Below are 144,179 nucleotides of genomic sequence, written 5' to 3'. Positions count from 1 at the left end.
ATAGACCAAAGGATAAAAGCGCTATAAGCCTGGGAATGGAGCGATTTTAAGGAACGTATATTGGTTAACAACGGTTTGAATTTTTTACAGGCCATCAGATACAATATAAGTTATACATGTTATATATCGTTTTAATCGTAACGACTTGAGGAACATGCATAACAAGTCAGTTTTACCCCAGGGTGAATGGCGTAAAAACACATTTCCCCCAAATAAAAGAAATGCGTTTTTTTTTTCAATTTCACCACACTTCGAATTTTTTTCTGGTTTCGCAGTGTACTTTATGCAAAAATTCAGCCTGTAATTGCAAAGTACAATTAGTGACGCAAAAAATAAGGGGTCATGTGGGTTTCTAGGTGGAAAAATGCAAGTGCTATGACCTTTTAAACACAAGGAGGAAAAACCGAAAACGTAAAAACGAAAATGGGCCATGTCCTTAAAGGGTTAATGGGTTAAACTGCCCGGAGCGGAGAATCCTCCGCTCCGGGCAGTTACAGGAGGGTGTCAGCGGTCACACTGACCGCTGATCACACGTCCTGCAGCCGCCGCCGGGCGGTAATTTATTCCGATGCGCCCGCCGTTAAAAGGCGTACGCATCGGAATAAAGCCCATTAGTGGCTGCCGTGAAAAGGCAGCATGGCGGTCACTAAGGGGTTAAGATCAACACAGAGCTGGTTTATAAAAACAAGGGTTAATAAGACGTGGGCCCCAGCAACCATCGGCTGTGTGTTGCATCTCAGAAACTAAAATCTTTCCCACATTTTTTTCCCAGATTCCTCCATACCAGACTCCATATCCATGTCCATTAGCGACTGCTCCTGACCATTTCCAGATGTCTTCTGTCGTTTTCTTTCAGAGCTAGATCGAGATGAAGATGATCTTTTCTGGGCTGCAATATCTGTGGGCTGTAATAAAAAGGATATTGTAATATAGGTAATTATTAAAAGATGTTTTCGACTTTTCAGGCCTGTGCGCATGAAGAAAAGAAAGCTGCAGGTTTGCTATCCAGTGACCTCAATGGGGCCACAGAAAATGTGCAAATCTGGAACTATTACATAGCTAGCAATGCATCCTGTACCAGCTTATGTGTGTGGCAATGCATACCGTACCAGCTTATGTAGGTGGCAATGCATCCTGTACCAGTTTATGTAGGTGGCAATGCATCCTGTACCAGTTTATGTAGGTGGCAATGCATACCGTACCAGTTTATGTAGGTAGCAATGCATCCCGTCCCAACTTATGTATGTGGCAATGCATCCCGTCCCAGCTTATGTATGTGGCAATGCATCCCGTCCCAGCTTATGTATGTGGCAATGCATCCCGTACCAGCTTTTGTACGTGGCAATGCATCCCGTCCCAGCTTATGTATGTGGCAATGCATCCCGTCCCAGCTTATGTATGTGGCAATGCATCCCGTCCCAGCTTATGTATGTGGCAATGCATCCCGTCCCAACTTATGTATGTGGCAATGCATCCCGTACCAGCTTATGTATGTGGCAATGCATTTGTAAGACGATAGGAACCATACTCCTGGGTGTCACACAGCAGAATCGGATTTCTGCTTCCCAGTATAAAAGCCTAATACATTAAAATGTAAACTCAAATGCAGTTTGATCCAAGCCAAGTGCTCACAGAGAGGAAACCCTGCACCCCTGACTCTTGTACAGAGGACATTATACAGCAGTAATCAGAACTGCAGTAAAATAGAACACATACACAGACACTACTGCTTCTACTAAGTCTCTCTCTGCCTCTATTTCCCTCCACCACCTTCTCCCTCCAAGAAACTAACAGCAGCAGTAAAGTAAAATAAATATACAGATTTGTATAGCATGTGTGTGTATAGTACTCACAAAAATCTCACTCAATCCCATACAAAAAAAAAACATGAAAGGAAGTGAAAGTAAAATGCTATTAGGCTCTGTTCATAACACTGTCAAGGTTTTAACTGAAACACAGACAGCAGGGCTGGATTTGTCAAACAACTGTGTATACTCCTCTGGCGGTAGTGTGATCGGAGACCAACATCAATTAACACAGACACCATGTTGCTAAAATGCAGAAATAGCTTGTTGCACTGTATGATATCTACAAGACCAGGAACCTTGGTGTAGTCACAGAGCGTACAGATTGGCTGAGCGGGCTGTCAGTGAGCGGGGACCTGGAGACTGAAGTTGGAGCGCGCTGGGGGATGGCGGGCAGGTAAGCATAGGCTGTAAATTATATTTTAAACTCCATATGAGTTAAGTAGTTAACCAAAGCAGTCACTACATTCTCGCAGTGAAAAAAAAAACCGCTCCATGAATGGAAGGCCAAAGACTGCAATGGTACAAAGTATTGCAGCAGATTTTCTGTGAAACTCACAGAATGAAATCCATTACGAACTCTCCATGTGAACTAGGGATGCACGATGCACCGAAAAAGCGATTCTACTGTCGATTTTCGGGGCATATTTTCGGTTCGATACCAGGATTTACAGCAGTGCGGCTTATCATAAAGTACACAGCAGAAGACATGGCGGGCAGTGAGCAGAGTGCCTGCCATGTGCTCTGCGTGGCCCCCCTGGTGTCACCTCCTCTGTCCACCCGCCCTCCCTCTCTCCGCTCCCGGCGGCGCTAACTTCCAATAGCCGGCACACAGCGATCATATGTGCCAGCTATTTAACTGTATACATGCCGCTGTCACACTGACAGCGGCATTATCCCCCTCTCCTAACCTGCTCCCTATGTAGCAGGGGTCGGCTACTGTGTCTAGCCGACTACGCTGCCAGGAGAAGGTATCATAGTCCAGGCCACTTCTGGTGAAGATGTAGCCGGTCAGCGCAGGGAGTAGGTGATTAGTAGATGAGATGACAGGAGAGCACATCATGCTCTCCTGTCATCTATGCGGCTGGGTGGTGGTGGGGGGGATCCGTGCCGCGATCCGCACTACGACATGTCCTATTTTTTCGCCGCACGGACCATCGTGTGAATGGCCACATTCACTTTAATGGGCCGTAAAATTGTTCGTGGTTGCTGATCCGCGACCACGGACAATTTTATGGGTCGTGTGAAAGAGCCCTTAATGCAATGTCCCTTAATGTAAATAATGTCAACTTTATTTTTAAAGTTAAAAAATTAAAGAAACATAAATTGGTTCGATCGGACCTGACAGATGGGGTGGGGGGCATTTCTAATAAGGGTTTTTTGTGTTTTTTTTTTTTAAATATAATTTATTAAGTATTGAATTGGTATCGAGCATTGAAAAAAAAATGTTGGTATTGGTATCGAACTCAAAATTCTGGTATCGTGACATCACTAATGTGAACACACCTTAATGGTGCGTTCACACCTACAGGATCTGCAGCTGATTTTCTGCAGCAGATTTCATTTAAATATCTGAACACAGCATCAAATCTGCTGCATATCTGCTGCAGATCCTGTAGGTGTGAACGCACCCTAAGGAAACATTTAAGAAGCCATTCCCTCATGTATTATATAGAAGCTCCTAGAAATACTTACATCAGGATAATTATAAGACAAGTAATTTGCAAAAACTTCTTTTTGGTGGTCCGCTTGCATTGGGATCGACCCAAAACCCCTCCAGTCCTGAAAAGAGAAGAGATAAGTAACTAAACAGAAATACACCGATCAGTTGCAATGTGCTTTATTCCAAGAAGGCAGTTAAAATTTCAGTGGAGCATTTCACTCTTCAGCAGATGTCAAACCACATCACAGTACAGACCTCAAGATGATGGCCATTTCACACACATGCGCGCAGAATCTGAAGAAGTGCGCAAGCGCGTGAAATGGCCATCATGTTGATGTCTATACTGTGATGTGGTTTGGCGTCTGCGGAAGATTGAAATGCTTCACTGAAATTTTAACTGCATTCTTGACATAAAGCATATTGCAACTGATCGGTGAGTGCCCTCAGCTTTCTACTCTGCCGTTTAGATATAAGGACTTTATCGTGAGGAGTACCTCCGTTGCAGCGCGGCATAGCCTACACTATATGTCCAACTGTTTGCACTTGGCCCAATCCACGTTAATCCAGAACCCCCCTCCCCCCCCACATGTTCAGTGGAATATAAAAACGCTACTTACATCAGAAACCTCGGGTGGCGGTGGCATGTTAAATCCTGGATAGCTGATTAATTTAGATACATCATAAGATACTTGCTGCTTCTTTGCTGATGCTTCTCCTGCAATCTCCCCATCGCTATTATCTATAAACCAAAGCATGCTGTGTTAGATTTTAGGCATATTTATTAGGTATACGGCAAAACGAGTCCCTGTAATCCAAATGACCAGCTATCTAGGAAGCCTGGAGGACTGCATACCTTTTCCATCATAGAGAGACAGCCCCGAATTCTCCAGCTCAGCGTCTTTCAGCCAACCTGGTGGGTAACCCAGCTCACGCATTCGATAAATAAATGGAGGCAAATGTCTGTCAGAAATTCCAAGGGCTTCTTGAAGTTCCTCGCTATACATAAAAGTAACAGTAAATCACTTCAAGGGAAAAAGAAAAAACTGAATACATAATTTTTTTTCTTACAAAGTTTATTGGGGTCTGCAAATCAAGAGTTTGCCAAAAACAAGTTTTAAATTATCCTTATGCAGATATTAAAAAAGGTACTCTGTGGAAATTTTATAAAAGTTACAGAGGACAGAGATGGCAGCAGAGAGCACTGTGTCAGACTGGAGAGAATACACCACTTCCTGCAGGACACAGCAGCTAAGTACTAGAAGATTTTTAAATAGAAGTACCATATTTTTCGTTTTATAAGACGCAGTTTTTATCAAGAAAATATCTTGCTAAAAAGTACCTGAGTCTTATATTCAGGAGACAGGGCAGCTGGACACTGTCAGTGCTGACAGTGCCGGAGGGCTGCATAAGCTGTGCAGTCCTCTTCCTTCTCCTGTCAGTACTGAGGGATATGCACAGCAACTTACTGAGCTGAAGAACCTTCGGTGATGTCACAGTGAAGTGACTAATCACATGACTTACATCCGGAAGGTCCTACACTCAATGTATCAAAACTAGAGCAGCAGAGGTATGTGCGTTACCCTGTGTGTGACTATGAATGTTAGTACAGCTGAGTGTGTATGACATAGTAGAGCTGGGTGTATATGACGTAGTAGAGCTGAGTGTGTATGGTGCAGCAGAGCCATGTGTGTATGGGTAGCTGAGTGTGTATGATGTTGCTGGGTGTATATGACATAGTAGAGCTGAGTGTGTATGGTGTAGCAGATCTGAGTGTGTATTGTACATGCAGCAGATGTGTATGTGTAGGTACAGAGCACTGTCATTGTAACAACTTTGACCCCTTCACTGCATTATCCCCTTCATGACTTTAGACCACCAGGGAAGTTTAATTAGCATGAAATATTTTTTCCCTGTTATAGTTGGGTGCATCTTATAAAATACAGTAAATTACAAATCTATTTAACTTTAAGACATAAGTTCATTTAAAATAAATAGCCAGAGTACCCCTTTAAGACCTCTCAAGACACTTGCTGAACCAGTTTTATAAAAAAAAAAAACCACAACAACTGATAAAAGCCTAGTGTGAAAAAATAGACATTGCAATGTTTGGTTCAATGACAGCTGAGGATGATTAATTCTTTAGCACCATCCACTGTACATTTACAGCAGAAGCCATAGGGAATTGATGGGCTGGGGAGTGGAGCTTACTGCACACACTTCAGTGCTCTAGTTTTTACACACACACTGTGGCACAAAGTTCTTTATTGCCAGTCATTTCTTTTATTAACTAAAATCACATTACCAACTGTTCATGGGTTTTCGTGAATATACCTCATCTTTAATAACTCACCAAAAGAAAAAAAAAAGTCTATTGTGTCTATGATGGCAATAAAACAGGGTCACGTCTACGCATAGTCTGGAAGACCCCTTTAAGGGTTCTTTAACCCTTAAAGTCCAATAACCTACCTAATAATCCCTGGCTTAAACTTCCCAAACCTCTCTGCAACTTCTTCCACATGATAACGTTGCTGATAGTTCTGGTTACCAGATTCTGCACACGAGTCCATAAACTCCTTTCTTTTCATGCCGATATGCACAATATCACGAGGCTGAAAATGAGAACAGAACAGGTTTACAATATTTACTTGTATCTACCTTTGGATTACAAAAAAGGAAGCCATGATATAGATTATTCATTTCTAATTATCTTCTTACCAACGGGCGACAAAGCACCTATCAGGATAAACAATACACGTGAATAAATCTATTTCTATTTAAAAACTCTCCAGTACTTATCAGCTGCTGTATGTCCTGCATGAAGTGGCATATTTTTTCCAGTCTGACACAGTGCTCTTTAAGGTCAGAGGATCCACAGGTCAAGGAAGAATGCAGGTTCCATGGGGGTTGGGGGCGGAGGGTCGGGGAGACTCCGGAGGGGGACGCAGGATCACTGCGCCACTGCTGGAGGAAAGGATGGAGGAGGATGCAGTGCTGGGTCCAGAAGGTGAGTGACATCATTGCTGAGGTCCGGCGGGTCCAGGAGGGGAAATTCCGGGTGCTCCCATAGAGTTCTATGGAGGCGTCCTTGACGGAATTACGGATGAAAATAGGACAGGATCTAAAAAATCCTGACCTATTTTCTGGAACGGACACCCTTCAGGAAAAATCCTGAAGGGTGTCTGTTACTAATGTAAGCCTATGGGTCCGGAAATCTGGGCGGCATGATGGTGCTCTGCTGGTTAATCAGTTTATGGTTTACTTAAAATGCCAGGCACACACCTAACCAGCATGGCCACTATGGCATTCTGTAGCGAGATGCCATCCCATCTGGCCTGGACTGAGGTTTTGACCCTACACACTAGATACGATAGAGCAACAGGCAGCACTTTCACACTAGTATACATAAAAATATGTTTCTTGTGCCTGTCATTGGGGGACACAGCACCAGTGGGTATAGGCTACTGCCACTAGGAGGCGACACTAGACAGAAGAAGAAGTGACTCCGCCTGGCAGCCTATACCCCTCCTACAGACACCAGGCTAACTCAGTTTTAGTCTAGTGTCCGTATGAGGTAGACACAGGTGCCACGCACCTCTTTATTATTTTAGTTTTATTTCTTTTTCTTTCTTTCTAGGTTATCAGGGGGACCGTCGGCGTGGGCTGCCACACCAGACGTAGCCTCCCCCTGAGGGTGCACTGGAAGTTTTCACTTCCCATGCGCCGGTCACCCGTCCCCCATTGCCAGCTCCCTGCGCAGGATGCCGGTACCCCACCCAGGTGCGAGGTTACCGAGGGGGTGACCCTGCGAGCACCCGAAGACGCCGGACAGGTGAGTAGTCCTGTCCTTGGGGGGGGGGTCATCCTGGCTAGGGCAACCAGTAGCCTCTTGCCTGCTCTCCCTAGTCCCCATTGCCACAGTGCACACTTCCCTGCAGCGCAGCCCTCTCTCCTCTATCCCCTGTCCTACTGGACAGGTTGTCTCCTGATCCCCCTTCTCATCTCCCTCCTAGCCTGGGCTGATGCCCACCCCCTTTCATCCAGGAGCCACTGCAGCCCGCAGCGGCTTCATAAGGGACAGCTGGGGGATTGCTGGGCTCCTCTCTCCCTTTCCGGTCGCGTTTTCTGGCGCTCCGCGCCGCCGTCTCACTGCCGCCGGCCTGCCCCACAAATTTAGGCCCCGGCTTCTGCCGGAGCTAGGCCGCGTCGGCGCACGCTAGTGACGTCACTGGGGGCGGGGCGCCCGCCCGTTTTTCGGCTCCTCCCGCCACAGCCCTTTCTCCTATTGGCTACTCTGTAGCCCCCACCTTTTTCCTCCTTGCCCCCTCCCTTCCTCCTCTTGCCGGCAGCAGCTTCAGCTCGTGGCCTCCTGCTGTTATCTCTGCAGTACAGCAGCCTCAGCTCCCTGTGCACAGCAGCAGTCTAGCATCCAGTGCAGCTATTCCAGCGTGCACCAGCTACAGCTTCCAGTGCAGTCGTTCCAGTGCAGCTCCAGCATCCAGTGCAGTCGTTCCAGTGCAGCTCCAGCATCCAGTGCGGCAGCAGCTCCAGCATCCAGTGCGGCAGCAGCTCCAGCATCCAGTGCAGCAGCAACTCCAGGGTCTGGTAGGCTCACCCAGTGGGTGATATTCCCCTCCTCCACTCCCCAGGCTAACAGCCCTAGCTACCATGTCTGGTCCCCGGGATGACCCCCCTAGGCAGCTCGCTCCCGCGGCTGTGGCGACACACTTTGCGTGTGCTCGTTGCAATAAGAAATTCCCCTGTGGTCAGCCTGGTTCCCTCTGCCTGCTATGCCTTAACCCTGGTGCCACTTCCCAGGAGGCCCCCCCTCCAGGTCCTGATGTAGCTTCTCCTGAGTGGGCTAGATCCCTGTCCCAGGCGATCGGTGACCTCTCTAAGCTGTCGCAGGTCATGATCCATGCCATTGAGCGGTTGCCCTCTCAGGCGCCTCCAGCAGCAGGACCCTCCAGGGTATCTCCTGACTCCCCTTCCAGAGGACGGTCTCATAAGAGACCTAGACTCTCTGTCTCACGGTCGCCCTCTAGGTGTTCCTCAGACCTTTCTCCTCCCAGATCCACTGCAGGCGGTTCCGCTTCCCAGCGACCCCTCTCCGCCACCTCGGGGGACCCCTCTGACTCTGCTTCAGAGTCTGACAGGGAGGATCAGCTGGCCTCTGCAGTGCAAGCCTTGATCCGTGCAGTGCGAGACACCTTACATATTGAGGAGGAGTCCTCTTCTACCTCCAAGAGTGAGGTTTCCTTCCGTCGCCAGAAGCGACAGCCATTGGTTTTTCCCAGCCATAAGGATTTTGAGGACCTCCTAGCCAAGGAGTGGAATCACCCTGACCGGCGGATTCCATCCTCTAAGCGTGCCGAGGCTTTGTTTCCCTTCTCCCCTGACCTGGTCACTACATGGACAGTGCCCCCATCTGTGGATCCTCCAGTTTCTCGACTCTCCAAGTCAACTACTCTGCCTCTGGCAGATGGTGCTTCACTCACTGACCCGGTGGACAAGAAAATCGACGCTTTTTCGAAGTCTGTCTTTGTTGCAGCTGGTTCGGCCCTACGTCCTACCTTTGCTGCATCCTGGGTCAGCAAGGCTTGTTCCTCTTGGGCCAGGCAGTTAGTCCATGACCTCTCCCTGGACACCCCGCGTGAGGATCTCCTGTCTCTGGCCTCACAAATTCTACATGCGTCCAAATACTTGTGCGACGCTTCTCAGGAAGCTGCTCGTTTGTCTGCGCGGGCCCTGGCAAACTCTGTAGCCATCCGACGCTCTGTCTGGTTAAAATGCTGGTCAGCTGACGCCGCCTCCAAGAAGGCTCTGACTTCTCTTCCCTTTGCAGGAAACAGACTTTTTGGGGAGCGGCTGGATAAGATAATCTCGGACGCTACGGGGGGGAAGAGCTCCTTGCTTCCTCAAAACCGATCCCGGCGCCCTCAGCCTCCCAGGCGTTCCAGCCGTTTCCGCTCTTTTGAGCCTCCGGCACGTCGTCGCCCGGCTAAGGATACGCCTCCAGCTCCTTCTAGGAAGCCCTCCTTCAAACCCCGCCCCACCTGGCAGCCCCGTTCTCGCCCTTCTAAGGGTCCTGCACCCAAGTCTTCTTCCTGAGGGTCCTTCACCACTCGGGTCTCTCCCTCAAGTAGGGGGTCGTCTGCTCTCCTTCAAGGAGATTTGGCTCGCCCATGTGTCCGATGTGTGGGCTCGGGAGGTGGTGTCCTCAGGGTACAAAATCGAGTTTGTGTGCATTCCACCTCCTCGCTTTTTTCCATCAAATCTCCCACGCTCTTCGGCACGGCTTTCCGAGCTTTTTCGGGCGGTTCAGAATCTCCTAGCTCAAGGAGTTGTGGTCCCAGTTCCTCCCTCCGAGCACTTCCAGGGATTCTATTCCAATCTGTTCACAGTCCCCAAAAAGGACGGCTCGGTCCGTCCTATCCTGGATTTGAAACGGCTGAACAGGTTTGTTCGCCTTCGGCGGTTCCGCATGGAATCCTTGCGGTCGGTGGTCGCGTCTCTAGAGCAGGACGAATTTCTTGCTTCTATAGACATCCGCGACGCCTATCTGCATGTTCCCATCGCAGCCAGTCATCAACGTTTCCTACGTTTCGCCGTCGGTTCTGGACATTTCCAGTTCGTTGCCCTGCCCTTCGGGCTCGCCACGGCGCCTCGGGTCTTTACCAAGATCCTTGCACCTTTGATGGCTCTGCTTCGGTCAAAGGGGGTGGCTGTCCTGCCATACCTGGACGACCTTTTGGTAAAGGGCCGCTCCAAGCAGGACACTTTGTCCAGCCTCCAGATCACACTCGATCTCTTGACCAATTTCGGTTGGGTGATCAATTATCAAAAATCTTCCCTACTTCCCTCCCGCTCTATGGAGTTTCTCGGGATGCTATTCAACACCGAGATGGCCCGCGTCCTCCTTCCTCCAAACAAAGTTGCCTCCCTGCGCTCGGCAGTCTCTCTGCTCCGCTCGGGCGCCCCCTGTTCGATTCGCCTTTGCATGCGAGTCCTGGGCAAGATGGTCTCCTCTTTCGAGGCGATCCCCTTTGCTCAGTTTCATTCGCGCCCTCTGCAGCAAGCGATTCTGTCGCAGTGGGACAGGTCCCCTCTGTCTCTCCACAAGAAGATCCTCCTGTCCCCTGCTGTTCGCAGGGAGCTTCTTTGGTGGTTGACGTCTCCGGTGGTCCTCCTCGGCCGCTCGTTCCTCCCCCTCAATTGGCTGGTCGTCTCTACGGATGCCAGCCTGTCCGGGTGGGGGGCTGTCTTCGGGAGCCACACAGCTCAGGGCTCTTGGTCGCCGACAGAGGCTCGGCTTCACATCAATATCCTGGAGCTCCGGGCCATCTTTCTCGCCCTGTCTCAGTGGACCGATCGCCTGAGGGGTTATCCGGTCCGTGTTCAGACCGACAACGTCACCGCCGTTGCCTATCTGAACCGTCAAGGCGGCACCAGGAGCCGCTCTGTCATGACCGAGGCCGCTCGCATTCTCCGTTGGGCGGAGCGGGTTGTTCCAGCTCTCTCGGCAGTCCACATTCCCGGGGTGGACAATTGGGAGGCGGACTACCTCAGCCGCGAAAGACTGGATCAGGGCGAATGGGCTCTACATCCCGAGGTGTTTCTTCAAATCTGCCGGCGGTGGGGATCCCCAGATGTGGATCTCTTCGCCTCCAGGCTGAACCACAAACTCCCCATCTATGTGACTCGGGCCCGGGATCCTTGCGCGTTCGCGGTCGACGCCTTGGTGACCCCATGGGAGCAGTTCTCCCTGGTTTACGCCTTTCCTCCTCTGCCCATTCTCCCACGAGTCCTGAAGCGCATCAAGGCACTCGGCGTTCCCGCCATTCTTGTCGCTCCAGACTGGCCGCGCCGGTCCTGGTACGCCGACGTAGTGCACCTCCTGGCCGACGCCCCCTGGCGCCTTCCCCTGCGGGCCGACCTCCTTTCACAAGGGCCAATATTCCACCCCAATTTACCTCAGCTGAGTTTGACGGCGTGGCTGTTGAGGCCGCGGTGTTGAGGTTTCGTGGGTTCTCGGAACCAGTCATCCAAACCATGCTTAAGGCCCGTAAGCCTCAGTCAGCTCGGGTCTACCATCGCGTGTGGAAGGCCTTCTTTTCTTGGTGCGAACAGAATAATTTTCACCCCTTGGTGTGTTCCACGCCCAAGATTCTTTCCTTTTTACAGTCCGGGCTGGATAAAGGCCTCAGTCATTCCACTTTGCGTTCGCAGATTTCCGCCCTGTCTGTTCTTTTTCAGCGGGCTCTAGCTTTCCGCCCCCAGGTGAAGACCTTTCTTCAGGGGGTGGTCCATTTGGCCCCTCCTTTTCGTCAGCCTTTAGAGCCCTGGGACCTTAATTTAGTCCTCGAGGTTCTGCAAGGTCCTCCCTTTGAGCCTCTTCGGGAGGTGTCTCTTTGTTTCCTTTCTTGGAAAGTCGCCTTCCTGGTGGCGGTTACCTCCATCCGTAGGGTGTCTGAACTGGCAGCGCTCTCTTGTCGCTCCCCTTATCTAGTCCTTCACAAGGACAAGGTGGTGCTTCGTCCTCTTCCTTCCTTCCTGCCGAAGGTCGTGTCTGCATTCCACCTTAATGAGGACATCATTCTCCCCTCTTTTTGCCCTGCGCCCTCCCATCCTAGGGAACGGTCCCTGCATTGTTTGGACCTTGTCCGGGCCATACGGATCTACTTGTCAGTCACTGCTTCCTTCCGCCGCTCGGATTCCTTGTTCGTGGTCCCGTCGGGTCCGCGCAAGGGGCTGGCGGCTTCCAAGACCACCATTGGGCGTTGGATCAGGGCAGCCATCGCAGAGGCCTACCGCGTTCGTGGCAGGGCTCCTCCTTTTCGGGTCACCGCTCATTCTACTCGAGCTGTGGGGGCCTCTTGGGCGGTTCGCCATCAGGCCTCAGTGTCCCAGGTCTGCAAGGCCGCCACCTGGTCTTCAGTTCACACTTTTTCAAAGTTTTATCAGGTCCATATCCTGGCTTCCTCTGACGCCAGTCTGGGCCGCAAGGTTCTGCAGGCCGCCGTGCGTTAGGCAGGCCGCATGGGGATTGTAATCTTCTTTCCCCACCCTCTGGGACTGCTTTTGTACGTCCCACTGGTGCTGTGTCCCCCAATGACAGGCACAAGAAAAGAGGATTTTTTTGTACTCACCGTAAAATCCCTTTCTTGTGGCTTCATTGGGGGACACAGCTCCCACCCTGTTTGAGGTTGTGCTCCCGGGGCTTGTTCTGTTCTTGGGGTTTTTTCGTTCCCGGGACCAGCCTGGTTTTTTTTTTTTTTGCCTGTTTTTGTTACTACTTTCTACTGCTTGTGACTAAACTGAGTTAGCCTGGTGTCTGTAGGAGGGGTATAGGCTGCCAGGCGGAGTCACTTCTTCTTCTGTCTAGTGTCGCCTCCTAGTGGCAGTAGCCTATACCCACTGGTGCTGTGTCCCCCAATGAAGCCACAAGAAAAGGATTTTACGGTGAGTACAAAAAAATCCTCTTATTGGGAGCCAGTCCTCAATGGTTTGCCTCAAACAGACAGCACACCATCAACTGGCAAAGGCTTTGCTAGTAGACTTTATCATCCTCCTCCTCCAAACAAACAGAAATAGAACATGACACTGCAATACAATGATTTCTGTGCACCAATTCAGGCTGATCTATATTAAGAGTAGGATCCTGTTGGTAAACACACGTTAATGATAAAAAATTATTCTACGTAAAAAAAAAAAAAATATTAAAATAATGAAACTTACTTTAGGACAGTCCTTTAGTTGATGCTCCTCTGAGCCACAATTGAAGCAGCATGGTTTAGGTCTATAACAAATGAAAAAACCCTTTAGAAAAATACTATTACTAGCTGGGTTAACGTAAAACTTCTGTCATGTGTGCCCCTACATCCCCCACCCCAATTACCGTTTCTGTAATGTGTGCCCCTACACCCCCACCCCGTTTCTGTAATAGCGATACGCGGCGGGCGACCGACGATTCAAGCAGCATACATTACCTAGCAGGGCTTCTCCTTTGCTCCGTCTTCATCCCGGTCCCACGCGCAGCAGCAGCAACTTCGGTGCCGCCGGACTGAACTGTCAGACCACCGTGGCCAGTGATTGGCTGAGTGGTCTGACATCTCAGTCAGGCTGCGAGTGGGACCGGGATGAAGATGGAGCAGAGGAGAAGCCCTGCTAGGTAATGTATGCTGCAAGGACATCGGTAACGATGTCCCTGCAGCTCTCGCTAAACGATCATCGGGCCGTGGAATAGGCCCAGTAAACGAGCGCCGATCTAGCAGATTGGTGCTCCTTTACATTATTGATCGGCCCGTGGAATAAGACCCTTACATCAGCCGTCTCAGAAGGGAGCCGGGAGGTCGAGAAACGCTCATACACATTTTTGTGTTTCCAGCAGAAAGCAGCAGCTGAGAACTGGGGGAAGGAGACTGAATAGATAACAAGTATGGAACAAACTGTTTGTCTCACCATGGGCAGCAACATATCAAACGTTATCTTTCATACCCCTTTAATTAATCCTCCTTGCTGCTTAGCAAAGCTTTTTTCTTAAAGAGACAGTCCAGCGTCAATCTTAATTTACCCTCCAGTACAAAAAGGGCTTAATAAACTTCCCTAATCCCTCCGCCCGATACAATGCTGCTTGCCAGTCACTGCTGCTCCCAAGTCTTACTAGCCGATTCAAACTGGAGTCTGTGTGTGGACTGTAACCACAGACAGCCGGAACCTGCTGTGGATGGAACAAGTGCAGCTTCTGCATCCGTTTCATCCGAGGACATGGCTAAGTCCATTAGCGGGAACGCACCGCAAAAATGGACACACAGTCGTGTCCATGGTCCTTAAGAGGTTAAGGCTGCTGTCACACAGCAGGTTGTTTTTTGGCCAAAACCAGTGGATCTAGAGGGAAGCAGATATACATGTCCCATTCCATTTGAATCCACTCTTAGGCTATGTTCACACAGTATTTTGTAGCTTAAACCAGGAGTTGATTGAAAACACACAAAGGCTATGTTCACACACTGCTGAAATGGAGTGGATGGCAGCCACTGGCAAACTGTCACAGTTCTCTTATTCAATTACATTTGTGAACATAGCCTAAAAGATGCCTTTACACAGATTTATCTGACAAATTTTTGAAGCCAAAGCCAGGAATGGATATGAAAAGAGGAGAAATCTCAGTCTTTCCTCTATTATCTGTTCATAGCCTGCTCCTGGCTATGGCTTCAAAAATCTGTCAGAGAAATCTTTCTGTGTAAAGGCACCCTTAGGCTACATTCACAATTTGGTACAATCTGTCTGCAATTGTGGACAGACTGAACAATACGTATGAATGTGGCCCGGTAACACATCTGTGTGAGAGCAGCTTAAAAGGAGAAGTTTGGCCAAAAGCATTTTTAATATGTTATTACTTATGGAAAGTTAGTCAAATCCCTAATGTACCATAATTATGGGAAATGCACATATACTGCTATTTCCCTTAATTTAGTAGATCGTGGAGACTTCAAATTCTCAGAAATACTGTGACATCACGAACCAGAGTGTAATTCCAATGGAGTGTCCAGCAGGGGGCGCATTATATATGGAATTCAATGAGTACCATTGATATAGTGTGCCCCTGCTGGACACTGGAATCAATGTATATATGTAAGCACATATATACACTGTACTACTCCCCCATCATCTGCTCATAGTATGAGTAGGCCCCGGTCTTAGGCCTACTTCCTCCCTTAGATCCAGGGCCTCAATTACAGCAGCAAACCCTCCCGGACCCAGTCGCTGCCGCCTGCCCGTACTGTCACCTTGCTGGCCGCAGCTCAGGCGTGTCGGGTGGGTCCGCTGCTGTAATTAAGGCCCTGATCTCAGGAAGAAAGTAGGCCTGAGAACAGGGCCTACTTCCTCCCCGAGACCGGGTCCTCAATTACAGCAGCAGACCCGCCGGACGTACGAGTGACAGCAGGGGCGGCATCGGCGGCGGTGATGGGGATAGCCCTGGTACTACTTCCACCATCATCTGCTCAAACTATGAGCAGATGATGGGGGAATAGTACAGTGTATATCTGTGCATACAGACCTGTTCCATAGACAGCCATTGATTCCATAGAGTGTTCAGCAGGGGCGCACTATATATAGAAGTCAATGGTACTCACTGAATTCTATATATAGTGCGCCCCCTGCTGGACACTACACCCTGGTTCGTGATGTCACAGTATTTCTGAGAATTTGAAGTCTCCATGATTATCTAAATTAAGGGAAATAGCAGTATATGCGCATTTCCCATAATTAATGTACATTACGAATTTGTCTAACTTTCCATAAGTAATAACATTAAAAAATGCTTTTGGCCGGAGTTGTCCTTTAAATCGGGTTATCCAGGATTAGAAAAAACACATACTTCAGTGCAAAAACTGCGCCATCCCAGCCCTCAGGCTGTGGTGGTATTCCAATTCATCTCTATTCACAAACCCCTTTAAAAAGAAGTGGTCATGCAGTCTGGCACTGCTGAATCACAGACACAAGAACTTTTTAAGCAAAATCTCTTCTTGCTATAAATACATCTTAAAGTCAGAAAATTTCAATAAATATTTAACAGCAACCAGAAAGTGGAGACAGCAACTAAACGCGCATACAAACCTTTTTGCTTTCACTTGTACTTCTTGGCCATCAAGAGACAAAATTTGACCAAAAACTTGCAGATATCTTTATAACAATATATTAAGGGTTTAATTCCTTGATAAAAAAAAAAAACCCCAAAAAACACAAGCAATAACAGCAGCAGCTATACACAGTACATCACACTTACAACCCCAAAGTTAAAGGAGACTGTAGTTAAAGGGGTTCTCCAGCCCTACAAAAACATGTCCACTTTCTTCCAGAGACAGCCCCACTCTTGTGTCCAGCTTGGGCGGATTTTTGCTGCTTAGTTCCATTGAAGTGAATGTAGCTTAATTGCAAACCGCACCTGAACTGGAGACAGAGTAGTGCTGTCTCTGAAAGAAAGTGGCCATGTTTTGGTAGCACTGGAGAACCCCTTTAAAGTGGTTATGTGCTTTTAGCATATTCAACTTTAAAGGGATATTCCCATCTCAAGTAACAGTCATACCTAATAGGACTTGTCAAGTTAGATATTTCTGCAAATATATTTAACTAGTCTCCCTCCTATTTTTTGACAGAAAGCTTACTGACCATCACTCTGCTTTAAAAGCAGTGGTCTGGTGTATATATAGCGAATATATATATCCACAAAAAGTCAAAAAAAGAGTGGTTTTATTCCAAAAAAAATAAAAAAAAGTGTAAACAAACAGGATGCGATTCTCTCACAGAATCATTATCAAGCGTGAGCTGGAGTGCTGCAGACTTTGTGGTTATATACTGGGTATCTCCTGCCAAGGGACTTGTTACCTCCAGCACCTGCATCATTGAATTTGGAAGTGCGTCTTTCTCTACTCTATAGGTTTTTATATATCTCTACATTATAGGAACACAGAACAATGTTGTCCTGGTGCATCCCATCCAATCCCTGGTGCTGCCCTTTTAGTTTTTGCTTTCTTATTATCTTAGAATACATATATAGGTTTTTACCTACCAAATCTGACAGAAGTTTGTTCCAAGCATCTACTACTCTTTCAGTAAAGTAATATTTTCTCATGTTGCTTCTAATCTTTCCCCCCAATAACCTCTCACTGTGTCCTCTTGTTCAGGGTTTCTTTTTATTAAAACACTTTGCTCCTGAACCTTATTAAGTCCTTTAATATATTTAAATGTTTTTATAATATCCCCCTCCCCTTTCTCTTTCCTCCAGACTCTCCCCTCTCACATAAATGTGTATATATCTTGATGTAAAGGAAACACTGTATTTAAAGAGGTATTCCACTCTAACATAACTTTTGATATGTGTCTTACCATGGTGAGACTAACAATTCCTTCCATACTTGGTATCGTCTATTCAGTCTCCTTCCCCCAGTTCTGAGCTGTTGCTTTCTGCTGAAGACGCAAATCTGTGTGCAAGCTTTTCTGTCTCCCCCTCCTCCCCCATCCCTTCTGAGACAGCTGATGTAAATAAGTGCCTGGCAGGCTTTACCTGAAACATTGTAGCTTCTTTGTAACGCTGGGAGGGTTATTCTGTGGTCAAGTTGCTGATGAACTCACTGTGATTAATCCTCCCAGCATTACAAAGAAGCTACAATGTTTCAGGTAAAGCCTGCCAGGCATTTATTTACATCAGCTGTCTCAGAAGGGATGGGGGAGGAGGGGGAGAGAGAAAAGCTCACACACAGATTTGTGTCTTCAGCAGAAAGCAACAGCTCAGAACTGGGGGAAGGAGATTGAATAGATAACAAGTATGGAAGAAATTGCTAGTCTCATTATGGTCAGCAACATGTCAAAGGTTTTGTTGGAGTGGAATACCCCTTAAATTGATTAACGCTTAGGGGGAGATTTAGCAAAGGGTGTAAAATTTAGACTGGTGCAAACTTGCCACAGCAACCAATCTCAGCTCAGCTTCCAGCTCTGGTGAAAGGAAAGAGGAGCTGTGATTGGTTGCTGTGGGCAGTTCGCACCAGTTTAAATTTTACACCCTTTAAAAAACTCCCCCTTAATGTCTTAATAGGGCGATTACCACTTAGTGCAAATGCAGCCTCATGTTAGGATACTTTGGTACTTCCCATCCATCAGTTAATTGGGGGTTCTCGTTCAGGAGGGGCTGCCCCAGCTTGTCAAGGCAGAAGTTTGTGAAATACAGAACACTTCCCACAACCTGTAATAAAAAGTGTAAATGTCAAGAGAGTTTACTTCAACAGGTGAAAGAAAATGTTGGCTACATTGAGACCTGGACTACACAAGGATTTTATTCGCAGTGCTACTGATTTTAAACTACACAGATACGCAATACACAGAGCTGTACACAACAGTGCGGACTGCTGCTGCCAGTTGATTAGTTAAAGGGGTTATCCAGCGCTACAAAAACATGGGCACTTTTCCCCCTACTGTTGTCTCCAGTTCAGGTGCGGTTTGCAATTAAGCTCCATTTACTTCAATGGAACTGAGCTTCAAAACCTTCACCCAAACTGGAGACAACAGTAGGGGGAAAGTGGCCATGTTTTTGTAGCGCTGGATAACCCCTTTAAAGAGGTACAAATCGAGGGTTGGATTTGTGATTTACCTCTATTTAAAAATCTCAAATTTTCCAGTACTAATTAGCTGCTGTATGTCCCGCAGAAAGTTGTGTATTCTGACACAGTGCTCTCTGCTGCCACCTCTGTCCATGTCAGGAACTGTCCAGAGCAGTAGAAAATACCCATGCTGAATTTATGTTACCACAATTTTATATTTATGTAATATACCTAATGTTATTACTGTTGTTTCTAAACATGCGAACTATACTGTTGGCACTTAAGTCAGTGCTTATAGACTCTCTCTTTTGTAATTTGTTCTTAAAAAAAAAAAACTAAATAAAAACATTGAACCAGAAATCCTCTCCTGCTCTGGACAGTTCCTGACATGGACAGAGGTGGCAGCAGAGAGTACTGTGTCTGACTGGAAAGAACACACCACTTCCTGCAGGACATACAGAAGCTGATAAGTACTGGACAAATTGGAATTTTTAAACAGAAGTTAATGACAAATCTATATAATTTTTTTTTACACCAGTTGATTTGGAAAAAAATAAATAAAATCACTGGAGTAACCCTTTAAAGATCAAAGTAAACTGAAACCAACTAGCATAGTAACTCTACCCTTGCGATATCTTTTTACACTGTTGAGTACCCTTAAGCAGCATTCAAGGCAAACTGACAATAGAAATAAAACTTGCACAGGGAAATATACTGCTGAATAGGTGTGAAAGTGTAAGGGCTTATTCCCATGCTGTGTAATCCACGGAGAAGCACGGAGGCTGGGTTCACACTGCGTTTTTACTGTCCATTCATTTTGATCCATTTTTTTTTTATGTAAGTCAATAGAAATCTGATGGCGTACAACAGAATCTGTTTTTACTAGAGATAAGCGAAATTAACAGTAATAATGATGCAAAGCGCTTCGTATTTTCTGCCATCCGCTCATTAGCTGGCTGCCTTATAACTCACTGCCTGTCCCCCCCCCGGGTGCTGGGAAAAGCTGGATCCAGTCCTGGGAAACTGGGAGAAGTTTGCCAGGACTGGATCCAGCTTTTCCAAGCATCCGGGGAGTAGTGGCAGTGAGTTATAAGGCAGCCAGCTGATGAATGGATTGCAGAGATTACAAAGTGCTTTGCATCATTATTACTGTAAATTCACTCATCTCTACTTTTTACCACACTCCCCCGCTCCATAAAACACATACAGCAACAAAGCACAGTGTGAACCTAAACTAAGTTTTCAATTTGTGGCTGAACAAAACAGGAACAGTAAAAATAAAGGTACAATATGAACTCATATTTTATTCTTGGTTTGGACTTTACATTTCTTGGTCCTTAATTTGAATGCAGTTTTCGGCTATGTTCACATATGGTATATCGGCCAGTGTTTCCTTCAGTAATTTGGCCAGTATTTGTATTTGTGGAAAGATTTCACAGTTTCTATGTTTTCAATCCACTTCTGGTTTTGGTTGAAAATATGCTGAACAAAATACTGAGCAGAATACTATGTGTCAGCATAGCCTTAGGGTGGGTTCACACTACGGAATCCATGCCGATATGTTCTGGTGGATTCAGTTGCATGTACCCACTCACTATGGCAGGCATATCCGCCTGTCCCATAGACTCAACACCATGGGCGGGCAACTTCCGCTGTGAGCGGGTATGAGCGACGGAATCTGCCGGAACCTGAAATCACACATGGGGTTTGGAGGGAAGATACGGAAAATATAAAGGGTAAAACGGTCTCCTCCTATTCTATACAATTCCAGCCCAGAGACCAATTTCAGGTAAAAATGCATGTTATAGTGAGAGTAGGGCTGGGTTCACATTACATTTTATGCTTACATTTCACTGGATTCCTTTATGTTAGTTACGGCTTTTGCTGTATGGTATAGCATAATAGACTACGTTATTGCATCCAGCACAAAAAGTGTACATTGCAACATCTTTTTGTAATAAATGTCCATTAATGGTTACATTAGATAGTGTGCGACCCTCCCCCAGTCCTCTCTACACACTTACGCTGAAGGCTTCCTTAATCTTCTTAATGGTGTTTACACTGTCAATGGCCTCCAAGGAAATACTTGATGGCTGAAATTATAAAAATGAAGGCGATTAATATTGCTCAGTGTTAAATATACAGACATCCTTGAAACAAACGCTGTCGTGATCCAATACATGGACATCCACCAATCAATTCTAGTGATAGGTCATCACTTCTTAAGATGGTAAGCCCTTTATTTAACCCCTATAGGAGCAAACAGATTTTTAATTTTGCACTTTTGTTTTCTTCCTCTTTGCACTTAAAAGCCATTTAAATGCTGCTGTTAGTTTTGATAGAGGCGTTTAAAGGGGTACTCCGGGCCGGGGGGGGGGGGGTATTTTTGTATTTTGGAGGATCGCCGGGGAGTGGGTGGGAATACAAGTCGGAGGTCACTTACCTCCCCCACTCCAGCGCTGCTGTCCAGATCGCATCGCCCGGTACTCCCGTCCCGTGGCCACTTCCTGGTCAGAGCTGCCGCATGAGACATGACGTCTCAAGGCAGCTCTGCCAATTAGCAGGCGTAGCTGAGTCCTGCCTCGGGCGCCAAATGGCAAAGCTGCCTAGAGACGTTACGTCTCATGTGGCTGCTCTGACAGGAAGCGGCCGCGGGACGGGAGTGCCAGGCGGCGCGATCTGGACACCGGCGCTGGAACGGGGGAGGCAAGTGACCTCCGGCTTCAATTTCCACCCCCTCCCAGGAGATCCTCCAAAATACCCCCAGGCCCGGAGTTCCCCCTTTAAATGGTTTATGGTGTATTAGCACTCTCTGTACCCCCTTAAGGACTCCGCAACGTACCAGGTACACCATGGGTCCTTAAAGAAAACCAATCACATCAAAAAGGCCCCTAAGGCTGGGTTCAGACACAGTATTTTTGCTCGGTATTTTGGTTCTCATTTTGCAACCAAAACCAGGAGTGGATTGAAAACACAGAAAGTCTATGTTATCACACTGTTGAAATTTAGTGGATGGCCGTCATTTAATGGCAAATAATTGGTGTTATTTTGATGGCCATCCACTAAATTTCAACAGTGTGATAACAGAGCCTTTGTGTTTTCAATCCACTCCTGGTTTTGGTTGCAATATGAAGACCAAAATACTGAGCAAAAATACTGTGTGTGAACATAGCCTATAGCTAAGGTAACGTGCTGGTACATCACCCAGCATGCTTCCCAAACATTAATTAATCCAAAATCTTTCTGTTATAAAGTCTCGGGCCGTATTCTAAATGCGGCCAAGTAGTCATCTTGGTGTATCTCTTCTTCATGTGATCATGGGCCTGGGCGGGTTTCAGCATGCGCAGTAAAGACGTTGGCGTGCCACCGTGCAACGCCAGCCCCGGGTGACACCACAGGACAAGAGTGATTTCAATTACACCCAGAGGGGCGTGATTACATCGCTGAAACCCGCCCAGGACCATGACTCCATGAAGCAGACATACTTCCAGAGGACTGCTTGGCCGTGATAAGCATACAGCCCGAGACTTTATAAAAGTAACAGTGCAGATTAATCAAGCAGGGGACGCAGGTTACAGGGCTATGTTTGGGAAGCGTGTTGCGTGATGTCGCAGCATGTTTCCTTAGCTTTAGGACCTTTTTTTGACATGATTGGTTCCCTTTAAAAGGGATAAAATATAAAAAAATGTAATGTTCAGAAAAATTTAATCTGTAACTAGAAAAAGCTAATTCCACTGACCTGCGGCTTTATATTAAATGTTGTTTTCTCGGGGTTCCCTTTCTTTTCTTCTTCGTGCCTCTGGACAAGGCTTGAAACAAAGTCTTCAATTTCCTGATGATACTGCCTATATGTAAGACATACATAGTCATACAACTATAAAACAAGGTGATTTATACAGCCATACAAAGAGCAGCGTACAGTAGAGAGAAGCTGATCGGTGATCTGGTAAGTTTCCAGACCTATAGGGTTCTCTTGGGCACAGATAGCCTTCAGAATTTTTGTCAGAAAACATAGGACATGTCCTATATTTCTCCTAAATTCCGCCACAGACGCCCCATAGAACCCCATACGAGCATGCAGAATTCTAGACAGCTCCAGACGCACATCCAGAATCAGGCCAGAATTTTGGATGCATAGCATGGCAGCCCGTGCAAATGCCACTGAGTGGTGATGCTGATCTTAATCAGGATGCATACAGCTAAGTGTAGAGCTGTGACTGACCGGCCGCTGTCAATCACTCTTGTGGCCACAAAAGGCTGCTACCTCCCTCAGCTTTGCAGTGCATCAACCCTGCACATGCAGCACCAGAAGACAGCAGGAGTAGCCAGAGGAGGGCACCTCTGCAGCAGGTCAGTTCTTTGTTTCTTTAAAGGGGTTATCCAGCGCTACAAAAACATGCCCACTTTTCCCCCTACCGTTGTCTCCAGTTCAGGTGCGGTTTGCATTTAAGCTCCATTTACTTCAATGGAACGGAGTTCCAAACCCAACCCAATCTGGAGACAACAGTAGGGGGAAAAAGTGTCCATGTTTTTGTAGCGCTGGATAACCCCTTTAAAGTGACTGTACCACCAGGCCCAGGCTAAAGCACTGGAGGTGGGCCAACCCACCCTTAGTGGGAGGAAACCCCTGCCCCTCTATGATAGGGTTCCATTGATTCTAATGGAGTCACGTCATGTAGGGGCTGGGGTTTCTTCTCACTGGGGGTGGGTCGCCCCGCCTCCAGTGCTTCAGCCTGGGCCTGGTGGTACAGTCACTTTAAGTCTTCACTTTTTTTTTTTTTTCTTTGTTACTACTGATTTCCGTGTTTGCTCCTTTATCTCCTTGTCCCCAACATGAATATACAATGAATGTAAAAAAAAAAAAAAATGTACAAAGAATGTAAGAGAAAATAACGTAAATGTAAAAAACAAAACAAACAAGTGGAACCAAAAGGTGCATCCAAACCTTTGACTGGTAAGTAAAGACTTACTTGGAGATGACATGGTTCATAAATAAGATCTGCAACAGCGGGCCATCAAATTTATCCTCCAGAGACAGACCGCTGAAAGATAAACGGGAATATATAAGTAAGATGGACGGCAAAGTATTGAAAAAAAACATTTAGGGTAGCGTCACACGTACCGGATCCTCAGCGGATTTCACGCTGTGAGTTTGCAGCGAAATCCGCTGCGGATCCTGGTAGTGTGAAGGTCTATGGGGTCATATACCCGCGGCAGAATTCCACTACGGATATGTAACCCAGCCCCTTTAACCGCCCGGAGCATACATTACCCGCTCAGCGCCGTGGCTGTGAGAGGTTCCCACGGCAGCACTGATTGGCTGATGGGGAGCCTCTCACAGCCGCGAATTCGGTACGTGTGAAGCTCCCCTTCAAAGGAAATCCCACCAGGTTTATGCTGCTCTATGTGAACACATCATCAACAGATACTGGAGTCCTGTGTGTAAAAGGGGTACTCCAGATAATATTTTTTTATCTTCAAATCAACCCTCTCATGTACACACACACATACGGGTCAGGGCCCCTTTCTCACACACAACAGATGGGTCAGGACTAGAGATGAGCGAACCGGGTTCAGGTTTGAGTCCATCCGAACCCGAACGTTCGGTACTTGATTAGCGGGGGCTGCTGAAGTTGGATAAAGCTCTAAGGTTGTCTGGAAAACATGGATACAGCCAATGACTATATCCATGTTTTCCACATAGTCTTAGGGCTTTATCCAACTTCAGCAGCCAACGCTAATCAAATGCCGAACGTTCGGGTTTGGATGGACTCCAGCATGCTCCAGGTTCGCTCTAGTCAGGATCCCTGTCACACACACACACGGGTCAGGGCCCCTGTCTCTCACACACACACACACGGGTCAGGGCCCCTGTCTCTCACACACACACACACGGGTCAGGGCCCCTGTCTCTCACACACACACACGGGTCAGGGCCCCTGTCTCTCACACACACACACACACACACGGGTCAGGGCCCCTGTCTCTCTCACACACACACACACACACACACACACACGGGTCAGGGCCCCTGTCTCACACACTCACACACACACACACACACACACACACACACACACACACACACACACACACACACACACACACACGGGTCAGGGCCCCTGTCTCTCTCTCTCTCTCTCACACACACACACACACACACACACGTCAGGGCCCCTGTCTCTCTCTCACATACATACGGGTCAGGTCTCCTCACACACAGGTGATGTCGTACCTGGGCCGGGACAGAACAGACAGCTTCCTCCTCAGCTCCTGATGTTCACTGCTGGTTAAGGAACGAAACCAAAAGTAACACAATCCCTATATCCCTATATCCCTCACATGTGATAGATACACAGCGCCGCCACAGCACAGAGCACCGTGTCCTGCATGCACACGGGCCGGGAGAAGCTCAGTGCACGGCGCTTCCCATAGAGTAAAGGATATTCTCCGCCCGCAGCTGGGTTATGGTCTCCTCGCATCTGGCGAGCTGTTCCTGGAAGCTGCCGCACTCCGCCTCGCTGTCCTCCGTCTGGTCAAACCGAACGTGAACCGCCTGCGAAACCGCCTCGCCATCTAACTGCTCAAAGAGCTCACTGTCCCCGAACTCCACCTCCGCCATCTTCAGACCTCCAACCGTAGAGACGTACCATAGAGTAAAAGACAGCACGCCAACGTCACATACGTCACGCGCGCGGCGGCCATCTTTACTTTTGTATCGAGGCCGCAGAACAGGGAAGAGGAGCCTGCGGCCCGCCGGCTGTGACAAAACTACAATTCCCATCATGCCTGGAGAGCCGAAGCTTTAGCTTCGGCTCTCCAGGCATGATGGGATTTGTAGTTTTTATAACACAAAAGGCTTCCCACCCCTGTTCTATGCTGTAAAGTCGCGGCGGGTGGCGCTGTTCTCTCTGGCAGTGTACCCAGAGCAGGGGAATTTTAGTTTTGCCTAGAAAAAGTCATTATGAGTTATTAGGGGTTGTTGGCACTGCCAGTGACTGCTAGGATGTGGCATCTGACTGCAGTACCAACCTATGACTGATCGACCAAGTGTCAGCAGGCTTAGGAGAATGGGGAAAAAAGAAGTCATACTTACCTTACTGATCCTCTGATCCAGTTCCATGCCCTAGGGCCCCTTCAGTCTCTGCTCCTTGGTCCTTCCCAATATCTGTGTGGAAAGGAAGCAGAGACTGGAGGGCACAACCCTGGAAACATCAGAAATGGATCAGAGGACCAGTAAGGTAAGTATGACTTTTATTATTATTATTATTATTATTATTATTATTATTATTATTATTCAAGAACATTCTGAGCCATCTGGTGGACAACCTCATTACCTTCTGACTAACATGGATATTCAAGTGGAAATCACAGGTTTTCCCATAGAGTGAAACATTCTTAAAGAGAATCTGTCACTAGGTATATGGTGTATTACTTCCATCATTCTGTTAAGCTGTTCTCCTAATATGCAGGAGAATAGGATTCTTGCCACACCCCTCAACCCGCCCTCCAGCTGCTGATTGACAGTCGCCGCCTATACACAGCATGTCTAGATAACTGCCAATCAGCAGCTGGTGGGCAGAGTTTTCTGCATCTCATGAATATCCAGGACTACTGAGCTCATGCACATAATGGAGAGGACTACTTATTGGCCATGTTATTCAGGAGGAGATCTCTGGATCAGCTGCACAGAACAATGTAAGCAATGCATCATTCTGTTCAGCTTCTCTGTCTCTAGTTTGTGCTCCCCTGAGATAGGACACCATAATCCTACTGACAGAGTCTCTTTAGTTTAATCCTTTGAGAACCAAGCCCAAAATGACCCAGTGGACGGCGCTAACTTTCATCTTTGTGTTTTCATTAGAGCTCCAGCACTCTCAGTTTTCTATCTACAGGGCCATGTGGGGGCTTGTTATTTACAGGAATAGTCGTACTTTGTAATGGCGTCTTTCATTCTACCATGATGGAACCCCCAAATTATTATTTATGAAGATATAAATTGGTGAAATCGTAAAAAAGAATGCAATATGGTAACGTTTGGGGGGCTCCTGTGTCTACGTAATGCACTATATGGTAACAGCGACATGATACAATTATTCTATAGATCAGTCTGAACACAACCATATGCAGGGTACACAGATTCTCTAATGTTATATATACTTTTTTCCAATGAAATCTTTTTTTTTTTTTTTTGCAGAGGAAGGTAAGAGACCTCCAGCGGTCTGGTAAAACGATCAGGACCCCCACAGGTAAGTGACTGCCCCTCTCCCTTAGACTTAAAGGCTGCAGCCTGCCATTAGCGGTGAGGGCCAGGCTACCGATTGCAGCCCACCCCCACTTGCTAGGAAGCGCGCTCCAGAGCTTCGTAACACAGGACATACCGGTATGCTCATCTGGGGATAGGCACCCAAGGCGTACCGGTACATCCTATGTCGTCTAGGAGTTGAAAGGGGTTATCCAGTGCCACTTTCTTTCAGAGACAGCACCGCTCTTGTCTCCAGGTCAGGTGCGGTTTGCAATTAAACTCCATTCACTTCAATGGAACTGAGCAGCAAAACCCCGCCCAAGCTGGAGACAAGAGCGGTGCTGTCTCTGGAAGAAAGTGGCCATGTTTTTGTAGCGCTGGATAACCCCTTTAAGAACAGGACGTTCTTCAAACAAGTAGGGACTGTATAAGGCAGAAAACCAATTTAACCGCTCATGGACAAGCTAAAATTATTATGTTAATTTGTTTTCCCTAAGACCCATTGGCATCACAACATATGAGGTAAATTCGCCCCTGCGAGCCCCTGGGACGAAGGAATATTTAATGAAAAAATAACAATTAAATTTTAATCCCCTCCTCCATGAGGTATAAATAGGCTCCACCTCCCCCTAGACCTCAGTCTAATTATAAAGAAACATAAAACACAGGGAGGGAGTCTTGTGATGCCAATGGGTCTTAGGGAAAACAAATTAACATAATAATTTTAGCTTCCCTTACGTCCCATTGGCATCACAACATATGGGGAATTAGCAAGCATTATCCCCAATGGGCGGGTTATTTATTATGTCCGCATTAAGAACAGATCTTGCAAAGGTTGTTCTTGACAAGAAAGAAGTATCCAGCCTGAAATATCTCACAAAGGTAGTCAAAGACGACCAGGTAGCTGCCTGGCATATGTCCTCAAGTGGCACAGCGGCACGCTCTGCCCAAGTGGAGGCCACAGCTCTAGTAGAGTGAGCCCTGGTAAATTCTGGTGGATCCAGATCAGCAGAAGAGTAACATAAGGCAATGGAGTCACAGATCCATCTGGATATTGAAGGTTTTGAAGCCTTTCTCCCCTTGTTCTTTCCTGTGAAAGGGATAAAGAAATTCTCGTCTTTACGAAAATCACCTACTCTATGTAGATAGATCTTGATAGCTCTGGATACGTCCAATAAAGAAAGATCCAAGTCTTCTTTAGACGATCCAGTAGGAGAAAATACAGGCAATACTATTGGCTGGTTGATGTTGGCAAATGAAGCCACCATAGGCAGGAATCCTGGAAGGAACCTAAGGATAACTTTGTCTTGGGAAAAAATCACGTATGGAGGTGCGGAGCCAAGGGCTTGAAGTTCTCCAACTCTCTTAGCAGAGGTAATGGCTAGTAAAAGAGAAACTTTCAATGTTAACTTGAAGTCTACTTCCTCCCAAGGCTTAAAGGGAGAAAGACACAGGCGTCTCAACACAAAGGATAAGTCCCATGGGTCTACCTGCTTTACCAGGTTAGGCCTAGTCTAGCCTTAACAAAATTCTTTACCTCCAAGATCTGAAAGAAACGTGAGTTTAGGTGTGCAGAGAGGGATGCTATCTGCACCTTGATGGAACTAGGTTTTAATCCTTTATAGAAGCCTTCCTGTAAAAACTCCAATGACTGTGGAGTAGAAGGTTTAAGTCCATCAATACTCCTGCTTGCACACCAATCTTGAAAATCTTCCAAATCCGTGCATAAGATTTATTTGTTGTGCAACTACGAGCATGAGAAAGAGTATACTATACCTTCTCAGAAAAACTAGAGTCCAATACGGTCCTCTCAGTCTCCGAGCTGTCAAGCTGAGGCTGGAAAGATTCCTGCACAGATGTTGACCCTGGAATATTAGATCCGGGTGCAGAGGTAATCTCCAAAATTCCCCTCTGCTCATATTCATGGGCAGGGTGAACCATGACCCCTTCGGCCAGAAGGGAGTTATTATTATTACTGACGACTGATCTAGACTGATCTTCGTCAAACTGTGGGAATCATGGCTATGGGAGGAAAGATATACGCCAGCTGGTATGTCCATGGTATTGTCATTGAGTCCACTACCGTGGGATTGTCTGCCCTGTAAAGGGAACAGAAATTCCTCAGTTTGGCATTGCTTGCTGATGCCATGAGGTCTCTCTGAGGAAGCCCCCACCTCTGGGTTAACTGAATGAACACTCTCCTTGAGAGAGACCATTCCCCCGGTAATGTCAGGCCTCGACTCAGTCAATCCGCCAATATATTGTCGACACCCCTGATATGAATCGCAGAGAGTCTGGTTATTCTGGTTTCTGCCCAACAGAAAAATCTTCTCTACTTCCCTGGGGAGAGAAGGGGATCTGGTACCTCCCTGTTTAGGTACGCCACACAGGTCATGTCGTTCATCCGGATTCTGACTGCTCTCTGTAAAATAGGAGGAGAAAAATGAAGAAGAGCTAGGTAAATCGCTCTAAGCTCCCTCACGTTGGAGGGCAGAGCGGATTCCTGTTGACTCCAAGATCCTGCAGTCGTGATGACTGTCAGATGAGCTCCCCAACCTGTTCCTGAAGCATCTGTCGTGATGGTTATCCAGTGTGGTTCTGAAAATAAAACTCCATGTTTGACTTGTCTCCACCACATTAGAGAATGTCTTGTTTGAGTCGATAGAACATGCATCGCATCCAAGTCCTTCAGTCCTCGGTTCCATACTGTTAGTGCTTCTCTCTGAAGAAATCTCATGTGCCATAACGCCCATGGCACCGCGTCCGCAGCTGAGGCAATGAGCCCTAGAAAGCGCATTTATGTTCTTATGGATACCTGACGAGGAGGAATTAGGAATTAAGTCTGATTTCTCTATGTTGATAAACCAATTTAATTGTTGAAGTATGTCCTGGACATAGTTCAACTGAACTCTCATAAGATCCTGAGTCTGAGTCATAATCAACCAATCATCCAGGTAAGGGATAACTTTATCCCCTCTAAACGGAAGCGAACCATCATGGTGACACTACCTTTGTGAAAACAAAGGGTGCGGAGGTATTCCGGATGGAAGGACTTTGAATTGTAAGTGTCTTACCTTCCCCTGGATTTGGATGGCGAAGGCTCTCCTGTGAGCCTTCAGAATCGGTACATGAAGATATGCATCCGGTAGATCTATGGTGACCATAAAATCTCCCTCCTGGAGGATAGATTTTACCGATCTTATGTTCTCCATGTGGAACGTCTTCTTTACGATGCACCTGTTGAGATATCGCAAATCTATAATAAGCCTCCAATTTCCGGATGGCTTCAGCACTAGTAACACTGGGGAGTAAACTCCCTGACCGATCTCTGATAGAGGAACATCCTCTAGAGCCTCAATGGAAAGGAGATATAGAATTTCTGTCTCTAGGACTAAGTGTCTTTCTGGCTTAAGATTTCTTGACAGAAGAAATCTTGGAGGAGGAAGAGATGATAAATGAAGGACATAACCATTTTGAATAATATTTAACACCCAGTGATCCTTTCTTAATTCTTCCCAGGCAGGGAGAAACAAACTCAGACGTCTTCCCACTGGACAGCTACTGCGTCAGAAGTCTGGTTTCTTGTTGGTGTCCTTATTCTGCTGCTTCCCAGAACCTCTTCTGGAATAGTTTCTTCCTCGACCTCTGTACTGGTATCTCCCTTTGCCTCGCTGAGGAGATTTTGCTCTGCGAAAGGAATCACCGCTCTTATAGGACAATGGTAGGGACTTCCCCTCCTTGTCAGACAATTCCTCCATTAATTTATCCAGCTCAGAGCCAAACAGCCTACCTGGCTGGAACTCCATATTACAGAGCTGAATTTTGGAGTTAGCATCTCCAACCCAGGGTTTTAACCATAGCACCCTTTGGCAGCGGTCGAGAGCGTACTAGTTTTTTTACGCTAACCTGGTTCCCTGAGATGCATCATCGCAGAGGAAGTCAATGGCCATAATGACCTTTTTTAAGGAGCGAAGGACCTTGTCCCTGCTAGCTCTACCTTCCAAATTTTCCTGGACCTTGGTCAGCCATTTTCTTAGGCTTCTAGAAACCTCAAAAGAAGAAATGGAGACTGCCCCTTGGGCTGCTGCTGCCGTATATGATCTCTTGAGGGCTACCTCCACCCTTCTATCCATCGGATCCTTAAGATTGGATCCGTCCTCCGCAGGCAGCACAGTACATTTTGACAGTTTGGCTATGGCCGGGTCCACCTTTGGAGGCTCAATCCAGTCCTTACATTGTTCTTCCTTGAGAACATATAAGGTCTTAAACCTCTTGCTCAAACCCGGAGCCTTTTCCGGTTCCTTCCATTCCGCCTGTAACATAGACAATGAAGTCTTACCCACAGAAAAAACCCTAGGCTTTTTTGAGGAGGACCAATCCTATCCTCTTCTATTTCCTCAGGGTGTATTTCAGCTTGCACAGCTTAGCAGAGCTTGTGAATTCTATCAGCTGTGAAATACCCCCTGAATAATTCTTTCTCATCTTCAGAAGTAGAAGAGGTTTCAGAAGAAGATGATGAGTTAACTTCATCAATCACAGTAAAACTGAAAATGACCATAATCCTACAGCCATAAAGTAATATACTCAAAGGCTGGGAGTAGAGAGAGAAATACTCCATTTGGTCTTTAACTTAGGACACGGGCGGCGATTCTCATTAGCCGCTAAAGTCTTTTGCACATAGTACTTGACCCATACAACTACATCCTGAACATCAGGCTCCTCATAGGTTTAGGTCTGCATGAAGGACAGCGTACTTAGGCATTATAAATATTTTTAGGCATTCAAAAATATTTTTATGAAAGAAAGGATGAATCTTATCTGGAAAAAATGATCCTCCTACGGTATCCATAGCCGTTAGGTAGTGGAGTCTCACACTCGGCACATGAAGTGCTTCCTTAGAAGGTCTTTTACCAGCAGCAGGACTGGTCTCCATTTCAGACATCTGCAAATAATCAATGTATTACAATACATATAAACCACTAGCCTGGCTAGAGTGATATCGGAAAGAGACACTAGGTGGCAGCAACACTTACTTTTAAGTATATAGAAGAGAGATCACAGCACTTTGCACTCAGATGTTTTCTATTAGATCCAAATGAGCCACAGAAAATCCTTCCAGAGGAAGACAGCCAGACCTAGAGGTAGCAACAGCTTACCTTCTGCCTTGAACACACAGCTAATCCGGCATGCAGAGAGCGCGCGCCGCTGCCGGCCCCCGGAAGTGACATGACGCTGATGCCGCAGTGCTGAGACGCACGCAGCGCCGATGCGTTCCACAGTCGAATGCGACTGGAAGAAAAGCCAGCGGCTCGGGTGACACGCAGAGTGCGTTCCAAGACGCACTAGGTAAGAAAAACTTAAAAGCTAAGACCTGCAGAAGCAAATATCAGGATACTACCTGGACACCGGCTCCAGCGGCATGCCAGCAATCATTACCTGGAGAGAAAACCTGAATGCAACAGGTTAACAAAGCATAAAAACGGAGGAGGGACAAAGTCCCCTAGGGCTAACAGCAACGAAGTAAAAAAAGACTGAGGTCTAGGGGGAGGTGGAGCCTATTTATACCTCATGGAGGAGGGGATTAAAATTTAATTGTTATTTTTTCATTAAATATTCCTTCGTCCCAGGGGCTCGCAGGGGCGAATTTACCCCATATGTTGTGATGCCAATGGGACGTAAGGGAAAGGGGAAAACTTACTAAGGAGTCCAATGTGTGCGGCTATTTTCTGGTACTGACCAGACAGAGGCTGCTCCAGTTTCTGAGACTTTTTAAAAAGTCGCAAATTATAAACTTTGCGCAAAATCTGCGTGGAACACGGAACGTGTGAATGCAGCCTTAGGGTCCATTTACACAGAAAGATTATCTGCCAAAAAATTTGAAGCCAAAGCCAGGAACAGACTTAACAGATCAAGTGATAAAGGAAAGCCTGAGATTTCTCTTTTCAAATTCATTCCTGGCTTTGGCTTCAAATCTTTATCTTCCCATTATAAGTGTATATTGGGGATTTGTATAACTTTTGGGGGGGCAATACAATACTTTAATAAAAAACTTCGCCGGACTTCTCCTTTAATGTTCATGATCATTAATTCAAGTGTAGTGAGCGTTAAACAAGGGCCGTTTTTTGCACAGCGGCTTAAACACAAACAGAGAAAATTGCTCCATGCCACCTAAATTGTCATTATGAAGCATGCTGTACCGTTTCTGAGGCTTTTGGCGATTCGAAAGTTTCGCATCCAACTCTATAAAACGTGTTCGTTGCTCTATAAAGGTTCACACTACGGAATTCTCGCAGATAAACTCGGCAGAATTTCGTCGGCTGTCTGCACGCCTTTCCGCCGGCTCCATAGACACCAATCTATGGGCTGGCGTATTCAGCTATCCGCCGAAGGAAGTGACATGCCACTTCTTTAAGCGGATAGCGGTATACGCCGCCCCATAGAATGGAGTCTATGGAGCAGGCTCTGCGCGCAGACATCCTGCAGAATTCCACGGACTTTATCCACGAGAATTCCTCAGTATGAACCCACCCTAGCATAATACTAGTAAGTCTTATAGATTCTATTCTGGATTCCCATCTTATTTTTCTTTGCTTTGGATAGCAGAAAGTGGACCCTCTTCTAAAAAGTCCCATGTTTCCTCCTCTGGTTCCTTGTGTTCTTACCTCTATGACCAAAACTTTCCATCTGTGGATTAGCAACAAAACCCACAAAAAAAACCCCCACAAAGCTCATTTTCATTAGCTTTGCACCGATCAACATTGTCTGTTTTTCACCGTTTCCTGGTTCAGCCGTTCAAAACCCAAGGGGGCCATACAAGTGATTAAAGGGGTTATCCAGCGCTACAAAAACATGGCCACTTTCCCCCTAATGTTGTCTCCAGCTTGGGCAGGGCTTTGTAACTCCGTTCCATAGAAGTAAATGGAGCTTAATTGCAAACCGCACCTGAAATGGAGACAACAGTTGGGGGAAAAGTGGCCATGTTTTTGTAGCGCAGGATAACCCCTTTAACCCATTAGAGTCTCATGACGACCCCGCTCTGAACGGCACAACTCCCGGATGCAATCTGCAGCCGGGCAGTGCCTCTATTAGCCGGCGCAGGTCCCGTTGCCGCGCCGGCTAATTAAGCACTTCAATGCAGCTGTCAAACCTGACAGCTGCATATAAGTGCTTTGTACTGCACGTCCCTGGCGTCTCGTGGGTCGGAGATCTGTTCTTCTGGCCGACCCAGGCCTCAGCGTCGCAATGACGCTGATCCCGGCTCGGAAATAGATTGCTGTGGCCTGCAGCAGGCCATAGCAATCTATCACCGATGTGACTAATCTTTGCTGTGTATATACACAGCATTGATCTCTATGAGAGATCAATGCTGTGTATATACAAGTCCCCCAGGGGGACTTCAAGTTACAGTAAAAATAAAAGTAAAAAAGTGTTTATTAATAAAAAATCCCCTCCCATAATAAAAGTCCAAATCGCCCCCCTTTTCCCATTTTATAAATAAACAAATAAACAAACATGTTTGGTATCGCTGCGTGCGTAATCGCCTGAACTATTAATCACATTCCTGATCTCGCACGGTAAATGGCTTAAGCGCCAAAAAAATTACAAAGTGCAAAATTGTGCATTTTTGGTCGCATCAAATCCAGAAAAAAATGTAATAAAAAGTGATCAAAAAGTTGCATATGTGCAATCAAGGTACCGATAGAAAGTAAACATTATGGCGCAAAAAATGACACCTCGCACATCCCCATAGACCAAAGGATAAAAGCGCTATAAGGGTAGCTTCACATGTACCATATCGCTGCGTTTTACCGCTGCGTTTTTGGTGCGATTTTTACATGAGATTTTTGATTTTCACATGAAAATCATGTTAAAATCAAAAAACGCGCATGTAAAAATAGCACCAAAAACGCAGCGATAAATATGCAGCGTTAAAAACGCAGCGATACAGTACGTGTGAAGGCACCCTAAGCATGGGAATGGAGCGATTTTAAGGAGCACATATTTGTTAACAATGGTTTGAATTTTTTACAGGTCATCAGATAGAAGAAAAGTTATACATGTTATATATCGATTTAAATCGTAACGACTTGAGGAACATATATAACATATCAGTTTTACCCCAGGGCGAACGGCGTAGAAACAAATACCCTGCGTTGTTTTTCTTCAATTTCACCACACATTAAATTTTTTTCTGGTTTCGCAGTGTACTTTATGCAAAAATTCTGCCTGTCATTGCAAAGTACAATTAGTGGCGCAAAAATTAAGTGCTCATGTGGGTTTCTAGGTGAAAAAATGCGAGTGCTATGGCCTTTTAAACATAAAGTGGAAAAAGCAAAAGCGCAAAAACGAAAATTGGCATTGACCTTAAGGGGTTAAAGCACATTACATAGAAAACTTAGTTATGTGTTTTAATTGCCATGGAGGAAAAAAAAATAAAAATCTTGCCACGTCCTGCACTTTCCATCATATGTATATACGCATTTTATACCTTGATAAATCAGAATCTTAGTTGACAGCAACTTTATAGAATGCACAGAAAAAGATGAGCTAGGTCATTTTGATATGTTTATTCTGACACTCTTTTTTTGCTTGTTTATAGTAGAATATACAAGCAACAGAATGCATGGGCAGAAATCATTTCAAAGTAGTGACAAGCACCTTAGCAAACCAGGGTCTTTGTTAACTGAACAAGATTAACCTAAAACACAAATATGATATAAAGGATGTGTCGCTTCTGTATATATATATAAAAAAAAACAAAGAAAAGCAAAAACCCACAGCTCTTATGAAGGCCTTTTTTAAGTCTAGATTTACAAGTGTATATAACAAAAGCGTATTGAAACATACTATCTGACAGGAGACATCTAAACGAAATGTAAACATACCTAAAACACAGAGTAACAAACATTTTTATCAACATCCAGAATCCTCCTGGCACAAGTTTTGTCTGTGGAAATCTTCACAACATGTGTGTACATTTAGCAATGATATCAGACCTGCTTTAGGAGTCACAAAGCAGGAAACATCGATGAACAAAGCTTGATGTTCATTTAGTAAAACAAGCTCCTATTGTTGTTTAATGGAAAAAGACAAAATCTGATATCACTAACACCAGTATCACTGATATTTACAAAAATGATTTTTTTTTAATAAGTTAAAGTCAATGCAACATCCATGCAAGCTAGAAGTCTAGCTTTTTGGTTACAAGAACAAGAACTATTGAAAAGATTCAAGAAGTGGATAATCCTTTTCTTTACACTGTGTCCATGCCTCGCATTGATGAGGTGAATCCCAAGCCCATGCCTCTCTGTGTATGGGTCTGTGATCTTGCCATTTCATACTGAGCATCCAAGTTTCTAAAAACTTCCTCTTGTTGCTTCAATGTTTTGAAACTTTCCGGGTCCGCAGTACTCGCCACAGCTTCATCTTCATTCTAGAACAAGAATGCATGATTATATATTGTATGAAACACCAGCTCAAGATATACTGCTGTACTAGCATATTACTGTATCATCTGTCCTAACACTAAAAAAACAAAACCTGAAGCAAATTCTCAAAATATATTTAAAGCCTTAGTACACAATCTAAAGGAGCCAGTGAGCACATACCAGTCAGGTTAGAGCTCATCATGCATGTCTGCTGATGGTTTCCTTTTAACACTAGCTATTACACCAAGTAATTGTAGGCCGATAATCGCTTGGTGTAATAGGGCCTTAAGTACACAATAAAATGCAGACTAACTACAAAAAATAGCAGCCAAATTGTAGCCAAAATCTGCCATTTTTATTACTGAACTCAATGTAACGCAATAGAAAATGCACACATGGTATTTATTTACAGAATAATTTGTATGCACCGTAAATTCTTTTCTACGGCCTAAACAGCTCATATATTGCTGCTGAAGGGTTTCAGGAAGCTTTTTTACCCCCCTATATACATTTTTAACAGGAAATGCCATTACCTTTAAAATAAACAAGAATTTACTACTTTATTGGCTGTTATTTTACAAGCAGCTGCAAATAAACTTTTTTTGCAAGTCTAAAAGACTGGAGAAAAAAAAAAAAAAGTTCACCCTCCACCCGTCTAGAATTCCGACAGCGATATCTTGGCAACAGGAGCGGGTCAAGGGACTTTGTGCACAGGGTAAGTATAAGGGTCTCCACCAGGGGGCCAGCCAGGCTCTGCCCCTGCACAGGGGGTGGCAGGTTCCCTTTAATAAAACCGTATTATTCATAAAATATTAAAGACAAATATAATATGACTTACCTTTATTCCCATGAGCTTCCTAAATTTTACATTTTGGTCCTTATTTCCAAAGTTGAGTTTCTCCCATATTTCAGCAGACTGTGATTTGTCCTGAAAATGGGAAAAAATTTTTTATTCTAAATCACTACATTTGTCTTTTTATGCTGCACTCAATTCCCTTGGGAAAAGTGGCTGGAACTAAGAAGAGGGCATAACCTCAAGGTACACTTAGCTATAATTTTAGGCTAAAAATATTCATAGATTTTGCCAAAGATGTCAGTCATTAAGTTGAATGGACAGGTGAGAGCCCCTTAACAGATCTGGCACATTTTGCTCCTGAGCACTTTTCCTTTAAGCTGCCACATGAAATGCTGGTCATGATAATTTCCTCTCAAAGTGTAACTAAATAAAAACCTTAAAATCTATAGAATACAAAACATAAAAGGCTGTGAAAGGCTTCCTTTCTATCAGGACAGTTATAAAACCGTAATATACCTGTCCTTTTTCCCCCCCAAACATACTACATAAAACAATGGCATTTCTCATTACCATCAAAGTGATTTTCCCAAGCACTGGTTCTTACCCCTTCTTTCTTGCCTTGCCAAAGCATCTTCCTCTTTTTCTCTTGCTCTGCAAATCTCATTGGATTTACTGCTGCTGGGTTATAATAACTAGGAACAGAAATTCCAGTCTCTGCCAATGCCTTGGCCTGTAGTGCAGCCATCTGAGCTGCCATAGCTATCTGAGGAGTCACCTGAGTTCCAGAGGCCAACAATGCTGCTACATTAAGAACAGAACCACCACCTGCAACAGCAACTGAGGGAAAATAAAAAAAACATTAGTAGTGTTCAAATGTATGCGATTTTCTTGTGTTACAATTTCCCCATGCAGGCTAGAGAGACCTGGAGCTCACACAGCAAGTTGCAGACGCTGTAGCACCATAATAGGTCAAAAGCAAGGAAACCCCCATGCTTTGCAGATATGTCGATAGCCTTTAACCCCTTAGCGACCCATGACGTATCTGATACGTCATGGTGCCGCTGTGAACGGCGCTGATCCCGGCTGACACGTGCAGCCGGGCAGTGCCTCTATTAGCCCGCGCGGGTCCCGTTGCCGCGCTGGCTAATTAAGCCTCTAAGTGCAGCTGTCAAACCTGACAGCTGCATTTAGAGGCACCGCGCCGCACGTCCCTGGTGTCTAGTGGGACGGATCTCCCCCCCCGCGATCGGAGATCCGTTCTTCTGCCCGTGCCGGGCCTCAGCGTCGGAATGACGCTGATCCCGGCTCGGCAATAGATTGCTATGGCCTGCAGCAGGCCATAGTAATCTATGACCGATCTAATCGATCTTTGCTGTGTATATACACAGCATTGATCTCTATGAGAGATCAGTGCTGTCTATATACAAGTCCCCCAGGGGGGCTTCTAGTTACAGTAAAAAAAAAAAAAAAAGTAAAAAAGTGTTTTTATTAATAAAAAATCCCCTCCCCTAATAATAAAAGTCCAAATCACCCCCCTTTTCCCATTTTATAAATATAATTTGATAAATAAATAAACATATTTAGTATAGCCGCGTGCGTAATCGCCCGATTAATCACATTCCTGATCTCGCACGGTAAACGGCGTCAGCGCAAAAAAATTCCAAAGTGCAAAATTGCGCATTTTTGGTCGCATCAAATCCAGAAAAAAATGTAATAAAAAACGATCAAAAAGTCGTATATGCGCAATCAAGGTACCGATAGAAAGAACACATCATGGCGCAAAAACTGACACCTCAAACAGCCCCATAGACCAAAGGATAAAAGCGCTATAAGCCTGGGAATGGAGCGATTTTAAGGAACGTATATTTGTTAACAATGGTTTGAATTTTTTTACAGGCCATCCGATACAATATAAGTTATACATGTTATATATCATAGTAATCGTAACGACTTGAGGAACATGCATAACAAGTCAGTTTTACCATAGGACGGACGGCGTAAATGCAAAACTCCCCGAAATCAAAACAAATTCGTTTTTTTTTCAATTTGACAGCGCAAATGATTTTTTTCCGGTTTCGCAGCATATGTTATGGAAAAATAATGCCTGTCATTGCAAAGTACAATTGGTTTCGCAAAAAATAAGCGCTCATATACGTCTCTAGGTGAAAAAATGCAAGCGCTATGGACTTTTAAACTTAAAATGGAATAAGCAAAAGCGCAAAAAACGAAAATAGGCTTTGACCTTAAGGGGTTAAACACACAATACTACAAAATAAAGTCTTTGCAGTTTAAAATATATTAAAGAAACCCTGTCAGCAGGTTGATGCTGTCCTAACTATGTATAGCATGACACCATAAGGCCTCTTTCACACATTCTGTAGGCTGCTTGCAATTGCGGACCCGCAACTATGGACCTCGTCCTTTAAATGGCTCTGCTCACGTGTCTGTAAGTGTTATGCAGCCGTGATCCATGCCACACAAGGGGGGGGGGGGGGGACTCAACCGTAAAACACAGCGTCCAATCACAGCTTAGCTTTTTAGCAAAACAAGCAGTGACTGGGTGACATCTGTCAGACAAAAATCTGACACATTTGCCTTATAGTGCGTTTACACAGATTTATCTGACAGATTTTTGAAGCCAAAGCCAGGAACAGACTATGAACAAAGAACAGGTCAAAGGAAAGACAGATATCTCCTTTTCAAATCCATTTCTGGCATTGGCTTCCAAAATCTGTCAGATAAATCTGTCTGTGTAAACGCACCGAACTATTCAGCTGTTAAATTCCTATTTCTTGGGAAAGTTAAAGGGGTATTCTCTTCTCAGCTTGTTAATCGCTGAGACCCCCACCTATCCTGAGAACAAGGATCCAATTGCCTTGCAATGAATGAAGTGGTTACTGTGGCCTGCACACAATTAGTTTTTTTTTTTATGGGGGCATCAAACGATTCCCAGTGCTGAACTTTAAAGTATAAGTAGTAAAAAAAAAAACTATGGAGCTCCTCTCATTGCAGGGGTAACTGCTTCCCCCCCGATTGCGGGATCAATAGGGTTCTGGTGATCAGACTCCCAGGGATTAGCTTGCAATCCAAAAATTTAAAATTTCACCTGCTGCCATTTCTTGCTGTTTTTGCTTTTCAACCATTTCTTTTTCACGTTGCTCTTGAAGTTTCTTCGCCCTCTCCAATCTAAAAGACAGGACAAATTATGATTGTAAACATACATTAGTATAAAATAAATGAATAAATTATTTAAACACCTTTTACCTTCTAGCCAGTGCTTCCTGTGCATCCATTGCAGTATTTCTGCCTCGAAATGGAGGTGGACTAGGTGGTGTCCGACTCCGGCTCCTGCTGTGCCTTCTAGGTTTGTCAAGTCTCTTCTTTTTTTCACTACATAAAAAGTAGTTTATAACAAAGGATCATTTATAAGGAAACATACAACTAAAGAATGCAAGTTAAACAAATTTTGAGACCCACCGACTTCTGCTTCTACTCTTACTCCTATGGTGATGTCTGGATCTAGATCTTGAACGAGAGCGAGGCCGTCTTTTACGATCTCTGCTCCTTGATCGGGACTTCCTCCTGTCTCTGCTTTTACTACGATGTCGCCTATGGAAAAGAAAAAAATTAAGAAATGTCAATGCTATTTCATGCTTCAAGTGCAACTAAAATTATTCAAACTTCAAGAGTATAAAAGGTATCTTCAAATATTTAAACAGATCAACAAGGCATGGTCAAAATGCTCATAGTTCCTATCTGTATTCCGCTCATCAGGCTGCGGGGGCTAAGGTCTGCTCCCCTCCGTGCCGCTCCTCCCTGGGTGCTGGGATTGGGTCCAGGATTGGGTCCAGCTTTTCGCAGCACCAAGGGAGGAGCGGTGCGGAGCAGACTTCAAAGCCCCCAGCTTGATGAGCAGAATGCAGATAGGAACAAAGCGCTTTGCTTCATTCCTACTGTAAATTCGCTCATCTCAACTGCTCTCAGAAATTAATTATTATGAAAAGAACTTGAAAAAGGACCTCAGAGATACAAAGTAACAAGAACTGGGTATTCATATTTTAGAAAGCCAAGAAAAGCATGCAGTTACATAAAATGAAAATTGTAGAGTAAAAACTCCCCGTAGCTTACCTATCACGTGATCGAGACCTGGAATGACTTCTTCCTCTAGACGATCTCTTTTCTTTCCGTCGATGTCTTTCCTCTCCGTTTTCTGAAGAATTTAGCCTCTCTCTTACTTTGTCTGAGTGCTCTTTGTCAAAGTCATCACTTCTGTATTTCTTGGAGGATCTGTCTTTGGACTCATATCTTCTACCCTGTTTTAACAAGAAGTTGGTTCTTTCAGGAAAATAGTGCAACAAAAAGAGTTAGTATGAGAGTCAAATGATTGACATATGTTGTGATCTAACTTCTGTAACCTTGGTGAAAATTTTAACTAAGGCTTCAATTGTGGAAGGTAAATTAGGCCCCTATAGAGCTCATAAAAACTATGCACACTGTGATATATTATATCTCAGCAGCATATGAACCAAGATCTTCATATGAAAAGCCCTTTTCAGTTTTTGTTGATTTTCCAAATTTATGATGCCAGTATAATATAGTTTACTCAACTGTCTGTGTAACCATTAAAACAGACCAACTAGACTTGCAGTTACTACTGTAATCACTATTCACACCACAAACAAGATACTCGGATACTGCTTGAATTCCTGTCTTAACACCAGCTTTGCTTGAAAAATTTATGGGGTCCAAGGCAGAGAGAGACAACCAAATTCAAAACGAATAATTACATACAAAAATATTTGTTGGCATAATCAATGCACAAATAGAATTGTAAAGAAAAGTCTTCTCTTTAACTAAAACACCCCCCATAGAAATTTTCTCTAAAATCTATTAAATGAATCAATAATGATCTGTCAAACTTAGCATGTTTTGCATTTTTTTCACTATACATCAGTGTAATATCGGTTGAAATTTTAGTACTTAAAATCTGCCAAAATGAATCCATACAGATCTTTGAGTATAATTTGCAGTATCTACTCTTTTTACTGTAAATTTTAGTGAACCCAATACGAGAAGACAAATGTACTGCTATTAGCATTAAATGGCTTATCAAGGAAAATCCAACAGTTTCCTGTGTCCTAAAAGTAAAAAGTTTCAAACTTATCTCCCCTGGCATTGAAGCTCTCAGACCTTGACGCTGCTCCTGTGTTCTTCATTCAGATGATGTCTTGTTTCCACTCTGGGATTGTCTGATCAGGACATCATCAGAAGCAGCATAAACAGCACAGGGGTGGAAACTGGAAGATCTGAGAGTTGCAGTGCCGCATAGTGGGGGATGTAAGTGTGGGTTATTGTACCTGGAGGCATACAGGAAACTATTGGGTTTTCTTTTCTCATTAAACAAATGCGTCAGTGTGTCATTACAACCAAATCAATAAATCTATGATCAATCTCAGATGAGTCAATGCACTTGAATTGTTTCCTATAGTAAAGGTGCCTACTCTATTTTAGGCATCTTAATAAAAACATAACCTCTGATAAGGATAAAAGAGAAACAGACATCATCCCTACCTCAAGGCTCCCAGGCAGGATCAATCTGAGAATCTAGCGGTCTCTAGGTATTTTAATTTATTGCTTTAGGCTGTCGGACCATCTATGCCCATGGAGGGAGGGATTTCTCCACACTGTCATATTATGGTAGTTGCAGTTATTTTAAATAGATTGTCTAAAAGTAAAACAGGATGTTGGCTAGGATCCACTTTCCCTCTGTCCCAGCCTCTTCATAGAAACATAGAAGATAGCCAACAGAAAAAGATCACTTGGTCCATCTAGTATGCCGTAACGTTTTTTCCTTTATCATAATTTAACTATGGATGCGTAGGTTTAAATTTAGCTACTGTAGATTTACCTACCACATCTGCTGGAAGTTTGTTCCAAGACAGGGCTGGGTGCTTATTTTTCCCAGCTACATCTAACAATTGTTGCTACCTCAGCAGTCGACTGATCCAAACAATTGACATGTCTCTAGGACATGTCAAATGTTTCTTTTTTAAGTGACAGTGCCCATTCAAGTTATGTACTTAAAGGGGCATTCCCATCTCAGTTAACATAGTTACACTTAAAAGGGCTTGTCAAGTAAAAAATTTTTGTAAATACATTCATTAAGCAAACTCGCCTCCTTCTGATAGGCTGCTCTATCCCTCCCCATTGTTGACAGCTTGTTGTCCAGGTTACAGACCACAACTCTGCTCTAAAACAGTGGTCTGGCTGGTGTATATATGTAGATAGTTTAAATACAATGTATACTGTATCTACATATATACACCAGCCAGACCACTGTTTTTAGAGCAGAGTAGTGGTCTGTAACCTACACAACAAGCTGTCAACAATGGGGAGGGATAGAGCAGCATATCAGAAGGAGGAGGCAAGTTTTCTTAATGAATGTATTTACTAGAGATGAGGGAACCGGGTTCGGGTCTATCCCAACCCAAATGATCGGCATTTGATTAGTGGCGGCTGCTGAACTTGGATAAAGCTCTAAGGTTGTCTGGAAAACATGGATACAGCCAATGACTATATCCATGTTTTCCACATAGCCTTAGGGCTTTATCCAAGTTCAGCAGCCACCGCTAATCAAATGCCGAAAGTTCGGGTTCGGATGGACTCCAGCATGCTCCAGGTTCGCTCATCTCTAGTATTTCCAAATGTATATAACTTGAAGAGCCCTGTGAGATTAAAAATTAGTTGAAATGGGAATAGTCCTTTAAATCCACTGGAATAATGGTGCTTAAGAATAAATAAATCATTTTATTTATTTTTTTTTTTTATCTGTATGCCAATAGCTGCACAGACACTAAAATAAAGTTTCAAGGGTTTCCTAAGGGTAGACATTTCATAAGAGATACACCTAAAGTTAGTTATACACATAAAATGTATAATCAGGCAGGATGGGGACCCTTGGGTCCAACATTTAATATGCCAGACTAACCTAGCAGATCAAGCATCAAAAAATATACAGTGAGCTTGCATGGTAAATGTGCCCATTTGTACACAGACCTGACCCCTCCCCATACTGCTTGATCTGTATGATGCAGTTGCTACTACTCGCTCTATGGGACTACGCTATATAGTAGGAGTCCAAACACTGCTTAGCTGCTAAATCACAGTTATACACCTCACTTGATCACATCGGTGCTGTGCACGGTGAGTCTTTTGTATGTACGGTATAATGTAGACTGACACTGCTGACCTACATGTAAGAGCTGCAGTAACAGGGAGAAAAGGAGACAAGCTGCATTTGCATCTCATATAGTACAGTGTAAGGGGACAGAACTTAATCAGTTACTGCACTTGAAGTGGAATTCTACTCAGACATAACTTTTCATATGTTGCTGCCCATGGTGAGATTTCAATCTCCTTAACCCAGTTTGAGCTGTTGCTTTCGACTGAAGACACAAAAATCGTATACGAGCTTCTCTTCATCTCCCCCTCCCTTTCCGAGACATGTGATGTAAACAAGTCCTGGCAGGCTTTACCTGCAACTTTGTATCTTCTTTGTAAGGCTGGGAGGGTTAAACTGAGGTCAAGCCGCTGATGAACTCACTGAGATGAATCCTTCCGGCATAAAAAAATGCAGAAAGGGACTTGTTTACATTAGCCATCTCAGAAGGGAGGGAGAGGAGGTGGTTGAGAGCAAAGACGGACTAAACAGCTCAGACAGTTTTGTATGTCTTTAGCAAAAAGCAGAAGCTCAGAACTGTGGGAAGGAGACTAAATAGATAACAAGTATGTAACATTGTTAGCATTACCATGGGAAGCAACACATAAAAAGTTACTTTAGACTACCCCTTTAAGACTCAAAGCATGTGAAATGATGAGACGCCACTCCCTCTCTGCAAAGCCAAAGGCTTCATGGAAAATATAGACAGCATTAGGAAACTAAATCAATGAGGAAATAGGAATTACCTTGACATGCCACATCAACTAAAATAGATATACACAAGGCATAGACAAGAACCTCTAATTTATTCTCTAGTAGCAGCTTATTCTGCACCATATAAGAATATTCCCAGAGTGGGATTAACCAATTTTAGAACAGTTACCTTCTTCCAAAAGCATTGTCACTCCCGTCCTGTGGGTAGTATTGCAGCTCAATTCAGTGAAATGGAGCCAAGTTGTAATACTACACACAACCTGACATCACTGACACCGTTTTGGAAGAAAGCAGCCATATTATTTTAATCCTGGATAACCAGCTAATGCTAACAAAGGGAAAAAATAAACATAATTCATTCTTTTTATAGTTCACACTAAAACAATACAAAAAGACATACAAAACAAAACTTGCTGTAAATATATCTGGGAGAGAAATCCACCTTTAGACAAATTTGCAAACTGGATTTTCAGGTCCCTGGATACAACAGGGGTCTATCTACTGTAAACCTATCTAGACAGAACGACTGTCATGTCCCAAGGATAGGAAAATAAGTTCGCCCAGTCAATGAATAAAGATGGATTTCACATGAAACAGTTCACTCAGTGTATTTTATTAAGCAAGTAGGAGGTTGAATAACGGATAGTTACCTTATCATGGAGTAGGATATTATTTTGCTATCTGATTCTGGAGCGTCTTCAGTTCAGTCTCTTCGTGCTTTAGCACGCTGAGTATGATTTATTATAGAAATGTTATCATGTGGTCGAAGCACAATAATCAAATTTATATAAATGCTTCCTATTATGGCGATCACCAAAAATATTGTTAAATATTAGTCCCCAGCTTCGAGTATCAACCTTGTACCACTGTTCAGCACTTTTTCTATAGAAAACTGAATATCCACATTACAGAGGTAGGTCAGACTTAATATGTAATGAGATAGTATCGCAGCTATAGGCAAACGTGCTAAACTAGATAGGAATAACGGGTCTTCAGAATCTCAGATCAGCAACCAGATGAATGATCAAGATAAAACAAGTTGTCCATTCACCTGCTGCTGCTTGTGTGATTTATTTAGATACATCTGAAGCTGTAATAAGTATAATGTCACTTCTTATAATAGATGAGATATGTAATGTGGTGTCCAATAGATACTGTACCATACAATAACCCCCCCCCATGTACTTACCATTTAGTAAAAATAATTCCTACATAACATATACAAAACAGTTAAGTTACACTACAAAATATGAATTACCTCTTTGCTTCTGCTCCTACTCCTGTGCTTCTTTCCATCATCTGCAGAACAGAAAGATATGTCAGTGAACCAATTATAGGCCATAATGCTTTATCATTTATACATGGCCACACTAACAGAGCCGTAATGTTCTGATTTTAATGTCAACCCAGTGCGATGAACTGTATTTTTCAATGGCACCATTTTGGAGTACACCGTATGTGGGATGACCGAGTGTCAGGGTCGGATCTCTGCCATCAGCTGGGTGCCAGGGGATTTGCCACATGTCCAAAACCTTTCAAGAAATACACAGCGGATTTACAGCTGCCTGCATGTTAAACATGTCAGACAGTAAACTGTGCCAACTTACCAGTCTTCCTTTTATGTTCCCTTGAACGTGACCGGGATCTAGAATAATGCCTATAAGATCTAGGGGACCTTGATGGGTCACAATGCTCCATACGTTTTTCTAAAGTTGGTGACAAGCTTCCTGGAGATCCGTCATCCCGCTCCGGATCACTCGACTGTGAAAAAAATAAAATTTATAGTAGATATGAGTTTCTCTCTATATGAATAAGTCTTAAAATTTAGACAGCAACAACCAGTTTTGTGAGCATAATGCTGAAAGAATAACCCAAGACCCAGTACCACAAAGTAGTATAGAGACATGTCAAAAGTTTTGATCAGTCTGGGTCTGAGTGTTCAGCCCGTACCGATCGGGAGAAGACAGAGCTGCAGCACGTCCTCTCTCCGCTCTGTGTAAAAAAAAAAAAAAAGTCAGGCTCCTTAGAGCTCCATTATAAGCCTGACTTTTTTTTTTCTAACACAGAACGGGGAGAAGATGCACTACAGCGTGGTCTTCTCCTGGCTCGTTCTCTCAATCGGAATGGGTCTGAATAAATTACTTTAACTTTGTGTTACAAAGTGTTGCTTTTAATTTGTAATCGAACTTTAAAAAAAATAAAAATAAATGTAGTTTATCTATTGTCACCAATTTTTGTGAAGTTCCCGATCCCTTGATTTGTTCTAGTACTGCTACACAGCACTATACAGAGGGCAGGGTACTGTCCTCTTCCTCACCCTGTATACTGCAGTACCCGGGGTAAGCTATCTGACACAATTGCTGTGTCTGACAGCCTCTGTACAGCGAGCGGCAATTGTTGTCAGTGGTTCTAGCACAGTAAGCATAGTAATCACTGCTCCCTATAGAGAGGCTGCTGTACACAGCAATAATGTCAGGCAGTTTTCCCCCAGGTAGTGGATATAAGAATATACAGTACACAGGGCACCGGGATCCTGTTCTGTTAATCGTTGTGCAGCAGACAGTGATCTGGGCAGGGGATAGGAAACCACACAAATATCGGGTAGCCAGAGGGAGCCATGTCCCTCCTTACCTCCGTAAGGGAAGCTGAATAGTAGCTAAAACACTATACATCTAATTTAGCACCATTACATGATAGTATAACTTCATAGGAACAATGTACTAGCAAAAAAAAACAAAAAACTTTTCAGTCTCCGGAGCATCCTTTTAATGTGTTTTGCCAACTATAAGAACACAACATATAATTTGTGGAAAATCTGGCTCCATCATAAATAAAAACAACTAAAAATTAAAAAGTTAATGTTTGGAAAATTCTGAAGCCAAAAAGTAAAATGCTGCAAATTTAAAATTTACCCCATGAGCATTGTGTGCGGATTTCCCCCCATCCCCCAAGGCCCTATTCCACCGGACGATCATCATTCAGATTATCGTTAAATTGTTCGAATCTAAACGATAATCGTTAAAATGCAGTTAACGATTAACGAGCGAACGAGAAATCGTTGATCGCTTTATAAGACCTTGACCTATTTTTATCGTTGCTCGTTTGCAAAACGTTCGCATTGAATAAGATGTCGTTTGCAATAGATACGAACGCAATAGCAAATAAAGAGCGAAGAAAAAACGATCGCAATTCCGATCAAAAGTAACGATTATCGTTAAGGACGTTAATGATTATGCAAACGATAATCGTCCGGTAGAATAGGGCCCTAAGGTGTACTGCAAAAATCTTTTGCTTTCAAATCAACTGGTTTCATAAAGTTAGATTTGAAATTTACTATTTAAAAAATCTCCAGTCTTCCAGTACTTATCAGCTGCTGTATGTCCTGCAGGAAGTGTTGTATTCTCTCCAGTCTGACACAGTGCTCTCTGCTGCCACCTCTGTCCATGTCAGGAACTGTCCAGAGCAGCAGCAAATCCCCATAGAAAACCTCTCCTGCTCTGGACAGTTCCTGACATGGACAGAGGTGGCAGCAGAGAGCACTGTGTCAGACTGGAGCAAATACACCCCTTCCTGCAGGACATACAGCAGCTGATAAGTACTGGAAGACTGGAGATTTTTAAATAGAAGTAAATTATAAATTTATATAACTTTCTGAAACCAGTTGATGTGAAAGAAACAAAATTCCTGCCAGGGTTTTCCTTTAAAAACCACCACAGATACTACAAGCATAAGAGTACAATGTATATATATATATGGGGATAAATGCAGCACAATAACGAACCGATAAAAGTGACGGCAATACTCGGTAACACCCCGGTAACCGGCTGATCACGGACTCGTGTGACCACAACTAAGACGCCGGAGCCCGGCTGACTGAGGCGGCAGGAGCCGGGGGCAGACACCGAGCAGGCCGCAGAGAACATGGCGGATCGGCGGCGCCATCTTCCCCCCGCTCCCGAGCGCCCTGCAGCCCCGGCTGTCCGCCCGTCTATATACTCACCGCCATCCTTTGTACTGCAGCGTATCCTGCCCGCTTTCTGTCACGGAGCGCGGGCCGCAGCTACCTCACCGCCGGTTACACAGCTAAACACGACGACCGAACGAAGCGGGCGGGGCGCGGGTACCCGTATGTGGAAACACAAAGGAAGCCGCCTCCGCGCTAAGCATTGTGGGAGCGGGGCGTGACGTCCTGTGACCTAGCAACGTTTACGTCAGGGTTCCCAGCCCGCCAGATTCAAGTGCGTGAAGTGTTCGCGGGCTGTGTTGGTGAGGTGGGTGCTCGGGTGAGGAGGCGCTGAAGTGATGGAGGACTGACAGCTGAGGGGATAGCGACAGTATAAGGGGGTGTCAGAGTGATGGGGGGCTGACAGCTGAGGGGATACCGACAGTATAAGGGGGTGTCAGAGTGATGGGGGACTGACAGCTGAGGGGGTGCCGACAGTAAGGGGGGGTGTCAGAGTGATGGGGGGCTGACTGCTGAGTGGGTGATGGGGGACTGACAGCTGAGGAGGTGCAGGAGTGATGGGGGGCTGACAGTTGAGGGGGTGCAGGAGTGATGGGGGGCTGACAGCTGAGGAGGTGCAGGAGTGATGGGGGGCTGACAGTTGAGGGGGTGCAGGAGTGATGGGGGGCTGACAGCTGAGGAGGTGCAGGAGTGATGGGGGGCTGACAGCTGAGGAGGTGCAGGAGTGATGGGGGGCTGACAGCTGAGGGGGTGCAGGAGTGATGGGGGGCTGACAGTTGAGTGGGTGATGGGGGACTGACAGCTGAGGAGGTGCAGGAGTGATGGGGGGCTGACAGTTGAGGGGGTGCAGGAGTGATGGGGGGCTGACAGCTGAGGAGGTGCAGGAGTGATGGGGGGCTGACAGCTGAGGGGGTGCAGGAGTGATGGGGGGCTGACAGTTGAGTGGGTGATGGGGGACTGACAGCTGAGGGCGTGCAGGAGTGATGGGGGGCTGACAGTTGAGGGGGTGCAGGAGTGATGGGGGGCTGACAGCTGAGGAGGTGCAGGAGTGATGGGGGGCTGACAGTTGAGGGGGTGCCAGAGTGATGGGGGGCTGACAGCTGAGGGGGTGCAGGAGTGATGGGGAGCTTACAGCTGAGGGGGTGCCGGAGTGATGTCTGGCTGACAGCAGAGAGAGTGCTGAACACTGACATTGGGAGTGATTGCTATAGCGATGGGGTTTGAGGAGAAGGGGAGCCAGAGTGATGGAGGACGGACAGCTGAGGGAGGAGGATTAGTGCAGTCAGTTTTGCCTCCTCATACATGACTGCTTGTAGTTGGCTGTTAGTGACCATTTCTTTTTAGTTTTGATGATTTCCTATCATGGTTGTCTCTTCCCCATAGATTCCATGTACATATGGACACACTCTTGTACTATTGGGGGCTGTGGTATTCTTCAATGTGTATACTGACAGGATCCAGAAACTCTTCTCCGTGATCTCTATCACCCACATCTCCAGACATCTCTTCTTCCTATAAGATGATAAAATTATTTGGTCCTTGCTTTTTTTTAGGCCAGGAATACACTTTCACTTCTTGTAGCTTATTGGTTTTAACTCCCTTGTTCTGTAATGTCCCAAAGCAGTCGAACCTTCAACCCACTCTGGATCATGTTGTTTTTTTTTTTATTAGTTCACTCAAAACTTTTTTCATCAACTGATGCTAGAAAGTGACAGAGATTTGTAATATTTTTCTATTAAAAATCTCCATTCTTCCAGTACTTATTAGCTGCTGTATGTTCTACAGCAGTGTTTCTCAATTCCAGGCCTCACCAACAGGTCATGTTTTGAGGATTTCCCATACAAAGAACACCTGTGATAGGACCTGATGCACTGAGTATAATTATATCACCTGTGAAATACTAAGTAAGGGTATAAACCCACACACCGTATAAGCAGCGTATTTACTGCTGCGATACGCAGCAAATACGCAGCAAAAACGCAGCAGATTATATCTAAATAACTGAACACAGCATCAAATCTGTACCAACAAATCTGCTGCGTATTTGTTGCGTATCTGCTGTGTATACGGTGTGTGGGTTTGTACCCTAAGGGTGCCTTCACACCTACCGACTCGCAGCGTTAATAACGCTGCGAGTCGGCTAGGTCCTGGCAGATCACTGTCATTACATACACGCAGCGGTCTGAACGAAAGTCTGCCGGCCGCTTAACCCTTTCTGATGCCGGCCGGCCGCCTCCCGCTCCGCTCTGTATACATTATCTCCTCGCTGCACGGGGTCCCGGCGTCCTACTTCAAAATCGTTAATCGTGCGATCGGGTGAATTATCGCTCTGTGTAAAAGTACCATTAGAGTGCCTTCCCATGGAGAGATTTATCTGGCAGATTTTTTGAAGCCAAAGCCAGACTATAAACAGAGAACAGGTCATAAAGACTGAGATTTCTCCTCTTTTCGGATCCACTCCTGGCTTTGGCTTAAATAATCTGGCAGATAAATCTGTCTGTAAACGCCCCATTGCCAGTCTGAATAGTAGGATAGGCTTTTTATTGGGATTTGCTACTGATCTGGACCATTCCTGACATGGACAGAGGTGGCACTAGAGAGCACAGTATCAGACCGGAAAGAATACTCTACTTCCTGCAGGACATACAGCAGCGGATATGTACTGAAAGACTGGAGATTTTTAATAGAAGTAAATTACACATTTCTGGCACCAGTTCATTTGAAAGAAAATTTTTTAGTGTACACCACCACTTTAATATATTTCTGCGCTTTGCTCTAGTCAGCTTCATCTCAACCCTGACCAGTCTCCCTATGCTATCCACTTAAAAACTCTCAAAGTAATGCTGCCACCCCCATGCATTATTGAAGGTATGGTGTTAGGCAGGCGATGTGTAGTCCCTGGTTTCCTGCAGATATGATGCTTAGAGGCCAAAAAGTTCAATCTTGGTTTCTTCAGACTAATCACCTTGTGTATTATAGGCCAATCGATGATGGCTTGAACAATATATTGATTGATAGTGCAGCTCCGCCTGTGGGATAGTAGAGTTGTGTTATAGGATACTTAAAGGGGTTATCCAGCGCTACAAAAACATGGCCACCTTCTTGTCTCTAGTTAGGGAAGACTTTTGCAACTTAGTTCATTGAAGTGAATGGAGCTTAAAGGGGTAGTGCGGTTTAAATCATTTATTCACTAAGTAACACACATTACAAAGTTATACAACATTGTAATGTGTTATTTAAGTGAATGCCCCCCTTCCCCATGTTTCCCCCACCCTCGCTAGACCCGCAAGTGTGGTGCATTATACTTAGGGAATCGCTGTTGACCCCGGCCACCATCTTGGAACGATAACGTTATCTTCAGGAGGCCGGCCAGACCGCTCCAGCTCTTCCTCATGCCGGCCCCCTCCAGCGCATCATCAGCTGCTCAGCCGGGATTGGCTGAGCATAACTCTGTGGAAACATGCGGAAGATGGGCATTCACTTAAATACCATACATTACAAAGTTGTATAACTTTGTAATGTGTGTTATTTAGTGAATAAATGCTTTTCACCGCACTACCCCTTTAATTGATAATCGCACCTAAACTGGACACAAGAGTGGTGCTGTCTCTGGAAGAAAGTGTCCATGCTTTTGTAGCGCTGGATAACCCCTTTAAACAGGTTATCCAGCATTAGAAAAACATGGCCACTTTCCTCCAGAGACAGCACCACTCTTGTGTCCAGTTCAGATGAGGTTTCCATTCACTTCAGGGGAGATGCAAAACTCCAACCAAACTAGAGACAAGAGCGGTGCTGTTCTGAATTTACCTGTAGAACTATTGATAGCGATCTGCTGCCGTCGCTTCGTGGAATAGGAGCAGCGGCAGCAGACCACTGCTACCTGCTATGGGCTGCCAGGACGATCAAGCGATCACCCGGGCATCCCCCCCTCAGCTCCCCCCCCTGCACTCACCCGCTTGCTGCGGATGCGTGGAATAGCGCTGGCAGTGAGCAGTGTCGCCCCCTGTAATAGGGGCTTTAGTAGTATCATCAGTAGTGTCATTAAAAAATGACATTTAATTTAAATAATGGGTTAAAAATTTTTAAGACTTTTTGGTGTTTTTTTCCTAATTTTCTATTTTTCTATCTATATAATAAAATAATTGTGAGAGTTTTGGTGTCTGTGGTGATAAGAGGAAGCTGCTAGAAAGTGATCTGTACAGCATTGCAGCAACATGTGACACCAGTAAATAGAGGAGACAATAGCAGCTCCCTGTGGAGTGACCTCTACAAAGGTCATAAAGCGTGCTTAGTAATGTTTCACATTTATCTCAAGGGCACAGACTATTGTCTATTGTCATCTATGTCCATCATGAAAGTTTAGATCTCGGCACTCACCATTTTCATGCTTCAAGAAATCTTTTATTGTAGAAAATTCTAATAATATTAGACAGTTGAGGAAGGCTTGATGCCGAAACGTCCTGTTTTTTACCGCTGTAAAAAAAAACTGATGAATTTTCTACAATAAAAGATTTCTTGAAGCATGAAAATGGTGAGTGCCGAGATTTGAACTTTCATGATGCTATAGGAATCCTTTCCTACTATGAGCACCACCCTCGACACAGACGCGCCGCCCAAAAAGAATTTCTTTGACTTGATCTATGTCCATGAGGCTTCCTGTAAAACGTGTCACTAAATGCTGTTAAAAACAGCTCAGGCAAGATGGATGCCTCTATAACAATGTATAAAAAGTGAAATAAAAAAATTTAGGTCAGAAAATAAAAACAAATTAGAATAAAAATATATTTTCAAATCTGACTGACTCTAATCAGTAACAGAAAATTCTTGCCCTTTAAGTGTAACTAGCATTCCTTGCTGGTGGCAGGATATTCTGTTAAAATCTGACCACTGGCATGTGTATAAGGACGGGCACCAAGGACAGAGTTCATCTAGGAGGGCCGTTGACTGCATCGTGAGTGTATACAGTCAATGGTGGGACTATCCACCTATAGGGAGAACTGTGATGTACTGATCTGTTTTGCTTCCTGAACTGGATTGTGCGACATTTTCTTATTTCTATTATATGTAACATATGAGGAAAGGACAGGGAGTGCACTTCTCTCTATTAAAGTTTACAGTTTTGTGGCAGCCACCTAGACCTTGTCCAAGCAATAATTTATAATATATCATGTAGTTAGTATGGTAGAAAAAAAATACACATGTCCATCAAGTTCAACCAAGGAGGGGGTGGATGAAGGGAAGGGGGTAGAATGATAGGTAAATTATATACATATACACAATTCTACACAATTTTCTGAAAAGTAAAAATTGCCATTTTTTTGCAGATTACATTAAAGGAAAAACACAGCATCAATATGTGGAACGATATTGAGCTTTTAGCAAATGATGATACTGGAAGTTGCCGTTTGAACATTGACTCTCGCCAAGAAAGTGGCTCTGCTTTGTATCAAGTGGACACACTGCTGAAAATCTCCTCAACTGAAAAAGTAAGTCTTCACATGAACATAAGGGGGGAACCTGCTAACCCCACTCCCATAGACCCATACCCCCCCAAAAAACACAATAAACGCATATTTGCCGGAAATTGCAGCATACGCTGCACTTGATTTAACATTGTAAATATAAACGGGGAGGCCCAACACAAATCACGCCCTTTCAGCCAGGAAACTAAGAGCGACCATTTACTGAGGGTAGCCCGGACCAGACCTGCCCTTCCCCATTAGCAGCAGCGCTCCCGTATGAGAGAACTGTCCCTGCCAATGAGGCCCCTAACCTAAAGTGCAAACCTGGGCTGAAAGGATCGGGATTTCCACCACACAATAGCACAGTCAATACAACCAAACATACAAATAAATACAATAGATTCTTGAAAAGTGCTGTGTCTCTGGTCTGACTACCTGTCCTTTTATACTCTAAAACCCTGCCCCCTTTACCACCTAGCTCAGCTCACTACTTCCCTCAGGTATTCCCTCCGCATACTAATGACCCCTTTGTCTCTACACAAAGGCCATACCTGTTCCCCCCTCCCCCACCCTCTACCAGGGGCCATCTTAGCTGTAACCAATCTACTGCCACCATTACGCTAGGACTTCCAACTAACAAAACCCCACTAACCCTGTCATGGTCGCAGAGACCCCCCTTATGGCTCCTCGCTGGGAGGCCCCTTTATCCCCAACTCGTCACACTTAAACCTTGTTGTGTCTAATACATATAAGGAATCACATAATTCACATACAGATAAAGCCTGCAAAAAGCATATATATACAGCTGCATGCAGGCCTTGGACTGAATTACACAAAATGAAGTCATTTTAAAGCGGAAAGAAGACCCAGACAAGTTTTATACAATTATATATAGAATGTGCAGCATGTAAGCTTGTGGATGGTGTAGAGAACCGCACATAGAGTAAGGGGGTGACAGCATCACTTGATAACATGCTGCATGAGAATTCAAAACACTACCTAATGCTGGCACTGCCAGGGATCCAGCCTGGCACACAATACCATCCATCCTTTCTTCCTGACAATGGGCACTGTAGGGTCCCTCCATCCTTTCTGAAAGCACTGCACATGATCTAATCTTGCACAGGCTCACAGGCTGCTCTTTCTTATTTCCTTCTCTACAACGGACACCGCAGGGTCCCACAGAATCTGGTCATCACACAGTCACAGCCCCTTGGCCAGAAGCTGCTGTATTTTTGGCCATTGCTGCTGTTTTTCGCCAATGCTATAGTTTGCAGATGCTCCCTTGTTTTCACTGTTACAGTGTGTGCACAGGCTGCTGTTTTTCCATAACATTTTTTTTTAGAGTACAAACATCACATCGCTCGCTATGAATCGGCCTCCTTACTCCTCTCCTTAAATTTTATTACTAATTGTCAAGTTGTACAACTCTGCTCCTAACATACTGTATATTTCCTTCCCTTTCGATAATTAATTTGCCAGCAATAAATTGAAATGGCCAACAACCAAAAACTGAGATCTAATTCATACGGTGTTAGGCTGGGTTCATACTACATTTTTTTTCATTATTTTTATTTTTTTTTTATTTTTACAAAAGACAGATGGAAAAACTGATGCATTTCAGTGCATCCGTTTTGACTCGTTTTACCATTGACTTCCATGATAAAAAGAGGCATCAAAACCCATTAGTTTTTTCAGCATACACAAAAACGTGGTTGATCAAATTTTTGTGTATGCTGAAAAAAAACTATGCAAAAATGGAAGAAAAAATGTAAATTAAATCTTTTATCTGTGATTAACTTTCTAAACTGCTGACACTGTTAGATAGCTATTAGGTCAAGGAGGCACACGGTAACTTTCATATATCTGTCTATGCTTCCATTAAATAGAAAAATACTTTTATTTTTTAGTGTTATGGGCATTCCCAAGATGCTGAGGACTGTAACACCCCCTTGCTCCCCATCTCATGTCTATCCCTGTTAATTAGACAGGGATAGGGATGGGAGAGGGAGCGAGGAGGCAGCACTTTAGGAAGCATTTTTCTGCATTATAGAAGCACAGCCAGATGTATGAAAGGTAGCATGCGCCTCTTTGCCCTAACAGCATCTTGGAACATGAATTGCAGCTGACAGATTCACATTCAAAGCGAGAGATCAGTTGGTGATAGGGTGCACTTTCACAGACAGATTTATCTGACAGATCTTTGAAGCCAAAGCCAGGAACGGACTATAAACAGAGAACAGGTCATAAAGGAAAGACTGATATTTCTCCTCTTTGCAAATCCATTCCTGGCTTTGGCTTCTACAATCTGTCAGATAAATCTCTGAGTAAACGCACCATTATGCAATGTAATTTGAATTAGTTGGTTAGACAGCTTACATCATGTGACTTTTCTCACAAATAAGTGAATAACGCATATTGGCAATAGTCCTGGTCAGGTCACATTTCCCTTTCACTTTGACTGGAATAAGGGGGTCTAATAACTGTTGTGGTTAAAAAAAAATATTTATTGGTCCTACCTTGCTTTTTCAGGTTTCTTTCAACCCAAAACTTTATGCTTGCAATACAAACGAAGGATGCATTATTGTTGCAGACAAATCTGTATGTCTTCTTGACAGCATTTGCCAGTCTCTCCTGCTTCAGCTACAGTTTGGTAAGTCTTTAATGCTATAAAGAAAATATTTCTTGTTCTCCGTGCATTGTCCGCTTAAAGCGTACCTGTCACTAAAACTATTGACATGTCATCAGACATCAAATATAGGAAGAGTCCAACAGCATGCAAGGTAGTCTTTCAAAGCTTTAGTGGCATATCCAGGTAAAAAAAAAAGTGCTCCTCCTTGTAAAACGGGCCAGGTAATTGGGGGCAGGGCTTTATTTGATAAATATCCCCCCATTGACTTTGACATTGGGGTCTGCTGAGTCATCAGCATTTTACAAGGCAGGATAGCGCAATGGCATACTGCAACATTCTGTCTACTATTTTTAGAGGACTCTTTGTCATAAGCTCCAAACAGCACCCCATTTGTTTCATATTTATTTAACAGAATTTAATATGTTGGTGCTATATAAATAAGCATTGCAATTTTTACTGTTTCAGATACTGAAGTAGATGTAGTTGGTCTTTGCTACGAAGGACGATTTCTCTTAGTTGGAGAGAGAAATGGCAGCGTTCACCTCTTTCATGTACTGTCTAGACAGATCCTGATGACCAAAGTGAGTATTTATGTTTGATTACTTGTTTCTTTAGGTTTTAAGGCCCTATCACAAGGAACGATTATTGGCCGATAATCATCCTGTGTAATAAAAGGCAACTATCAGCCGACATAAACGATGTGGGCTGATTGTTGCTGTTGTTTGTCTTTTAACACGTTGAAAGACAAATGACAAATATAGCAGCGATCTGCTGCCATTGCTCTGAGGAATAGGAGCAGCGGTAGCAGACCGCCACTATCCTCTACAGACTGCCTGGACGATCTAGCGAGCACCTGGGCAGCCTACCCGCGGCCTCCCCTGTACTCACTGCCGACACGTTGAATGGCGGCGTCAGCGAGCGGGGAACAAACATTCGTTTACTCCTCTTAGGTGCCCCATGGAATAGGGGGTTTAAAGGATTTGTTTGCCTTTGATAAACCTTTCCTAGTCGCCTATCAGCTGAGAGATAAAAACAACAGTATTTTGTCAAGGCAATATGATATAACCTTATTCCAAGAACTAGGCTTGTACTGATTTGCAGCCTCTGAATGTAAATGGGAGTATTCTGAGTATTTCACAGTCAGAAACAAATATCAACACAGGTTATAGAACAAAGTTTTAGTTTTAGAACGCTGCTAGATGCCACTCAGTGCTTTTCCTTCTGACAAGATTTCTTTTAACTCCGTTTCTGGCCCCTTTTTTCCTTTCCTGAATGCTATTGTTAAACGGGTTATCCAGCGCTACAAAAACATGGCCACTTTTGCATCACTCTTGTTTCCAGTTTGGGTGGGGTTTGAAACTCAGTTCCATTGAAGTAAATGAAGCTTAATTGCAAACCACACCGGAACTGGAGACAAGAGTTGAGGCAAAAGTGGCCGTGTTTTTGTAGCGCTGGATAACCCCTTTGAGGCTAATTTACTCAGGCTGATTATTGTTAACCAGCCTTCCTAGGAACATTAATTTACCAGATAATCACCAGGTAAACTCATTGGGGAAGATTTATCAAACGGGTGTAAAGTAGAATTGTCTTAGTAGCCCCTAGCAACCAATCAGATTCCACCTTTCATTTTCCAAAGAATCTGTTAGGAATAGAAAGTGGAATCTGATTGATAATTAATGTTTAATAAACCTCCCCTATTGTTTGCAGCCACACTTCTCTGCATATCCCTTGTTTAGATAGAGAAATGTGCAGCCGATAATGATTTTAAGGTAAACACGAGGTTGTGCATCCACAGCTCTTTAAAATAAAAAATCTTTATCTTTATTCTGCCATGATTAAGGGGTTCTTACCTTGCAACGCGTCGGCGTGTGTTTTTATGAGTTTGTACGATTAACGATGTCGGAGTGACGATTTTTTTTTTCATAACGATCAGCGTTTATACGGTACGATATATCGTACGGAAAATTCGTTTTGCGATCGCTTAAGCTTATCTCACACATTGGTTAAATCGGCGAACGACTGTTCACACGGAACAATCTGCGAATTTTTTACGAACGACTATTTGATAACATGTTGAAAGATCAAAATGAACGATTTCTCGTTCGTCGTTTGATCGTTCGCTGCGTTTACACGTACGGTTATCATTCGAATTCGATCATTATCGCGCAAATTCGTGCGATAATCGTTACGTGTAAACGCACCTTAAAAGGTGGCCATACACCTTCAATAAGTGACAGCTGAATCATTGTTCAGTCGTCAGCTATCATCCATCTGTCCTCCCTCCTCCACATACACAGGAATGTTCAGCATGGCTGAGCGTTCCTGTGTTCTCTATGGGGAGGGGTAAGCTGCAGTCAGTGATATTATTAATCCAGTCTAATATGATAGATTGTGATCAGTTTTCCCTTTGTTTTCTTTTAGACATTGGCACAGAATAGCAATGGCAGTAGCAATGAACAGACATTTAAAAGACTTCTGCTAGAAAAGGATGCTTCAGATGATGGTTTGTAAACTGATAACTTTATAGATATAACAATTCTATGTTCTTTAATCTTGGATTCAACTGTTTGTTTACCCAAGTGCTTGTTGGGGCTTTATCCTCAAACTGTTCTAAAGTAGTACAGCACAGACTATGGGGGTACAGCAATTCTAACGCTAATAATAATTATGCCACACTGGATGTTGAATGTAAAGGTGTTTTTTTTCCTGTTTATTTGACAAAAAAAAATATTTTCAAGCATAAACAGCCCAAAATAGGTCTTAAAAGAAAATAGTACTTTTTAGGGCTATATCCGAAAATTGCTTTAAAAACCGTGAAGAAAGGGCCATAAAAAAGCATAAAAAGACTGAAAGAGGACATGTAGTTAGGGCAATATAAACTATTTAATGATAATTACATCTTATTTGGTTTCGGGTTGACTACAGGTCTACTTTAAAGAGAATGTACTATCAGGTACATCCTCTTTAATCTGACCCAGGGACAGAACGGCGTCGTCACGGAGAAGCCAGTACCGTGGTCCGTTTTTTGAACTGTGGCCATGTTTCTGTGTACGGCGTCGTTCTATCCATGGGTCCCGGAGCTGAAGCACAGGAGACGGGCTGGCCCGCCCCCAGTGGAAGGAAGCCTGTATGATGCGGCTCCATTGATTCTTATGAAGCCGCTTCAGAGGGGAGGGAATTCCCTCCCACTGGGGGCGGGCCGGCCCGCCTCCTGTGCTTCATCTCTAGCCTAGGACCCGTGAATAGAACAGCACCATACACAGGAACCGGGCTGCGGTTAAATAAACTGACTGCGGCATATTAATGTACAAATTAATGTAACTAATTAACTGAACATGGCATCAAATCTTTGCCATTAAATCTGCTGCTGATCCTGTACGTGTGAACGCACCCTACAAATCTAAAAAAGTTTGACTTTTTTATGCTTCACTTGAGCCTCAAACACAATTTAAATTTTAAAGGAAAACATGTATGTATACATATATTAAGGTATGTTTTTATTAGGTTTGATGCAGTACAAATCCTACTTTCTGTGTCATTTATGTTACTGTATTGTCTGTATTTTTTCAGGCGTTTATCACATGTTTCTTTTGACAAATGGAGGACTCTACTGTATAATGTACTTTCATATTGCAAAGATTAATGATGGTATGTATAATCTCTTGCCATGCATTTACGTACCACACTTTGTTTAGATGTTGCTTTTGATTGTAAACTGCCTAAAAAATAATTTTTAATTTAAAAAGTGTAACTGTCATTTTATTATTTTTTTAAGAAATCAATAGGACAAGCGTTGTTAAGAAAGATTTTATTAGGCAAAAATAGCCTGGTTCTGTGCTCAAAAAGCTGTTTTTTACAGCCTCCCCCCTCCAATACACACTTGTTATCTGTTCATTATCGGGCAAAGCTGTTTTCATTAGGGTGGGTTCACAATGAGGAATTCTCGCGGATAATGTCCGCGGAATTCTGCTGTCTGTCCCCGCGCCCTTCCGGTGGCTCCATAGACACCATTCTATGCGCCGACGTATTCCGCTATCCGCCGAGAGAAGTGACATGTCACTTCTTTCAGCGGATAGCGGAATACGCCGGCCCATAGAATGGTGTCTATGGAGCCGGCGGAAAGGCGCACCGCTGTGCGCGCGGACAGACAGCGGAATTCCCTGGACATTATCTGCGAGAATTCCTCAGTATGAACTCACCCTTACAGAGGAGCAAAGTAAGGACGGGTTTGCTGAGTCCATTATAACATATATGGGTGGGGGAGGGGCAAAGGGGGATGAGTGAACAGGAAGAGGAGAGAAACAGCCCTGCCGTTTTGTAGACTGGGCACATAAAACGCTGGATTCAGGGGTCAGAAAGGTTAGTGGTAATCTGGGATCCTGGTGAGTGAGATTGCAGGATGTAGTGTTTTGCAGGGCTGCCTTTTCTTTTCTCTAGGCTCACTCATTCCCCTCTGCCCCTCCCCTCTCCAAAATCCTGCTTCTTCTGAAGTGAGAGGGGGTGTGGGAAAACAGTACAGTTTTTGAGTACAAAAGGAAACTTGCTTAAAAAAAACCTATAACAGAGTTTCTTAAAATCACTTGTGCTATTGGTACTTATTGACTTCTGAAAAGTGACATTTATATGACAGGTACACTTTAAGGGTAGCTTCACACGTACCGCATCGCTGTGTTTTTAGTGCGATTTTTACATGTGAGTTATGATTTTCACATGAATATCATGTGAAAATCAAAACGTGCATGTTACAAACGCAGCGATACGGTACGTGTGAAGGCACCCTAAAGAGGAACTGTCACCAGATATAGTATGAAGAACCTGGTAGCCTACCTAGATGCCATTGCACTGCCTCTTGGTGTTCAGAATTTTTTTTATTTTTTGCATACTAATGTAACATATTAGATGTAGGCCACCTGTTCTTTACACTGTATCTGGTGACGTGCTCTTTTTAAATATGTCTGAAGTACAGTGGATTGCAGTGTGTGGTGATCTTACATAACAGAAAGGAGACATTCCTGTTTAAATCCATGCAGCTTTGACAAAAGTTTCTCTATAATCTGTGAAAATCAGCTCTCAAGAAAATGGAATTTATTTTACAGCTGTTGAGACTATGGACATCAGTGCCGCAAAAGAGGTGAGTACTGTAAATTTCTCTCAAGCCATTGGTTTCCCCATGTCTATTTGTATTGAGTAACCTTCTGTTTCCTATTCAATAGCTTGAAGGGAAAATCAAGACCTGCTTTATTTCGACAGAAGAATATCACACAGATGGTTGTTTAAGCTTGTTAATAGGCGATCTGACAAGTGACACTCATCTGGTTATAGGGGTAAGTTTAAGCATGCATGTAAAAAAAAAAAAAAAAAAAAAAAAATATTAAAGACAATAAATATAATCTTTCAAACATACAACCAGGAGGTGGTGGTGTACAACTATACTGCGATATAAGTTTTTTTTTTTTTTTTAAGAACTTGATGCTACAGCTAAGCTGGTTAGGATCTCTGGGGAAGGTTTATTAGAACTGAGTAATTCTTAGACATTGCGGAGAAAATGTATCAGTCACAATCGCAGGCTTTAAAAGTGTGTGCCCTGCTAGCCTGACAGACAGGTAGGGGGCGCAGGAAGGCATGGGTATACCTTTGCACTTGTATATCTGCCCCTCTCTGCTTGCAGAAACCATTCCAGCAGACCTCCTCCAGGTAACACAAAAGGAAGAAGTTACAAATAAGTAGCTGAGATGTGTAACAAACTTCTTACTGCCGTGTGTCACCAGTGAACGCAATTACATGAAAACCTAGTCCTTCCTGCAGTTTGCCAAAAGTGTTCGCTACTGTTGTGTCTAGACAGAGCAATGTTTCGATGTATATATTGTCGCAAACTGTTAGGATAATAGGAACATTCCATTAATACAGCACAGCCTTCCAAAAAAATATTCCAAAGCTGAATTGTATAAGGGGTACGTTCGCATGTCCCTATTTTCTGTTCACAATGCACCCATTCATTTCCATGGCCCCATTCATGCACCCTTAGGGCCAATGTAGATAGCCTGACCTCTTGGGTGTTACTTGGCGCAATAATCATCCAGGACAGCGCCATAATCAGTGATTGGCTGAGTGGGCCCGAGAAGGGTTCGGCAGCAGCTGTGGTCAGCATGAGACACAGAGACACTACAAGAGGACACCAGGGGAACGTGGAAAGGTAAGCATAACATCTTAATTATTTTCTATATACTGAAACCAGAGTTTTCAGGAGCGATTCACAGCCAATGATTTTTAAACTTGTTGAAAGACATTGATCAGTTTCCTTTTTCTACTGTTTTTACTTTTTCTTGACCTTCTGATTCTCTTCTTCACCCGTCAGCACGAGGATTTTTGTCACTTTCTGTTGTTCTGGCGCCTGACAGACGCCTTAGTTACATTTTCGATTTACAGTTATTGTCTTAAGAATAACATCAGATATTTCTCATGATGGAGAGGCCTAGCGAGCTATTGGATAGGAAAGCCTAATTCCTGTATATTGTGCATACATGCTTTATTTTTGGCTGCTTAACACGTTCAGCCTCAACCTCTAGAGCAGTGATTTTCAACCTTTTTTGAGCCGCGGCACACTTTTTGTACTTAAAAAATCCCGGGGCACACCACCAACCAAAATGGCACAAAATGACACTAAAACAGTACATATTATACATATAGTTAAAAATATAGATTCTAAATGTATTTATACTCACTCAGTGTGAAACCTGGGCCTGTTTTCTTCTCCCCCCTGTGCTTCTCTCCACCATACTTCTCCCCCCCTGTGCTTCTCTCCTGTGCTTCTCTCCACCATACTTCTCCCCCCTACTTCTCTCCTGTGCTTCTGTCCACCATACTTCTCTCCCCCCTGCTTCTCTCCACCATACTTCTCCCCCCTGCTTCTCTCCTGTGCTTCTATCCACCATACTTCTCCCCCCTACTTCTCTCCTGTGCTTCTGTCCACCATACTTCTCTCCCCCTGCTTCTCTCCACCATACTTCTCCCCCCTGCTTCTCTCCCCTGTGCTTCTTTCCACCAAACTTCTCTCCCCCATGCTTCTCTCCACCAAACTTCTCTCCCCCCTGCTTCTCTCCGCTGTTTCTCTCCCCCATCCCCATGTTTCTCTCCCCCCTGCTTCTCTCCCCTGTTTCTCCCCCATCCACAGGTTTCTCTCCCCCATTGTTTTCTCCTGTTTCACAGGGGCACCATAGTTTGGGGAACTTTCCCCGCGGCACACCCGACCATGTGTCGCGGCACACTAGTGTGCCACGGCACACTGGTTGAAAATCACTGCTCTAGAGGGCTGTACCCAATGGACGATGTTGCTAGCGCGGTTATTATGAAACAATGCTACTGTTCATTTGTTGCTGCATAAGCGATGTAACTTGTTTGTGCGTTCTTATCGTTATGTTGATTCTTCTATGCTATCTCTTTTGTTAAAATTGGAAAACTTAAGAAACATAGATTTACCAAAAAAAGAAAGACATTGATCAGCCGACGAGTGAACGATTGGCTCCTGGATCCTTGGTTGATTGTTGTTTTTACTACATGGGGCGATATCTGCCCCATTTGGCAGATAATCATTCTGTGTAATAGGGCCTTTAGGTATTATGGGTCCATGCCGGGGTCATGATCCATTCTTTCTTCAAACATTTTTACTTTGGCCCTAGTTTCCACACGTAAGAAAACAAAGTACAACTAAGACAATAATAACCATGTTTGAAGATTAGCATTTCCTTTTCATAACCATCATTTAATTTTGTCCCCTATAGGGAAGAGGTGACTATGCTCTCTCAAAGTGGAAGATGGACCCAGTAACAAAACAGGTCGATGTTCAGAACCTTGCTGATTCCAGTATGATTCAGGGTAAAAATATTTAGTCTCTCGTATGTGGTTTTATCCTGCCCCTCACTTTGTAACCAGTTGATGAGATTATTTTGAGCACTTTTTAACTCATCAAATTAATGCACACTAGCTTGAGGTTGTGTCCATTATTTTCTCAGATCCAATGAGACTGAATAACTCGTCATACACCTTTTCTTTATTATATGAAAATGCAATAGCTAATACTGTTTTGTTACTTTTTTTCATAAGGTGCAAAAAAGCTTGAAGTTCTTGACAACTTGCTGTTTATTTTGGATGAAGATGTAAGTATTTATTCACAAACATTTAGGCTATGTTCACACAACATATTTTTCTATGACAAGTACAGCCGTTGTTTTTATTGCAAACAACGGCTGTACTTGTCATAGAAAAATGTGTTGCATTGAAGTCAATGCAAATAATGGCCGTGTATTGAACAACGACTGTTGTTTGACACACACTACAATGGCTGTTGTTCACCCAAATTTTTTTTCTTTCAAATCAAGTGGTGCCAGAAAGTGCCAGAGTTTTCTAATTTACTTCTTAAAACATATTTGTGGTGAACAAAGTGTTTTATGTTTTCTTTGCCTATTTTATTAAAATTCTCACCAATTTTCTTACAGCATCTTTATGAATCTGAATCTCTTTCAGGGCATTTTAAGTGTGTGGGATATTTACACCTTGGTTTTGGTATGGGACTGGCCTTCATGTCAACTTTCAGATTTTCTGTTAACAACAGAAGGGGATTCTTCATCTTCTGTTACCCGGTATTTAAATAGTATTACTGTTCAATGTGTGTGTGTGTGTATGTATGTATATATGTATATATATATATATATATATATATATATATATATAATGTTATACTGTATGCATTATACTATAACATTTTTATATTATGTTAAGACTACGTATTTTGACATTTCATCATATGTAATGTTTGTTTTTTCTGGTCCTAGGCAAAGAGATACTAACCTTAAACTTATAGCGTTGACGATTCCTAATGAAAAGCAGGTAAATGCTTCAGTCTAATTTTTCAAATAATACATAGCTGATAAGAAATATTTGCACATAGCTGTGTGGTTAAAAGGGTTGCCCAGGACAGGAATTTAGGCTGACAACGGATGTCGTCCCGCAGCTTCTTTCTCTGTAGCATCCGTAATCTATGAAGCATGTCCATGCAGCCTAAAGGGGTACTTCTGGCGGTGAGCCCTTTTTCGGCAATGCCCAGGGAGGGGGTGGGTGAAAACCATAACATCCCCTTAACTCCTTGGCTTCAGCGCTGCCACCCACATTCTGCCGCTTCTTTCCCCGTGTTTGGACACTTCATGTTCTGAATAAAATAAACATACTTGGTTTTGTAGCAATTAAAACAATAAAAAATTCCCATTTACACCAATATGGTACTAATAAAAACTAGGTCATGGCACAAAAAAATGAGCCCCCAGCAGCCCTGTGGGTGGAAAAATAAAAGGGTTTTGGGTCTTTGAATGTGAGAAGGAACATGTGGACATCTGTGACCTGGACATCTATGCATCAATGACCTTTGGTCGTAAAGGGGTTAATATAAAAATAAAATAAACATGATGTTCCAAATTCCTATCTTTTTGTATCTTTAGATGAGAAGTCTTACGGTATATTCATTGCCCACCATGGATCACTTGTATTCAATTGAAGTGTCAGATGTATGCACCCTTGTTCAGATTGGTATCACTATGGTAAGTTTGTATTGTCTTCTTGTTTTTACAATACTTAGACATGTTATAGTATGTGTCAGCATGGTCCTTGAAAAGATTATGATTTGAGGGAAGATAGACCAAGATGCTGCCTCTTTCTTGTTTATGCATATTTATCTATTATATTAGTTCTGTCTTGTTATGTTTTCAGTTTTTGTTTAATTTTTTTTTTTTTTTTTTTACCAGCAGGCCAATTGTACAAGTATAGATTACAGTACAAGGCTGGGTTCACACTATGTATATTTCAGGCTGTATTTGGTCCTCATGTCAGGTCCTCATAGCAACCAAAACCAGGAGTGGATTGAAAACCCAGAAAGGATCTGTTCACACAATGTTGAAATTGAGTGGATGGCCGCCATTATTTCAATATAACAGCCGTTGTTTTAAAATAACAGCAAATATTTGCCATTAAATGGCGGCCATCCACTCAATTACAACATTGTGTGAACAGATCCTTTCTGGGTTTTTAATACACTCCTGGTTTTGGTTGCTATACAGCCTCAAAAATACAGCCTCAAATATACGTAGTGTGAACCCAGCCTAATAAGGTTTTTCTAAATCTAAAAAATGCTTTTTTAGAGAACCCTTTTGATTTTGAGGCTTTTTTAAGCATGTTTACTTACATATGTCTTCTTTGCATTAGGACACCATATATCTTCTTGAGGGAATATATGACAGCCATGAAAGGTATTTTCTCACAGGTTAATGTCAGAGCTTTTTGCTTCTTGTTCATGTAATTTATGAATATATAACTCTTTTCAGGTCTTCCGACTCTCCCGTCACTGTTCTTGCAATGAGATGCTTAACTGAGGCTTTACCTGAGAACAGGTATATACATATATTCAGTAGGTACAGGAACATTTTTATGAAACATTAACAGTAGCTCATAAAAACTGACATACATAAGCAAAGTTGCTGCTTCCACAGTCTTTGTGATTGTAGTTAATGCCTGAGGAGGAGAATCCTGTGTGTCAGCGTCTCTAATCTCTGGTGCAACTAGAATGCTACTTATAGATATATGATGCATGTTTGATGGGCTATTATCTCATGACCATGGTATATTAAGGAATTACCTCATTGGAGACAACTCATTTTAAAATGACGCCGCCATGACAATCTGCAGATCACTTTGCAACCATGGAAAGCAACTAATTTTTTTTAGGGTCCCAACACACACACAGCAGATATGCAGCAGATACGCAGCAGATTTGATACTGTGTTCAGTTATTTAGATCTAATCTGCTGCGTATCTGCTGCGTATCGCAGCAGTAAATACGCAGCGTATAAGCCGTGTGTGTTTGTACCCTTAGGGGGGAAGCTCTGGCTGGCCTGGCATTTCCCAAGCATTGGCCACAGCAGTATTATACATTGGCCATTTAGAGAGATGACTGTAATGAGTGGGTGGCCCTCCCTGTATAATGTTTATATGCTATGAGGCTGCATCCCAACAAGCAGATGAATGCATGGCGCTGAATAGATAGTCCCTATTTCTTCCCCAGCAGCCGTAATTAATGACAACATTGCGCAGCTATTGGTGCCTGCATGGAGGTATGGTCTTGGTCGCATGTGATGGCTGCAAATGTGGGAATTGGCCCTAAATTGGCTTTTAGACAGGGGCTCTTTGTCAGATAACCTTTTAAGGATAATGTATTTGTTCTTTTCTCCAGGCTAAGTCGATTATTGCATAAGCATAAATTTGAAGAAGCTGAAAAGTTTGCTCTTCAGTTTGCACTTGATGTTGAGGTATTGTTTTTTTTTTTTTTTTTTTTTTTTTTTACAACACATACTTTTTTTTTATTACTTACAAAATAGTGTACATGCATTACATACTTAGACAATTATGTCATACAATATCTTATATCATTACTAAAACAAGAGAGTGTAAGAATAACTGTAACTGGAACACACAATTTTAGCATTCAGAGTGATCACAGCTTGATTAACCATTAGGTTAAGGGTTACGGTTACATGTATTTAAAGGGGTTTTTCAAAATAAACTCACTTGCCCCCTACTTATATGGAGCCGCTGGAAAGAGCCAAGCGCTGTACTTGACTGTCTCTGGCGACTCAATAGAGAATAAATGGAGCTGTGAGTCACACACCGACCTGCAGCTCCATTCATAGCAAAGGTGGGGGTGCGATGGCACAGAGGTCAGACCCCACCGTGTTCTCATACTTGTCCCCTATCCTGTGGTTAGGGGACAAATAAGTTTACTGTGCAGCTCCCCAAAGCTACGAGCCACGCCTGCAGCGGTAGCTTTACATGGGGGAAAGAGTAGTTTTATTCAGGTGTGTGAGGCTAGCTGCAACTAGTCATCCGGGCAGGGAGCCGCCTGTGAATAGTCATGGATTTCTGACCTGTTAATCTGTTGTATATAGAGTTTTTTTGTTGTTGTTTTTGTTTACAGCATACTGTTGTTTCTCCAATGTATGCTAGCCTAAAAACCACCAAAAAGGCATTATTTTGGCCTTTGTTGGGTTGTAGAGCACATACAACAAAGTAATAGACTTTGCTTTCTATCTTCTGTAGCTTACTTTTCATTTGTGTGTTCTTTGTAAATAAATTCTTATTTATGGGCAGCTTGTATATAAAGTTAAGCTGAATATTGTACTGGAAAAATTGGCATCAGCATCTGTTGGGAGTTATGGCCAAATCCTCTGGCAAGAACTTGTGGATGAAGCTAAAGCCAATCTGCATAAAATTAAGGTATATATTCAAACACAACATACTTGTAATTTTCCATTTAGTATGCCTCTGTGACCTGATTTTGCGTTTATCATGCTCTATATACAATGTATACATACAATATATAATTTTAATATAGTACACACATTTCTTACTTAGGATGACAATTTTGTGGTCCAGTACTGTGTCAATGCCCCATGGCCTACCTATGAAACAACATTTGAGATGCTGAGTTATGCAAAGACCAGAGTAAGTAGATTTACTTAAAATTCTATTTTCATTTAAATGGGGGACTTTCCGATTTCTGAATATTTCCTAGAACTCAACATTAAAGGGGTTATGCAGCATTAGAAAAAGATGGCCACTTTCTTCCATAGACAACATGACTCCAGTTCAGGTGTGGTTTGCTATTAAGCTCCATTAATTTCAATGGAACTGAATTGCAAAACCTGCACCCAAACTGGAGACAAGAGTCATGTTGTCTCTGGAAGAAAGGGGCCATGTGTTTTTTTTTTTTTTTTTAATGCTAGATAACCCCTTTAAAGAGCACCTCAACATAACTCTTAAGGGCAATGACATATTAAGTTCAGGTTTTGTTAATATCAATTGATGTGTTTTTTTTTTCTTTTATACCTAACAATACTTCTTGACATGTCAATTCTTTGAGCGGAGAGGCACACAAGCCCTCCCATTCAAACAGATAGCAGGCAGGATTCGGTGCCAATTCCATAGTGTGAACGGGCCCTTAGAAAAACATGGCCACTTTTCGAGACAACACAACCCTTGCCTCCAATTCAGGTGTGGTTAGCAATTAAAAGAGAAGTCCGGCTCAGATTTTTTTTTCTAAACAACTGAGGAGGAAGCGGCTGAACATCTGAGCTTCCATCTGCTCCAGTTCCCTGTCCCTGGCGGCTTCTAGGTCTGAGTTAGTACCTGTCATCTGAAGTGTGGGGCCCGCTCAGCCAGTCAGTGGCCGTAATGGGGTCCTGCTGACAGTGGACCCAGGTGCTGGAGTCGGGGAGGTAAGTGCATGTTGATTTGTTTACCAACCTACTCCCCGGCTGTTTAAAAAATAAAAAGTCAGAGCCAGAGCTCTCCAGATATAATAGGAAGTGCAGTTTGGCAACAGCTAAAGGGGCAAAGATTCCCCATCCCACTCTATTAAGTATTTGAAGTTTCACCTGTTTCTGCTGTTTATAAAATACAAGTTCCGCTTTATCTATATGTCTATTTAATCTATATATATATATCTCCAATTTTGTCTTTCAGATTCAGAGAAAGGAGGACAAGACTTTACCAGCATTATCAGATGAGACTCCGGTTTCTATTACAGATGTAATATACAAATTGCACATTAGAGATTTGTATAGAGACTTGTTGCATTTGCAAGTTTGTTTATATTCTTTCTTTCCTTTTAGGTGTTAAGAGCCCAAGCGAGATTAACCACGTTTTATAGCGCCTTTGGCCCCGATAAATTTAGGTTGGTGGATTTTTTTTTTTACATTAAATGAAAATAATTTTTTAATACGTGGCCTAGAGTGATTTGCCTGTCTTTTGTTTAGTGGCATTGCATGGATAGAGTTCCTGAATAACAATGATGTTCTGAAGGATATTCTTTTTCAATTGGAAGAGATGAATTTGGCTTGTGCACAATATCTTTGGCTTAGGCATCAGGTAAGAAAATGGAAAAACTATTTTGCACACTGCTTTGGTGTATTCATTGCTGATATTTATTCTTCCTCTTTTATAGGCAGAGTTTGAAGGCAAGTTTGATGAGAAGAAGCTGGAGAATCTCCTCAGCAAAATTCCTGCAAACATCTCTTCACAAGAACTATGCCTTTGGTTTAAAAATATATTGATTCCGTTTGTTCGAAGAATTGTACCCAAAGGACAGGTATTTAATTTCCCACAGTGACCTATAGACGGCAGTTGAAGGGGTATTCTGCTCAAAATTTACTTTTAAAATGCTGCTGCCCAGACGCAGATCAAACAAACAACCTATTCTTATCTTTCCGCGCGCCCCTGGTTTCTTTCTACGCCATCTTTGGGTCCCAGCTGAACAATCCTGCCTCCACTTCCTAGACTCGTCTGGCAGGGACAGTCTGCTCGGCCAATCACTGACTGAGATGGGACAGCGCTGCTGCCAGTCATTGGCTGAGGGAGCTGTCCCCTCCTGATGAGTCATCGGAAGTGAAGGTGGCATCGCTCAGCCAGGGACTGCAGATGATATAGGAGGGCAATGGGGGAGCACAGAAACATAAATATAGGCGGTTTATGTTCTGTGCCTAGGCAGCAACATATTAAAAATTCTAAGTGGTATAACACTTAAGGTGGCCGTATACCTTCAACAGTTGTGGAAGTAATGATTTAAAGGGAATATCCCAGGGCATATCCCAACAAAGATGTTCCGTGAGGATAAAATTATTAGTTTTTTTTAATTTATATTTGTAAAGTTATGAACAAGCCTTTTTTCATTAGCAGTCTGAAGGGGAGCTATCCACAGATTAGAAGCATGGAACCTACTGATCTGTTCCTATAGCGCACAGGGCGCTAAAGAGAGTTAATTTTCTCCTCTTCATCGTCAGTGCTGTTTTCAGGAACTTTGTAGTTTATTAGGCATGTAATTGCACAAGTTGGTACTCTGGGGCCTGGACTACCGCCATCCACCCTGGCCTGCTCCCCTAATTCATATTGGCGCTGGCTGGCTGGGACAGATTGGTGCACTGACAGTGGTAGTCTTCAGTGCACCAAGCCAGATCCTTCTAAACTGTTGATAGTTTCCCTTTAAATGGTAACTGACAGCATGGATTTGCATACATTCGTGCTCCCAGTTTCCCACCAGCACTGCACACTTAACTTAACAGCAGTGGAACCCCATATCTCTGCCCACGTTGGTGCTGTAGTCTCTGTCCCCTCCATGACTTCTTCTCTGCCCCCTCTGCAGTCACTGGAATGGGCCGACCTAGAAACCTAGACACCATTGATGTAGTGAATGGGTGGGCCTACAGCCTCAATGTGGGTGGAGATATGGGTGCTTCCATAGCTGTTAATCCTAATCCTGTTAATGCTAATATGCATTTTTGAGGGGAGAGACCACAAAGAAATCCTTTATATGGTAATAGGGCAAATCCTTTATATGGTAATAGGGCAATATCACTTTAATCTGCTAATGAAAAGGGCATTTTTATAACTATCAACATCAATCAGCAGAACTAAAGGTATTGTTTATTTTACCCTCCTAGAACTGACCTGCCAGGATCTTCAGCTCTTTTCCTGTTACGGAGCTGACAAATTCCTATTTAAGATTTATTTATTGAGCTATAATTGTTGTCACTATGACAGTGACGCTGATGATTTGATGGTTTATTAAAGGGCTTTGACACTTTATAGTAAAATAGTTCAGTGTACAGTATACGTAAATGTACTCACTGCCCTTACTAGCAGCAACTCCCTGTGTATCAAGCAGGCCATGCCATCCTGGTCTATGCTGAATGGTGATTCGGTCCCATAAGATGGATGAGAATGTGACCTTGCTCCTCCCTCTGTGTCCTCCACTGAGCCTGTATATGCCTTTAAAAGGGCATGGTCACATGCTCCTCAGGGCTGTATTTGCCTTTAGGCACTTGTGATGCTGTGCCTAGGGCAGCAGTGTTGAGGGGGGCAGCACTCCAGTGGGGAAAAAAAATATATAAATGTAAAAAAAAGTGAAAAAAATCGTTTTCTACTTTTGGTTGGATCAGAACTGAAAGGGAAACTATCAGCAAGTTAAACGCATCTAACCTGTTGATATCTCCCTAATGTACACGGGTGCGCTCAGGATGAAGGTACGTTTAATAGCAGAGACAGCGAGTGGAGAACAAGGAGAAAGCAAACTTCTGACAGATTTGCACTCTTCCTCCTCAACATCGGCCTGTTTAATAGGGCGTTTACTGATACTGTCCACTGAACTATTTTACTATAAAGTGGCCAACCCCTTTTAAGTATTTTAAGTTCGATACAGTAATGTTTTTTGATGATTTTTTTTTCCATAGAAAGTTTTGGCAAAATGGCTGGAACACAGAGCCCGAGCTTTGGAACTAACTGATAAGGTAATTGATTATATTTCTCCCTAATGAAAGATATGAAATTGTTGATCATGACCTTCTACAGTAGACTTGTTGTGCAAGTCTCATTTTGCTTAGAAATTTAAGTCTTTTCTGTGCGTTAGTCACTTTTACAAGTGTAAGTGTATCTAATCTATCGGCCTCCTTTAGTAGAGTAGGAAGAACTGAGCAGATATATAACGTTGTGGGAAAAGATTCTGCATAATATGTAATTTATTCATTAAAATCCCTCATCATTCTGTGTGAAAGCGGCATTCCACTCAAACGTAACTTTTGATATGTTGCTGCCCATGGTGAGACTAACAATTTCTTCCATACTTATTATTTATTCAGTCTCCTTCTCCCAGTTCTGATTTTCTGCTTTCTGCTGAAGACACAAAAATCTGTGTGTGAGCCTTTCTCTCTGTCTCCTCCCCTGTCCCTACTGAGATAACTGAGGTTAACAAGTCAGGCTGCTACATTGTAGCTTTTTTGCAATGTGGGAAGGAATAATCATAGATAGTTCATCAGCAACTTGACCTCTCAGCCTTACAAAGCAGCTACAATGTTGCAGATACAGCCTGTCAGGGACTTGTTTACATCAGCCCTCTCAGAAGGGAGTGGAAGAAAAAAACTCACACAGATTTTTGTGTCTTTAGCAGAAAGCAGCAGCTGAGAACTGGGGGAAGGAGACTGAATAGATAAAAAGGAGTTCTGGAAGAAATTATTAATCTTACCATGGGCAGCAACATATGAAAAGTTATGTTTGCGTCGGAGTCCAGTGGGTGGTGTCACTCAATAGACTGGATTCCTTATCATGGAAGCATCAAAGATTTCAATCAATAATTTAAAACTTAAAGTGACACTGTCACCCCCTTTGTGCATTTTGACATCTCTACACAGGTGTAAAGGGTAAATTTAGTGTTTTTCATACCTTATTTCATATCATACGTCATGGTGCTTGTTCAAGTAAAAAGTGTCCTTTTATCAACTACAGATTGTATTAAGTGGGCGTGGCCTCGCAGCATTAGCGCCACTTAACCCCGCCCACAACTGCACAGTTGGTTGGCCGACATAAAGGGGGTGGGGTTCTAGACCTTTCGGCCAGCTTGTTCCAATGGCCGGCGAGGGGGCGGGTCCAACTGTGCCGTTGTGGGTGGGGCTATGTGGCGCTAATACCGCGAGGCCACGCCCACTTAATACAATCTGCAGTTGATAAAAGGACACTTTTTACTTGAACAAGCAACATGACATATGATATGAAATAAGGTATGAAAAACACTAAATTTACCCTTTACACCTGTGTAGAGATGTCAAAATGAACAAAGGGGGTGACAGTGTCACATTAAACTAAATATTTTCCCTTAAAGACATGTATCAGTCCTCTCAGCTCCTTCTGCTCTATAACTTGATGTTGATAGCTTAAGTGGCATTTTCATGGTGACGGGTTATGTTTAAAGAAAAAGTGTCAGCAATGTTGAATAGATATTAAGTAACTTATAAAACTAAATTTGCAACAAGCTATGAATTCCATAACTTATTTATACAATATTAATAATGCATCACGTTTAATTTTGACGTGACTTGAACTGGGATAACCCATCAATGTTGCAAGTCATTGCCGTGCCATAGCCCTTCACTTTAGACATGTAGATTTCACATATTACACATACAATGGGCAATTTTATTTTTATTGTGTAATGGTAATTGTAATTGTAATTTTATTTATCGTCTTTTGGCATATGAGTTTTAAATGAAAAATGTTTATGTATTCTTCATTAGGCTAGCTGGCCCGAGAATGGCTATGAAATGGCAGAAATTTATTTCATTTCTAAGAACCCTGCAGAAATTGGCATTGCCTCATCTTGGCTTTGGATACCACTGGTAAGCGGTGTTTACACTTTACATCTACCTACTGTTAGGGCCGTATTACATGAAGCGCTTACTAGCTGTTCCGACCAGTATTCGCTCTGTGTAATAGGGCTTGTTGAACGGTCACGATCAGCCAACATGCTCAAATGTCTGCTGAACGTTATTTTTCAACATGCTGAAACAAAATGATAAGCACAGTGCGCGTCGCTCTATGTATTAGGAGCGGTGGCAGCGGACAGCCGTTCTCTTCTATGGGCCACATGGATGATCTAAGGATTGCTTTTGCTTTTCCCCGCTTGATGTCTGTGCGTGTAATAGCACAGACAGCGAGCAAGGAACAAGGAGCAAGCGAGCACTGATCTGACAGGTCAGTGCTCGCTTCCTCCTCAAAAAAAAAAAAAAAAAAAAAAAAAAAAAAGGAAAAATATGTAGGAAGATATATTGCAATAAATTTTTTATTGAATACCTTAAAAAAAAAAAAAAAAGTTGGGGACCCTCTACTTAATTTGACCCGTGCATCAGAGAATAAATTGGTTAGGTTTGTAAAGTTTATTGTGCACTCAGTGTACCTTTGCGGCTGCTCTCCTTCTTTGCACTTCATTGTGTAAACACTTATTATTCTCCTCTGTACTTCAGCTGTTAGACAAAAGTTTCCATGCTTGTATGTCTCCTCTGTTCTCACAAAACACTCATAGGAGCGATGTGGCAGCTCCTGCACTTCCCCCTCGGGTATCTTCACATTTGTTTCCTAGCACCTCACGGTGCCTCCATTCTCTTGTCCTGTCAACTGGATTCCTTGACTATTAAAACTCTTTCACATTTGCATATCACTCATTCTCATGTCATGTCACCTCCGACTCTCTGCCCAAGTCCCTTGGATAGTTCTGGCAGAGAGCCCGAAGAACATTCAGAAAAGTGTGGAAATGGTTATTTAACAATGCTAAAAAAAAAATCTTGTGTTATAGTTTTGGGCAAATATTTTATTTTCTGTGTATAGTGTTTTTCTATCTTAAAGTGTCACTGTCGTGAAATTTTTTTTTGCAGAAATCAATAGTTCAGGCGATTTTAAGAAACTTTGTAATTGGGTTTATTATCCGAAAAATGCATTTTTATCATGAAAAAGCAGTTTGAAGCTCTCCCCCCTGTCTTCATTGTTCTCCTATGGAGAGAGCTAAAGAAAAGACCAAAACAGGACAACAAAAAATTAATCTACAAATCCCTCCGGGGATATCTCCTGTGACAGTCACCAGTGACCTGTCTGAGCTCAGATTACAGCTGTCACTCAGCTCCGTGCCTGTAATCCTCTGTTATCTGCTTTCTGCTGCCAGCTAACTCCCTCCTTCCTCCTCCCCTCTCCCTAGAGCAGACAGGGTACGACTCCTGCAACAAGTCACAATTTTCAGATTTTTCAGAGTGGATGAAAAAGAGGAAGGAGGGGGGGACCTGGGAAAAGGCTTTTTACATGCAGATAATGGCAGATTTGGCTAATAAACCCAATTACAAAGTTTCTTAAAATCGCCTGGACTATTGATTTCTGCAAAAAAAAAAATACGACAGTGACTCTTTAACGGCTCTAAGCGAGTTGTTTTAAAACATTTAAATTAAACAATTTACATTTGGATTTTGGTGGCTTTTTCGCTATTTGTTTGACTTAAGGCTTCTTATTTATTTTTTTATTTCAAACTTATTTGTTACCTTTTTTTCAACTTAAGAAAGAAGATGGTGACTGTGAAGAAGTACAGCAGTTAATGAAGCTTGTCACAAGTCTGCAGGAGTTAGTGGATCTGTACAGGAAGTACAACTGTAGAATTGCGCTTTCTGAATATGAAAAGGTATTGGTATTTATACTCTCAGATTTGCTTCTTTTCCCCCAATTAACATTTTGTACATTTCTTTGAAACTACTGCGTGCAAATTTCAGGAAACTACAACTACAATTGTGTTCCGTATGTTGGATAAAGTCTTGGCCCCTGAACTTATTCCAACCACATTAGAAAAGGTTATTAGACCTTATATGCTCCAGCATAACCTTCAGGAAGAAGAACTTTTACTTCAGTACATTAAGGTAAATAAAAAGGGTCCTTTTTTCTATACATTTATAGATATAACTGAGGTTTTTATTATATTTTTGCTTTCTGTATTCAAAAGGATTTACTGGAGCGCTGTAGTTCTCGTTCTGCATCACTGTTTGAAACTGCATGGGAGGCCAAAGCAATGGCTGTTATTGGACGCATGTCCGACACAGATGTAAGTAACACATTTTTAAAGGGAACGTTTAGTTTGGTTAACTGAGGCCTGTTGGAACCTGTTGTGTTAATAATCTCATAGGAAGACTTTTGAACTCTAGTGGCTGGAGTGCATCTTTGTTTGTATAACTAGATTGATTTTTTTTAAATTTTTTTTTACACTTCCTAACATTTCCTAGTAGCCAATTTAAAGGGAATCTGTCAACAGCTATACACAATATAAACTGCTGTCACTGATAGCTGTTACTACAGTGAGATACAGGATACCTTTTATATATATGTCTGTGGTCCCAGAATGTAGAAAAAGGATTTTATTATATAGTATGAAGTGTCAAAGAGGCTTTTCCGAGCTCCTGAAGTGCAGCAAGCTGTAACACCTCCTCCCATCCCTGACCCTGCTGGGACTCAGTTTCCAGGTGTCACTCAAGCAGAGAGGAAGCACAGACAGATATATATGAAAGGTCACCTTGTCCTAATGTCTATCTACTAGTGTCTGCAGTTTAGAACATGAATTACAGCTGACAGATTCCATTTTTAGAAGTCTTTCTTTGAGGATGTTTAATGAAAAAGCATTACTGGCATTTAAATAAACTTTTGTCATGTCATAAGGTTAAGCCATTCAGGGTCCCAGTGCTGAGACCCCTTCTGATTACATATTTTATTAAAATTAGAGTAATTCATTAAAGGGCTTATCCAGTGCTACAAAAACATGGCCACTTTCCCCCTACTGTTGTCTCCAGATTGGGTGCAGGTTTTTAAACTCAGTTCCATTGAAGTAAATGGAGCTTAATTGCAAACCACAACTGAACTGGAGACAACAGTAGGGGGAAAAGTGGCCATGTTTTTGTAGCGCTGGATAACCCCTTTAAATACCCCTCTTCACAAGAGTCTAGTGAGGTTTTTTTTATGTGAGAAATTTGTATGCATTTTCCAATTTCCACTTTTACTGTTTTCAATGTAGTTAATATTTGATGCTGTACTTCAAATCATGTATGGTGCTGTGGTGCCCTGGAGCGATGCCGTTGAGCAGCTTGTAAAGCAACATCTAGAGATGGATCATCCCAAGTAAGAAGCAAAATCAGACTTATGCAAATGTATGCTCTGTTCTGTCAAGCAAGGGAAAACTGACAAAACTAACATCTTTCTAGTATTTCATCTGAAGGGAAAATGTGGATCTATTCGAATCCACTTTAAAACAGATCTTTTCTTTTGTTATGGATTGTATAAAAATGAAATCCTAAAAACCTGTACCATGGACATCTTTTGCAGATGATTAGGATATCACAGCATCTCCTGATTTTTTTTTCTTTTACTTTTGTTGCTTTTTTATGTTTTTTTGTTTTTGTTTTTTAGAGTGAAACTGTTACAGGAAAGCTACAGACTTATGGAGATGAACAAACTTCTACGAAACTATGGAATAAGGGGCTTTAATTTTTCTAATGACAAACAAATTATGGTGAGACTCTAATGTGCACATACATGCATGTACTTATATAGATGGCAGATTGGGCTTATTCTTTGTTTGTGTTTTTTCTCTAGGGTTTAATAAAATACATTTTAAAGCAAGATACCCCTTCATCTCTGGAAGATGCTTTAAAGATTGCACAGGCCTATAGGTTGCCTATAGTAGAGGTTTACATTTTCAGAATGTTACAACTAATTTACACAAACAGAGTAAGTCTGGGTAACTTCTTTACATCCCTTTTGAAAATGTTTTATTATAAATTGCTGACAGATTTGTATGGGGACAGATAGATACCCTGTTCAGCCATAACAGGATAGGCTACCAATAGTTGATCAGCAGCCTCATTAAAGGGGTTGACCGGCGATAAAAAATTATTCACAGAATAACACACATTACAAAGTTATACAACTTTGTAATGTATGTTATGTCTGTGAATGGCCCCCTTCCCCGTGTCCCACCACCCCCACCCGTGTACCCGGAAGTGTGGTGCGCTATACATTACCTGTCACGTGCCGACCACGGTCTCCGATCCTCAGCAGTGACGTCTTCTTCGGGAGGCCGGCGGATCTTCCCGAGTGCCAGCCGCCCTGTGCAGCGTCATCCGAAGCTCAGCCGCGATTGGCTGAGCATAACTGTGCTCAGCCAATCGCGGCTGAGCGGCTGATGACGCGGCCACGTCATCAGCTGCTCAGCCGCGATTGGCTGAGCACAGTTATGCTCAGCCAATCGCGGCTGAGCTTCGGATGACGCTGCAGAGGGTGGCCGGCACTCGGGAAGATCCGACGGCTTCCCGAAGAAGACGTCACTGCTGAGGATCGGAGACCGTGGACGACACGAGATGCGGTGAGTATAGCGCACCACACTTCCGGGTCTAGCGTGGGTGGGGGGAAACATGGGGAAGGGGGGCATTCACAGACATAACATACATTACAAAGTTGTATAACTTTGTAATGTGTGTTATTCTGTGAATAATTTTTTATCGCCGGACAACCCCTTTAAGAATGGAGCCGGATCCAACCTCAGCTCTTATTGAAATAAAGCGGAGCTGAGTCTACCTACCCTGACACAGCTGTTATATTAAGTACAGAACCTACTGCTTCTGGCGCCATTTCCCCAAACCCACCCGATCAACAATAAGCCTGTCTTATAAATAATTTTTTTTTTTTCAACTTGTTTCATAAAGTTATATAGATTTGTAATTTACTTCTATTTGAAAATTTCAAGTCTTCCCATACTTATTCTTAACACATTGAACAATAGTGGTTAGTTACGTTGTTCGTTACGTTTATGTAGTTTTCGCCTTCCGATCCCAGCAAAAGAAAAAACGATGTGTACGATTAGCAAACGATTAAGGATGATTTTACGGTCAGCTTAAAAGATGTGATAAACAACACATTGAAGATTTTATGAGCTTTGCCTGCATACACACATAAAGTTTTAATTTGAACAATACAACGACTTTTCGCACAATAATCATCCCGTGTTATAGGGCCCTTAGCCCCTAGACTCTCACTGATCAAATTTTCTGACATGTCACAGATTTTTTTATTTTTTAAAGTCCTATAAGCATTCAGGAAACTGTTGTGTCCGCAGGGAGATGAATGTCTAAATCTTTTGAAGTCCATCTCTCCGCCTGAAACCGATGTTACAGTGGAACGCCTGTCTTTGTGGGCAAGAATGGCATTACAAGAGAATCCTGGCAGTTCTGAAGAGGTAAATTTGATAACGTCCTACTGATCTTGAGTTCTCAATGTTGTAATGGGTAGATGATATTTACACTGAGAAGGTAAAGGTTTTGATTGTAATGTGTGTTTTTTTTTTTTTTTTGTATTTCTTAAATATGTTGTCCTATTGCAGTGCAAGGAAGATCAGAAAATGATAGCAAAAACACTTGTAGACATTCTAAAATTCCATGTGTGTGTTCTGAAAGGTGAGTAATCTACCCCCTTTATGTCCATGTACGTTGAAGTTGTTTATAAAGTAAAAACATTTTATTTCTTTAACCTTTTAAGGCCACATTTTATTTTAGCCTTAACCCCTTAAGGACGGAGCCAGTTTTTGTTTTTGCGTTTTAGTTTTTTCCTCCTTGTGTTTAAAAGGCCATAGCACTTGCATTTTTCCACCTAGAGACCCACATGAGCCCTTATTTTTTGCATCACTAATTGTACTTTGCAATGACAGGCTGAATTTTTGCATAAAGTACACTGCGAAACCAGAAAAAAATTCAATGTGTGGTGAAGTTGAACAAAAAACGCATTTCTTTTATTTGGGGGGTATTTGTTTTTCGCCATGGGGTAAAACTGACTTGTTATGCATGTTCCTCAAGTCGTTATGATAAAAACGATATATAACATGTATAACTTTTCTTTTATCTGATGGCTTGTAAAAATTTAAAACCTTGTGAACAAATATATGTTCCTTAAAATCGCTCTATTCTCAGGCTTATAGCGCTTTTATCCTTTGGTCTATGGGTCTGTGTGAGGTGTCATTTTTTGCGCCATGATGTTTACTTTCTACCGGTACCTTGATTGCGCATATACGACTTTTTGATCGCTTTTTTTTACATTTTTTCTGGATTTGATGCGACCAAAAATGTGCAATATTGCACTTTGGGATTTTTTTGCGCTTACGCTGTTTACCGTGCGAGATCAGAAATCTGATTAATAGTTCGGGTTTTTTTTTTTTTTTTACACTTATACTAGAAGCCCCCCTGGGGTTAGGGTTATACCCCCCTGGGGTTAGGGTTATACCCCCCTGGGGTTAGGGTTATTGACCCCTGGGGTTAGGGTTATTGACCCCTGGGGTTAGGGTTATTGACCCCTGGGGTTAGGGTTATTCCCCCCTGGGGTTAGGGTTATTCCCCCCTGGGGGACTTCTAGTATAAGTATACTGATCTCTCATTGAGATCTTTGCTGTATAGTTATACAGCAAAGATCAATGAGATCGGCACTCGGATGCTTTCGGCTGCTGCAGCCGAAAGCATCCGAGTGCCGAGCCAGGTTCAGCACCATTTTGGCGGAGACCCTGGCCGGCACGAGTCACGGAGATCGCTTCTCCGATCCAGGCCCGGAGGAGCGATCTCCGCCACTAGACACCAGGGAAGTGCTGCATCCGGTAATCGGATGCAGCTGTCATCTTTGACAGCTGCATCTGATTACTGTATTAGCGGGCACGGCGATTGGACCGTGCCCGCTAATACCCGCGGTCCCAGGCTACAAGCGGCATCCGGGATCGTGGCGGTTCAGAGCGGGGTCGCCGCGCGGCCCTGCTCTGAACACCTCTTGCAGGCGCATGACGTACGGGTACGTCATGCGTCCTTAGAGGACAACTCCGGCAGGGCCCCCCCCCCCCCCCCCCCCCCCCCCAAAAAAAAAAAAAAAAACACAGACACACACAGACACCATACTCACCATCCATCCGGTGACGATCGCCACTCCATTCGCCCGCCGTCCACCTCACCGTCACCTGCGTCCGCCGTCCAGCGATGTCTCTTGCTTCCGGGTCCATGAGAGAGAAAAGGCTGCCAGTGCGCTTGCGCACCGGCAGCCTTTTCATTGGCTGGAGCGCATCACATGGCTTCCAGCAAGCTCAGCCAATCAGGGCTGAGCAAGCTGGAAGCCATGTGATGCACTCCAGCCAATGAAAAGGCTGCTGGTGCGCATGTGCACCAGCAGCCTTTTCTTTCCTATTCACTCTCAATGAAGACGCCGAAGAGGAAGAAGACCCGGACCGCCCCCCAGCTCTGACGTCACCCGACACCAGAGAAGAGGACCGTGACGACCGTAATAGGTAATGTATACATTCTTTAACTTCCGGGGTGGGGGGTCGGGGGTCGGAAAGTGGGGGAAGGGGGCCAGACCGGGTATTTAACCACATTACAATGTTATATAACTTTGTAATGTGTGTTAAATAAGCCAAAATTTTTTTTTGCCAGAGTTGTCCTTTTAAAGGGGTTTTCCAGCGCTACAAAAACATGGCCACTTTTCCCCCTACTGTTGTCTCCAGTTCAGGTGCAGTTTGCAATTAAGCTCCATTTACTTCAATGCTGAAGAGGAGCACTGATTGGCTGAAGAGGAGCCGTTCAAAATTCCCGGCTCACCTCTTCAGCCGATCAATGCGCTGAAGAGGGGAGCCGGGGATTTTGAAGACCTGCGACGCGGAGCAGGTAACGTATGTTCTTGGCCGCGGGGGCGATCGGAGCGGCGGCGGGGGTGGCGATTGGAGCGGCGGCGGCAGGGGTGGCGATTGAGTCGGCGCGGGGGGCAGGGGGGCCGGGCTGCGAGCGGGGGGCCGGACTTTGGGCGGCGGGACTTTCGTGCGACGACTGTTTACACGGAACGATCGGCGAATTTTTTTCGAACGACGATTTAAGAACAAGTTAAAAGATCAAAATGAACGATTTCTCGCTCGTCGTGCGATCGTTCGCTGCGTTTACACGTACGGTTATCGTTCGAATTCGATCGTTATCGTGCAAATTCGCACGATAATCGTTCCGTGTAAACCCAGCATTAGGGTCCATTTACACAGAAAGATTATTTGACAGATTATCTGCCAAAGATTTGAAGCCAAAGCAAGAAACAGACTATAAACAGAGAACAGGTCATAAAGCCTGAGATTTATCCTCTTTTCAAATTCATTCCTGGCTTTGGCTTTAAATCTTTGTCAGATAATCTGTCAGATAATCTTTCTGTGTAAATGGACCCTTAGGCTGGGTTTACACTACGTTTTTGCAATCCGTTTTATTCGAAAAATGAATGGAAAAAACGGATACATGTGTGTGCATCCTTTTTGATCCGTTTTTTCATTGAATTCCATTATTTAAAAAAATGGATGCAAACAAATCCGTTTTTTTTTAACGTACACAAAAACGTAGTAATTTTTGTGTCTGTTAAAAAAACGGATCCGTTATGATCCCTTTTTTATAAATAAATTCAATGGAAAAATGGATGCACACACATGCATCCTTTTTTCCCATCTGTTTTTTGCAAAAAATGGATTGCATAACGTAGTGTGAACCCAGCCTTATCTGCAAGATCACCACTCGAACTGGAGGTAAGCTTTTTCCCTCCAGCAGTCAGGAAAAATGATCGTGACCCCCACAGTCCCTGCTGTCCTGATTGGACAGTGACAGTAGCTCGGTTCCTATCACTGACTCATAAACACATCAATCGACAGCGTTTAAGGGGTTATTGACAGGCGGTAGTGCTGATGGCAGCCAGTCCTCACCCTCTATAAAGCGAGCACGGCTCCTAAACTCACTTCATAGAACTCCTGGGCCTAATGGCTTACCAGAACGTGATGGGCCCTTAAGGGTTTAATTTGAGTGTCACATAATCCTAAAGATGTAAATTATGGTGTGTGTGGTTTACTACAAAATCTTTTCACTGTGTCTTGAAATGATTTGAGTTGATGTTTTTATTACAATAATATTTGTATAGCGCATCACTAGTTTAGCGTAGCTGTATCTGACTTTCCACCAGTAAGAGGCAGGGAACACCAAGAGCTTGGATGGGAGGTGTCCGGTATGCTGTAGATAAACATAAACATGTGCCTTAGGGTGCCTTCACACCTACCGGATCCACAGTGGATCTCACTTCTGCGGATTCGAAGCGAGAACCGCTGCGGATCCGGTACCATTCACCCCTATGATAGCACATATTCGCAGCGGGATTAACATCCCGCTGTGAATATGTGCTTTAACCCCTCGCTGTCCGCAGCCCCGCCGCCGCATCCCCATCCCCGGCCGCATCCCCCATCTCCGGCCGCATCCCCCCATCCCCTGCCGCATCCAGCAGTCTGCATCCCCTATCCCCGGCCACATCCTGCAGGCCGCCGAGGGCATAAAGTACCTGCTCGGCGGTGCGGCTGCAGTGAGGCTTCCGGCTCCAGTCCCGCTCATTGTCCCGCCTCACTGCAGCCGCACCGCCGAGCAGGTACTTTATGCTCTCGGTGGCGGGCTGCTGGATGCGGCGGGGGATGCGGCCGGAGATGGGGGATGCGGCCGAGGATGGGCTAATGCTGCGGCTGGGCTGCGGACAGCGAGGGGTTAAAGCACATATTTACAGTGGGATGTTAATCCCGCTGCGAATATGTGCTATCATAGGGGTGAATGGTACCGGATCCGCAGCGGTTCTCGCTTCGAATCCGCAGAAGTGAGGTCCACTGTGGATCCGGTACGTGTGAAGGCACCCTTAACTATCCAGCACGTGCAGTGTTTAGACAAGATTAGGAGAAATCCTGCCTGGGGCATTCCTAATGATGAAGAGGACAGGAAGGAGAGGGACAGAGGGGCGGTGCATGCCTAGGTCACAGACACTCTAGGCCACACCAATTTGACACAGGGCTGCAAGTTTAAAAGTTACAATAACTGCATCACCTGCCGAACGGACCCCAGGACTGGTCTTGGATTAAAAGCAGCTATCTGACGGTACAAGCAGTTTGGGGGGGTCAGATTGTGGGTTTAGAGTCACTTTAATAAAGGCTGATGTAGAAAGTGTTTTGGCACTATAATAAACACCAGTAAGATCATGGAAATACTTTTCAAAAAAGTTCTTATCCTTTAAATAAATTAATTGTTGGCTTGCCATTGTATAAATGGATGCATATACTAAAATATAACTTGTCTATTATAGAGAATCTGCTGAAAAGTGAGATTTGTGAAGCAAACTTAAAAATGTTTGAAGCAATCCACAGTTTACAGGTATGTAAAGGGAGAAACACATAAACAGTCTTATTCAGTCTATATGGCTCTTATTCAGTCTGTGCGGCTCTGTCACTACAGTGCCACATAGATTCAAGCAGTTTCCCATTACATGTGTTCTCTGTCCGTAGCATCTGTAAAATATGTAAAAATGTTTCAGTAAAGTAATCTGTCTAAAGACATGGGATAAAATAAAGGTCCACAAGTCCAATCCGATTGGAGTCCCATCTTACATTCCAGATGGCGGTGCTGGACCATTGATGCCTTTCAGCACAGGGAAGGAGTGTCAGAGGGAAGCTTTGCATGTCAAAGTGATATACAGATATCTTGGGAGTCAGACATGAGGAAAACATGCTTTAACCACTGTACATGATGTACAGCAGCCAACTTCCATTATGCTCCCAAACTGTCTTTACTGTTAGCATTCAGTTAAAATCCACATCCACAATTTTTCTATATTTAGGATATGTTCACACACCGCCAAAATGACGTCAGTTTTTCTTAGATGGCCTTACTTTCACAGCAAATAATTATCATTTTATAACAGCGGTTGTCATTATAGGAATAACAGGCCTTGTTATAAAATAACGGCTGTCATTTTGACTGTGTGTGAACATAGCCATGATTTTTTTATATATTGTAGTTTAATGTAAAGGGTGAGTTGTGTGTTGTTGTTTTTTTTAAACATTTTTAATTATTAATTTTTGTAGGAAGATTTTGATATATTCCTTTCCCTTGAGGAATATGAAAACCGATCTTTGGTTTCTCGGCTCAGGGAAGAGCACATTATAGCTTATGAAACTACAAGGTCAAAGTCAAAATCAGAAAAGGCACCAGAACAAAATCCAGTTCTTGACAAGCAATCCAAAGTGCCTTCAACTGAATCCAGACTATATAGACTTGCTTTACTTTTGCAAGTCACTGAGCAGGAGCTTGGGGCAGAACTAGCTTTAAGGGCTTTATCTGCTGGAAAGGTTGAGAACGCACTCCAGATATGCAGGTACAGTCTGCCACTTTATTTTGCTTCCAAGCAATGTTTCTAATGTTCTCTGTTGCTAAGTTATAGAAGTACATTTTGTATTTTGCAGAGACAATGGAACTAGGAATAACGAAATATAAACATTGAGGAGATTATATCATTACTTTTAAGGGGGTTATATGTAATATAGGCTGGGGAGGCATCCGACGTGTTATATACACAGCTTAGTGATTTTTCATTTAAGGTGCCTTAGCGTCTTTTTACACACACAGATTATCTGACAGATTTCTAATGCTAAAGAACAGGAATGGATTTGAAAAGAGAAGAAATCTACGACCTATTCTCTGTTTATAGTCTGTTCCTGGCTTTGGCTTTGAAAATCTGTCAGATATCTGTGTGTGTGTAAAAAGACCCTTAGGGTCCATTTACACAGAAATATTATCTGACAGATTATCTGCCAAAGATTTGAAGCCAAAACCAGGAATCTGTCAGATAATCTTTCTGTGTAAATGGACCCTTAGGGTCCTAATATACGGCCCGATCATAAAGTGTAAACGAGCTCCAATCTGCTATATTTTCACTTATTTGCTGAGCAATTACACGGGCCGACTATTGGCCAGAAAGGGCTTTGTATATATGAATTGTTAGCGATGTCTGTGCAGCCCTTGCCTTTAGTGTAAAATATTAACTCACCTTACCACATTCCTGGGTGCTTTTTTAATTCTTTCTTTTAGCGTACACAAAACGTGGTTGACCACATTTTTGTATACGTTGAAAGTAACCATTTAAACACCAGTGTGCTAAGCGGACAGCAAAAATGCAGTGTGAATCTAACCGTAGCTGATTTAATAAATCCTTGTACTAATCGAAATAACTGCTGCAAGCTTGCCAAAATACTGCACTTATTGGGCCTGTGTGTAAATTTTACTTTCAGTGATTTGTATGAACATCATCGCAATGCTCAGACTGCACAATTGCACTTTCTTGTTTCTCAAAAACTTTGCCAAATGTTAGAAGCAAACACTCCAATGGTAATTCCTCCAGGAATGAACCTCCCTGCTGTTATTTACCAGTTGGCCTGTAAAGCATCTACCATATGCAGTCCAGGTAAGATCTAGAACAAATAATATTTATTAAAGGCTATGGACACATTTGCCAAATACAGTGGCGAAAATATGTATTTGATACGCTGCTGATTTTGCAGGTTTTCCCACCTAGAAAGAATAGAGAGGTCTGTGATTTTTATTTCAGGTACACCTCACCTGTAAGAGACAGAATCTATAAACAAAATCCAGAAAATCACATTGTACATTTTTTTAAAATAAATTAATTTGCATTTTACTGCATGAAATAAGTATTTGATCATCCACCAAACATCAAGAATTCTGGCTCTCACAGGCGTGTTAGTTTTTCTTTAAGAAGCCCTCCTGTTCTTTTCTATATTAATTGTACCTGTTTGATCTTGTTGACTGTATAAAACACCTGTTCACACATTCAGTCAATCACACTTCTCCACCATGGCTAAGACCAAAACACCTAGACACAATTGTAGACCTGCACAAGGCTGGGATAAGCTACGGGACAATAGACAAGCAGCTTTGCGTGAAGGCAAATACTGATGGCCCAATTATTAGATAATGGAAAAAACACAAATTTACTTTCAATCTGGGACTCCATCTTGCCTCATGGGGTAAGAATGATTCTTAAATCGAATGTACCATCAGGTACATTTGCTTTAAGTATGGCATATCAATAGAAAGGCGCTGTGCGTGGAAGCCGGGCTTGTGTTGCAAAAAATAAAAGGACTGCAGCAACGGCTTCCCCAGTCTGGTGCCATTCTATTGATATGTTACACTTAAAGCGAATGTACCTGATGGTACATGCACTTTAAAAAGGTTAGGAATCAGCCGAGAACTACATAGGAGGACCTAGTCAATGACCTGTAGAGAGCTGGGACTGCAGTCTCAAATATTACCATTAGTTACACACAACACGATCATGGATTAAAATCCTGTAGGGCACACATTGCCCCCCCCCCCCCAGCTCACACCGGTACGTGTACTGGCCATACTACCATCTGGATGATCCAGAGGAGGCATGGCAGAAGGTCATGTGGTCACTTAAGACCAACTAAAATACAACTTTCTAGTATGTACTCTACTCGCCATGTTAGGAGGAAGGAGTACAACCCCAAGAACACTGTCCCAACTGTGAAGTATGGGGAAGGGAACATCATACTTTGGGGGGCTTTTCTGCAAAGAGGACAGTACGACTGCACTGTTTTTAAGGGAGGATGTAGGAGGCCATGTATTGTGAGATTTTGGCCAACAACAACCTCTTTCCCTCAATTAAGAGCATTGAAGATGGCTTGTGGCTGGTTTTCCAGCATAACTGTGACCACCCCCTCCATTTAAGCAGAGCAAATAAGGACCAGCTCTATAAGAAGCATTTGAAGGTCCTGGATTGGCCTAGTGAATCTCCACACTTGAACCCAATAGAAAATCTTTGGAGGGAGCTAAAACTCAATGTTGCCCGGTGAGAGCCCCGAAACCTGAAAAATCTGGATGTGTATAGAGGAGGGGGACACAATCCCTGCTGCAGTGTCTGCAAACCTGGTCAAGAATCCTGGGAACCTCTGTAACTCCAAACAGGTTTCTGGACCAAATATTAAGTTAAATACAAACAGTCTGATTTTCTGGAAATTCCTTCTCTCACAGGTGACATTACCTACAATAAAAATTACAGACCTCTCTATTCTCTGAAGGTGGGAAAACTTACAAAATTGGCAGCGTATCAAATACTTATTTTCCCCATTATATTAAGATTTATCCTTGGGATGTATCATCAGTCAGACTGGTATCTGACTCCCAGTCAGGCAGTGGCCTCTTTAATGTTTAGCAGACACAAAGCTGTACATTTGCTAGAATTTGCACAGTACCATTCATTTGAAAGGGACTGAGCTGTAGAGAGCGTGAGTAGTGAAAAGGCTACTCTTTTTGGTATAGCCTATAATAAGTGCCAATATATTATGTCTGTTCACAAAGGGAGTATCCTGATGAAAAGACCACATTAAGCGTAAAATGTAACTTTATATAGAAATGTTAAAAATACCCCTTATTAAACGAATCAAAATATAGTCCTGTAATCAGTGACTATTTGGTTCCGAAGGACTTAGCACATGACTAGATAGCGGTAATTTACATACAGCGCGGGAAGTTTTCAAACTTGATTTTTTGAGGGGTATGTGTAACATGGAAACAGAGTATTTATATGTCAGGGAAACCTGCTACTGGCTGTATTATGCTATGTTACTAGCTTCTGGCTGGTATAAACTACTTTTGATTCTTTTGCTTAATAATTTCTTAGTAATGATTTTCCTCACAGATCTCTTGCTAGATGCATTGGAATTATGTAAATATAGCCAAATAGCCATGGATCTTTACAGGCAATGCGAAATTGAAGACTATGGTTTTATAACCAAAGTAAGTTTTTCTTGTGTTGCATTTTTTCTTTCTTTTCCTGTTTTACACAATTTTTTTTATGTATTTTTTTTTTATTTAAGTATAAAACTTATTTTCCCACTTTATATATGTGTACAGTCATTGGGACAGTAATAGACGATCTCTACCTTCTCACTGGAGAATACGATAGATCCTGACGTCTTATTTTCTGTCCTGCAGCAGCATGGTCTCTGTGCCATTGCAGACTTTGCAAAGTACATTCAGAACATCCTTGTAGAGTTATTTAGAGACCTCCTGAATTCTTATAACCTATGGGCAGCAAGTGGTTAAAGTGGATACCTTAAATACTGTCCACATACTGTTTATTGGTTGTTTTATATAGGCAGGTACTGTACATTATGGCACAAAGAATAAAGCTTATATACTGGGATATGGAACACACTACTATTAGCATAAGTTCTATATGGCGTAGAACACTGTAATCTATGTTCTGAGACTATATAACATCTCCGGAGACCAGTTTTAAAAGTTGTTTAGTTCATTTGTGCATTTAAATTGATGGTCTGGATATTTTGAATTAAAGAAGCAGTGCACTTTTTTTTTTTTTTTATTTCCTCCCCTTCTGCAGGCTGCTATGTACACTTGCCGTTGATGATAAGTTTCCACCGTTGTCGCTTCAATCTGGTGGTACGGCGCAGTTCTGGTTTCGATGGCGGGAACGTCACCGCTTTCTGAACCTCTTCTTTACCCATTGATTTTGAAGACCGGAAGTCTCTAGAGATGCATTGAAGAGTCTGATTTCCGGCCACAGACTGGCCCGCAGCTAATGAGTAGAGGTCACGTGGGCATCAGCGGGACCTGAACGGCACTGTACCACCGGAATGAGGCTGCGCTGCTGGAAACCGATCGTCAATGGTAAGGTACAGATCAGCAGGGGAAGAAATAAGAATAAAAAAAGGCAGTAGATATTTAGAGCTAGGAACAAGTTTACAATGCTGTGTTTTTTATTATTATTATTTCTACTTACTATTGGTGTATCTTTCAGAATTCCAGTTTTGGTGGTGAAAGAGACCACTATGAAGAGTGGACATATGAAGATTTTTTCAATGAGGATGGAATTGTCCTTGATCCATTGATTGTTCTGCCAGTTGCCTATGACTTAACTACAGCTTTTGTCCCAAGCCCAGATGGTAGTTAAATGTCATTATATAATCTTTTGTTACATAATAATTAAAGGGTTTCAAGTCAACTGGTGTCAGAAAGTTAGACAGATTTGTAAAATACTTCTCTCTAAAAATCTTAAGCCTTCAAGTACTTATGAGCCGCTATATGTCCTGCAGGACGTGGTGTATTCTTTCCAGTCTGACACAGTGCTCTCTGCTGCCGCCCTCTGTCCATGTCAGGAACTGTCCAGAGCAGCAGCAAATCCCCATAGAAAACCTCTCCTGCTCTGGACAGTTCTTGACATGGATAGAGGTGGCCGCAGAGAGCACTGTATCAGGCTGGAAAGAATATACCACTTCCTGCAGAACATACATCAGCTGATAAGTACAGGAGACCTTGAGATTTTACATAGTTAATAAGGTAAAAAAAAAGATAAGAATTCATGAAGTTCAACTTGAGATTTTTAAATTGAAGTAATTTACAAATCTGTATAAGTTTATTACACCAGTTGATTTAAAAATCTTTTTTTCCTCCAAAGCTACCTTATGAATTTGTATCTGATTATTTTTTAAGACTGATCCCCACTTTACTTTATAAAGATTAATGTGTTTGTTTTACAGGTAGAAAGCTGCATCCTTTGGACTGTGTAAACTTGGCCAATAGTCCATACATTGACGGTAAAGCGTATTGCGATTTACGTGATAATGTTCTTATGGTTAAGTCAGACACAGTTTGCTTTAAATACTATGTAGGCCATGTACAAAAAAAGCAGAGTAAACTCGTTATGCGGTCGTTAAGGGTAAACAGAGAGGGCTCCCGGCGTGAGCCCTCTCTGCAGCACGCGGTCCCTGGTTGCTATGTGCAGCTGGGGACCACAGGTGTTAGCCGGCTTGGCCAATCGCCGATGATTAACTATTTAAATGCAGCTGTCAAAGCTGACAGCTGCATTTAAATAGCCTGTGTGCCCCTGTCCCTGGTGTCTAGTTGGGAGATCCCTTTTATTGAGCCGGCCAGGGCTCAGTGTGAATCCCGGCTTGGCAATCAGTGTATGTGGTCTGCTGCAGACCAGAAGATTAGAGCACTGATCTAATGGATCAGTGCTCTATTATATACACTGTATTGATCTCAATGGGAGATCAGTACTGTGTATATAGAAGTGCCCCAAGGGACTTCTAATTAATGTCTGTAGGGGTAAAAAATAAAGTGTTTTTATTAATTATTAAAAAATCCCCTCCACTAATAAAAGTTTAAATTTTCCCTCTTTTCCCATTTTATAAATAAAAATAAATATCTGAAAGCGTTGCCAACCAGTCACAAGAGGCCTCAAAGTGTTCCTGTCATTTAACTTTTGACATGTCACAGTCATATAAAAGTTATTTATTGGTCAGGGTGTGGCAGATTAGACCCCCACTAATTATTAACAAGCTGGGAGAAGTGCATGGCTGTGTGCTTCACATCCCAACTTGCCTTAATCTCTGTCCCCTTGTGGGAGATGGCCCATAGACCTAAAATGGAGCGCTTCCTGCAATTAGGCAAAGATTGCAGCAAGTAGGAGTGTGAAGCGCACAGCTTTGGTGAGAGTTTGAGCACTAAGACCCTGATCAAAACTCTGCACATATACCTGTCATTTCAGGAGGTATATACCTGCCTAGCTTAACCCTGTCATAGTATTTTGGTCAGTACTTGTGGCGAAAATCAGAAGTGGGGCTGATGGAGAAAAAGTATAGTGGAAAGATTTTCACAGTTTCAGTGTTCAATACACTCCTGGTTTTGTTAAACAAATACTGACCAAAAATACAGCGTGTGAACATACAGTAGCCTTAAACTAACAGCAACCATTTAAACTTTTGTGATGATAAAAGCAACCATTTTAACTCTTGATACTTAGATGTACTTTGCATAATGGATATTTAAGAAATGCATATGTATTTTTTTCTGATTTAACAGAAGAAAATGCTCTGTTACCTGCAAAGACGCCGATAATAGCATTACTGGAAAATTTGCAGGAGTGCAGCCAGTGTGAACTTGCCTTGCAGCTTATGGTTTTGGCATTTGGTACTTGTGTGCAGCATGGTGTTTCCAATCATATGGATAATCATTTGAGTGTAAAGGTATAGTAAAATCTCTGCCAGTTAACACACATTATTCACTTGTGGGTTTCTCCTCAAAACAATAAATACTTCGTTTCAGTGGCCCTTATTTACTAAGGTTGTCAGGTTTTCAAGATCCCTACACCTCAGGGTTTTAGTTTCCCAAACCAACATATTTATTAATGTGTCTGATGCCTTTAGTAAGTCTGGTGGTTTTTTTTAACATGGCAAAATTAAACCTGACCATCCCATCACACAGATCTATCTATCTATCTATCTATCTATCTATCTATCTATCTATCTATCTATCTATCTATCTATCTATCTATCTATCTATCTATCTATCTATCTATCCATAACTTCTCCCGTTGCCTAGGGCAGCTGGACAAAACAGCTATAAAAAAAAAATAAGACCCTAATCTGCATTGATTTCAAAATCTGTTTAAGAAAAAAAATGCAGATTTGAACATAGCTTTACTAAAATCTATTCCAAGGCTTGTTCTTTTATATGTAATCATTTTAATTAAACCATTGTTATTCTTTTAGTTGCATAATGATACCGTGATGGCAGAAACCAAAAGATTTATAGCAGTAATGGGAGAAAAAACGATTGCACTAATAAAGGATATTGCAATGGCGTTATTGCATAAGGTGAGAGAGTAATGTTGGTCATGTGATTTCATACTGAAAATTACATAATAGCCCAGACATCTTACAGTAACCTAAAACATTAAAAGCAAAAAAAGTAACCTGAAATGTATCATGTATTCAGTTTTTTGTTTCACTGATTAGATTTTGTAGAAAATAAATAAATAAATAAATTTTGTAGAAAATAAATAATTTGTTGGGATGCACAGCTTGGATATACAGATGTCATTAAACCTACTTTCCTCTAAGCTAATAAGCATGCTTCAGAAAATAGGAATTGTCTGCTTATTGTGTTTGCTTTAGTAGATAGCTAAATATAATATTTTAAAGTTGTACTGTCATTTGTCTCAAACTTTAGCATGTCATTCAGGCTGTGTTTGTGTCTTATAGCCGCAGAAAGCTCACAGGAATAAACTCCACTTACCAACTGGCCACCCAATCCCACTTAATAGCAGAAGTCCAGCTCCTTTATAAGGCTCCTGCTTTCTGTGGACTTGGGCACAGAGGTCAGACCCCTTGCGATCTGACTTGTCCCCTATCCTGTGGCTAGGGGACAAGCCAGTTTAAATTGGCAAACCCCTTACAGTTTTAAATGTAGTTCACACATGTCAAAAGTTTAATACGGATGACAGCTGTCACCTAAAAGACTATATATATATATTTATTAATTATGCTTTATAGAGGGGTCAGTGATGATTATGTCATCTCTATCATTTGATTGACATAGGTTTTCAATTGTCGAGTGGTGGATTGCAACCTTGCATTGGCATACTGCTCCCTTCTCCCCAAGAAAGAAGTATTTGTAAAGCTTTGGGATGTCATAAACAATGCATGGCAGAATTACAGCAAGATTTTGGTAAGTGCAGGATTACATGATACACCATTTGGGGGAGTCTTAACATTGGGAATGTTACTTTGAGAATAAACCATTATGAGATAGAGATATATAATATATATAATATATATGTGTATATATATAATATATTTTTTATTATTTTTTATTTTTTTTTAATAATTATATTATTATTTTTTCTGAAGGCTGTAGCTGTGGTTGGAGCTCAGCTCGCCCTTGTGTATCGTGAAAAGGAACAACGGATGAAATTTGTGGAGCTGATTACTGATGCTGAGTGGGGCATCCAGCTCAGCAATATTGGAGTAAGTGAAATCTTTAGTCAGATATTTCGGACAGGTGAAATATTGTTTTTCTGTAACCTTCTAAAAAAACTGCTTGCCTTAAGGAAAACATCAGCTTTTTCTCTCCACGTCTTTTTTCCACAACTGCAACATCTTTATATATTTCATAGTCATTGTAAATCATACACTGTTCTTTACAATGAAAAGTTGAAAGTTTTATTTAAAAAAAGTAAGTGGACATTGATGTGGATGTTGATTGGGTACTCTGGTGAAAACAATTATCTTTCAGATGATCTAGTGTCAGAAAGTTATATAGATTTGTAATTACTTTAAAAATCTTGTGTCATCTAGTACTTATCAGCTGCTGTATGTCCTGTCTAACAGTTCTCTCTGCTGCCACCTCTTTCCATGTCAGGAACTGTCCAAGAAAAACAGATCGCTGATCCCAGGGAGACCAGCCAAACAATATCACTGCCGGCTGCCAGTTAAAGCGCTCAATGCAGTGAAATCCTAGGTGCATTGCTCCCTGGGAAACATGAATATGCAAAAGAAGAGCTGGTGGAGGAGGTTTTGGTGGTTTCCCTCAGGAGCCACCCTTTCACTGGGTCCTTTCCTGAGTGATATCTGGCTAGTCCTATGTTTTAAGACTCTTAAATGAGGCTTCACAGACTCTTCTTTTGCATATTCAAGGAACTATCCAAAGCAGGGAAGGTATTCTATAGGGATTTGTTACTGCTCTGCACGGTTGCTAACATGGACAGAGGTGGCAATAATGAGCACTGTGTCAGACTGGAATGAATGCAGCACTTCCTGCAGGACATACAGCAGCTGATAAGTACTGGAAGAGTTGAGAATTTTAAATAGAACTAAATTACAAATCTATATGTCCAGGTCTTACTCAATCAGACAGAATTGAGGCTCTAAAGAAAAAAAGAGTGATGTGGTCAATTACATTAAAGGGAAAATATTATTCTGGGCTTGTTGATTGGTTGATAGCTGAGGTGGGAAACATTGACGTGTCATTACACCTATTGGAAGCTCTACTTTTTTGGCAGTAGTCTCTCCAGCTAGTTGTGGATTATGTTTGTAATCCTACTACTTTTTATAATTACACTCACCATGGCACCAGCAGTGGGGAAGCTACCATAGAGGCAGACCACATAACTGCTATGGGGCTGGTATGGCAGGGGGTGTGCCTCCGCTACAGCTCACAACACCCACTGGCAGGCCTCCCTGCCCTGCCAGTCCCTCTTGTGGCCAGAGGCAGCAGTGAACCTCCAGCCACAAGAGGCACACCTCCCAAGCACATACTCACATGACCTTGTGCAGTCCTTCAGCGTTCCATTATCTCAGCTCCCCAACGTACCAGTGACATCACTCGTGCGCCTGGAATCTCAGAGAACGGCACATCAAGGGACCTCACCAGTTCATGTGAGTATTAACTTTCTGAAATCAGTTGATTTGAAATAAAATAAAACATTATCACCAGAGTACCCCTTTAACACTTCTAGTAGTTTGTTCTTAAAATTGTTAGTAATCTGAAGTTTACTTCTTATTCTTTAGCTTTGTTATGCTTTGGCGCATCTATGTAACGGAAAATTAGAGTTTGACATAAAATAATGCTGCTTTTTAAATAAGATCCTTCCAAATGGCAGCACTGACTCAACTGTTTTACATGATGAAAATCTTTTACGCTCTCAGATAATCACGTTTATTTTGCAGATATCTTTCCAGGCCGCCTTCAGGCAAGACTCCAAGCAGAAGAAGGAGCTCATTTCCTTATTAGTCCAAAATTCACAAGTGGATACCACTCTTATTTTGAAGTATTGCAGGTAAAGATTTTCTTTTTATACATGAACTACATTGACTGATTGTATGTAAAAATGTTACTAGTTTTTTCTGTATCATTTCTGATAGCACATTTATGTTGGACTCTGATGCTGCCCTTCAGCTGTATATAGAAACTCTGCTTCTTTCTGGCTCAAGTTGGAAGAAAAGCCAGGGTGATTGTACTGTGGATTCTGAGCAACATTCTCATCTGGTAGCAAAAGAGATTATCCCTCTGTTAAGTAGCACTCAAGACCTTGTTGTTAGTCTTAGTGCCATTCTACATAAGGTAAAAATATGCACCCACTATAAACATGTTGTGCTAATCTAATAATCAAGACTTGTTTTTTGGTAAACTTACAATATTTGACAGTGGAATTTACAGAATGAAGAGTAATGGCTTCATAATTAGTGATTTAACAGAATAAATGAATGTTTAACATCTGGGCGCACACACATCTGATTGAGAATTTTTATTTTTTTTTAATCCTTGAAAATCCCTTATTATTAACTCATATTATAAATTGTTCTCAATACAAATGACACTGTAATAAGTATACATTTTTCATCTTCAAAATGTGTAATATTCCTATTTTAGCTGGATCCTTACGATTATGAGACTATTGAAGGAACTTTGCAAGTTATATTGGCTGCGGATGAAAAGAATACCAGTATCCAACTAAGCCAGGTAATGATAAATTCAGCGGTGTGTAACTAATGGAACATTGATGATTTTTATGCATATTCAGTATTAAAGAAGTCCGGCAAAATGTTTTATTAAAGTATTGTATTGCCCCCCAAAAGTTATGCAAATCAACAATATACAGTACACATATTATGGGAAATGCACATAAAGTGCTTTTTTCCCTGCACTTACTACTGCATCAAGGCTTCAAATCCTGGATAACATGGTGATGTCACTTCCTGGATAACACGGTGATGTCACTTCCTGGATAACATGGTGAGGTCACTTCCTGGATAACATGGTGATGTCACTTCCTGGATAACATGGTGATGTCACAACCCGACTCCCAGAGCTGTGCGGGCTGTTGCTGCTGGAGAGGATGATGGCGGGGGGACGTTCAGTGTAATCATTGCCTGGTCCTATTTTTTTTTTTTTTTTTTTTAGGCCCAAACCTAAAATAATCAGGCGCTGACAATGCTACAAACAGTATACATTACCCATCCAGGCTCCAGCGCTCCCCCTGCGGTCTGCTTCCTCCCTGGTCCCAAGAGCTGCAGCTTCAGAGCGGCCTTTCACAGCTGACAGACCGCTCAGACAATCACTGGCCGTGGCGGTCCCAGACAGTGATTGGCATAGCGGCCTGTCGGCTCCAACAGGCTACTCTGAAGCTGCAGCGCACGGGACCAGGGAAGAAACAGACCGTAGGAGCAGCCCTGGAGTGTAAATGGGTAATGTTTACTTTTTGGGCAAGGGCTGCAAGGACATCGGTAACAATGTCCATGCAGCCCTTGCTAAACGATAATTCGGCTGTGTAATGGGCCCTGTAAACAAGCGCTGATCTATCAGATCAGCGCTTGTTTACAGTGTTCATCGGGCCCGTGTAATAGGACACTTAGATCAAAATAGTTGGAATATAGAGCAGTAGAAAAAGCAGCCTGCATCTACAACAGAAATGCATTCAAAACATTTGCAAAGGATTCCTACAAGTTTGTAATGTTATATTTATACTCCTGCTTTGTTTTTCTTACACTGTAATTTACATGGTAATTTTCTCATTATGCTTGTAGGCGTTAAGTTTGGTTAATCTACTAAAATCATACAAGAGAATTGCACCACCGGCTGATTTAGAACATCAGTATATTTTAGAGCATGGTATTGCAATGTCTGATGCTGCACATACAAGGCTGCCTTTTCATTTACTTTTCTTCACAACATCAACAAGTTTTTGGGGCATCATATGTAAGTGCTGTACTTTATTTACTTTATTTAATGTAAGTGCTGTACTTTATTTAGTTTATTTAACATCTATTTCATTGACACGATTTTACGTGTTTTATTTTTTTACTATATTTTTAAATATATTTTCTTTTTTTGTTTCAGCTTCTGAACTAAGTGAGGAGTCGTTTCCAACGCTGTTGTTAATCTCCAAACTTATGAAGGTGATCTCTTTACAGTTTTAGTATATTCCAGTCTATTTTGTTTGCAAAGAGGGAAGTATGTACTTCTGTGTGATTTGGAAACTGACAGCACCGCCGCCAAATCTGGTCAAATCTGGTCAAATCAAGGTCAAAGGACCCATAGACATTTCTGCACCAAATCTTTTGCCGGAGAACATACCTATAATACAGTATTTGACAATGGACTATACATTGCCGTTTTAGGTGGTTAAATGATAGATCAACAAGACAGACAATTATTTTTATTGTCTGTGTCTGACTTGTCTTTTGCAAATTTAGGTTTCACTGGATACTCTGTATATGACTGCTGTGAAGCATGTTTTTGAGAAGAATTTACGGCCTAAAGCATTAAAGATGAAGAATAATGAATTTTCTTCTCTTATCAACAAAGAAACTGCTAAGACAGTGCTCACTATCCAATCTTACCTTCAGTCTATCAGTAACCCAGAGTGGGCAGCAGCTATTGCTCATAGGATTGCGCAAGAACTTCCAACTGGTTTGTAAACTTTAGGCTTTTGCTTTTTTATGGTATTCAGTATGCCAACAGACTTTTTGGTTATGACCTTTGATTTTGTTCTAGGACCTGATAAAAGTAGTGCACTAAAATTCTGTCTGCATTTGGCTGAAACGTGGAAAAAGAATATACCCCCCAAAGTAAGTAAAATTTACACATTTTTAAATACTGTAGTAATGTTATAATTTTACTCTTTGCCATATAACTGGAAAGTTAAGGAATACAAGATGTAATAATTAAATCTACTACACCTTAGTCCCATGTCCCGTGTTAGTTTGTAACACAGTACTGCCATCATGTGGTAGGATGACCGCTTGTCACATTAAGGCCTTTAGCTGTGTGGGTAAATAGAGGGAAACTTGACATTTAGTTGTTTAGACCAGTGATTTTCAACCTTTTTTGAGTCGTGGCACACTTTTTATACTTAAAAAATCCCGGGGCTTCTCTCTACCATACTTCTCCCCCCTACTTCTCTCCTGTGCTTCTCTCCACCATACTTCTCCCCCTTGCTTCTCTCCACCATACTTCTCCCCCCTGCTTTTCTCCTGTGCTTCTCTCCCCCCTGCTTCTCTTCTGTGCTTTCCTCCCCCATGCTTCTCTCCCCCCTGCTTCTCTCCACCATACTTCTCCCCCCTGCTTCTCTCCACCATACTTCTCCCCCCTGCTTTTCTCCTGTGCTTCTCTCCCCCATGCTTCTCTCCTGTGCTTCTCTCCACCATACTTCTCCCCCCTGCTTCTCTTCTGTGCTTTTCTCCCCCATGCTTCTCTCCTGTGCTTCTCTCCCCCTGCTTCTCTCCTGTGCTTCTCTTGACCATACTTCTCTCCTCCCCTGTTTCTCTCCACCAAACTTCTCTTCCCCATGCTTCTCTCCCCCCTGCATCTCTCTGCTGTTTCTCTCCCCCATCCCCAGGTTTCTCTCCCCCCCTTCCTCACCTCCTCCGAGATGGTCGCCGCTGTTTTCCGCCTCACCCACTGGCCACCAGTAGGGCCCTGACGTGCTCCTCCAATCAGCGGAGACCGGGAGCGTGGTGCGCTGCGGCGGGCTGTGATGCACGCATCCAATCAACGTGTGCGCTACGGCCCGCCGCAGCGCACCACGCTCCCGGTCTCCGCTGATTGGAGGAGCACGTCCGGGCCTTACGGGTGGCCGCAGCGCACCACGCAACCGCCCACATTATAATCCGCCACTGATCGCTGAGCATTTCCGGGAAACAAAACACAGGGGCACCATAGTTTGGGGAACTTTCCCCACGGCACACCCGACCATGTGTCGCGGTACACTGGTTGAAAATCACTGGTTTAGACTATAGAGGGTACTGTCACTGTGGCTCGCACTACCCAGTCAGGGGGAGGAAAGTTAGGGCGATGGGGGGCCTGATAATAACTGGTTTAACTGGTTTAATAACTCGTTTACTAGGCCTATTTCACGGCCCGATAATCGTTTAACAAGGGCTGCATGGACATTGTTATTGATGTCCTTGCAGCCCTTGCTTAAACTGTATACATTACTTATCCATGCTGCAGGGCTCCTTTTGCGGTCCACTTCTTACCAGGTCCCGCACGCGGCAGCTCCAGAGCGGCCTGTCTCAGCTGACAGGCCGCTCAGCCAATCACTGACCGCGGCGGTCCCGCCCTGTGATTGGCTGAGCGGCCTGTCAGATTAGACAGGCCGCTCTGGAGCTGGAGCGCGTGGGACCCGGGGAGAAGCAGAGTGCAAGAGGAGCCCTGCAGCATGGATACAGTTTGGAAATCGACAGCCGCGCACCACTGTTACATGTAGCGATGCGCGGTCGTTGCCCGACCATTAAAGGTCCAAACCTATATCAATGATCAGCCGATGATCGTTGTCATTAGCTGATCATTGTGTTTATTACATAGAGCGATAATCGGCCGGATAGGGCCTATTCTGTCAATTATCGTTCCGTGTAATAGGGCCCTTAAAGAAGAATTATGCCCCTCCACCCGCTCGCCAGTGTAGCAGAGAGCGGCCCCTGCTACAATGACTGTATTGCAATGTGGAGGCAGGACTGGCAACTGTTTGTTTGCACAAAGCAGATATATTAGGGTCCTATTAGACGAGCTGACTGGCCCAATCAGTAATGTAAAATGCGCAAATCTACATCGAACCTCAGACCAAAAAAGGTTGTTTAGCTCTGATTTAGACATAGACTGGGATTACTGCTTGCATATGGCACCAACACTCAAATTGTTCTACATAAACCTAAATAAATGACAACTGTTATCATTGCTCCACACCTTATATTTATTGCAAATTTTTGTGACTTGTTTCTCTGAAACACACTGCACCATTATTTAAAAACGTAGGGTTTCAATATCGTTCATGGTAGCCTATCCACACACGATTTTAAAGTGACACTGTCACCCCATTTTGTCATTTTTACATAATTAAAAACATTTAAATGACTAATTTAGCTGACTCCATACCTTATTTCAGATTATTAATCGTGGTGCTTGTTCTTGTGAAAAGTGTACTTTTATCCGCTTGTTACTGTGCCAAAGAGGCGTGGCTTAGTCTAATGCACCACATTACCACGCCCCCTTCCGTGACTTCATCACCACATAGGCCACGCCCCTTATTGCACATTGGTGTGGGTCAATCTAGGGGTGGGGCCGAGATCTTCAGGCTGGCCCTTTTAATGGCTGCTGAGGGGGCGGGGCCTATGCGGTGTGATGTCACGGATGGGGGCGGGACTAAGTATCGCTTAGGTCGCGAAGCCCTGCCCACATATACCAATCCACAGATGATAATAAACACTTTTTACCAGAACAAGCACCATGACGAATAATATAAAATAAGTAATGAAAGCTGTAACATTTACCCTTTTCACCTGTGGAGAGCAGTCATAATGTTAAAAGGGGGTGAGTGTCACTTTAAGATTTCACAAACCGTTGCATGCGTTTGCCCGAAAGCCACTCTAGCCCAGACCACATGTGGATACATTTAAGGCAAAGACAGGTCCCTAGACCTGGCATGAAGACTTCCACCTCAGTTATGAAGGTGCAAATTAAAGGTATACTGTGGTGAAAATGTGTTTCTTTAAAATAAACTTGCCTCAAAGTTATATAGATTTGTAGTTTACCTGTATTTAAAATTCTCCAGTATTCCAGTACTTAACAGCTGCCGTATGTCCTGCAGGAAGCGGTGTATTCTTTCCAGTCGGACATAGAGTCGGCAGCAGAGAGCACCATGTCAGACTGGAAATAAAACATCACTTCCTGCTGGACATACATCAGCTTATAAGTACTGGAAGACCGGAGATTTTTAAATAGTAAATTGCAAATCTTATGTTTAACTTTTTGAAACCAGTTTCAAATATTTTTTTTCAGACTACCCCTTTAAATAGAACTAGTGTGAGTAATGTTGCTGATGATAAATCCCCATTCTTATTTTTACCTGTAACATTTACACGGTTGTTTATATATTTCATCTTTGCAGGGAGAAATGTATGAACGAGCTGAAGTACTAATAAAGAAGCTAAGCGTGCAGTACCAACGTTCTGCCACAGAAAATGTGCTAATAACACACAAGCTTAACGGTCCAGATTTCCTGAAACAGATTGGTAAACCAGCCACACTTATTGTTTCACTTTTTGAACATAGTAGTGTGGAGGAAAGAATAAGAAACCCAACTGGCAGAGATTATCCAGGTGTGTACAGATTAAATAGCTGCTTTGTATTTATCATCTTATATGCATTACAATTTGGTATTTATTTTTTTTTAAATATAAAGGGAATATATCTGCGAGGGTATATTCACACTGAGGAATTCAAGAGGAAAGCTGTCTCCTTGAAATTTCTTCTTCTTCAGCTCTGGCAGAATAGGCGCAGAATTCGGGCGGAAAGCGGAAATTCAAAGCCCCAATGACTTCTATAGGATTTCTCTAGTGGAATTCGCCAAAAGAATTGAACTGATCCACGGCGGAACATTCCATGCTTAATTCTGCCATGTGAGCGACAGAGCGTAAATACCATTGAACACAATGTCCCATGGGACATTGCTCTGTACGTATTTTACAGGCAGAATTTAAAGCAAAAAACTTATGAAATCCCTTGCCTATTCCTCAGTGTGAACATACATTAACAGTAAAATGTTGAAATGCCATCACAGATGTACCTATTAGAATGTTTCAGTAGTTTATGACACTATAACCTGGTGACAGATTTCCTTTAACATTGTTTCTTTTACAAAAGGTAAGTTGTTATTATACGTATTATACATAAATAATTTTCATAATGTTGTAGTATGTTGTAACTAAGCTTTCTGTATTGTTTAGTAAAGTGTTTTCTGATATAGAACACCAAAAGAGTGTTCTTTTTGGGCAAACAGCCATTTTTGATCAATGACTTCCATATTTAATAAAAGGAAGAGAGAGACTGAAATCCTACAAGCCTTTATTCCTTTTTTTATAGATATCCACACAGTAGCAAAGCAGATAGCCGAAATCAACAACCTGAGTATGGACAAAATTTTTGACCTTCTCCTTGATAAATGGCTGTGTGCAAATACTCTACCACAAGCATCTGTGAGTATTGTCCGTCTGGGCCCCCACTATACAAATATAAAACCTCATACATGTTCTATGGGCTTACAAAAGGTTATCTGCAGCAGTGAATTCATTTAGCTTTTATACCAATAAAACAGTAAAACTGCACTGCATATGATATAGGGTATGTTCAAACAACGTATTAATTTTATTAACAACGGCTGTTCTTTTCAGAGAAAATGATGTCCGTCGGTTAAATTAATACGTTTTCATTAATTTCAATGCAACAAAGGCCATAGTGTATACACATAGTATACAATAAAGCCATTGTTGAACTGCGGCAGCCGGACGTACTTTAAATTGTGTTTAATGCTTCTTTGTTCCTGCAGCCAATATGGCAGTGGCAGTAAACCACGGGCAATGTATTACAGTGTATGAAAATAGCCTTAAGGTGCTGTATAGTTTTTACAGACTGCAGCAGCACCAGAACAACATTATAGTTATAGATCCTGAATGGAGGTAGCACAAATGTCTGATAGATGCGGCCCTCACCTCTCGGGTCTGCGCCTATCCTTAGACTGAGGAGTTGGGAGGCCAAAAACATCCAACCAGACTATTTTTATTGTTTTTAATTTCCAAGTTATATAAACTGCATAACTCATAGGGCTATATTGTCACACAACTCCTATTTAGGTCAGTAGTATTGCACAAAATGCTTAAAACTGCTGCTTGGCTGTTTTCAGCTACCTTATTACCTGTGACAGCTGCAGCCAGGACAGGTGTGGGTCTCAGAGGTAAGACTCACATCTATCAGACTATCTTGCCAACATATCATAAATATTCAAACCACAAATGTAAATTCGCACAGTGCTCCTACTTCACAGGGTAATGGAAGGCTGACTAACCTGCTGCAGGTGACCATAGTGCAGGCTCTATCTTTTGCAATTATTCTTTATTTGTGGTTACAGAGTCACTTTCAGGCATGATTTTATTTTTATTTATTTATTTTCATGCACGCCAATTTAAAGAAATTTTGATTTTGTGGGTTTTTTTTACAGAAGGACAAAGATCTATTGGGAGACATTCAAGGAGACCAGGATCTCAGCAGGTATGCAGTGGAATATATTAAAATGTTTCTGAAATACTTAAGTGATCAGGCCGGGCTCTGAACACCCCACGATCAATCGTCTGGGTTCCTGCTGTGACATACAGTCGGGACCCTGCTGTCGGCAATAGAAAAGAGCCGAATGCTGTACTGATCTTATTTCGACGCCTCCATGAGAATGAAGGGAGCTACCAGAGAGATCCAAATACAGCACTCTGCTCTTTCCAATGGCTTAATAGAAATGAATAGAGACGCGGGTCATGTGCCGTACCAACAGCTCTATTCAAAACATAGGCGCTGGGAACTGATACAGAGGTTTGGACCTCCTGTGATCTGTTACCTCTTTCCTACAGAACTTATTCCACAGAAGTAATGAAGAAGTATTTCATTTTGTCTCTATGGTGTAAATTTTGTCCCTATTCTCAAGATTGGTAGGGGTCTTATCTTCTGGTCATCCACTGATCAGCTTTCTATTCCCCTTATGGATAGAAGATAATTTCTTTCAATTAAAATACCCACCCCCTAATACAATGTTTTGTATGTAATAAATGATTTCACTATTATCATTCACTGTTCACTATTTCTTCTACTTTGCAGAGTTATTTACCTTCTTCAGCCGTATCCCGATTTCAGTTCAAGAATTCTGTTTGCTATAGCCACCTCAAGCACATCTGTAAGACCTGTAGTGTTTGTTCTTATGATACAGTGGCAAAGCTTCATGCACAATTCTAAAATAGTTATGGGTGAATATTTTATACAAAGTAATATATATTATGGCTTCTTTCTGTCTCTGCATATACAGTAATTGGCATGATGTACATCTTCCATTATTAACAACATGGAAGAGTCACTGCTCCAGGTTTATCAATTTGCCAACAAACCAAAACTGTCCGCTTTTGCCCACAGCACCCAAAGCTTTCCTCTCATTTTATCAGAACTCCTTAAGATTAGTCGGGATCCAATTCTTTGCTCTCCTGCTCAGAGACTAAGTGCTTTGGCCTCTTTAATTTTTATAATACTGTATATACAGCAGCACCATGCATTCAGTGTCGGCAGCAGCCCCAGATGATCAATAGGGGTGCCAAGATCCCCCCCCCCAATCTCATATTCAAGCCTGGCATAGGGATAGGCCATTGTGTTGTAGTTCTGAAAGAAGATTAGCTAGTTCTAGGGTCGTGAAACATGTCTATTCTTAGGGCCAGTTCACATGTCGTAAAAGAGGCGGAATTCCGCAATGGAACTCTCCGCAGCAGAATCCTACCAAACTTAGTGTAATACAGGCTGTCTATGGGAGGGCTCACGCGCCTCTGCTCTCTGCGCCTCTCCACTCGTAAGAACTGACATATCAGTTCTTACGAGCGGAGAGAGGAGGTGCGTGAACCCTTCTATAGACAGCCTGTATTACACTAAGTTTGGTGTCATTCCGCTGCGGAGAGTTCCTTCACGGAGTTCCGCCAGTTTTACTCTGTGTGAACTGACCCTTAATAACAAAGCTTTACTGTTGTATGTATGAATGTATGTATGTATGTATGTATGTGTGTGTGTGTATACTGTATGTATATGTTTATATCGCCACTGGGTATACTAAAGCAGAAAGCCCTTTTAGAGAGCACATATAAACATAATATGCTCTTACCAGTGAGTGTCTTTCCATTCCATTTCACACTGAGACACAATATTAATTTAAATTTTTTTTGTATATTATGTATGTTTGGGTTCACGTTTAATGGTTTTATGAATAGTTATTTTCTGTGAATTGACATGTTTGGATAATTTTTGTTCTTTTTCTACACAATGTCTTTTTACAGCCTATTGGAGATAACAAACTGACTTTTGCTCACAGAAGTCGAGCTCTTCAATGTTTGATTCATCTGGCTGACACAGAGACTGTGGTGTCACTTGTGAAAAAGCCTATTGATCAAGTAAAGTAAGCAGAATATGTATTTCTTGACTACTTTTTTGCACATGAAAGCTCAGCTCAAATGCAGGTGAAGTATGGAGGCTAGGTTGTGATAGTAGTGTTCAGGCCTCCATACTCAATGATTGTCCAGGCAGCCCCTGCTGGATCAGCAGATTCAGGTCACTGATGGTAGAGGATGTTTTGCTAGTTATTTACTGTATATATTGGTTTTGTAATAAAGTTGTCACATTGAGCGTGCTATTTTATGTCTAGTCAGCATATTACATAGAAGGTGAACAGACTGGCACAGATTTATGGCTAAAGATTTACTGTAGCTTAGAAATTATTAATTTAAAGTATTATGTTTTAGAAAACCAATTGTAATCACCATGCAATACTTTATTGTCCTGTGATGGCATTGCAGAAGCTACACAGACTACTGATATTAAATGTTGCCAGGAGCAGGCCACTTGTCAATTCAAGGAACCTGTGTAACAAAGAGAGACTGTCCAATGCTTAAAGGGGTTGGCCACTATAGTAAAATTGTTCAGTATTGAACAGTATTGGTAACTGCACTCACTGCATTTACTGACAACAACTCCCTGTGTGCCTCATAGAGATATAATCAGACTCTCTTTCTTCAGGCTGTGCTGCCCTGCTCTGTGGTGAGGCTGTACATAACATGGATGACATGGAGGAGCATGTGACCTTGCTCTGCCCCCCAGTGTCCACCACTGAGCCTGTATATGTGTGGTGTCCCACCACAGGTGTTACTAGTAGTTACTTCATAAAAAAGCCTGTACTTTTTGGTGGTGTGGTAGTGTTAAAGTTTTGCCACAAGATGATGTGTACTTAGTTTTTGCACGGGTGTTGTATGGAAAGGGATATCGTTAATTTGTATGTCAGATGGATCTGTAGACCAATTAGCATGTTCTCTTCTTCTATCCTATTATTTCTCTCTTTACTTCTTACATAGGCACTCTTCACCCATTCACAGCACACCTTACAGGGGCTGTAGATAGGAAGTCACATATAAATGCCTATAAGTATTATCAGAGTAAAGCACCAACAGAGTATCATATACATTCCTTGGGTCATCTCCCCTTTCTGTGGGTGGCAGTGCCAATAGTCTGGGTGAGTCACTACTCCACTCCAGGCCACCGTGACAACAGCCCAGGGGACCCTGCAACAACCCAGCAGGTCACTGTCCACAAGGGAACAAGGTACAACTGTCCCTCTAAACTGAAAGCAGGTGTGCCACCATACCTGTGTGCCCAACCGGCCCTGGCGTCACGACATAACATATCTGGGCCCGACCCAGTGACCAACCACGCTCTACCATCTGGCAAGTGACCGGCCATCCTACTGGGGGTGGGCACCACATATGCCTATGGAGGACACTGGGGGCAGGGCAAGGCAACATGTCGGCCATCTTATGGACACGCTCACCACAGAGCAGGTGAGTGCAGCCTGGAGGAGGGGAGTCTGGGTTTAGCTCCATGAGGTACACAGGAAGCTGCTGTCAGTATATACAGTGAGTACTGTTACTAATACTGTAGACTGAACTATTTTACTATAAAGACTCTGTGGTGGCCACACACCTTCAATAACTGACAGCTGTCTGTTTTCTCTCCCGTCTGGACTCGTCCTCCCCATACACAGCAATGTTCAGCTGTGAATGTAGTGAAGGTGTTCTCGAGGGGGAGGGTTAAGCCACAGTCAGAGAGCTCTGTCTGGGGCTTCTCTCCCAGAACAAAGCGGGAAGTGATTTTCCATCATTCGTGACACCTATCTCCCCATACACCCTATACAGATGACCAAACCTGCCGTGGGCATGGCCAACAAAACTATAGGGGACCTTTACTTCACTCAACTTTTTGACTTAAGAGTTTAGTGAGTGGATAGCCTGCCTTCATACCTTGTGAATACAAGTCATGGGATACAAGCCACAATTGCACAACTTTTCTCCCATAGGGAAACTATAGGACAGAGCAGTGGATGCAGTAGCTCATGATTTTTTCTAACCATTTGACATAATAATATATGCAATTGTAAAATATTTATTAAAATGATTATTTGATGCAAATATCTAGATAATTAAATCATTTTACAAACGCTTTGTTTATGGAGTTTACAATATCTGCATTCACATTGGTATCTTCTTTAGGTATTACCTCAAATGTTGCATTTACCTGTCAGAATTTGAAATATTAAACATCCCATACACTTTGGAGTCATTCCATAGCAGTCCCAAAGAAGGAATGATTAAAGGCCTATGGAAGAACCACAGCCATGAAGCCAGGGTGAGTGGGAAGAAGAAATAGAAGGGAAATGTATGATCACTTTAAGCTTTGTGTCTGATAGCATACACAGGGGTTTACAGGTCACACTTTTGACAGGAGATCCTCATAGGACCCCATTTATGTTGCCTCGACATCTGCTGTAATACTGGTAAATCCAGACATCGGCAGCACAGGAAAGCTGAAAGTATTGAAAGTGTTCAGATACTGTATCGATTGGGAGCCACTGCTAAGGATATGTGCTATTCTTTTATAAGCAACAGATTAAAAAAATAGAAAAAAAAGCTTACTTTTTTTTTTCTCTTCCATTTCCAGACCGTTTTTTTTACATGAACCAATGTATGTGTATTTGTTTTAGCATTTTTAACAGTTTTGTTCAACCAACGTTTACTTGCTTCCTGTGGAGGAGCTAGATAAGATCTGTCACTTTTAGGTGTATTTTAGTGAATTTCTGCCTTTTGACACTCTTGTAATATTTTATGTAATTTTATGTTACCATACTTTGTTAATTTTTTACTAACCCCTTAGTGACCGCTGTGCTGCCTTTTCACGGCGGTCACTAATGGGCTTTATTCCGATGCGTACGCCTTTTAACGACGTACGCATCGGAATGAATTACCGCCCGGCGGCGGCAGTGCGGGTGATCAGCTGTCTATATGACAGCTGACCCCCTCCTGTAATTGACAGTTTAATTCGTTAAGTGCCGATGTCAAAGCATGACAGCGGCACCCAACGGGTTCCGGTGTGTACTGGACGGCGCCGCAGGTCCACTTACGTGATCGGAGGTCCCGCGGCGCCATCAGGTCCCCCGACGTCTCCATGGTAACTGCGGGGGCCTAATAAAGTCCCCCACGGGCTTACCATGGATAAGACATCCTGCTGATAGGGGTGGCTGTGCTACTGCCTGTCAGCAGGATGGTCACATGATACAATACACTGTTCTGCAGAAGCAGTACAGTGTATTGTATAATGTAATCTAAGTCTTACCCTAGTGTACAGTAATGAAATAGTAAAAAAGTAAAAAATAGTGCACCAAACACAATCCCCCGAGCCCCCCCCCCGCTGTAAAAAAATAAATAAAAAAAACAGTACCAGAATAGCTGTATTTTATCAATCTGCTTTAGAAAATACGTCATAAAAGACATCAAAAAGTCAAATATATATATAAAACTTGGTACCAATAGAAACTACAGATCTTCCCGCATAAAATAAGCCCAAAACGAGCTCTGTCACGCAAAAGATGAGAACGCTATGGATCTTGCAATGTGGCGACAGTTTTTGTGGGTTTTGTCTAGGAAGATAGTTTCTATTGCGCCAAAGTGGTAATAGTTAAAAAAACCTGTACAAATGTGGTATCGCCGTAACCGTAGTGACCCAGAGAATACATGTATTATGTTATTAGTGAACGCTGATACGGATTTTTACGGCGATCACTAATGGGCTCTATTCTGCTGCCATCAGCTCTTTATGGTGATGGCGCAGAATAGTGCAGCGGCGCCGGTAAGGCCCAGCAGCCCCCTCCTCTCAGCTACCGGAGGTCGCTGAGAAGTTGGGGGAGAGTGTGGGCTCAGTCCCGGCCAGTCCCCGCACGACAATTGCCGTTATTACCAGTATAACGGCGGCCACCGGTAACGGGCACTGCATGCTTTCATCTCCTCTCACCGTTAATCCACAGTGAGAGGAGATAAATGTGTCCCCACCCCCCCACCCCCACGGAATAACCTTAGTGTTCACAGTGATTAATTCCTTAGGGTACAAACACACTTGCCACATCGGCAGCGAGTTTCTCGCTGCGTATTCACAGCGAGACTCGCTGAGGATCCTGGCCCTGTGTACTCAATGGCAGACAAACTCGCAACAGGGATGTACATCCCTGCTGCGAGTTTGTCCAAAGGCCGACCCGTTAACCCCCCGGCCGCCAGAGACTATACATCACCTGGTCCCAACTATACATCACCTTGTCCTTCTCTGATTCCCGGAACGTCCCGCTCGGCCAATCAGTGCGCTGCCCCACCGCAGCACTGATTGGCTGAACGGGCCGTGAAGACGTCGGGAGCCCCGTAGCCGGGATCAGGTGGCGTCTAGTCTCCGGCGGCCGGGGAGTCAACGGGGCGAGCTGCGGACAAACTTGCAGCAGGGATGTACATCCCTGCTGCGAGTTTGTCCGCCATTGAGTACACAGGACCGTGATCCTCAGCGAGTCTCGCTGCGAATATGCAGCCAGAAACTCGCTGCGGATACAGCAGGTGTGTTTGTACCCTTAAAAAAAGACCAATCTCTCATTCTCTCTACTACCAGAGGTGGCGGAGAGCATGGGGCAATGATCAGGGACTAGCCGATGTGGTCCTGGTACAAGTGATCAGCGGTATATACTATATACCACTGATCACTTGTTCCAAATGCTGCCGGCACTTTTTGTCCCGTCACCAAAAATCATTGGTGACGGGATAAAAAGTCAAGTGCCCCAGATTACCTGTAACCACCTCGCATTACCTGTAACCACCTCGCATTACCTGTAACCACTCCGCATTACCTGTAACCACCCCGCATTACCTGTAACCACTCCGCATTACCTGTAACCACTCCGCATTACCTGTAACCACCCCGCATTACCTGTAACCACTCTGCATTACCTGTAACCACCCCGCATTACCTGTAACCACCCCGCATTACCTGTAACCACTCCGCATTACCTGTAACCACCCCGCATTACCTGTAACCACCCCGCATTACCTGTAACCACCCCAGATTATTCATAACCACTCCAGTTTACCTGTAACTGCTCAGATTACCCGTAACCACCCCAGATAGCCAGTAAACACCCCCAGATTGCCTGTAACCACCCCAGATTGCCACAGGCTACCCATAACCACCCCAGATTGCCACAGGCTACCCATAACCACCCCAGATTACCCGTAACCACCCCAGATTGCCTTTCACTCCTCCCCCAGATTGACCATCACCACCCCAGTTTGCCTGTGACCCCCCCCCCAGATTGCCCGTCACCAACTCAGATAGCCAGTAAACACCCCCAGATTGCCCGTCACCAACTCAGATAGCCAGTAAACACCCCCAGATTGTCCTTTACCACCCCATATAGGCAGTAAATACTCCCAGATTGTCCGTTACCACCCCAGATAGCCAGTAAACACCCCTAGATAGCCAGTAAACACCCGCAGATTGCCCGTAACCAACCCAGATTGCCCGTAGCCAACCCAGATTGCCCGTAGCCAACCCAGATTGCCCGTAGCCAACCCAGATTGCCCGTAGCCAACCCAGATTGCCCGTAACCAACCCAGATTGCCCGTAGCCAACCCAGATTGCCCGTAGCCAACCCAGATTGCCCGTAGCCAACCCAGATTGCCCGTAGCCAACCCAGATTGCCACAGACTGCTCGTACCACCCCAGATTGCCCGTCAACACCCCAGATAGCAAGTAAACACTCCCAGGTTGCCCGTCACCACCCCAGATTACCTGTAATCTCATTTTAAAACATTTTTTTTAGCAACTGTGCTATTCTAATAACCGATACTAGCTGCGGTTTTGCACCAGCAAAATGATGCTCCTTTCCTTCTGAGCCCTGCTGTGTGCCCATACAGTGGTTTATGCCCACATATGGGGTACCGTTGTGCTCAGGAGAACCTGCTTTACAAATTTTATGGTGCATTTTCTCTCCTGTTTCTCGAGAAATTGAGAAATTTCAAACTAAACAAACATTATTGAAAAAATTCATTTTTTTTTTTCCATTTTTACTTTCTAATTTTGAATCCTTTCCTCTAATACCTGTGGGGTCAAAATGCTCACTGGACCCCAAGATGACTTATTTGAGGGGTGCCCTTTCCAAAATGCAAACGCACCCGGTGCTCGGAAACTTCTTCAGAAAAATCTGCACTGCAAATGCTAATTGGCGCTCCTTCCGTTCTGAGCCCGGCTGTGTGCCCATGCAGTGGTTTATGCCCACATATGGGGTACCGTTGTACTCAGGAGAACCTGCGTTACAGATTTTGGGGTGCGTTTTCTCTCCCTTTCCCTGTGAAATTGAGAAATTTCAAACTAAACAAGCATATTATTGGAAAAATTCTAGTTTTTCATTTTTACTGTCTAATTTTGAATACTTTCCTCTAATACCTGTGGGGTCAAAATGCTCACTGCACCCCAAGACGTATTCTTTGAGGGGTTAACTTTCCAAAATGGAGTGACTTATGGGGGGGTTTCACTCTGCTGGCACTACAGGGGCTCTGCAAATGCACCTGGCGCCTGAAAACTTGTACAGCAAAACCTGCACTGAAAATGCTAATAGGCGCTCCTTCCCTTCTGAGCCCGGCTGTGTGCCCATACAGTGGTTTATGCCCCCATATGGGGTACCATTGTACTCAGGAGGACCTGCGTTACAAATTTTGGGGTGCTTTTTCTCTCCTGTTGCTTGTGAAAATGAGATACTTTAATCTGAACGAACATATTTGAAAATTTCTATTTTCCATTTTTTTCCGGCCTAATTGTGAATACTTTCCTCCAGCCCCTGTAGGGTTAAAATGCTCATTATACCCCTAGATTAATTCCTTAGGGTGTGTAGTTTCCAAAATGGAGTCATTTATGGGGGTTTCAAGTATACAAGCCTCCTAAACACACTTAAAAAAAAGAACTGGTCCCTAAAAAAAAATATTTTTGAAATTTCATGAAAAATTGATAATTTGCTGATATATTTCTAAGCCCCGTAACACCCAAGAAAAGTAAAATATGTTTACTAAATTATGCCAGAATAAAGAGGACATATTGGTAATTTGACCTAGTAACTTATTTATGTGATACGACTTTCTTTTTTTAGAAGCAGAGAATTTCAAAGTTTGTAAAGTGCAAATTTTTCATGATATTTTTAGGTTTTTCACAAAAAACACAAAAGATAGTGACCAAATTTTGCCACTAATATAAAGTACCATATGTTACAAAAAAAAATCTCAGAATGTTACAATCTCAGAATTGCTAGCATATGTTAAAGCATCACTGAGCTATAAGCGCATAAAGTGAGACAGGTCAGATTTTGAAAAATGAGCCTGGTCATTAAGGCTCAAATAGGCTTAGTCCCTAAGGGGTTAATGTTTTTTTTGTTTGTTTTTTTGATTTTTTTTAATAGAGATTCAATGTTATGCTATTCTGGCTACATGCAGTCAAACATCGGGAAGTTTAAAGGGGTATTCCCCCAGTTCTGAGATTCTTCTTTCTGCTGAAGACACAGAAAACTCCCTCCCTCCTGACCCCACCCTTCCAAGACAGCTGATGTAAACAGTGTCCCTGTATCTGCACATGTGAGGCCGGGAGGGTTAATCACAGTGAGGTCATCAGCAATGTAACCTCAGATAAACCCTCCCAGCAACACAGAATGCAGAACCAGCTGACCAGGGAGCTGTATACATAAGCAGTCTCATAACGGAGGAGGGGGAGATGGAGAGAACAGCTCACACACACAGTTTTCTGAGTCTTCAGCAGAAAGCAGTTGCTCAGAACTGGGGGAAGGAAACTGAAATAGTAATAAGAAGCATAGAAGGAATTGTTAGTCTCTAGAAGGGGGGTATGATTCAACATGTATTTTGCCTGAGTAGGTGTATTATTCCATTCAGTTCATACATAGAACTAAACAGTGTACATAATCTAAGTTCAGCTACTTTTTTTTTTATTTTGTTTGTTTAAAGGGGTATTCCCCCCAAAATTATTTTTGCATTAATACATTGCCCACCCGTAGCTTTCCATCTTTCCAATATAAACTTATTACGGATTCTGCACAGTTTTGCTGTTATCTAGGTGCCCCCACCCCCACGGATTGCATAGAATCATCAGCTCTCAGTCCACTCTGACACCGCTCCCTGCTCCTGGCCCTGACCCTCCGAGACGGCATCACGTGTCCTCCATCTCTTCAATGGGCTGGGTTAGCGCTTCTAACCCAGTCCACTGAAGTGAGGGAGGACAGTGAGACGCTGCAGCTGTCTTCCTCTCTGACAGCAGCACCGCCCACTGTGTGCCCCTCGCCCTGGAGGTCACCAGCTCTATGTAACCTCCCCACCCTGAGCGTACCCACAGTCTGTGCCCCCCGTCTCCCGGTGGCCGCTGGCAGCCTCCGATAGGTGCAACTGTGTAGCGGCACCCCCCACAGAGATCACCCATATCATGCATCTCCCTCCCCCACACTGTGTGCACAACCCCTTCACTCCTCCCCTCTCCATCAGGCTGTGCATTTACCCCCGCTCACCCGGTGGCTGCCCGCAGCGCTCCTGTGCCTGCAGCCCCAACTGTGTGACTCCCCCAGCCCCCCGCAGCCCTCTCCCCGGGCCGCCCGCAGCCCTTTCACCCGCGGCCGCCCGCAGCCCTTTCACCTGCGGCCGCCCGCAGCCGTCCCACCCGCGGCCGCCCGCAGCCCTTTCACCTGCGGCCGCCCGCAGCCGTCCCACCTGCCCGCAGCACTCTCACCCACGGCCGCCCGCAGCCCTCTCACCTGCGGCCGCCTACAGCCTTCTCACCCCTGGACATCTCAGCTCTGCTACATCGTTCTCACTATCTCAGCTCTGCCACATCCTCATCACATCTCAGCTCTGCTACATCCTCATCACATCTCAGCTCTGCTACATCGTTCTCACTATCTCAGCTCTGCTACATCGTTTTCCCTATCTCAGCTCTGCTACATCGTTTTCACTATCTCAGTTCTGCTCTCATCACATCTCAGCTCTGCTACATCGTTTCACTATCTCAGCTCTTCTACATCGTTCTCACTATCTCAGCTCTGCTACATCGTTTTCCCTATCTCAGCTCTGCTACATCGTGCTCACTATCTCAGCTCTGCTACATCCCCGTCACATCTCAGCTCTGCTACATCCTCATCACATCTCAGCTCTGCTACATCGTTCTCACTATCTCAGCTCTGCTACATCGTGCTCACTATCTCAGCTCTGCTACATCCCCGTCACATCTCAGCTCTGCTACATCCTCATCACATCTCAGCTCTGCTACATCGTTCTCACTATCTCAGCTCTGCTACATCGTGCTCACTATCTCAGCTCTCCTACATCCCCGTCACATCTCAGCTCTGCTACATGGCCATCACCTTCTCAACTCTGGTACATCATCATCATTATCATCATCAGGCATAAGCATTGCATGATGGGAAATGTAGTTTCCTATCTTGGATATAGACCATCTTTAAGAAAAACTTGTAACTCAGGAACGGAAGCAGCTAGAAAGACGGGAGACTGCTCAAAATTCTCAGGGGGACTTCGTGAGTAAGACTAGCTAGGTTTGGAGGCATTTCATTTTTTTTGCTCTTGGGGGGAATACCCCTTTAAGGTTTACTTCTCATTGGTGGTTACTTTGGTTTACACCATGATTACAAAATTTTCTCTAAGGTTTATTGTACTGATATAAATTTTGTAATCTTATTGTTATGGAGTTTTATTTTCTACATACACCTAAGCATTATATTTTGTAGTATTCATACTTTTTATTTTTTGTTTTAGAAAATCTCAATAAAATTTAAAGTTTAAGAAACAGTATGAGATACAGTCAGGGCAGGAAGCCAATTGCTTCTTGCTCTGTCAGAGTTCCCCCGCACTTAACTGTTAGCGTTCATCATGATTGCTCACAGTGAAAGGGCCAGGGGCCTTCGGGCCCTGTAGCAGTGGCGTGGTCTGCCTTTATGGTAGCCATACCACTGCAGGTGAAATAACATCAAGTACCTGTCATCTGTGTTTCGTCAGAACCTCACTGTATTTCTGATAGACTGTATAGTAGAGGTGCATCCATATTTTTATTCCCTCCATAGACTTTAATGGGCATTTTTCATTCGCAAAACAGACAAAAATAGCACATGCTGCATTTTTAAAGTATGCAGGTATTTTATAATATGATGTATATAATGTGACATGAATAGCCCATAGATTAACACCTCCATATTATAGTTCTCAAAAAAGTAGTACAGATGCAAAATATTCTCTGGTAAAGTGGCCTTAATTGTGGTGTTTGATTATATTTCATGTATAAAATCTCTTACACAGATTGTTTTTTTCACTTTTTTTTAGGCGGTGAGATTGGTAACAGAACTTAGCTTAGAATACCAAGTTTATGACCCTCAACTCTGGAGTGGATTGCTGCAAAAGTTGCTTGGGTTTAACATGGTAAGCAGGTGACATGACCGGTCACAGCACACAGATGTCCTAATTCTTCACCTGCACAAATCCCAAATTTGGGATTTTAATGTCTGTATTTATGTTTTTTTGTTGTTTTGTTTTGTTTTAGATGTCTTACCTCAGAAAAGTGTTGGTCGCTATCACTGGCATTTACTGCCTCTGGGAGGTATGTGTATTGGTTGTGTCTATAATCATGTGAGAGTAGCTTTCCTATGGCCATATCTGAACGAATTATGAAATATCTAAATGTTGGGATTTGTTTACAGGTTCCAAACTTCAGCAGGGCATGGCGTAGTGTCGTACTGGCACCATTTGCTTGTGGTATGTAGATGTTACTATCATCAAGAGGTTTGATTATTATTATTATTGCTGTCTGAAATGTATTCTTTGTTTTCTAGCTTCTTGCCCCCCAAGCCCCTCACAGCTTGAAGAATGCTACCAGTCCTTTCTGGTGTTATTAAAGTAAGTAAAATAGAATATGAAAGGCTTTAAATACAGTTTAGGGGACCTGTCATGATATATAAAAATACAAAAAAGTGTGTGTGTGTATAAATATGTGTGTGTATATATATATATATATATATATATATATATATATATATATATATATATATATATAGTGTGTGTATGTGATATCTAACAGTGTCAGAAGTTTAAAATATGAATTACAGCTGACAGATTCCCTTTAAGACTAATGTTTCAAACCCATGGCTTTCCCTACAACTGAAATGTATTCTTGTAGAATAGTCTTCTGAGCTTCATTCAGCTTTGTTTGCTGCAGCCTGTGATAGAATATATATAACATTTTTTCTTCCTATATTGCTTAAGGTGCCCTGTTCTTGCTGATCTGGATCTTGTAGGGATTGCTAAACAATATGCCCAGATTGATCTCCCAGCGTTTACTCTGGGTTGTCTTTTGTTAATCCCCTATGTGGACAAGAGAGAACAACAAATTCAGGTAATTTATCATCACTGCATTTTCAGAAACCTAATATGTACTGTTACTAAACTTTTCCTGGGCCAGGTGTATTGTTATGCATACTGTGTGAACATATGTCCTGTTCGGCTCAGGTAGGGAAGGGACTGTAGTGGCCATCTGCAGGACTTAATGAAGTGAAAAAGGAAAAGAATAAATCTGTAGTACCACACACTCCTTTCTTTTCAAAGTCCAGAAACTGTTAATTTTGCTTTTGGCTGAAGTTAAGAAGCTGACTACAGATTTTTATTTGCCCTAGTACCACTGTTCTGGATATGACCAGCTGTTTTATTTTAGTCTGCAGCTTTACGCTATACAGGCTGTGAGAATCCAGTGTCCATGAACCCTTTCTCCGTAAGAATTATTTACAATCTCTTGGAAGTATCATTACAGCTACAGAATGTTTTGGCATGATCAGCACAGTCTTCAGTTACAGCCAAAAGAACAAAGTAGGAGGATCATTTCAGAGCATCAATCTTTTGTGGTATATAATAAAAATCTACTACAAAGAAGGATGAAGAAAGAAGCAGCACTCACCGATTGCAGTCCTTTATTCCATGGTAGCATTCAGACAGAGAAAAAAAAGCATAGAGTGAGGGCAGGTCAGCTAAAAATTAAGTTGTGCTGTGCTGATAGAGACTCTGTATGACCATTTTAGCGTCACTACGACGCCAGTATGTTGCATGGGGAGAGAGGAAAAACAGGATAAACCTAAATTGCATATATGTGAATGTACATATTAAACATACAAGTACATATTAAACATACAAGTACATATACATGAAGAAAATGTCTAAAAAAAAAAAAAGAATAGTTAAATTTAAAGTCCATACACTAACTTGCTGATATGTCCCTATTGCACAGGAGACACCGAGGAGGAAGGTATGTCTCTTACTTTCCTTCTCTGTGCAGCTTCGGTGCAGTTATTAGTTTGCTCCACGGTCCGGTAAGACTGTTAGGAGCACTGGGGCGCCGATAGGAGCACTGTCCGTCCCCATAGCGCCAAACTGTCTCTTAAAGCTTTTTAGTCTTGTGCTTATTGAAAATAAGAGACTAAACACAGGATGTCACAGTCTGCGCTCATAGTGAAGGCAGCCACTTGATTGATGGACGTATTGAGCCGGGACCTCCTATGTTTAGTTTCTTTTTCAACCAGCACAAGACTAAAAAGCTTCAAGAGGCTGTACCTGGAAAAACAAGCAAGTATAGCTGCCTTCAGGAGACTGGACCTGGATACAGTAAGTTTAGCTGGTATATAGCTGCCTTCAGGAGACTGGACATAGAAACAGTAAGTATAGCTGTTATATAGCAGCCTTCAGGAGACTGGACCTGGATACAGTAAGTATAGCTGTTATATAGCAGCCTTCAGGAGACTGGACCTGGATACAGTAAGTATAGCTGTTATATAGCTGCCTTCAGGAGACTGGACCTGGATACAGTAAGTATAGCTGTTATATAGCTGCCATCAGGAGACTGGACCTGGATACAGTAAGTATAGCTGTTATATAGCTGCCTTCAGGAGACTGGACCTGGATACAGTAAGTATAGCTGTTATATAGCAGCCTTCAGGAGACTGGACCTGGATACAGTAAGTATAGCTGTTATATAGCAGCCTTCAGGAGACTGGACCTGGATACAGTAAGTGTAGCTTTTATATAGCTGCCTTCAGGAGACTGGACCTGGATACAGTAAGTATAGCTGTTATATAGCTGCCTTCAGGAGACTGGACCTGGATACAGTAAGTATAGCTTTTATATAGCTGCCTTCAGGAGACTGGACCTGGATACAGTAAGTATAGCTGTTATAGAGCTGCCTTCAGGAGACTGGACATAGAAACAGTAAGTATAGCTTTGTTTTAAAACATGAGAACTAAAAGCAAATAATTAATGTGAATTGCAAACATGCTATATATAGCATCTGATGCTGATTTAGATTTTGAAAGTTATAATGACAGGGATACTTAAAATCCTGTTTGTCACTCAGGCAGTTATGTGAAGTTGAACACTGAATTGCTCTGCAATTGCTTAGTCAAGCTTCTCATATGAGTCAATGTATTCATGGTAATAGTTGGTATTTCTTTGTCTTTTAATGCAGGGATTTTTAAGTGCCTGTAACTCAGAAACGGTTTTGCTTCAAGCAGAGGACTGTATGAATACAGGAGAAGTGGCAGGTGTGGCTTCACAGGTCAGTCATCGAGGAGTAAAAATATCATACTTCAAATAAAACACCAAAGTAAAAAAATTCCTTTTAACATTATAACATGTACTACCAGAGTGCGTCTTTAAAACTGATATGTTTCATATTGAAAGCTTCTGATTCCTCTTTTCATACCAGTCACAAAAGGTTGTGGTCTATGCCTTCCAGTCAGACCAGTATGTGTAGTGGTAACCATTTTCCATTTTTGTATCAGTGCAGAGAACAAGAAATCCACTGGGGTGTGTGTATGTATATATATATATATATATATATATATATATATATATATATATATATATATATATAAAAAAAAAAATATATATATATATATATATATACACACACACACACATATTGCACCGTTAAAGTATTGTTATACAGTGGCTTTCTTATTTCTCTGATCTTTTCATACCAGATGTGTTTGCAGTATTCTGTTACCTTCAGATACATGTGTTTTATTTTCAATGTATTATTGGTTGTTGTGTTTAATGCAGATTAAAACACTAATTTTGGACAATATGATTAAGAAGAAACAGCTTGAAAAGTTCTTAAAAAGTAAATGCTATGGTGTCCTGAAGATGCATGCAGTTAATTCCAATCGTGTCAAAGAGCTTGCAAAATACCTTGTAGACAGAAATTGGTAAGTAGCTTATTGTAATGTAGCTACTACACTCTGAACTACCTTGTCCGAACCCAAACTCTCTGCGTTTGATTAGTGGGGGCTGAAGAAGTTGGATGCAGCCTAGAGAGTCCTTGAAAACATGGATACAGAAATGGCCCCATTGTGAACACTGAAATGTCGAGTCATGGTTGGATGTATTCCTTTTGAATGCACAAAAAAAATTACCTTCCTGGCTCCCACGCCACCGCTGGTATTACAGATGTCTGGTCCCTGTTCTGCAGAGCTACTGGGTTCAGAAACGTGATGTCTCAGGCTTACTCAGCCAATCAGGGGTAGCAGTGGTGTCCTGCCTGAGCTGCTACTGGCTGAGCGGGCTTGTGATGTCAGTAGGGATCGAAGCTCCTTAAGGGTATATTCACACAAACGGAATCACAGTGAGATTCTCGCTGCGAGTCCAGCAGGTCCTGGCAGTTCCCACACACTATATACTCGCTGCGGTCTGAACGACCGCAGAGCTAGTATGTAATTCTACCGCCCTTAACCCCTTCTGCTCCCGCCCGGCTCCCCCACTGTAAGCATACATTACCTGTCCTCGCTGCACTGGTCCGGCGTCCTGCTCTCCCGTTCGGCCAATCAGTGTGTTGCCCAGCCGCAGCCACTGATTGGCCGGACGGGACAGCAGGACGCCAGACCCGTGCAGCGAGGACAGGAAATGTATGCTTACAGCGGGGGAGCCGGGGGGAGCAGAAGGGGTTAAGGGCGGTAGAATTACATACTCGCTGCGGTTGTTCAGACCGCAGCGAGTATATAGTGTGTGGGAACTGCCAGGACCTGCCGGACTCGCAGCGAGAATCTCGCTGCGAGTCCGTTCGTGTGAATATACCCTCATGCTGGCTGCAGTACGGAAGCGAGGAAGGTTTTTTCTTTAAGGGTGCCTTCACACGTACCGGATCCGCAGGGTGAAATCTGCGGCAGATCCTGGTAGTGTGAAGTGGATGGGTCACATACCCGCAGCGGAATTTTCATTCTGCTGCGAGTATATGACCCGGCCCCTTTAACCCCTCGCAGCCCTCCGGCACGGAGCATACATTACCTGCTCGGCACCGTGGCTGTGTGAGAGGCTCCCGGCTCCCCTCGCTCCCCATCAGCCAATCAGTGCACGGCAGCTGATTGGCTGATGGCGACCGACGGGAGCCTCACAAAGCCGCGGCGCCGAGCAGGCAATGTATGCCCTGGGCCGGGGACTGCGGGTGGCCGGGGGTTAAACGGGCCGCCCTACATATCCGCAGTGGAATGAATATTTCACTGTGGATATGTAACCCCCATAGACCTTCACACTACATGGATCTGCAGCTGATTTCGCTGCAAACTCGCAGTGTAAAATCCGCTGCGGATCTGGTACGTGTGAAGGCACCCTAAAAGCAAACATTGTACAATGCTTTATTGGTGTTCTTTCATTCTGCTCTCTGCAAATAACCGATCCATGTATCAACACTTAAATATTATATCGTCTTCTGATACATAAAGCACCACTACTTACTATTATTATGCAAGTAGCCACAGTGTTTACAGTAGTTTCTGGAATAGGTTATGGTGTCTATTTTTATTTGTTTTTATATTGTGATGCAACTTTCATGCTACATCTTATAGCTGGGATAATGCGGCTGAGCTTATAACGGAATATCTGAAATATCGTGGGAAACCTTACCCAAGAAATGCCACAAACATGGATATTGTCAAGGTATGACTATTTCTCTTAATGTTTTTTTCCTAATGTATCTGTGTATACATCACTGTATGTTCTGTTCTAAAGAAGCATAAGCCATCTAATAGTCTTGCATAAATGTTTATTTTTATTTTTTTACAGGGATTTCTAAGTGAACAAGCATAAAGGCAATTGAAATGAAGTTTTCTGGATTGTGTCAACAAAGCAAAATGTAATCTAGTTCTTAGATCGTCCTCTTGCTATAGTCTCTTACTACTGTACTAATCTGTTGACACATAACTGAAGTGCCTGACTTTATGGCCTAAGAACTAAGTTATAAGCTGTCATTTCAAGACTGAACTTTAATAATTCAGTATCTTAAACATTAGTCTGTTCTCACTGACAAATGTATATACTGATTTCAAGCACTTACCATTCCCTCTTCTGTATTTATTTTGTTTGATATTTTCATATTTCATGTATGCCGTTATATTAATGTTGAAATAAATGATCTTTAAAAGTGTTCATAGGTCACCATACTGGATTACTTCTAGATAAAGCCAATGGACATAGGTGTTGTGTCTGGAAGGGAAGAAAAAAAACTGTCCCCTTCTTTTAGCAGGATGGAAGGTTAAACCATGGCAGTAGAGGAAAGAGAGACCAGGAGCAGGGGGAGAGACAAAGACAAGAGGGGAACAAGCAGCAAGAAAGAGGAATAAGAAGAGAGAGGGGAAAAAAGGTAGTCTAGTGCGGCAATGCCAGTGTTGCAGTCTCTTTTTTTTTTTTAACCGCGGCCCGGCAGGCCTGCTTAATGCCGGGCCGGTGCTAGGGAACAAACTGGAGCCATGTGCAGGAACCTAACCGCAGTTCAAAAAAAAGACCACAGCACCCATTCATGTAAAAAAAAAAAAAAAACCCACACAAAGTGATGTATATAGTGGTACATTCAATTTACTAGAGCTTTATATTCATCCATTTCCGTGAATTGGTCCCAGTGGAACCACATATGAAAGAACCGAGCAAAACAGTCACACATCTGGGCTGCGAGGCCTTCCGTGTGTCTGATATCCACAACCTTTCTTAACCATATGGATATGTGGAGGGCATCTGACCAAGTGACATAGGATAGAATGACAGTATGTGTAATAGAAAAAACGGCAGCTGAAAGTCTGTAGAGATAGAAGCTAATCGCCACACCTCCTTCCAAAAAGGGATCCGTTTTGGACAGCTCCACAAGGTATACAGGAACGAGCCTTTATACCCACAGTTCCTCCAACACAGCAGTGAGATATCAAGGAAGATCCTGCGGAGAAGAGTAGGAACACTGTACCATCTGGAAAGCAGCTTGTACCCCGCTTCCTGTAAGTAGAAGGGCATTGAAGAGGAGTGGGTGTATGTGAAGATAGCGAGAGGCCCAGATCAGTTTCCCTTGTGTACTATTTATTCTTTTAATTTATGTCATGATCTTGGTTGACGTTGTGTAAGGCCAGTGTCCCACAAAGGCAATGAGCACCAGCTATCATATCTAATAACTGTGTGGCAGCAAACAGCAATGGTGCAAAAATGCATGAATATTCTGTTCTGAGGCAGTAAAGGTTAAAGGTCACGTGTCACCTAAATTTTCTTTTACTGATTAGAGTCAAATACTAAAACTTGTTCTTTTATTCTAATCTTTCTATTTTCTAACTAATTTTTTTATTTCACTTTTTGTACATTGTTATAGGGGCGGACATCTTGCCTGAGCTGTTCTTAACAGCATTTAGTGACATGCTTCACAGCAAGACTCATAAAGATAGACAATAATAGACAGACTCTGTCCCCTTGACATGGATGTGAAACATTACTAAGCGCGCTCTGTGACCTGTGAAGAGGTCATTCCACAGGGAGCTGCTATTGTCTCCTCTACTGGTGTCACATGACGCTGCAATGCTGTACAGATCACTTTTCAGCAGCCTCCTCTTATCACCACAGACACAACAGGAAGTCTCAGCTTAGTTTAAGCCGCAGTGGTAAGAATGAGAACTGCAAGATCTCAGCACTATTTTATAATAATATGCATTTTGTTACTCGTATGATAGTCCATTAAACTGTCACTGTCGTTTAATTTTTTTTGCAGAAATCAATAGTACAGGCGATTTTAAAGTGATTGTACCACCAGGCCCAGGCTAAAGCACTGGAGGCGGGCCGACCAATCCCCAGTGGGAAGAAACCCCAGCCCCTCCATGATGTCACTCGATTAGAATCAATGGAACCCTATCATAGAGGGGTGGGGTTTTCCTCCCACTAAGGGTGGGTCGGCCGCCTCCAGTGCTTCAGCCTGGGCCTGGTGGTACAGTCACTTTAAGAAACTTTGTAATTGGGTTTATTAGCCAAAAAAGCATTTTTATCACGAAACAGCAGTTTGAAGCTCTTCCCCCTGTCTTCATGGTTTTCTTATGGAGAGAGGAGGGGTGGAGGGAGATGAGGCACCAAAACAGGACAACAAAGAGTTAATTTACAGCTACATCACCAGGCTATCTCCTCTGACAGTCAGCACTTACCTCTGAATACCGGCTTCACACAGCTTCCCACTATGTAATCCTTTGTTCTCTGCTCTCTGCTGCCAACTCATCTCCCTCCTCCCCCTTTCCCTCTCTATAGAACAAACAGGGACATGTCTCATGCAACAAGACACAATTTCCTGATATTTTGCAGTGACTGGGAAAGTGGAGGCGGGGGGGGGGGAGAACCTAGGAAAAGTCTTTCTGAATGCAGATAATGGCATATTTGCCTTATAAACCCAATTACAAAGTTTCTTAAAATCGCCTGGACTATTGATTTCTGCAAAAAAATAAAATAAAAAAGAGTGACTCTTTACAAAAAATATTTAACATAAAATCATTATTTATACAATGTCATTTCCTGACGGCACATTCCCCTTAAAGCCTACAATACATGGTTTGGCATCACATAGGTGATTTATGACATGACGGGCATCTTGTAGATTGGAGAGGAAACGTGATGGGGTTTATTCGGTATGCTGCTCACAGGTAATTGTTTTACTCGTTCCTTGCTTTTTGGTAAATCCGCATGACTCTCGTGAAACGTCTCGAAAAACGGGACTCGAAAAGTAAACGACCAATGGGTTAAGCACACTGCTCAAATACGTGAGTGTCAAAGAGGCTCCGAACACCAGACTGGAGATGTCGAATAACTTACACATCATTAACTGTTTAGAGAGAATCACTATTAGGGTCAACACCGTACTAGGGAGAAAACAGAGAATGAAGATGAATGCTACCAATGTCATGGATTTCATGGTTCTCCTCATTTTGCCGCTCTTGTCCTGGCATCTTCTGAGCTGTTTAATAATAAATGCTGTACAGAGCAATATGACAAAGAGGGGGATTATCAGCTGAACCGCAAAGAACACATAATGCCAGATTATTATTACATTTCTATCCCAGTTTAGGTTGAAACTCTCGCAGAGCGTTTTGTTGGCAATTTCCCCTATGATCAAATGTGATGTTGCTAAAATGTAGGACGTTAAAGTTATTATAATACTCCAGAGCAAGACCGAGATGAGGAAACCTCCCGGCATGGTCTTCATTGTGTTCATTTGGTTGTACGGGTGAACGATCATGAAATAGCGATTCACTACGACTGCTGTTAAGAAGAAGATACTTCCTGTACGATTAAGAGATATCATGAAAAGCATAATCCTGCAGGGGATGTCACCAAAGTACCAGTTTTTACCATTCAGGTAGTATTTTGCCCGAAAAGGAAGACAAATAATTAGGAGGAAATCTGCAAGGGACACATTGAAGAGATAGAGTGTGCTGGTGTTCCAGGAATGGAGGCGGAAAAAGAAAATCCACATAATTACACAGTTTCCAAACAACCCAAAGCAGAACTCCACCGATACCGCTACTCCCAGCGCTGGGGACAGGTTTGCGTCCTTGAAGAAGCATGTACGTGATGAGTTCATAGTTAATATCTAAAAGGAAAGGAGAGAGTTAATGTAAGCTTCTAAAATATGGGGACAGATTAGTTGCAATATAAGCTAACTGGTGAGCTCCCGAGATGCTATGGCGAAGGAACGGCCTGTCACTTGCTAGATGGTGAGGTGGTAGCCGGACCCTGAGATGTTGTGTCATGACGCCAGTGCTGGTTGGGCACACCTGCTTTTAGTTTAAAGGGCCAGTTACACCTTGTTCCCCTGTGGACAGTGACCTGCGTGTTGCTACGAGGTCCCTTGGGCTGTGATCACGGTGGGCCAGAGTGGTGTAGTGACCCTCCTGGACTATTGGTACCGCCACCCACAGAAAGGGGAATTGTCCCAAAGATATAGTGTCGGTGTGAGGCGAAGAGTCTCTTGATCATAAATAATCTGTTTACTTTAAAGTACTTGTGTGCAGCAGGTAATACAACTTTCCCTTGACAGGATATGGTTCTCTTGATAAGACACTTGATAAGTAGAGCACTGGATATTTCACACAGTAAAACACTTGATAATGCAACATCCAGTTCTGTGATAGGAGTACAGTCGTGCTGACTAAGTTGCGAGTTGAGGGATACAAAGAATCAGAGAAGCAGAGAGGAGGGTGTCGTGAGAGTCCCAACCCAAGTAGTACTGTGCTTTGCCGGGATGTTGGAGGATAAGGTAGAAGAATACTTGAAAGAAGAAGAGGAGAATACCTGTGCCTGTGTTATGACCTTTTAGTCTTCGCACCACCTTATGCCCACTAGATTTGGGGGACCCGTCCTAGAGGGTGACACAGGGCCCAGACCTTGTTACCTGGGATGAGCGGAATGCTGAGTGTTCTCTAATGACAACCACGCTGCGAGATAGAGTTCTTAGGCTCTTAGCAACTTTACTCTATCCGGATCAGTTCCTAGCTTACTGCTGTCTGATGATACTGTCCTGCACTGTGACTCTCCTTGTCCACAGCGTGGGTTGGGGTTATCTCTGACCTGCCCTCTCCTGTAAGAGTTCTAACACTGCATAGTGTTGTGTAGAGTAGACTGAGAAGAAACTGTTAGCTGTGTCTTGTCTTGCTTCCTACCCATATGGGGTTCTAACTAAGACTCACTTGAGAAAGGCGGACCACGCCGAAACGCGTCCTGTTTATCCTTTACGTGCACCTCTTTATGGAATAAAGAATCTAATTGCAAAGTTATGCTGAGTGAGTGCCGGGAATCTAATTCATTGAATTTACGTATTTGTCCACGTTGCACCGCACGCCAGAGTGCCGGCATCTTGTACACATCACTTGCGGTTGGGGACCTGGCAGAGGGCCAGGGCCCAGAGGGACCACTGTAGGGAGCTTTCGAGCATGCGTCCTTCCTCTCCAATGTCCAGCACAAAAAGCTCCCACACTTCCTCCACCCATGTGACTATCCTTTCTCAGCGTATGTAAGGTGCGCTGTGAGTGGGTGAAGAGTGTATCAGAAGAAGTAAAGAGAGAGTTGATAGGACAGAAGAAGAAAAGACTCCTATACTTTCACAAAATCAGGTGACATACAAATAAACAATAACCTTTTACACATGTCAGCTGTGCAGCATTTGAGCACACACACCTATATCACTACATTCATCACCACTTACTAACAACAAGTACAGGCTTTTATGAAGGGTGTAACAAATAACACACGTGGTGGGACACCACACTAACAAATAGAGAAAACAAGCTTTAAAGGGGTTATCACAAGATTAAAAGCTGTTCTCTATCCACAAGATCCCTATTTGACTGCTGGGAACCCTCCCCTCCAATCATGAAAATGGAGATTATTTTATCCCCAGGTGAATGGAGGCATGGTCGGCCACCCTCACTCTCTATGGGACTTAAAGAGGTTCACAAAAAAAAAATTCTTTCAAATTAACTGGTGCCAAAGATTTGTAATTTACTTCTATTAAAAAAATCTCAAGTCTTCCAAAATCATTGACTGTCGGTCATGCATCGCTCCGTGTAGGGATGTGTGGCCAATGGCTAATAGATAACAGTGTAAAAATAATAAAGTTTATACTTACCTGTTCTTCTCTGTTGTCCTGCAGCCTTTTGCCCATGTTTCCTGCTCACCGCTGACGTTTTTGGTTCCGTCTCTTCAGTTACAGGCCACTCAGCCCATCACTAGCTGTGGTCTGTCCTGTCTCAGCCAGTGATTGGCTGAGCAGCCTGTCACTCAAGTGATGGGGCTAGGTCAGTGTCAGTGATGGAACAAGGGCAATGGGGGAGAATAGGGAAGTGTAAACCTTATTTTTCTTGTAAAAAGCAACATGTCTGTGTAGTCCTGCCGCGCTATTATCAAGCTGTGTAATAGATCGGCACACGCTTACAGTGCAGGGTTGGGCCCTAAGTTGCAGAAACAAAAACACAGAGAAAATGCTAAAGACTTAAATCTTATCCCAATGATTTTACTACACTGCTAAATACTGCTCTAGAACGTCCTCTATGCTGCTTGTGGTGACATGCTATAGACACAGCTTATCCCAAACAGTTCATTTGTGGGTTAGTGATCATTTAAATGCTCGCTGTCAGCTGCTTTTTAGTTTATGATATAAGCTGCGGGCATGGGCAGATAACAGCAAAACAATCAGACATACTGAACACACATGGACAAAATGTTGGTACCCGAACAGCTTGATCTCAGAATAACCCTCCCAGCATTACAAAGTAGTTACAATGTTGCAGATAAAGCCTGCCAGGGACTTGTTTACATCAGCTGTCTCGGAAGGGAGGAGGGGAGAAAGACAGAACAGCTCACACAGATTTTTGTGTCTTCAGCAGAAAGCAGCAGCTGAGAACTGGGGGAAGGAGACTGAATAGATAACAAGTATGGAAGGAATTGCTAGGCTGCATTCCCACGTTCCGTGATCCTGACGGATCACGGACGTGGAATGCATGTACCGGAGTCCCCCCGCGCCCATACAGCATCTGTAATTAGATGCTGGGAGCGGGGGAGACTGTATTCATAAGCGCCGCGCTGCACTGAAGCAGCCGCACGGTGCTGTTACTACAGCGCGGCGCTTATGAATACAGTCTCCCCCGCTCCCAGCATCTAATTACAGATGCTGTGCGGGCGCAGGGGGACACCAGTACATGCATTCCACGTCCGTGATCCGTCAGGATCACGGAACGTGGGAATGCAGCCTTAGTCTCACCATGGGCAGCAACAGATCAAAAGTTATGTTTGACCGGAATGCCCCTTTAATGCTTAAAATAAAAATTTATATTACCATCTGCATAATGCAAACTGTTGGAAGTTACATGCTTATAACTGCATCAAGATCATCGCCTTTTTGTTTTCCTTTCTGCCTGTGGACTGGGGCATGCTGTGACATTTGAGGAAGAGGGAGGACCCCTGAAATGTCACTGCATGCCCCAATGGAAGGCAATGACTCAGATTTGGCTGGAGGCTAGGAACGACAGCTATGCATCACTGCTGATGGTCACCCTTCATTAATCTTATGACATCAGGTTAAGGCCCAGTAAGCAGTGCTATCATCTGCTCCCCAGATTTTTTTTATGAACTTAAAGGGGTAGTTCAACACAAAATGTTCCCTTTTAAATGAACTGGTGCCAGAGAGTTGTAATTTATTTCTATTAAAAAAAACTTGTCTTCCAGTTCTTATCAGCTGCTGTATGTCCTCCTGCAGGAAGTGGTATATTCATTCCTGACACAGTCTGACACAGTGCTCTCTGCTGCCACCTTTGTCCATGTCAGCAACTGTCCAGAGCAGCAGCAAATCCCCATAGAAAACCTCTCCTGCTCTGGACAGTTCCTGACATGGACAGAGGTGGCAGCACTGTGTCACACTTGGGAGAATACACCCCTTACTGTAGGACATGTAGCAATAAGTACTGTAAGACAACATTTTTTTAAAATAAGTAAAATACAAATCTCTGGCCCCAGTTCATTAAAAAAAAAAGTGATGTTATAAGTTACTGTGCAGTATAGCAGCATGTGGTGTATAATGTATAGTAACTGTATAACCCTGATAACACAGCAGCTGGATATATGACATATAAGTTACTGTACAGTATAGCAGCATGTGGTGTATAATGTATAGTAACTGTATAACCCTGATAACACAGCAGCTGGATATGTGATATATAAGTTACTGTACAGTATAGCAGCATGTGGTGTATAATGTATAGTAACTGTATAACCCTGATAACACATCAGCTGGATATGTGATATATAAGTTACTGTACAGTATAGCAGCATGTGGTGTATAATGTATAGTAACTGTATAACCCTGATAACACAGCAGCAGTTTGTAGATACAGGATGGAACTGCAGATCCCTATAAATGCAGTAGCCTAGTACAACAGGCTAAAATAGAGAAGCAGGGCTGCTGTCAGAGGTCTGTGTGGTCACCTGACAATAATGGGGAAGGGGTGTGTGTTTAGCATGGACCAATTAGGAAGTGAGAATCACAGAGCTGAGCAGGAGGACAGAGACAGAAACTTTTCTAAATAGCAGTGTGAATGGCTGAGTGTGAGTGCAGACACATTATAGCAGCAGTGTGTATAGCTGAGTGTGAGTGCAGGCACATTATAGCAGGAATGGAGAGGATGGGAAACACAAGGGCTAACAGAGACTGCAGGGAGAATGAAGGAATAAGAAGGGCAGATGTGGGCACCGTATAGCAGCACACTCTGTCCGGGGACAGAGGGGTTACCTCCACAGTCCTGTCCCCTGATGCAAGCCCCAGCCTGAAGTGGATCTGCTATGATTTTTAAAGTTAAGGGAGACTTCCTGGGTCAGAGTACAGCGCTGTAGACCCTGCTATGCAGATCATACCCCCCCCACACACACACACTCCGCGTCCCACCCAGTACAGGGAGCTCTTAGACCAAAGCAATGCTCTTAAACCAAGTTACAATTTTGAACAACTGTGAACTCTTCTTGCAAAGCGCTCTTAATCCAAGTTATTCCTAAACCAAGGTACCACTGTATGTGTGTATATTTTATCCATCAGAGACCTTACACTTTGTAGACTCCTTTGACCATAAGTAAATAAATGATACTTACGTTGTGAGCGCCCTTGAGGCTTCTTGACTGGTAACCTTTCAGTGCGGATCTCTCGTAGTCAGACTAATAGCAGCTTCATTATAACATGTATTATAAATCCTACGGGTAAGTTTTACATCGTTTTTTTTATTTTTATTATCACTATTGACATGACTTTCAACAAACAAGACAAAGTTCTCCAAAAATCCATTCTTGTTCTGAAATGTTAGCGGTGACTCCAGCTGTCAGATATATACGATTTCTCTTATATATTTAAATGGAGACTGAACAAACAGGCCCGATTTCTATCCTGGAAGAACATTAACGATAAAATGTTTAAATGCCCTTTTATTATATGTACTTAGGGTATTAAGCCTCGTCCTGCAGATATGCTGTGGCACAAATACTCTATACTAGAACACCTGCTATCTCGCTGTATAGATGTCTCCAGGTTAGAGTTGCCTTTGTTTCACCATACTGACATGAGAATAATATTTACATTACAGGATTGTGATCATAAATGGAGCGTGTACAGCGCGTCCCCACCGGGTGAAAGGTACCGTGCATATGGCTTTACTTTTGTCTCCTCTCGCATGATAGAATATTGATTGGACTTGTAATCACTTTGCAGATATTGATACCTTGTTAATCTAAACCAAAACTAATAACTTACCTTCATAGATAGTAAAGTGTTGAAAAGAATAAATTATCTGTTATAAACCTTTACATTTAAACCAGGGGTAGGGAACCTTGGCCCTCCAGCTGTTGCAAAACTACAACTCCCATCATGCCTGGACAGCCAAAGCTAAAGCTTTGGCTGTCCAGGCATGATGGGAGTTGTAGTTTTGCAACAGCTGGAGGTCCGAAGGCATCCCTGGTTTAAACCTTTAAAGTCTTCTTACTTTAAATTTAGTGCTTGACCAACAAAGTCTTCTGAGCTGTGAAAGATAAATAAGTTTTAAGGAACCACCAAACTAGTCATCACGCAGGATGACTCACGTAAGAGGAAGTCACGTCCTTTCTATTCCTCAAGCAGATGGTGACTGATAGCCGTAGTCGTGTTTTATTGATTGTGGTTATTGGCTATGTACAAATCTACATCAAGTTCTTTCAGAAGGACCATCTAGGTATATTATACATTTTAAGGCTATGTTCACACTACATAAAAATACGTCCGTTAGTGCTATTGGCAACAGCGGCCGTACTTTGCACATGTATGCACATTGCCTCTCCTCCTATGGGATCCCGACCGGACCGTATACACATGGTATACTCTCCGGCCGGGATCCAATGCGGGACCGCAAAGAACTGATATTGTCAGTTTTCTGCGGCTGCAATTAAAAGAATTGCGTCCGCAGAAAGACCTGTCAGTTCACACAATGAAGCGAGCGGCTCTGGCTGTGCCGGAAAGATCATCGGGTGGAGGGGTCGTCTTTATGCCGCTCACCCTGCAGCAAAACTGACACGTTATTTATGTTTGGTACATAAAGTCATCACAATTATAGCCATAGGCAATGTACAGTATATAACTTTCATTTTATTTTACTGCTTTTAAAAAATTAAAGCTTAAAGTATTTATTATTGTGCTGTATTCCCATCCTTATAACTCTTTTATTTTTTGGTCTTTGGCGCTATATGAGGCTTTTTTCTAGTATTATCAGTACTTTTTATTGGTATCTTGCTTGTGTATATACAACTTTGACCATTTCCTCTTCAAATTTTTCCGGATTTGATGTGAAGAAAAAATCTACAATTTTGCTCTTTGACGGATTTCTGGGCTTACGCTGTTTACTGTGTTGCATCAGAAATTATTTAATATTTTGGGCAATTCCATACAAGCTTATAGCAAATATGTTATTATTATTATTATTATTATTAATTATGAAATGGGAAAGGGGGGGTTTCAACTTTTAATATGGGAAGGAATTTTTTATTGATGAAAACTTTTTTTTTTTTTGTCCCTGCACTAATTTGTAGTGTAGATGAGTTTAATAAGCAATAGCATGATTATTTAAAGGGATCAATTCAGTACATATGTACTGCATTGATCTATGTTGTCTGGGCTCGATTGTTAGAGGTTGCAGAATCGCCAAGCCGGGATCAGCGTCATAATGTCACTGAGGCCTGGGCTAAGTGTAACAGATTGGCTTCCCTCAGTTGTATTGTTGGAAGCTGGCCACTAGGGTCCTGCCCCCCCGTACTGTATTTTCTTATATACAACACACAGGGGTAGGATTCCTCTTGCTATACAGTACACAGGGGGACGGGACCCTTCTCTAAATCAGAGCAGGTGTATGGGAACTGCAGTACTTAGACAGTCCTGCAGGTCACAAAACAATCGTTGGCGGAAGCTGAGGGGCCTGTTTTGCCCAAAACTGCTGCCGTTCAATGGAAGATGTGTAATACAGAAAGAAAACAATACCTTTATTTTATTGGTTATATTACAAAGTAATATACATTTATTAAAGCAATGTATTAATTAAAAAAAATTATCTCCTATCTAAAGAATTAGTTTAATAGACACTGTCATTTCCAGAAAAGTTTGAACAAAATATCAAGAGTTTGGATCAGTTGGGTTAAGTTGGTAAATCAAAACTTTTAATTTGGTGCTGCCCAGGGAGAAAACATAACTAACCTGCTATTCTTACCTTTCAGTGTTCCCCAAATGTCCTCCTAAAGCCCCTATTAAGAGGGGCGATCTGTCAGGTCCGCACTCGCTTGCTCCTCGTTCCCCCGCTTGCAGATTGACACAGTATACAGTACAGCAGTGGATGGATAATAGAGCTCAATGTCCCCAAATGCATCATTTGTTCTGTCAAAGCTAAGCCCTCTGAACAATGTAGTTTAAAGAATATAATAAAATAAGCAGTAGCTGTACAAATCCTTTTGATGCCTTCATTGACTCCAAACAGACACGTATAAGATGCGGATAACTAAAAGCAGACTCCAAACAGTGTACAAGGTAACAGGCAGTTTCATACAGTGGCTTGTGCTTCTACTGACCGTGCAAAACCGCCTATTACCTTGTACCCTCTTTGGCTTCTACCCACAGTAATCCGCACCTTATTCGTGTCAATTTGCACAAAATAAAGAGTCAATGAAAGCATCAAAAGGAGTGCAGCTACTTCTTCTTTTATTGTAGTTGCTGCGTTCTCACTGCATTCGCACCTCCCAGCTCTCCCAACACATCCTCACCTGACACCTATTGCTGTAGTGCCGACTACACTGACTTTACTTGTATTATATTTTAAGGTTTGTTCTAAACTCTATACTATAAGAAAACAATGTATGCCATGGAATAAGCTGATGTATACTTTAGTCAATGAATTCATATTAACTCAATAGCTGCACATGTTGAAGCAATTAAAGTAGAGAATCATTAATGCAACATTGTAATTTTTTTTTAACAAAGAATACAATATAGTATCAGCTCAGTGCTACCAAATGCATCTTGTTCTGTAAAAAAGAAGCAATCTGAAAAGTATAAAGGCATTAAATGTTTGTTCTACATGTCTTGAGTGTCATTGAGACCCCCCAGCAATATTGATAATGGGACCCCAATAGCTTTGTTTGGAATGGAGTGGTGACTTGCATCGCTCTGTTCGTCTGTCTTTGGTAGCTCCATAAACAATGAATGATGTGGAAACTGTCATAGGTGTCTCACTGCTCCATTCATTGTCTATGGAGCTACTCAAGACAGCCAAACAATCCAATGCAAGTCACCACTCCATTATAAACAAAGCAATCGGGGGCCCATTCTTAGGATCTGACACTTACACCCTATCCTGCGCATAGGACATAAGTTAAGTCGGAATACCCCTTTAAATAAAACTGACAAATTATTTCAGGAACGAACCCTCAAACGAAGAAGAGTTTCTCCAATTGGCTGGATCTCTTCATCCAACGTTGGCCTGCGAACACGTAACATTGTTGGTATTGGTTGGATTTGCGTCTGACTCGGATTCAGGTTGGTTTGAACACTTCATGATCCTCTTGTAAAATACGTTGAATGAAGGGCTGGAGAAGAAGTAAACCAAAGGGTTGCACATACTGTTCATATATGTTAAGCAAACCGTCACATAAAACGCCATGTCGATGGTTTTATATATGCTGCAGTCGTTGCTTTGTGGAGAGGACAAGAGGCTTAAGATTCCAATCCTGGTTGTCACGCTTGGTAAAAAACATACGAAGAACACGATTCCAACCGAGATGATGCATTTGACGGCTTTTTTGATCTTTGAATCCCGGTCCAGGTTCCTCTGTCTGAGTTTCCATATGATGCTATAAGAGCAAAAAAGAACAATGCACAAAGGGAGAAAAAACTCCAGAATGAAGAACAGGTCGTGCCAACAGGAGTGAGCGGGACACACCATAAAGCTGTCACAATTTATATTGCTGGATAGGTCTCCTCCAAAATGGTCTTCGGTGAGAATGAAGGAAGTCATTGCAATTGCTGTAAGCCACACGGCACCGGAGATCATGGCGGCAGACTTGGTGGATAAGGAATTGAGTTTATTATACGGATGAACCACCTTAAAATAGCGATCCAGTCCAATCAGAGTGAGGAAGAAGATGCTGCCTGCCCTGTTCAATGAGAGCATGAAAAGAATAATCCTGCATGGGACGTCTCCGTATATCCAGTGCTTCTGCCTCAGATAATAGTCCGTTCTGAACGGCAGGCAGATGATGAGAAGGAAATCAGCCATTGACAGGTTGAAGAGATAGACGGTGCTGGCCTTCCACGACTTCATGTGGAAGCAAAATGCCCATAAAGCGATGGAGTTAAAAACAGATCCCAACATAATTGTAAGAATTAGTACGGGAGGAAGGAGATAGAAAAGAACAGGTTCCTCAAAGGTACAGCAGCTGGAGTTGCTTCTGTTCAGGTGGTTCTGAACTCCTTCATGTGTCATTATTTGGACGTTGTCGGATTTGGGAACGAATGGCGAAAGAATACGGAGAGCCGACCTCAAGCCAGAGAAGAGAAAGTCATTTAGTGACTAACCTAAGGGTGAATATACAGTAATTAGCTAATAGCCTGTGCGTTTCTGCATATGACTCATTTAGGAGATTACAGCTCAATGAAACCACACTAGTGGTTTGCAGTCATTCGAGCAAACCTTTTTTTTTTTTTTTTTTTTTCAACATGAATACCTAAATTAAAAAAAAAAAAAAAAAAAAAACAAGTACGGTGAGTAAATTTCACATGTAGCTAGGTAACATGATTACCTGGACAGTACCTTAAAGTATATTACAGGGGATGAATAATTTAAAGGGGTTATCCAGCGCTATAAAAACATGGCTGCTTTCTTCCAGAGACAGCACCGCTCTTGTCTCCAGTTTGGGTGCAGGTTTTGTTATGCTGCGTTTACACAGAGCGATAATTCGTCCGAAGGTACGATTAACAATTTCGAAGTAACGATTTTTTTTTATTTATTTATTAACGATATATCATACGAAAAAATCGTTTTGCGATCGCTTAAGCCTATAGGTTAAATCGGTGAATGACTGTTTACACGGAACAATCTGCGAATTTTTTGCGAACAACCAATGACAATTTGGCAACATGTTCAAAGATCAAAATGAACTATTTCTCGCTCGCCGCTTGATCATTCGCTGCGTTTACACGTATGATTATCGTTCAAATTCGATCGTTATAGTGCAAACTCGGCCGATAATTGTTCCGTGTAAACGCAGCATTACTATGTTCCATTGAAGTGAATGGCACTTAATTGCAAACTACACCTGATCTGCAGACGAGCGGTGCTGTCTCTGGAAGAAAGTGCAGACAAAACAAAAAGTGCAACAGCAACCTACAGGTGCAAGTGCTTACCGTACATACTCCCCCCGGCATATATACAATAACAAACCTGTTCTATAGATATTTAAAAATGAGGATCTTAGCAAACTATTTGATCAAACCAGTGTACTATGTCACCGCATTAAGGTGTCCTCAGAGACATGGTCCTGGCTTGCTAAGATCCCATTTTTTCAGTATCTACAGAGCAAGTTTTTATTGTGTGTATGGCGGGGGGAATATGTACAGTAAGCACTTGCACCTGTAGGTTGCTGTTGCACTTTATTTTTTTTGTCTGTACTTAAGTCACATGCAGTGTGCTACCTAGAGTGTGAACAGAGGCATAAAGGTGCTGCCAATTTCTTTATTTGTTTCTTGGAAGAAAGTGGCCATGTTTTTGTAGCGCTGGATGACCCCTTTAAGCTTCCTGACTTACAGTTTTTTTTAATTAAAGGGATAATTGTCATTATACGCCCTTTACGAACAGGGTTTTTTTATTTTAAACACCCACTATCCCCCGGACCCAGATATCAGACAACGGAGAAGGAAACCACAGACAGCTCACTTCATCTGATTCATTCTACTGGAGGAGAAACAAGTCAATGTCGATTCCCTAAACACTCAGCTAAATGAAGCAGTGAACACGCATGAGAACAATCCACTATAAGAGACAGGGGAAAAAATCTGGAGCAGCTTGTGTCAGGAATCACTGCTCATCTGAAGGAAAGAAAACACGTACATGAACAAAGGTTAAAATAGAATTTTTGGACAATACTCCTAACTCAATACCTTCTGAAGGACAGGACAGAGGTGCAGAACCAATAAGTAGCTAATACACGGCCCGACCACTATAGTAAATGAGCATTGATCGGCGCTTGTCGTTTATTGAGTCTATTACATACACATATATATTTGGTTAGCGATGTCCGCGAAGCCCTTTTTTTGGTAAAGTTCATACATTCCCTCTCCATGCACCCCGGTGTTCTCGTTGCTCCTGCCCGCAGCTGTCGGTGCAATTTCAGAAATGACAGGACACTCGGCCAATCACTGACAGCGGTGGTCCCTTCCCTTCCAGTGATTGGCTGAGCTTCCTTTCACTTCAGAAACCAGCTCTAAAGTTACACCGGAGGCTGCAAAAGGGCTATCCCCAAAGCCATTAATGGAGCTGCTTTTAAAGAAAGGGCTGTCCTTCCATCCAAACCATGAATCAAGGTAGAGGGAAATCTGACTAGACTGGTGAGAAAGGAGGAAACATTGTGGTAATGACGCAAAAGCAGCATTAGGAAATGTGTGTAGGTATTCTGGAGGCGTTATATGTGAGGAACATTCTGGAAAGGCAGGTAACAGATCAGCTAATAAGTAATTCAGAATTCCCATTCATTCACACAAAGCTGTCATTACAGCATCCCAAAGATCCTCAAGGTGCCATCCAGTAGTGTCAGACCTTTGGTCGTTTGATCGTCTGTTGCAGGTTGGTACCCCCTGATGATTGCTAATTTCTGCATAAGAAACATGTTGGGCTGTATGTAGAATTTATTCTATGTTTCAGATATTGGGACAATTGTCATGGATAAAGGATGGAAAGCCATAACAAACTTCTATACTGGCCATTATGCATAAACTATTGTTATTGTGTAAGCGGCAGTAGCATGAATTCTGATTGGAAACAATTGGATGTACACTACTAATTCCTATGTCTAAGAATCTATGCAATTAAATGGAACCAATCTGTAGAATTATGCAAATATGGTTCCCAGCAGCAGAGTATAGACTACTGTGCAGCTTGCGGAGCATATACCAGCCGCGTCTACAGCAATAGCTAACATCCTTTAAACAATTTTTTAAACTACTAAAAAAACCCAGTTGAGAAGATTTTATTATCTTTCGAGCCTGACAAAGTCCTTGGCTCTTTCCTGTTTGTATGTAAATGTTGAGGTAAATCTCACTATTTTTAACACTTCTTGGCGACAATTCTGGGTTTTCCTTGTTCCTTGTTTACTGGTCAGCAGCTGCGTGTAACATAGCGAACCTTATCAATGGTTCTGGATGAGATGTTTACCTGTAGAAGGAGCATATATACCAGATTGTTACATGTGTAAAGGATGTTTCTGTAATGGCACGTGGCTGTCTCCGTTACCCTTTACCTACTCTTAAGTCGCACTGCCCTGTGATCATCCCCCTCTCTTTCCGCCTGCTTGTCCTCTGGTAGTTCCTCTTGCTCTGAGCTGGCCTCCTGGAGGATTGGGCTCCCTCTAGTGGCTGGTATGCGCCTTTCCACCTGTATTTATAAGCTCAGCCCGCAGGCAGGAAGAGCACCTAATCCCGACTCCAGCGCTCCTTTAGTTCTTCAGTCGGTGGCGGCGAGGTCCTTCCCTGAGGGTAGCAACCTGCAAGTTTTCCACAGCAAAGTCCAACCAGTGGGTGTTGGGGAAAACCGGGAGCTCCTAAGACTCCGCTCCTCGGGAAGGAACGCCAGCTCTCCTCTGTGATCCAGGGGATCCACCTCCTTGTGCTTGGACCATCCATTACAGTTACATTAGCAGGGGCATGGTCGGCCTTTATCGTAGCTGAGTCACTGTGACAGTGTCTGATCAGTGCTGTATTCTCTTACACACCGATCCTGGGCCCACATGGAATGGGACTGGAGGACTGATTCACATAGATAGGGCAGCAGTAGGGTCACATAGATAGGGCAGCAGTAGGGTGACATTTATCTTATCTGTGTAGGGAAGAAAAATTGTCCCTGAATGGCAACCAGAGAGATTCTGCCTCTAAGACCCAATAAGAATCAGCTACATCGTTTTTTTGTTTGCATTAGTTTTAATGTTTCTTCCGCAGTGTTTTCTCTAAACATTTTCCAAAATAATTAACCACCATCACAGCAGATTCTCATGTATTTATATATAGCTTTTACATTGTTGCTCTGCATCACATTCTGGTGGTATTGTGCTGAGGGGTACGCTTTTTTTTTTCTCTTTCAAATCAACTGGTGTCAGAAGATTATACAGATTTGAAACTTACATCAATTAACAATCTACCAGTACTTATCAGCTGCTGTATGTCCTGCAGGAAGTGGTCAATTATTTTCAGTCTGGCACAGTGCTCTCTGCTGCCACCTCTGTCCATGTCGGGAACTGTCCAGAGCAGCAGCAAATCCCCATAGAAAACCTTTCCTGCTCTGAACAGTTCCTGACACGGACAGAGGTGGCAGCAGAGAGCACTGTGTAAGACTGGAAAGATTACACCACTTCCTGCAGAACATACAGCAGCTGATAAGTACTGACAGACTTGAGATTTTTAAATAGAAGTGAATGATGAATCTATATAACTTTCTGAAAACTGTTGATCTGAAAGAGAAAAACAAATTGCTGGCGTGCCACTTTAAAGCCAGTAAGCTATCTTTGCTGTTGTTATATTTAATGTAATAGGTAAGGCCAAATTATTTTGGATGGCAGATGGAACTGCTGAAGTTGTGTAAAATCATTACCGCTACTACCCAACCTACACTGGACACAGTAGGGGATGTGCGTATCCCAATGTTCCCATATTCAAGGTAATACGTCTTCCTGTTAATTCATTTTGAAAAAACAGTAGAATATCGGTATAAATATGTACAGTGGTACCTTGGCTTAAGAGTAACTTGGTTTTAGAATGTTTTGCAAGAAGAGATCACAGTTTTTCAAAATTGTGACTTGGTGTAAGAGCATTGCTTTGGTGTAAGAGCTCCCTGTACTGGGTGGGAGGGGAGTGGAGGAGGGGGATGGTCTGTATAGTGGGGTCTACAGCCCTGTACTCTGACCCAGGAAGTCTCCCTCACCTTCCAAATCATTGCAGATCCACTTCCTTCCTACTTCATGCTCCGTGCAGTCTGTCAGCCCTTGTGTTTCCCATCCTCTCCATTCCTGCTATAATGTGCCTGCACTTACACTCAGCTATACACACTGCTGCTATAATGTGCCTGCACTTACACTCAGCTAAACACACTGCTGCGAATGAACGAACGGAAAGGACTACATGCTCTTCGTCGCAATTCACACATTGTGATTCGTAACTCAGTGGTTGTGTTGGATCGTGGGTTATACGAACGGGAAATTCTGCACATGCTTTCTGATACACGTACTTACAGACCTGTGTCGTATAATCCCACGAATACAGTTAAGGACAAACTCAAAGGTATACTGAAAATTGGCTTGAATATACAGGTAATCAATCAGAAACAACATGATTATTTTTATGTAGAACACCCACTCATTCCTGTATTCCATGCATTACCTAAAGTTCACAAAGATATGTTTCCACCCCCTCTACGACCAATCATTTCTGGGGTTGGTTCCTTATGTGAACGCTTATGCTCATGGTTAGACAGTCTCCTTCAACCATTGGTCACACGTATTCCAGGATACATCAGGGATAGTAAGTCTCTTCTGGCTATTACTGATCGCATCCCCTGGCATGAATCGTGCATGTGGATGTCATGTGATGTATCTGCACTATATACCTGCATCCCTCACCATCTTGCCCTACAATCTCTTTCTTTCCATTTGAATAAGTATAGCAACTAGGCAGATCCACTGAAACAATACATGCTAATAGTCACAGAATTTTTGTTGACACATAACTTTTTTTCTTTTAAGTCATATTATTATTTTCAGATTGAGGGCTGCCCAATGGGGTCGAAATGTTCACCATCCATTGCCAACCTGTACATGGCCCACTGGGAGGAGACTTGTCTATATGCCTGCCATAACCCGTTTTTGGATTGCATCCTGTGGTACGGCAGGCATATAGACGACCTCCTCCGGGTGTGGCAAGGGGGTGGAGCTAATGTTCAGGATTTTCAAAAATTCCTCAATAGTAATTGTTTCAATTTACAGTTCACTATTCAGTATGACCCAGAGTGTATTTCCTTTTTGGATGTATTGTTTACAGCAGATAGAATGGGCATATCTACTTCATTGTTTCGTAAACCCACCTCAGGTAACGGCATACTCCATGCATCAAGTGGTCACCCGTCACACGTAATCTTCCCATAGGTGAGTTCCTCCGAGCCCGTCGGGCTTGCTCCACAGATACTGCGTACCAATTAAGTTAAGACTTACCAATCGAGGTTACAAAAATGGTGTTATATGCAGGGCTCGAGCTATTGTGGAATCCCATGATCGACAGTACCATTTACATGATGGGTCCACAAAAACTCACCAACGGGAATCTGCTACACCTCTTGTCTTCTCCACTCCTTTTAGTACCCAGTTCACTGGCATTCGTGGCATCATACATAAACACTTACCAGTTCTTATGGGTGATTCAGACTGTGCGTCTATTTTATCTGGAGCCATTAAATGTGTGGCTAAACGGGGGAAGTCATTGGCAAATGTGTTGTCCCCTAGTGTTCTTTCTCATACACCCCGGGACACATGGCTATCTGTCAAGGGCTGTTTCCCATGCGCATCCAGTAGATGTACGGTATGCAAATTTGTTCCAAAAACAAAAACGTTTAGATCCACCGTTAATTGTAAGAGGTTTGGGATAAAATCGTTCATTAACTGTGACACTAAACATGTGATTTACCTTGCAGAGTGTACGAAGTGCTTACTCCGATATGTCGGATGTACCTCCAGGAAGTTGAAAAAACGCCTCGCTGAACTCATCATCTCGGAAGTCTCTGCGGCCTCCAGACTCCTCTCCAGTAGATCCTTCTCCGGTCTTTCTAAACATTTTGTGAACTGTCATGCAGGAGATATATCTTCCCTTTCGGTATGTGGCATAGAGAAAGTCCAAGCTCCCACAAGAGGTGGAGACTGGATTAGGCAGCTACATCTGAGAGAGGCGTTTTGGATACTTGAGCTGGATACCCGCAATCCAACAGGCTTGAATATGAAAAATGATCTAGCCTATATTTATTAATTTGTTTACATCTTCTGTTACTATATAATGTTTACTCTTCATGTCCACTGTCTGGGCATTTTTCCTCTGACTGTTTTTGTAATGAGGCTGTGGTTACAACCCCCTTATGGGTGGTACCAAGCCCCAGGTGCTCTAATCACTAATGGCTATAAATAATCTCATGTAGTCTGTGGAAGCCAGCCATGACTAAGGAGCTTAGGCTCTGAAACGCGTCGGTTCTTTCCCCATGTGGACGTCCATATAATTTTTAATCATGTTTTTTGAATTAATTTGGATTTTTTATCGCACTAGCTGGAGCTGGATTCACTTTGCTTTTTTGCACATTGCATCCTGCTGCTATAATGTGCCTGCACTCACACTCAGCTAT

General features: G+C 43.0%; 4 protein-coding genes across 7 annotated transcripts in view; 1 reads left to right on the top strand and 3 right to left on the bottom strand.

Moving 5' to 3' along the window:
* The window catches only part of ZCCHC8 (zinc finger CCHC-type containing 8), a 30,920-nt gene extending 5,684 nt beyond the window's left edge, over positions 1-25,236 (bottom strand). The window contains exons 1-13 of the mRNA XM_069960872.1: positions 25,011-25,236; positions 24,799-24,841; positions 23,534-23,605; positions 22,303-22,408; positions 20,588-20,656; positions 18,105-18,208; positions 16,087-16,152; positions 13,204-13,264; positions 5,935-6,077; positions 4,322-4,464; positions 4,086-4,207; positions 3,501-3,587; positions 785-905 (exon numbers count right to left, since the gene is read on the bottom strand). Of these exons, the coding sequence (XP_069816973.1) occupies positions 785-905; positions 3,501-3,587; positions 4,086-4,207; positions 4,322-4,464; positions 5,935-6,077; positions 13,204-13,264; positions 16,087-16,152; positions 18,105-18,208; positions 20,588-20,656; positions 22,303-22,408; positions 23,534-23,605; positions 24,799-24,841; positions 25,011-25,185 (1,312 nt within the window). The 5' untranslated portion in view covers positions 25,186-25,236. The remainder of the gene's footprint in view (positions 1-784; positions 906-3,500; positions 3,588-4,085; positions 4,208-4,321; positions 4,465-5,934; positions 6,078-13,203; positions 13,265-16,086; positions 16,153-18,104; positions 18,209-20,587; positions 20,657-22,302; positions 22,409-23,533; positions 23,606-24,798; positions 24,842-25,010) is intronic.
* Positions 25,237-35,360: 10,124 nt separating this feature from the next.
* RSRC2 (arginine and serine rich coiled-coil 2) lies at positions 35,361-49,138 on the bottom strand. Of its 3 annotated transcripts, XM_069960869.1 has the most exons (10): positions 48,966-49,138; positions 46,573-46,726; positions 46,224-46,264; positions 41,161-41,345; positions 40,510-40,641; positions 40,297-40,422; positions 40,139-40,218; positions 37,637-37,869; positions 37,075-37,164; positions 35,361-36,241 (listed from the first exon to the last, which is right to left on the bottom strand). In XM_069960869.1, the coding sequence occupies exons 1-10, from the start codon at positions 48,969-48,971 to the stop codon at positions 36,062-36,064; spliced, it is 1,227 nt and encodes a 408-aa protein (XP_069816970.1). In that variant the 5' UTR covers positions 48,972-49,138; the 3' UTR covers positions 35,361-36,061. The 3 variants fall into 3 exon arrangements, with proteins under 3 accessions (XP_069816970.1, XP_069816971.1, XP_069816972.1); XM_069960870.1 differs by lacking the exon at positions 48,966-49,138 and having other exon boundaries at positions 41,161-41,367; positions 46,573-46,656; XM_069960871.1 differs by lacking the exons at positions 46,224-46,264; positions 46,573-46,726; positions 48,966-49,138 and adding an exon at positions 45,616-45,692 and having other exon boundaries at positions 41,161-41,367.
* Positions 49,066-123,603, top strand: KNTC1 (kinetochore associated 1). Of its 2 annotated transcripts, none has more exons than XM_069960867.1 (64): positions 49,066-49,231; positions 54,254-54,415; positions 56,924-57,044; positions 57,489-57,604; positions 59,445-59,526; positions 60,594-60,671; positions 62,120-62,154; positions 62,237-62,347; positions 64,802-64,895; positions 65,124-65,176; positions 65,544-65,659; positions 65,852-65,906; positions 66,512-66,610; positions 67,272-67,315; positions 67,391-67,456; positions 68,296-68,371; positions 69,210-69,335; positions 69,474-69,563; positions 70,584-70,649; positions 70,733-70,794; positions 70,877-70,988; positions 71,065-71,208; positions 73,346-73,402; positions 75,179-75,280; positions 76,981-77,100; positions 77,189-77,332; positions 77,416-77,514; positions 78,475-78,578; positions 78,867-78,969; positions 79,053-79,187; positions 80,572-80,691; positions 80,836-80,908; positions 85,611-85,678; positions 86,389-86,678; positions 87,592-87,764; positions 90,042-90,139; positions 91,164-91,308; positions 91,903-91,959; positions 93,230-93,393; positions 93,919-94,023; positions 94,748-94,876; positions 95,059-95,175; positions 96,877-96,986; positions 97,072-97,270; positions 97,580-97,669; positions 98,734-98,905; positions 99,047-99,105; positions 99,403-99,619; positions 99,704-99,777; positions 103,095-103,305; positions 104,069-104,181; positions 105,201-105,250; positions 105,845-105,920; positions 107,056-107,174; positions 109,315-109,450; positions 117,508-117,603; positions 117,725-117,781; positions 117,882-117,936; positions 118,014-118,077; positions 118,444-118,573; positions 120,686-120,775; positions 121,282-121,427; positions 123,060-123,150; positions 123,277-123,603. In XM_069960867.1, exons 2-64 carry the CDS (start codon positions 54,284-54,286, stop codon positions 123,298-123,300), a joined length of 6,660 nt encoding a protein of 2,219 aa, XP_069816968.1. In that variant the 5' UTR covers positions 49,066-49,231; positions 54,254-54,283; the 3' UTR covers positions 123,301-123,603. The 2 variants fall into 2 exon arrangements, with proteins under 2 accessions (XP_069816968.1, XP_069816967.1); XM_069960866.1 differs by having other exon boundaries at positions 49,066-49,236.
* A 12,404-nt stretch (positions 123,604-136,007) lies between these two features.
* Positions 136,008-137,024, bottom strand: LOC138786399 (hydroxycarboxylic acid receptor 2-like). The gene has a single exon (XM_069963391.1). It carries the CDS (start codon positions 137,022-137,024, stop codon positions 136,008-136,010), a length of 1,017 nt encoding a protein of 338 aa, XP_069819492.1.
* Between the last annotated feature and the right edge of the window lie 7,155 nt (positions 137,025-144,179).

This window comes from Dendropsophus ebraccatus, chromosome 3 (genome assembly GCF_027789765.1).
Source record: "Dendropsophus ebraccatus isolate aDenEbr1 chromosome 3, aDenEbr1.pat, whole genome shotgun sequence".
Lineage (NCBI taxonomy): Eukaryota > Metazoa > Chordata > Amphibia > Anura > Hylidae > Dendropsophus > Dendropsophus ebraccatus.
The sequence above is the reverse complement of the archived record's forward strand: the minus strand, read 5'-3'. Positions and strand labels throughout refer to the sequence as shown.

Coding starts and splice junctions, on each gene's coding strand:
- RSRC2 (XM_069960869.1), bottom strand. Junction 40,423..40,509: donor AAGAGTAGAAGCAGAAGTCG/GTGGGTCTCAAA, acceptor CTTTTTATGTAG/TGAAAAAAAGAAGAGACTTG. Junction 37,165..37,636: donor GGCAAGGCAAGAAAGAAGGG/GTAAGAACCAGT, acceptor TCCCATTTTCAG/GACAAATCACAGTCTGCTGA.
- KNTC1 (XM_069960867.1), top strand. CDS start 54,284: ATGTGGAACGATATTGAGCTTTTAGCAAATGATGATACTGGAAGTTGC. Junction 71,209..73,345: donor GAATTGTACCCAAAGGACAG/GTATTTAATTTC, acceptor TTTTTTCCATAG/AAAGTTTTGGCAAAATGGCT. Junction 91,309..91,902: donor TTTTGTCCCAAGCCCAGATG/GTAGTTAAATGT, acceptor TTTGTTTTACAG/GTAGAAAGCTGCATCCTTTG.
- LOC138786399 (XM_069963391.1), bottom strand. CDS start 137,024: ATGACACATGAAGGAGTTCAGAACCACCTGAACAGAAGCAACTCCAGC.